The following is a 144,179-nucleotide window of genomic DNA, read 5'->3' as shown; positions in this document are numbered from 1 at the left end:
CGGTTATGTTCTTGGGTACACCATGCATGTTCTTATGTTATACAGGGAGTGCAGAATTATTAGGCAAATGAGTATTTTGACCACATCATCCTCTTTATGCATGTTGTCTTACTCCAAGCTGTATAGGCTCGAAAGCCTACTACCAATTAAGCATATTAGGTGATGTGCATCTCTGTAATGAGAAGGGGTGTGGTCTAATGACATCAACACCCTATATCAGGTGTGCATAATTATTAGGCAACTTCCTTTCCTTTGGCAAAATGGGTCAAAAGAAGGACTTGACAGGCTCAGAAAAGTAAAAAATAGTGAGATATCTTGCAGAGGGATGCAGCACTCTTAAAATTGCAAAGCTTCTGAAGCGTGATCATCGAACAATCAAGTGTTTCATTCAAAATAGTCAACAGGGTCGCAAGAAGCGTGTGGAAAAACCAAGGTGCAAAATAACTGCCCATGAACTGAGAAAAGTCAAGCGTGCAGCTGCCAAAATGCCACTTGCCACCAGTTTGGCCATATTTCAGAGCTGCAACATCACTGGAGTGCCCAAAAGCACAAGGTGTGCAATACTCAGAGACATTGCCAAGGTAAGAAAGGCTGAAAGACGACCACCACTGAACAAGACACACAAGCTGAAACGTCAAGACTGGGCCAAGAAATATCTCAAGACTGATTTTTCTAAGGTTTTATGGACTGATGAAATGAGAGTGAGTCTTGATGGGCCAGATGGATGGGCCGTGGCTGGATTGGTAAAGGGCAGAGAGCTCAAGTCCGACTCAGACGCCAGCAAGGTGGAGTACTGGTTTGGGCTGGTATCATCAAATATGAGCTTGTGGGGCCTTTTCGGGTTGAGGATGGAGTCAAGCTCAACTCCCAGTCCTACTGCCAGTTTCTGGAAGACACCTTTTTCAAGCAGTGGTACAGGAAGAAGTCTGCATCCTTCAAGAAAAACATGATTTTCATGCAGGACAATGCTCCATCACACGCTTCCAAGTACTCCACAGCGTGGCTGGCAAGAAAGGGTATAAAAGAAGAAAATCTAATGACATGGCCTCCTTGTTCACCTGATCTGAACCCCATTGAGAACCTGTGGTCCATCATCAAATGTGAGATTTACAAGGAGGGAAAACAGTACACCTCTCTGAACAGTGTCTGGGAGGCTGTGGTTGCTGCTGCACGCAATGTTGATGGTGAACAGATCAAAACACTGACAGAATCCATGGATGGCAGGCTTTTGAGTGTCCTTGCAAAGAAAGGTGGCTATATTGGTCACTGTTTTTGTTTTGTTTTTGAATGTCAGAAATGTATATTTGTGAATGTTGAGATGTTATATTGGTTTCACTGGTAAAAATAAATAATTGAAATGGGTATATATTTGTTTTTTGTTAAGTTGCCTAATAATTATGCACAGTAATAGTCACCTGCACACACAGATATCCCCCTAAAATAGCTATAACTAAAAACAAACTAAAAACTACTTCCAAAACTATTCAGCTTTGATATTAATGGTTTTTTTTTTGGGTTCATTGAGAACATGGTTGTTGTTCAATAATAAAATGAATCCTCAAAAATACAACTTGCCTAATAATTCTGCACTCCCTGTATGTTTATTGTCTCTGGACGAATATTTGCTGTAATCCTTCTAATAACCTCAATAAAAAATATATTAAAAAAATAAAAATAAAATAAAATAAAAAAAGCCCCCCCAAAATAATAAAACCTCTAGCCTACACTAAACTGCCAATAGCCCTTAAAAGGGCCTTTGGCGGGGCATTGCCCCAAAGAAATCAGCTCTTTTACCTGTAATAAAAATACAAACAACCCCCCAACAGTAAAATGGCATTTAGTTCTTTTACACTGCCCAAACCATAAGCTAAAAATAAAAACCACCCAATAAACCCTTAAAAAAACTTAACACTAACCCCTGAAGATCCACTCTTCCAGTTTTGGAAGACCGGACATCCATCCTCATCCAGCCGGGAGAAGTCATCATCCAAGCGGCAAGAAGTCCTCAACGAAGCCGGGAGAAGTCTTTATCCAAGCGGCAAGAAGTCGTCCTCCAGACGGGCAGAAGTCTTCATCCAGACGGCATCTTCTATATTCACCCTTCCGACGCGGAGTGGCTCCAGTCCATCTTCAAGGCATCCGGCGTGGAGTATCCTCTTTATACAGCCCCAGCCATACACTGAAGGTTCCCTTTAAGGGACGTCATCCAAGATGGTGTCCCTTGAATTCCGATTGGCTGATAAAATTCTATCAGCCAATCGGAATTAAAGGGTAAAAAATTCTATTGGCTGGTGCAATCAGCCAATAGGATTGAGCTTCAATCCTATTGGCTGATCCAATCATGATCATGATTGGAACAGCCAATAGAATGCAAGCTCAATCCCATTGGCTGATTGGGTCAGCCAATAGGATTGAAGCTCAATCCTATTGGCTAATTGCATCAGCCAATAGGATTTTTTACCCTTTAATTCCGATTGGCTGATAGAATTCTATCAGCCAATCGGAATTCAAGGGACTCCATCATGGATGACGTCCCTTAAAGGGAATCTTCAGTGTACGGCTGGGACCGTATGAAGAGGATGCTCCGCGCCGGATGTCTTGAAGATGGAGCCGCTCCACATTGGAAGGATGAAGATAGAAGATGCCGTCTGGACGAAGACTTCTGCCCGCCTGGAGGATGACTTCTTGCCACTTGGATGAAGACTTCTCCCGGCTTCGTTGAGGACTTCTTGCCGCTTGGATGAAGACTTCTCCCGGCTGGATGAGGATGGATGACCGGTCTTCCAAAACTGTAAGTGGATCTTTGGGGGTTAGTATTAGTTTTTTTTAAGGGTTTGTTGGGTGGGTTTAATTTTTAACTTAGGGTTTGGGCAATGTAAAAGAGCTAAATGCCATTTTAAGGGCAATGCCCATCCAAATGCCCTTTTCAGGGTAATGGGGAGCTTAGGTTTTTTAGGTAGGTTTTTATTTGGGGGGGTTGGTTGTGTGGGTGGTGGGTTTCACTGTTGGGGGGTTGTTTGTATTTTTTTTTTACAGGTAAAAGAGCTGATTTATTTGGGACAATGCCCCGCAAAAGGCCCATTTAAGGGCTATCGTCAGTTTAGTGTAGGCTAGGGGTTTTCTTATTTTGGGGGGCATTTTTATATTGATAGGGCTATTAGATTAGGAGTAATTCGTTTTTATTTCTGATAATTTCTTTTTTTATTTTGTGTAATTTAGTGTATATTATTTTTTGTAATTTAGATAAATGTATATTTTAAATTTCATTTATTTAATTTTATTGTAATGTTAGGTGTTAGTGTAACTCAGGTTAGGTTTTATTTTACAGGTATATTTGTATTTCTTTTAACTAGGTAGCTAGTAAATAGTTAATAACTATTTACTAACTAGTCTACCTAGTTAAAATAAATACAAACTTACCTGTGAAATAAAAATAAAACATAAGCTAGATACAATATAACTATTAGTTATATTGTAGCTAGCTTAGGTTTATTTTACGGGTAAGTATTTATTTAGTTTTAAATAGGAATAATTTAGGTATTAATTGTAATTTTTATTTGGAGTTATTTTAAGTAGGTTAAAGTGAGTGGGTGTTAGGGTTAGGGTTACGTTAGGGTTAGGCATAGACTTAGGGTTAGGTTTAGGGGTTAATAACTTTAGTATAGTGGCGGCGACATTGGGGGCAGCAGATTAGGGGTTAATAAGTGTCGTTAGGTGGCGGCGACATTGGGGGCAGCAGATTAGGGGTTAATAACAGTAATGTAGGTTGCGGCGATGTTAGGGACAACAGATTAGGGGTTAATAAGTGTATGTAGGTGGCAACAACATTGGGGGCAGCAGATTGGGGGTTAATAATATTTAACTAGTGTTTGCGATGCGGGAGTGTGGCGATTTAAGGGTTAATATGTTTATTATAGTGGCGGCAATGTCTGGAGCGGCAGATTAGGGGTTAATCATTTTATTTTAGTATTTGCAATGTGGGAGGGCCTCGGTTTAGGGGTTAATAGGTAGTTTATGGGTGTTAGTGTACTTTGTAACACTTTAGTTATGAGTTTTATGGTACAGCTCTGTAACGTAAAACTCATAACTACTGACTTTCAAGTGGCGGTACAGATCTTATAGTTATAGGCTGTACCGCTCACTTTTTGGCCGGACAGGCAAACTCGTAATACCGGCGCTATGGAAGTTCCATTGAAAAATTACTTTTTGAAAGGTGCAGTAGTTACGTTGCGTTACGTAAGGTGTGCGGTACAGCTATATCTACAACACCTGTAATACCAGCGGTAGTGAAAAAGAGCCATAACGATGCTTTATCACTCATAACGCACATCTTGTAATCTAGCTGATTGCTTTTTAATAAAGTAATTTTAATGGTTAAGATTCGGTGAGTACCTTCCTATTCAGTGGACTGTAATATTACTTTGAACTGCACCCCGGGCATCAGAAGACTAATGAATAGTTTTCAAGAGTGCTTTTCCCTTATGTGTCTACACATACACATATTTAGACATGTATATAAACATTGGAGCCCTTTCCAGTCAAACACCAATAATACCAGTGCAAGCTATCACAGTAGCGATATACATTGAAAGTATGTTGCACTAGAGTGATGTTTGCCACGCTAACACAGGTAAACACACTTTACCATGGACTTTTAATATCAAGTCAAGTGCTATCATTAGCGTGCCGCTTGTGATATGGCCCTATGTGTTAAGGGATCACTTGAGCATGGTAGAAATATGTGACATTAGTCATGCGCTTGAACTCTAAAGGTGGTTGTGTTACAAGGAGGAAGAACAATGACTAGTCCTAATGAAAGGACAATTGGTATATAACCTGTTACTCTGGTCACACACACAAACAGTTATTTTTAAAGTGGCCATGCAAATAAGTGCTTAAAGGAACATGAAGCCGAAAAAATGATTCATGATTCAGATAAATCAGGCATTTTTTAAACAAATTTCCAATTTACTTCTATTATCAATTTTGCTTCATTCTCTTGGTATCCTTTGTTGAAGTAGCAGCAAACTGGGAGCTAGCAGCACACATCAGTAAACCAATGATGAGGCATACCTAGGTATGCTTTTCAACAAAGGATATCAAGAGAACTAAGCAAATTAGATAATAGAAGTAAATTGTAAAGTACATACTTTTCTGCTGTGATAAAAAGTGTTGGGGATCAGAGCACAATGGAATTATGAAATGTAAAGGCGTCTACTGAGCACTTGACAAATAGAAGCTTACAAAAAAAGTAGTTTACAAATCATGTTAGTTGCTGTTCGTTTTTTTTTTTTTTTTTTTGGTAAAGGATGTTATTGTGAAATTGCATCATGAAGCAGTTAAAAAAACATAATTTTATTGCACCATAACTGAAAAAACTACCATTTTTATAAACTGCTTGCTTTATTTTACTGCAGTGTGACATTTTCAGTTTTAAATGACACTGCTGTTTTTATGGACAAATATGTTGGAATCAATTTTTCAGAAAATGTAATTTGAGATAAGAATTGATGCTGCACTCTGTAGGGGATTCTGCAATCTTTTTTGACATTGCAGTTATTTAAAGAAGCCTTTCCTCAATGGCAATGGAAAGGGCACCTCTGACAAAGAGGTTAGAAATCCTTATATCTGCTGGAACCAGGGGAAATATCTGGTTTCTTACAGAAGCAGTGAACGTAATTTGATATTAATGAATTCTGATGAATATTTTGCTCTCATTTTGTGCCTTTCTGCTTTATCCTTTATTTAACACTTTGAGTGTCACACACTTTTGCAGCATGTAATATCTGTCAAATAACTATATATTTCCAAGAAAACTAATTCCAATTTAAGAATTTAAACCTAAATATCTAAGTAACCAGAGATGCAGACAAGGACAAATGTTGGTCATGTTTAATTTATTAAAACCACTAAAAGTTGTGATTTCTTTTAAACATACATTTATCTAGCAGGCAGGATGTGCAGAACCTTTTTCTATTTTTATTTGCGTCAAGTCAAGTTATTGACAGAAACTGCAACTGAATGACTGAAATGTAACATCAAGAATATGGTGGCAACAAACAATTTGGGACATACTTTATGGTTGATCTTTTGGGAGGAGGATTCTAGTTCCAAGGTAAATGTTTTCAACCTGTCTTTTGAATTTCCTATTTTGTTTAGTAAATAATGAGATAAATAATAAAAACTTTCGGGTAGATTACGAGTTTTTGTCTGTAAGGCTTGCGTTGCTAACGCTCAGTTTCAGCTCATCGCTCACCTACAAACAACGCTGGTATTACAGGTTTTTCCAACCCTGGTATTAGCCTCTAAAAAGTGAGCGGAGAGCAAAATTTAGCTCCACATCTCACCTCAATACCAGCGCTGCTTACGGTAGCAGTGAGCTGGCTGAACGTGCTCGTGCACGATTTCCCCATAGGAATCAATGGGGCAGAATCGTCTGGAAAAAAAACAAACACCTGCAAAAAAGCAGCGTTCAGCTCCTAATGCAGCCCCATTGATTCCTATGGGGAAAGTAAATTTATGTCCACACCTAACACCCTAACATGAACACCCCTAATCTTACACTTATTAACCCCTAATCTGCCACCCCTAACATCGTCGCCACCTGCATTATATTATTAACTCCTAATCTGCCGCTCCGGACACCGCCGTCACCTACATTATACTTATGAACCCCTAATCTGATGCCCCCAACATCGCTGACACCTACATTATATTTATTAACCCCTAATCTGCCCCCCCCAATGTCGCCACAACTATATTAAATGTATTAACCCCTAATCTGCCGCCGCCAACGTTGCCGCCACTATAATAAATTATTAACCCCTAAATCTAAGTCTAACCGTAAACCTAACACCCCCCCAAACTTAAATATAATTTAAATAAAACAAAATAAAATTACTAAAATTAAATAAATTATTCCTATTTAAAACTAAATACTTACCTATAAAATAAACCCTAAGATAGCTACAATATAACTAATAGTTACATTGTAGCTATCTTATGATTTATTTTTATTTTACAGGCAACATTGTATTTATTTTAACTAGGTACAATAGTTATTAAATAGTTATTAACTATTTAATAACTACCTAGCTAAAATAAATACAAATTTACCTGTAAAATAAACACTAACCTAAGTTACAATTACACCTAACACTACACTATAATTAAATACATTACCTAAACTAACTACAATTAATTACAATTAAATTAAATAAACTAAAGTACGGAAAAAAACAACTAAATTACAGAAAATAATAAAATAATTACAAGAATTTTAAACTAATTACACCTAATCTAATCCCCCTAATAAAATAAAAAATCCCCCCAAAATAAAAACAATCCCTACCCTACACTAAATTACAAATAGCCCTTAAAAGGGCTTTTTGCGGGGCATTGCCCCAAAGTAATCAGCTCTTTTACCTGTAAAAAAAATTACAATACCCCCCAACATTAAAACTCACCACCCACAAACCCAACCCTACTCTAAAACCCACCCAAAAGCCCTTACTAAAACCTAACACCAACCCCTTGAAGATCACCCTACCTTGAGATGTCTTCACCCAGCCGGGCACGAGTGGTCCTCCAGAGGGGCAGAAGTCTTCATCCGATCCGGGCAGAAGAGGACCTCCAGACGGGCAGAAGTCTTCATCCAGACGGCATCTTCTATCTTCATCTATCTGGAGCAGAGCGGGTCCATCTTGAAGACATCCGACGTGGAACATCCATCCATACCAACGACTACCCGATGAATGATGGTTCCTTTAAATGACGTTATCCAAGATGGCGTCCCTTGAATTCCGATTGGCTGATAGGATTCTATCAGCCAATAGGAATTAAAGTAGGAAATCCTATTGGCTGATGCAATCAGCCAATAGGATTGAGCTCGCATTCTATTGGCTGATTGGAACAGCCAATAGAATGCAAGCTCAATACTATTGGCTGATTTGATCAGCCAATAGGATTTTTCCTACCTTCATTCCGATTGGCTGATAGAATCCTATCAGCCAATCGGAATTCAAGGGACGCCATCTTGGATGACGTCATTTAAAGGAACCATCATTCGTCGTGTAGTCGTCGGTCTGGATGGATGCTCCGCGTTGGATGTCTTCAAGATGGACCCGCTCCGCTCCGGATGGATGAAGATAGAAGATGCCGTCTAGATGAAGACTTCTGCCCATCTGGAGGACCTCTTCTGCCCGGATCGGATGAAGATCTTCTGCCACTCTGGAGGACCACTTGTGCCCGGTTAGGTGCAGACGTCTCAAAGTAGGGTGATCTTCAAGGGGCTAGTGTTAGGTTTTATTAAGGGGGGATTGGGTGGGTTTTAGAGTAGGGTTAGGTGTGTATTGTATTTTTTTTTACAGGTAAAAGAGCTGATTACTTTGGGGCAATGCCCCGCAAAAGGCCCTTTTAAGGGATATTTGTAATTTAGTATAGGGTAGGTATTTTTATTATTTTGGGGGGCCTTTTTATTTTATTAGGGGGATTAGATTAGGTGTAATTAGTTTAAAATTCTTGTAATTATTTTATTATTTTTTGTAATTTAGTGTTTTTTTTTTGTACTTTAGTTTATTTAATTTAATTGTATTTAATTGTAGTTAGTTTAGGTAATTAATTTAATTATAGTGTAGTGTTAGATGTAATTGTAACTTAGGTTAGGGTTTATTTTACAGGTAAATTTGTACTTATTTTATCTAGGTAGTTATTAAATAGGTAATAACTATTTAATAACTATTCTACCTAGTTAAAATAAATACAAAGTTGCCTGTAAAATAACAATAAACCCTAAGCTAGCTACAATGTAACTATTAGTTATATTGTAGCTATCTTAAGGTTTATTTTATCGGTAAGTATTTAGTTTTAAATAGGAATAATTTATTTAATTGTAGTAATTTTATTTTGTTTTATTTAAATTATATTTAAGTTAGGGGGGTGTTAGGGTTAGACTTAGGTTTAGGGGTTAATACATTTAATATAGTTGCGGCGACTTTGAGGGTGGCAGATTAGGGGTTAATAAATGTAGGTAGGAGTCGGCGAAGTTAGGGATGGCAGATTCGGGGTTAATCAAATTTAACTAGTGTTTGCGAGGTGGGAGTGCGGCAGTTTAGGGGTTAATATATTTATTGAAGTGGCGGCAATGTCCGGTCGGCAGATTAGGGGTTAAATACTTTATTTAAGTGTTTGCGATGTGGGGGGGGCCTTGGTTTATGGGTTAATAGGTAGTTTATGGGTGTTAGTGTACTTGTTAGCACTTTAGTTAAGAGTTTTATGTTACGGCGTTAGCCCATAAAACTCTTAACTACTGACTTTTAAATGCGGTAGGAGTCTTGACAGGAGAGGGTATACCGCTCACTTTCTCCAAGACTCGTAATACCGGCGTTAGGAAAATCCCATTAAAAAGATAGGATACACAATTGATGTAAGGGGATTTGCGGTATGCTCGAGTCACGGAAAAAAAGTGAGCGGTACACCTGTACCTGCCAGACTCATAATACCAGCGGGCTTTAAAAAGCAGCATTGGGACCTCTCAACGCTGCTTTTTAAGGCTAACATAGGACTCGTAATCTAGGCGATTATTTGTAAGAGATCAAGAAGAGTATATATCTGCCCTAGACATTTTACATCGGAAAAGTCTGGTTCTTCTCCTGCAACACAAAGAATAATTTCATTCCAAAAGCAGGATTTTTATTCCAGAAGTAGTTGTCAGCCCTCATCAACTCTACAAAGTAAGGCACAGTGATGTTGTGTATGCCCAGATGGTTTTGTAGAAGCTTGACTTTCAGTTCAGAATTTGTTAGGTAATGTTGGTTTCAGATAAATGATTACTAGATGTAATTTCAAAAAGTTACTAACTAGAGTTCAAAAACATATTGGATCCTACAACCCTGTTAAAAAGAGAAAAAAAGTTGTAATTTTTATTACATATACCTAGTACTGCAATCATATGTCACACAGAAAGGTTTGGTATTAACCTCTTCACTACCGGGACTTTTAGAGAAAAACTTGCCCAAATTACCAGAGAATTTTTAGCATTTTTGCTATCACTCCATGTAAACAGAACTAGAGCCTTGTTTTTTATTTATTTATTTATTTACCTGTCAAAACTATGTATTTGTTTTAAGTAGACAACCCAAGGTATTGAGCTAGGCCCATTTAGGTATATTTCATGTCACCATTTCACCTCCAAATGCGGTCATATTAAAAAAAAATTTTTTTTCGAGGTTTTGGGATTCTCACTGAAATTATTTACATACCGCAATCATTGCACAAATGATTGTAAAAGCTTCTCTGGGATCCCCTTTGTTCAGAAATAGCAGATATACATGGCTTTTCCATTGTTTGTTGGTAATTAGAATGCTACTAATTGCAGCAGCGCACCACACTTCTATTATTCCGGGCAGTGAAGGGGTTAATAGCTGTAAAGTTAATTTTAACTTTAGTGTAGAGATTTACCTCCCACCTGACACCTCCCACATCTTAATCCTTACCTGATCTCTCCCAAAAATCTCTCTACCCTCCACTGGTCATTACCACCTTAGGTACTGGCAGACAGTCTGCAAATATGCAGTTTAGGGTTGTTGTTTTTTTAATTATTATTATTATTATATTTTTTTACATTTTTTTTTCTCCCTCATCCCCTAAATAGCTCTCTAACCCTCCCCCTCCCACTTCTTGTGGCCATCTTTAGTACTGGCAGCTGTCTGCCAGTACTAATAGAATACATATTTTTGTATACCTTTTTATTATTGTTTTGATCATTTTCTGTCATGTAGTGGTCCCCCCACCTCCCCCCTCTGGCGATCGTTGTCTAGGGCTCCCCACCCCACCTTTTTTTTCTGTAGCGTAGCTCCCCATACCTCCCTCCCTCTCCCTTTATTTATTTTTCTGCAGTGTAGGGCCACCCTAATCCCTCCCTCTCCCTCCTCCCTCCGCTGATGGACCACCCACCTTCCGGTTTCCCTCCCACACCTCCCGCCAGCACCAGCAGATGATCGTTACAGACGGTGACACACACAGTGTCACCGTCTGTAACGATCTTGCATCTGCCTTCATAAGTCTGGAGCTCAGGAACTCCAGCTCTCGCCTGTAACTTTATAGCCGAAACTACTGGAGCTTCCTGCAGCTCCAATGTATATATACCTCATGTGGTATGATAGGCAAAGTACCGCATGACATATATACATCCTTTTGGCATTAAGGGTTAAAGCCCAAATGGAGCTTTACTGTTGTTTCAGGGGCATTGTGGTCTGTCCTAGATCTAAGGTCTCTGAACAAAATTATTCTCACAAAAAAGTTAAAAATCTAATGACACTAATACCTCTAAATATTTTTAATTCCTACCTTAATTCCGATTGGCTGATAGAATCCTATCAGCCAATCGGAATTCGAGGGACGCCATCTTGGATGACGTCATTTAAAGGAACCATCATTCGTCGTCTAGTCGTCGATTGAAGAGGATGTTCCGCGTCGACTTGGAAGAAGATGGTTCCGCTCCGCTCCAGAAGAAAGAAGATTGAAGATGCTGCTTGATAGAAGACTTCATCCCGATGATGGACTTCCGACTTCAGCCCGATGATGGATTTCTTCAGCCGCCGCTTGGATCCAGACTTCAGCCCGAGGATGGACGTCACTCTTCAGCCCCCCGCTTGGGCTTGGATCAACACTTCCGAGGACCGATCGGTGAACCTGGTATGGTGAAGATAAGGTAGGAAGATCTTCAGGGGCTTAGTGTTAGGTTTATTTAAGGGGGGGTTTGGGTTAGATTAGGTGTATGTGGGTGGTGGGTTGTAATGTTGGGGGGGGGGTATTGTATGTGTTTTTTTTACAGGCAAAAGAGCTGAATTCTTTGGGGCATGCCCCGCAAAGGGCCCTGTTCAGGGCTGGTAAGGTAAAAGAGCTTTGAACTTTTTTAATTTAGAATAGGGTAGGGCATTTTTTTATTTTGGGGGGCTTTGTTATTTTATTAGGGGGCTTAGAGTAGGTTTAATTAGTTTAAAATTGTTGTAATATTTTTCTAATGTTTGTAAATATTTTTTTTATTTTTTGTAACTTAGTTCTTTTTTATTTTTTGTACTTTAGTTAGTTTATTTCATTGTATTTATTTGTAGATATTGTATTTAATTAATGTATTGATAGTGTAGTGTTAGGTTTAATTGTAGGTAATTGTAGGTATTTTATTTAATTAATTTATTGATAGTGTAGTGTTAGGTTTAATTGTAACTTAGGTTAGGATTTATTTTACAGGTAATTTTGTAATTATTTTAACTATTTTAGCTATTAAATAGTTCTTAACTATATAATAGCTATTGTACCTGGTTAAAATAAATACAAAGTTGCCTGTAAAATAAATATTAATCCTAAAATAGCTATAATATAATTATAATTTATGTTGTAGCTATATTAGGGTTTATTTTACAGGTAAGTATTTAGCTTTAAATAGGAATAATTTATTTAATAAGAGTTCATTAATTTCGTTAGATTTAAATTATATTTAACTTAGGGGGGTGTTAGTGTTAGACTTAGCTTTAGGGGTTAATACATTTATTAGAATAGCGGTGAGCTCCAGTCGGCAGATTAGGGGTTAATGTTTGAAGTTAGGTGTCGGCGATGTTAGGGAGGGCAGATTAGGGGTTAATACTATTTATTATAGGGTTAGTGAGGCGGATTAGGGGTTAATAACTTTATAATAATAGTGGTGCGGTCCGCTCGGCAGATTAGGGGTTAATAAGTGTAGTTAGGTGGAGGCGACGTTGTGGGGGGCAGATTAGGGGTTAATAAATATAATATAGGGGTCGGCGGTGTTAGGGACAGCAGATTAGGGGTACATAGGGATAATGTAAGTAGCGGCGGTTTACGGAGCGGCAGATTAGGGGTTAATAATAATATGCAGGGGTCAGCGATAGCGGGGGCGGCAGTATAGGGGTTAATAAGTGTAAGGTTAGGGGTGTTTAGACTCGGGGTTCATGTTAGGGTGTTAGGTGCAGACGTAGGAAGTGTTTCCCCATAGCAAACAATGGGGCTGCGTTAGGAGCTGAACGCGGCTTTTTTGCAGGTGTTAGGTTTTTTTTCAGCTCAAACAGCCCCATTGTTTTCTATGGGGGAATCATGCACGAGCACGTTTTTGAAGCTGGCCGCGTCCGTAAGCAACTCTGGTATCGAGAGTTGCAGTGGCGGTAAATATGCCTGTACGCTCCCTTTTTGGAGCCTAACGCAGCCATTCTGTGAACTCTCAATACCAGAGGTATTTAAAAGGTGCGGCCAGAAAAAAGCCAGCGTTAGCTACGCGGGTCGTTACCAACAAAACTCTAAATCTAGCCGCTAGATTGCAAGTTTTGAGCGTTATAGGGAAAGTAAACAACTCAACAAAAGTGGCGTTATTTAACCCCCTATAGCGCTGCCATTACAAGTTTTGAGAAACCTGGCTTGCGCATGCGATATGGAGATTTTAAGCTCCATACCGCACCCAAAACAAGCGGTGTTTTGACGTGCTTGTGCACGCTTTCCCCATAGACCTCAATTGGGAGAGCACACCTGTGACTCGCAGAAACAAAAGCTCCGTAATGCAGCCCCATTGAGTTCTATGGGGAAAAAGAAAATACAGTTTAAACCTAACACCCTAACATAAACCTCACGTCTAAACACCCCTAATCTGCTGCCCCTGACATTGCTGTGCCTGCCTATAGTTATTAACCCCTAATCTGCCGCTCCCGATATCGCTGCAATCTAAATAAAATTGTTAACCCCTATTCCACCACAACAGCGCCACAACTATATTAAAGTTATTAACCCCTATTCCGGTGCTCCCCAACATCGCCGCAACTAAATACATTTATTAACCCCTAAACCACTAGCCTTCCACATCACTACCACTAAAAAAAACCTATTAACCCCTAAACCACCAGCCCCCCACATCGCAACAACCTAAATTAAACTATTAACCCCTTAACCTATCCCTAACCCTAATCCTAACCCTAACACCCCCTAACTTTAACATAATGAAATTACAATTATTAACTAAATAATATCTATTTAAAACGAAATACTTACTAACCTGTAAAATAATTGTAGCTAGCTTAGGTTTTATTTTTATTTCACAGGTAAGTTTGTAATTTGAACTAGGTAGACTAGTTAGTAAATAGTTATTAAAATAAATACAAACTTACTTGTGAAATAAAACCTAACCTGCCTTACACTAAAACCTAACATTACAAAAAATTAAAAAATGTAACCTGCCTTACACTAAAGCCTAAACATTACAAACAATTTAAAAAACCTACCATTACAAAAAAAACTAAATTATCCAAAAAAATTAAGATTATTCCTATTCTAATACCCTTTTAAAATAAAAAAAACCACCTCTTAAAAAGGGACTTTTGTAGGGCATTGCCCTGAGTTAAACAGCTCTTTTGCTCCAAAAAAATACAAACACCCCCTAACACTATACAAACCCCCACTCCCCAAACTACCAAGGGCTCTTAAATAGGATTTAAGCAGCTCTCATTCTATTGGATAAACAGAATAAGCCAATAAAATGAGAGCTGCTTAAATCATATTGGCTGATTTGAATAGGATTTTAGCAGCCCTAATTCCTATTGGCTGATTCAAAATTTTCAGCCAATAGGAATGCAAGGGATGCCATCTTGAATCGCGTCCCTTGCATTGAAGATTCAGTGTGCGGCGGTGACCATATGAAGAGGATGCTCTGCGCCGGATGTCTTCAGGATGGACCCTCTCCGCGCCTCCGGGATCAAGATAGAAGATGCCGTCTGGATGAAGATTGAAGAGGCCGTCTGGATAAAGACTTCTCGCCGCTTGGATCAGGACTTTGCCGCCGGGATGAAGATTGAAGAGGCCATCTGGATGAAGACTTCTCGCCGCCTGGATTAGGACTTCAACTCCGGGATGAAGATCGTTCAAGCGGGACTTCAAAAACTGTAAGTGGATCGTCAGGGGGTTAGTGTTATGCTTTTTTAAGGGTTTATTGGGTGGGTTTTATTTTTTAGTTTAGGGTCTGGGCAGTAAAAGAGCTAAATGCCCTTTTAAGGGCAATCTCCATACAAATATCCTTTTCAGGGCAATGGGTAGCTTAGTTTTTTTTAGAATTAGGTTTTTTATTTTGGGAGATTGGTTGGGTGGTGGGTTCTAATGTTGGGGGGGGGTCTTTGTGTTTTTTTTAACAGTTAAAGGAGCTGATATCTGTGGGCAATGCCCCACAAAAGGCCCTTTTAAGGGCCATTGGTAGTTTATTGTAGGCTATGTTTTTGTTTTTTTTTTGGGTGGGCTTTTTTTATTTTGATAGGGCTATTAGATTAGGTGTAATTCTTTTTTATTTTTGATTATTTTGTTTTTTATTTTTTGTAATTTAGTGTTTGTTATTTTTTGTAATTTAGTATTTTTTTTTGTAATTAGATAGTTTGTATTTTTTTAATGTGTAGTTTAGCTTAATTTAATTGGTTACATTTTAGTTTAATAATTATATTAGTTTAATTGTTAGTTTAAACTTAGTTATTTTAATTTGACAGGTAAGTTTTAATTTAATTTAAGATAGGGAAATTGTAATTTTTATAAAAAGTTGGGGTGGCGTTAGGTTTAGGGGTTACTAGTTTAAATTAGTTTATTGCGATGTGGGGGGTTTCGGTTTAAGGGTTAATAGTTTAATTAATATATTTTGTTGTGGGGGGCTTTCGGTTTATTAGGGCTTAATAACTTTAGTATACTGGGGGCGATGTGGGCGGATGGCAGATGAGGGGTTAATAATATTAAAATAGTGTTTGTGATGTGGTTGGGCGGCGGTTTAGGGGTTAATAAGTTTATTATAGTGGCGGAATAGGGGTTAATCATTTTTCTTAGTGGCGGCGATGTCGGGAGCGGCAGATTAGGGGTTAAAAACTTTAAAATAGTGTTTGCGATGTGGGAGGGCCTTGGTTTAGAGGTTAATAGGTAGTTTATGGGTGTTAGTGTACTTTTTAATACTTTAGTTATGAGTTTTATGTTGCAGCTTTGTAGCGTAAAACTCATAACCTCCTACTTTAGATGGCATTATAGGTCTTGTCCTTTTAGGCTATAATGCTCGCTTTTTAGCCTCACCGCAAAACTTGTAATACCGGCGCTATGGGAATCCCATGAAAAAACATAATTTTTAGGAGTGCGGTACTGACGTTGCGGTACAGGCTAAAAGGCTTGCGGTACAGCTATACCGACAAGACTTGTAATGGCTGCAGTGCTGTTTTAATGCTGAAAATAGCATATTTTCAGCGTTAAAAGACGAACGCACAAACTTGTAATCTAGGTGAAAGATACTAATGTTTTTAATTTTCAAAATAAAGCTTTATTGGCGAAATGTGAAAAATACAGGGCATTAATATGCATACATTGCAAAGTCAGTTGTACAAAATTTCAAACACCTGTACAGTTAAGGTTTGTTTATGTCATTTCGCAGATAGGAATTAGTTCAAATCAAACAGCATAAGAAAAAACTTCGTCAGATACCACAGAAATGTATACTGACTATATAACAATAACGTCTAACATCAGCTGCTTAGTGATACAAATTATAAATACATAGAAGATATCAGAAAGAAGGATAAGCATAATTCCTCGAGTACAGATCACATGGTATTTATCGATTTTCAGCAGCTTACTCATATCACACTGCTGCCTATAATACTGTACTCTTAAGAAAAGTAGATATCTAGAGAGGTAGAATAAGTGGGTAAGGGTTACAGGATGTAGAGATGAGGGAGGGAAAAGGGGAGGGGAAAAAAAAAAAAAAAAAGGGGGGGGGGAGAAGGAGACTCTTCCCCTTTAAACTGTGTACCAGCTCAGACCATTGCGACACCTCGTTAGTTCATAATCCTCTTCCCTCCCAGATCATAAGCATCATCTCATGTGTACCTAGTTTTCCTATTTTAAGGTAGTGGTATCTTTCGAGTCTCAGCAGGTCTGCCACTTTAGCTCTCCACTCTTGAACACTGGGGGTGGTTTGTTTTTTCCAATACATGGGAATCAAGCTTTTTGCTCCATTGAGCATCACCAGAAGAAGCCTATACTTATCTTCCCTCGTGATCTTAGGTAGCTGATGATATAGTAAGTAACTTGGATTAGGAGGGATGATCACCTCGAGGACCCTACTCATTTCGGCCATTATGTCATTCCAATAAGGTGTTAGTAGGGGACAGGTCCACCAAATATGTAGTAGGGTGCCATTTTCTCCGCATGCTCTCCAGCATCCCCCATTTGTGTGGGGGTATATGTGTTTTAACCTTTGTGGGGTCAGATACCACCTGCTCATCAGTTTGTATTGTGTTTCTTGAACCCTAGCTGAAATTGAAGCTTTCTTTGTTTTGTCAAATATCTTGTTCCATTCCTTAGGTCCTATATCTAGGCCTAGCTCATTTTGCCAAGTCTGTGTGAAACCGGGAAGGTAGTCTTCTCCACCTTGCTGTATTAATCTATAAATCTGAGAGATCAAATGAGAAGGGGGCGTGGTCATTGTGCACAGAGTTTCAAAGTAAGTTCTGCGTCTAGTCAGATCTGACTTAGCTTTATGAGTGGTGAAGTAGTGCAGAGTCTGTGTCACTGTGAACCATGAGGTAAATGCCTCTCTGTTCCATTCAACTAGTTCTTCTTGTGACTTCAATTTGTCCCGAGTGAGTATGTTATATATTGCTGCTTCGCTTAAACTATACGTCTTGTTCGGGAGATTGAGTCTGGGCAGAAATTCCATCTCAGGATTTTCATTGAGAGATGTAATCGGTGAGGGTAGCGTCGAGACATAATTGGCTTTTTTAAGTAGTTTATCCCAAATCGAGAATACCTCCTCGATCATTGGGTATAGACTGATCACTGGGGGTCTGTCACTAGCGGGGGTCCACGCGAGAGCTCCCACATTGCCCCTCTTTAGAATTACACCATCTATCTGTACCCATGCCTTTTGGGCCGAGTTGTGACACCACTCTACTAATCGCTGGAGGGATATAGCTGTGTGGTACATTCTTAAATCTGGTATACCTAGTCCGCCTCTATTCCGAGGTAGGAAAGTAGTTTTCCTGTTGATTCTCGGTTTCAGATCTCTCCAAATATAGGACTCTAGAGCAGACTGTATCTGATGAATAATGTGTGAGGCCATCGATAAAGGGATGGTTTGCATGACATATAGCACCCGTGGTAACACATTCATCTTGACCACCCCTATGCGAAGATACTAATGTTTTTAAACTTATTATAGCCACTACACACAATTTATTTTGGGGTCAATTGGGCGACATTTTAAAAATTAACCAGAGGTCTGACCGAGGTAAAAATAATCAGCCACTTGTAATGTCTGGTTATCGTGCGCCCGCAAACAGGCAAAGTTGCCCGTTTGTGCGCGCGATAAATTAGCGATCCCCTTGTAATCTAGCCCAAAATGTGTAGAAAAATACAAAAGTGTGTTAATCTATCCCAGCTAATAACTGTAATATGCATAATTATCTCAACTGATGCTTAAAAAGAAACTCATATGTTAAAAAATACCAGCTCTGGTTTTAATACTTAATAACTTTCCCCGTCATCACATCAGGGAAGTGGTTAAAGCCACCTATAAGGATTCTGATCCTACTTGGCTTGGGCAGGAAATGTTCAATACATGGTACAATTATTTGCATGACTGAGACATAGTCATACCTGGATACAGATTATTTAAAAAGAACAGAGTAGGAAAGAAAGGTGGTGGAGTTGCTCTGTATGTAAATGAAAATATAAAGGTTACTGAAATTGTAGGAACAAATGATGAGGTGGAAAGTATTTTTGTGACTTTGGAAATTGGAGATAAAAATGTGTTTAGAATACGGGTTGTATGTAGGCCTCCTGTAAGGGTGCCAGGAATCAGACTGAGACGAGAAGTGCAAAAATAATCACACCTTTATTAATAGCAAAAAATAATAAAAAGTCCACTAAACAAATAACAAGCCAGGAATCAAAACTAGAGCTGGTAGTCAGACGAGCCAAGTCAGAAGCCAAAGTGAGTAGTCAGACGAGCCAGAATCAGGAACAAGGAGAACAGCAGAGTCAGGAACAAGCCAGGGATCAGGAACCAGGAGGGACGTCAGACAGACAGGTAATACACAGGAGCTTTCACAAACAGGCCTGAGACAACGCAAGGGCAAAGCATACTGAACAGAGGCCCTTTAAATAATAAGTGATGACATCACAATTATGAGACTGTATCCTGTCTCACACTGATGATGAACACCAGTCTAGCCATAAAAGGAAGTGCAGGAAATGAGCAGCATCACACAGTATGAACCAGAGTCAGCAAGAGAGGTGAGTAAAATGGCTGCCAGCAGCACATGGCAAACAAAGGAGGGAAAAAACCTTGACAGTACCCTCCCCTCAACGATCCCTCCCCCGTGGGAGGACAAAAGGCTTATTGGGGAAACGGGCATGGAAGGCACGGAAGAGGGTGGGAGCATGAATGTCAGAGGAGAGAACCCATGAACGCTCCTTCAGACCATAGCCCCTCTAGTGAACCAAATACTGTACGCGGCCCCTGGACATACGAGAGTCAATAATGCTGCTGACCTCATACTCCTCATGGTTTCAACAAAGATAGGATGGGGACGAGGCAACACAGTGGTAAACCGATTACAAACCAATGGTTTCAAGAGGGAGACATGAAAAACATTGGAGATGCGCATTGCAGGAGGAAGGTCAAGAGTGTAGGACACAGGATTGAACCGTTGGAGTATTCGAAAAGGACCAACATAATGGGGAGCCAGTTTATTTGAAGGCACACAAAGGTTCAAGTTGCGGGAGGACAGCCAAACTCTCTCACCAACATGGTAGGAAGGCGCGGGCAGATGCCTAAGATCAGCCTGGAACTTTTGGCGCTACATAGAACGATGAAGGCATTCCTGAATCTGCACCCACGTCGAACTTGGTTGCCGGAGATGCTCCTCCAAAGCCGGAATACCCTGAGACATGAATGAATCGGGCAACAAGAATGGTTGAAACCCATAATTCGCCATGAACGGGGATAACTTGGAGGAAGCATTAATAGCACTATTACGAGCAAACTCTGCCCAAGGTAACAGTTCAGACCAATTATTGTGGTGACCTAAGACATAGCAACAGAGGAACTGTTCCAGAGCTTGATTAGACCATTCCACAACCCCATTGGATTGAGGGTGATATGCCGAGGAGAAGGAAAGCTGGATCCCCATTTGAGCACAAAAGGAAAGCCAAAATCTGGAGACAAACTGGCTACCCCGGTCCGACACTATCTCCTTGGGTAACCCATGTAAATGGAAGACCTCCCGGGCAAAAAATTAAGCAAGCTCCTGAGCGGTAGGCAACTTCTTCAAGGGAATGCAATGTTACATTTTAGAAAAACTGTCAACCACCATAAGGATAACAGTATTGCCATTGGAAACAAGGAGCTTGACAATGAAGTACATTAAAAGATGTGTCCAAGGACGCTCACCATTAGCAACAGGTTGAAGAAGACCCACAGGAAGATGTTGAGGAGTCTTATTCTGTGCACAAACTGAGCAGGAGGCAACATACGCAGCAACATCAGAATGAAGACCTGGCCACCAGAATTGTCGAGTGACAGACCAAATCATTTGGTTCTTGCCTGGGTGACCTGCCGCTTTAGGATAGTGGTAAGTGTGCAAAAGTTTAATTTGAAGATTCTCAGGAACAAAACACTTACCACTAGGTTTCTCAGGAGGTGCATTGGTTTGTGCAGCCAGGATCTCCTCCCCAAGGGAGAAGTCAAATTAGTACGTATGGTAGCCAAAATATGGTCAGGAGGTATAACTGGAGTAGGTACAGACTCCTCCTTGGACAGAGGTGAAAATTGCAGAGAGAGGGCATCAGCCGAAACATTTTTACTACCAGGCAGGTAGGAGACCACATAATTAAACTGAGACAAAAATAGCGCCCTTCTGGCCTGTCGGGGCAATAAATGTTTTGTTTCAGATAGATAAGTTAAATTCTTGTGGTCAGTAAGAATGAGCACTGGCACGCTAGTACCCTCAAGAAGATGCCTCCTTTCCTTGAGTGCCAAAATTATGGCCAGTAATTCCCTGTCGCCAATTTCATAATTGCACTCCGCTGGAGACAATTTCTTAGAAAAGAAACCACACCAATGCAAGGAACCATCAGGCATAGGACGTTGAGACAAGAGGGCACCTACTCCAGTCTCAGACGCATCGACCTCAAGAACGAAAGGCAGGACAGGGTTAGGATGAGTCAGAACTGGAGCGGCAGCAAAGGCATTTTTAAGACTATCAAAGGCCTTAATGGCAGTAGGTGACCAATGGAGTGGATCATTCTCTTTACGGGTCATGTCTGTGATAGGTTTGGCCAAGGAAGAAAAGTTTTTAATAAACTTTCTATAGTAATTGGCGAACCCCAAAAAACGTTGAATAGACCGAAGACCAACTGGGCAAGGCCACTGCAGAACTGCAGATAACTTGTCAGGATCCATGGAGAACCCTGCAACAGAGATAACATAACCTAGGAAGGTCACTTGAGTCTGATGGAACTCATATTTCTTTCTTGTTTACAAAACAGGCCGTTCTCACGTAGTCTCTGAAGAACCCATGTAACATCAGAACGATGAGCCTCAAGTGTGGGTGAGTGTATGAGGATGTCGTTTAAGTACACCACAACACACTGTTGCAACATATCTGGAAAACAGCAGGAGCATTACATAGGTCAAAGGGCATTACAAGATACTCATAATGCCTGCTTCTGGTGTTAAATGCTGTTTTCCATTTGTGGCCCTCCTTGATCCTAACGAGATTGTACGCTCCTCTCAAATCAAGTTTAGAAAAGACCGTAGCTCCCTTGAGGCGGTCAAAGAGTTCCGTTATGAGCGGAATATGGTAAGCATTCTTAATGGTAAGACGATTAAGACCCCTATAATCGATGCATGGTCTAAACTCGCCACCCTTTTTCTTCACAAAGAAGAAGCCAGCCCCTGCAGGAGAGCAGGATTTGCGGATGATCCCCCGCAACAGAGCATCGGCAACATACTCCTCCATAGCACAATTCTCTGCAACAGACAGAGGGTAAACCCGGCCCCGAGGAGGAATGGCTCCGGGTTGCAGGTCTATGGTACAATCGTAAGACCGGTGAGGAGGCAACTTACCGGCACGCACCTTGTCAAAAACTTCTAGGAACTCTCGGTACTCCTCTGGCATTTGAGATACCGAAGAAGTGCACAAGACTTTAACTGGTTTCCGAAGACAAGCAGAAATACATTGCAGAGACACAACAAAATTTCGGACTTGCGCTAGTCGAGACTGGGATTGAGTTTTTGGAGCCAGGGATAACCCAGAACAACTGGAAAATGCGGAGAGTTTATAACCTGGAACTGGAGGGTTTCAAAATGGAGAGCCCCAACAGCCATGGATAATGGAGCAGTTTTGTGAGTAATGAGTGCGGGCTGAAGGGGCCTGCCATCAATGGCCTCAATAGCAAGCGGAACGGACTGAGGCAAAACAGGAATGGAGTGCTTTGATACAAAAGCACTGTCAATGAAATAGCCAGCAGCACCGGAGTCAACAAGAGCCTGGGTGATTATGGAGGAGTCTACAACTGTAACCAAAGATTTCTCCTTTAGCGGTTCCGGGGACGAGGATAAACCACCCAAGGTCTGCTCTCGACAGGACCTTAGGTGTGAGCATTTCCCGGCCGTGTAGGACAAGACTTCAAAAGGTGGCCCTGTAACCCCCAGTAGAGGCAGAGCCCCTCCCTCCTCCTAAAGGCCCTCTCCTCCGTGGAGAGACACGTAAATCCCAACTGCATCAGCTCAGCAGTACCTGGTGACTCAGGACCAGGAGGCATGGGTGGGAATGAACATGTAGGAGACAATGGAACAGGAGGCTTCCACAAGCGCTCCTTGAAAGGGGGCCTCTTTCTGAGTCTGATGTCAATAGGGATCAAAAAAGACACCAATGCCTCGAGATCCTCTGGTAAATCTCTGGCAGAAACTTCGTCTTTAATCGCATCAGAGAGCCCATGAAAGAAGGCGGCAACAAGGGCTTCATTGTTCCAACCTACTTCTGCGGCAAGCGTACGGAACTCAATGGCATACTGAGCAACAGATCTTGTACCTTGCTGAATGGACATGAGTCGTTTAGCAGCAGAGGAGGAGCGAGCCAGAACATCAAATACCCTTTGAACGGAGGCCACAAATTCAGGGTAATTTTAAATCACAGGTTTATTAGTCTTCCACAATTGATTAGCCCAGGCAAGAGCTGTGTCAGAGAGTAACAAGATGAGAAATCCCACCTTAGCTCTGTCAGAGGGAAATGCCTGAGGTAACATCTCAAAGTAAATGCCCACCTGGTTCAAAAACCCTCTGCACTGATTAGGATCGCCTCCATATCACTGAGGTAGAGGTGCAGAACCGGACATGCTTCTGGTAGGACTAGGTGCAGCAGCGGAAACAGGAGCAGCCATAACTTGTGGAACACTTTGGTCCAAATGTGCAGTGCAAGTCAGCAGGGTTTGCAGGGCTAGTGCAAATTGATCCAAGTGGTGATCCTGTTTATCCATCCTGGAAATTATGGCAGGTAAAGATGGATTATTAGCATCATCAGGATTTATGGCCCTTGCATAATGTCAGGGTGCCAGGAATCAGACTGAGACGAGAAGTGCAAAAATAATCACACCTTTATTAATAGCAAAAAAATAATAAAAAGTCCACAAAACAAATAAAAAGCCAGGAATCAAAACCAGAGCTGGTAGTCAGACGAGCCAAGTCAGGAGCCAAAGCAAGTAGTCAGACGAGCTGGAAACAGGAACAAGGAGAAAAGCAGAGTCAGGAACAAGCCAGGGATCAGGAACCAGGAGGGACGTCAGAAGGAGAGGTAATACACAGGAGCTCTCACAAACAGGTCTGAGACAACACAAGGGCAAAGCATACTGAACAGAGGCCCTTTAAATAATAAGTGATGACATCACAATTCTGAGACTGCATCCTGTCTCACACTGATGATGCACACCAGTCTGGCCATAAAAGGAAGTGCAGGAAATGAGCAGCATCACACAGTATGCACCAGAGTCAGCAAGAGAGATGAGTAAAATGGCTGCCAGCAGCACATGGCAAACAAAGGAGGGAAAAAACCCTGACAGTACCCTCTCCTCAACGATTCTGACACCTCCATTGCAGGATGGAAAATTGGACAATCTGTTATTAGAAGAAATAACCAAAATGACCATGAAGGGTAAGGCTATAGTAATGGGGAACTTTAATTTGCCAGATATAGACTGGAAGATTCCTTCTGCTAGATCAGTTAGAAGCAGGTATATTCTTGAATCTCTGCTAGGGGAATCACTTGAGCAATTAGTTAAGGAACCAACTAGTAAGGAAGCTATATTAGATCTAATACTTACAAACAGTGATACAGTTTCAGATGTGTCTGTAGGTGAGAACTTAGGATCTTGTCAATCATCAATCTGTTTGGTTTAGTATTTATGTGCAGGAACTGTCCACCCAGACTAAAACAAAACTTTTAGACTTTAGGAAGGCAGATTTTTCATTAATGGGAGAATACCTAAAAACTATTTAAAAGGGAAAATTCTTATTACAGGGGTTCAAGAACAGTGGGAATTTATGAAAGGTGCCATTTTAGATGCAAAGAAGTAGCACATGCTTTAAAGACAAAAAAGAAAGCTTATAAAAATTACAGACACACACAAGCAGATGATGATATGAAAATATGGAGACTCCAACAAAAAAAGACTAAGCATTAAAGCTCATGCAGAAGAGAAGATAGCACAGTCAGTAAAACATAGGTACAAAAACATTATTTAGATATATCAGTGAAAGAAGAAAAAATAAGGTAGGAATAGTAAAATTGAAATCAGTTGATGGTAGAAAAATAGAAGGAGATAAGCAAATTGCGGACTGTCTCAATGATTACTTCTGTTCTGTTTTCACAAAAGAATGTGAAGATAGAATGTCTAGATTAAGGGATACTACAAAAAATAGAAACAAGCTTAACAGTAATCTTTTTACAGAGGATGAGGTTTTGTTAGCATTATCAAAAATAAATGTTAAAAAGGCAGTGGGTCCTGATAATATTCATCCAAGGGTTTTAAAAGAACTTCGATCAGTGCTAACTGTCCCATTAACTGTCCCATTAACTGATCTGTTTAATCAGTCACTGTCCCAGATGATTGGAGAATAGCAAATGTAATACCTCTTCATAAAAAGGGCAGTAGAGAAGAATCTGGTAACTACAGGCCAGTTAGTTTAACTTCAGTAGTAGGGAATTAATAGAAAGCCTCTTAAAAGAAAGAATTATGACTTACATAAAGACAAACAATTTATAGGACCAAAATCAGCATGGTTTTACTTCAGGTGGTGAGACACCTCATTGCATATACAGCCACTTGCATCTGCCCTTCTATCTCCTATGAACTGATACATGTTGTATACCAGGATTGTTGTTACGTGTGTGCTATCCCTTCTATTCAGTTGAGAGTACAAGTTATTTACGTGCTCTTTAAGAGGTGGGTCCTTTATTCATATTTGTGTTTTGGTGACCTCTCTCCCACTTACTCCCTGGTTTTACTTTACTTCATGGAGAACATGTCAGACTATTCTAATTGACTTCTTTGATTATGTAACAAAAGTATTAAACAAGGGTGGAGCAGTTGATGTAGCATATCTAGATTTCAGCAAAGCATTTGACACCGTCCCACACAATAAACTAATTCACAAACTGCATCTCCTTTGTCTAGATTAAAAAATTCTGAACTGGGTGGAATGCTGGCTTAAAGGGACACTGAACCAACATTTTTTCTTTTGTAATTCATAAAGAGCATGCAATTTTAAGCAACTTTCTAATTTACTTCTATTATCAAATTTTCTTTGTTTTCTTGCTATCATTATTTGAAAAAGAAGGCATCTAAGCTTTTTTTTTTGGTTTCAGTACTCTGGACAGCACTTTTTTATTGGTGGATGAATTTATCCACCAATCAGCAAGGACAACCCAGGTTGTTCAACAAAAATGGGCCGGCATCTAAACTTACATTCTTGCATTTCAAATAAATATACCAAGAGAATGAAGACAATTTGATAATAGTAAATTAGAAAGTTGCTTAAAATTTCATGCTCAATCTGAATCACAAAAGAAAAATTTTGGGTACAGTGTCCCTTTAAGGACAGAAAACTAAGGCCTAGATTTGGAGTTTGGCGGTAGCCGTGAAAACCAGCGTTAGAGGCTCCTAACGCTGGTTTTAGGCTACCGCCGGTATTTGGAGTCAGTCAAAAAAGGGTCTAACGCTCACTTTTCAGCCGCGACTTTTCCATACCGCAGATCCCCTTACGTCAATTGCGTATCCTATCTTTTCAATGGGATCTTTCTAACTCCGGTATTTAGAGTCGTGTCTGAAGTGAGCGTTAGAAATCTAACGACAAAACTACAGCTGCAGAAAAAAGTCAGTAGTTAAGAGCTTTCTGGGCTAACGCCGGTTCATAAAGCTCTTAACTACTGTACTCTAAAGTACACTAACACCCATAAACTACCTATGTACCCCTAAACCGAGGTCCCCCCACATCGCCGCCACTCGATTAAATTTTTTTAACCCCTAATCTGCCGACCGCCACCTACGTTATACTTATGTACCCCTAATCTGCTGCCCCTAACACCGCCGACCCCTATATTTATTAACCCCTAATCTGCCCCCCTCAACGTCGCCTCCACCTGCCTACACTTATTAACCCCTAATCTGCCGAGCGGATCTCACCGCTACTATAATAAAGTTATTAACCCCTAATCCGCCTTACTCCCGCCTCAATAACCCTATAATAAATAGTATTAACCCCTAATCTGCCCTCCCTAACATCGCCGACACCTAACTTCAATTATTAACCCCTAATCTGCCGACTGGAGCTCACCGCTATTCTAATAAATATATTAACCCCTAAAGCTAAGTCTAACCCTAACACTAACACCCCCCTAAATTAAATATAATTTTAATCTAACGAAATTAATTAACTCTTATTAAATAAATTATTCCTATTTAAAGCTAAATACTTACCTGTAAAATAAATCCTAATATAGCTACAATATAAATTATAATTATATTATAGCTATTTTAGGATTAATATTTATTTTACAGGTAACTTTGTATTTATTTTAACCAGGTACAATAGCTATTAAATAGTTAAGAACTATTTAATAGCTAAAATAGTTAAAATAATTACAAATTTACCTGTAAAATAAATCCTAACCTAAGTTACAATTAAACCTAACACTACACTATCAATAAATTCATTAAATAAAATACCTATAATTATCTACAATTAAACCTAACACTACACTATCAATAAATAAATTAAATACAATTCCTACAAATAAATACAATGAAATAAACTAACTAAAGTACAAAAATAAAAAAGAACTAAGTTACAAAAAATAAAAAAATATTTACAAACATTAGAAATATATTACAACAATTTTAAACTAATGACACCTACTCTAAGCCCCCTAATAAAATAACAAAGCCCGGGGCTGGCGCCATCTTGTCCCACATGTAAGTGCGCAATCTTCATCACACAAGCACACTTGGCCCATCTACAGCCCTGCACAGTGCCAATTCCCCATAGACTCATATGATATCTGCTCTCTGGATATATTGAGGACCCCTGCCTCAATCCTACAATATATGGGGTACTGATTCTGCAGCCTAAGTCTGTGAGGCACTACCAGGCTATACATTAAGTGCTGGCTCCAGACCCCTTCAGTGACCACCAGACTGAGAGGAATAAGGGTCTAAAAACACCTCATAATCACTTCTGCCCTCTCGCACTGCAATAAAACCCCAGGGACTGAGACATTTATTCCCCAGTAATTAACAGAGCACTTCCAATATACTGAGTTTTATCTTATTAATTTTTCCTTATTTTTGTGCCACTATTCCTGATTTATCCTCATAAAGCAGTCAAGAGTGCAGTCACTTAGGGAAGCTCCACTTCCATTCTTCCCTACATATTTTAATTAGTACTCAACAAGTGACCTCCAGGCCTGCCATAGACCACTGTCTTCTCATTCCAGACTGAAGCCTCAGCACTCTAAAGCTTGAGTGCGCTGTGTTAACACCCCAGGAGGATAGTAGAGGTGCAGATTTCATTTTTTCACTACAGCTCTCTCACAGGTCTCTCCCCTCCCTTTCCCGCCGGCCCTGATTGCCTGCGGGTCATACCCCTATACCTTCTCCCACATCGTCCTAAGGGGACAATTCCCCAGGGGAGAGATTAGACCAGAATACACACCCTAGTGAAAACCACCTCAGCTCCCAGGCCTCACGGCACAACTATCAACTAGCTCAGCCTCAATTAGTATGTGATGCCAGGAACTGTGCAAACAATGTGCTAGCTTTATGCATTGATGCCATAGCCCCAGTCAGCCCTGAAGCTGATTTCTTTATAGTGCAAACCAGTCTTTCACTTTTCCCACTATTTACCTTTTATATCTCATGCCACTACAATTGCAAAAGCACAAGATGCCACAATCCTTTAAAAGAAAACAAAATTCCCACAAAACTCCGAAAAGAACAGTGGCGGACCACTTTAGCCAACACACATCCAGGCAACAATCTGGCTCGGAAGAGGATGCCTCAGACACAAGCAGCCTTAACGATGCTTGCATCAGAACAACACTTTCCCAGGCCACAGGCCGCCTACAACACCAAGATGCTGACACTGATAACAACCTAATGGACTCTATCAGGTTTCTCCTGGCATCGCATCACGACTCCCTCTCCAAGAAGTTTGATAAGGGACATGCTGATCTGAAAAGGGACATAGCCCTTATAGGAGAAAGAACAGATGCGCTGGAACGCAAGCAGGAAGATCTCAGAGTAGACCACGGCAATCTCTTAGATTACTCGCAGAGTCTGGCAGAGCAGATCACTGACCTCGAGCTCAAACTTGCAGACCTTGAGGATAGGACTCGCCGCAACAATATTAGGGTGAAAGGTATCCCTGAATCTGTGCCCCCGCAGGAGCTCGAAAAATTCCTCCAAGACTTTTTTGTTGCAGTCCTAGGTCCGGAGATTGAGAAAGAGATGCTCCTCGATAGAGCCCATAGAGCCCTGAGGCCGAGGACGTCCGAGGGCGATAAACCAAGAGATGTTGTCGCCCGGCTACATTATTACACTTTTCGAGAGAAACTTCTGAGAGCCCTGGCAGGGGACAAGACACTCCCGGAGCAGTATGCTGGCATTCAGGTCTCCCAAGATCTCTCTCCCCACACTCTCCAGATAAGAAGACATTACCAACCCTACACTAAAATCTTGAGAGACAAGGGCATTAAATACAGGTGGGGCTTCCCTGTCAAGCTATACATCAATAAAGATGGTCAACAATATGCGGCATCCTCACCTCAACAGGCAAGGGAATTACTTCAAAGATGGAGCCTACTGCCACAAGACCCACTGATACCATCCCAAGCAATTGTACCTGGTAGAAGCCTGAGAGCATCAGCCCCTGAGTGGGACTCCCTTCCACAGAGACCCAGCAGTGACCAGAGGAATACCTCAATATCTAAGACTAGAGACACTCCCTCGTGAGATACTCCATCCTGGTCATTGCTCTGATGTGCATATAGTTATCTCCCCAATTGGGGGCTTGCAATTGAGGGACTCTTTATTACTACAGAGACTGACTCGTGTGTACCGAGGGTACACGAAGATTGGTGAGACTGCTAAGACATAATGGATGTTTTCTCTTTTTACATTAATGTTCTCTGGCTATCTCCTCTCCTCGCCTCCCCTCCACTTCCTTCTTGTTTTCTTTTCTTTTTTCTTTTTTCAACTACTCTTCTTCTCTTCCTTCTTTTCCCCTTCCTTTCTTACTCTACCTCCTTGTGCCTGTAATTATTCGTAAATTGTACTTATCTAACTCATTAAGGCCAGTCAAGCGATGTTGTAACCGGTGGCTTACTATGTTCCAGCACTTTTCTTAGATGACCACTGCTTAGTGAGGTACCTTCCCTAACTATACTAAAGGGATATCCCACGGTAGTAGAGTACATTAACAACAGCTCTACACTCCCACTCTAGACTGCCTACTCCCTCTAGATTAATGAGTGCTACATAAGAGAAGTGATTCCCCGCCCCTTTTTACCCCATTGCTTAGGTGTGCTTTATCCAGAGTTGCGCTTGCCTTAATCTTCAGTTAAGAGGAATAACTAAGAGGTAACGTGTACAGTAAATAGCTTTACACCCCCGCCTTGGGTAACATAGCACCTAGAATAAAAAAGACTACACATGTCTGAATACCCTTGCCCCTCTAAACTACAACTACTGAAGTAGCTGTCTCTCTCCTTACTGGGATAGGCAGGAGTTGGGGTCCCTTGAACACCTATTTGGCATTCATCTCCCATTAAATAACAGCCTGAGTTCCCTGAACTACATAATCCCTAAATTGGTTCTTTTGGGCTGATGGTCATCATTATGTGATGTTATTTGTATCCATGTTGTTACTGTTTACTCTGTTGATGTTTTTACTGTTATTTATGTATGTACCTCAAGTTATATAAGATGTCTAAAAACCAATATTTGCTCAGAGTCCTCAACCTGGCGACCACCAGGTCCTCACGTTGTTGCTGTTTTGACTGATATTTATGTATATACCTCACAAAGGTCGGATGGCTATCGTCAGGAGTTGCACACTTTTTAATCCCCACTAGCGACCAATATCCCTAATGTTAAGTACATCATTTATAACTATCCATACACACCCTTAATATATGCCCCATCGACTGTGTTGATCTCATACCATTTATACTAACAGCCCCCCCCACCTGTACCTAATCAACCAGGAATTAGATTAGTTCTCAACTTGGTGGCCGTCAGACTCACATGAGATATTAGCTCCAAGGTACAAGATCGACACCCCTCCCAAGCTTAGCCCCTGCGAACTGACAATGGCCATCATATATTGTCTGTTTATAAGGATGTTGATGTTGTTTATTGTTGTTTTTCTTTTTATTGCTTTGGGCTGTTCATCCTAATACCTCTGTTCATAATAGCAGAAATTTGGGGCCTGGAATACCTTCCCCCACAAGAGCACCGTGTATGCACATAACCACCCTTGAGGAGACATTATGGACAGAGACCCATAAATACAGACTAACACACGAGTCTTCCATTCTCCCCCCCAATCTTCATTCTTACAGACCTGAGATTAGACTTCCTGTACCCCAATTTTTCTCTTAGCCTTATACCAGAGATAACGATGTGCACCCATTACAGCAATATAGTGTCAGACCCTCGCTTACAGCGAGAAAATTACAATAGTGACTGGGGGCGGGAGAGAGGGGGGGGAAGGGTTTTCTCTTTCTCTCTGTTTCCCTCTCTCTCTCTCTCCCTATTCTTGCACGTTTCAAACTGACTGACTGGGGCTTGGCTATCTCTGCTGGCCTCTCCCCCCCCACATATCTATAGTTGTGCTCTCCAACTGTTAGTTGTGAGATCACTCATTGTGATAGTGTTTATATACACATCGACATACGCTAGTAGCGCTTGAACCTCAAGACATCCTGTTCGTGGCCTGAAGTGCTCCAACACCCGCCTCCCTCCTTTTCCCACCCATATCCCCCCGTCCCCACTTACCTGCGCCACCCCCTCTAGAACCTTTCCCCTTACCCGCAACTGAGGTCCTCATTTGTTACCCAGGAGGAGCCCGCTCATAACATGGCTCCCATTTTGGCTGCCACCCTGAACGTCCAGGGACTTAACTCGCCTACTAAAAGGAGTCTCCTGCATCACTACCTATTCGCCCACAAAATACATTTAATGTTTTTGCAGGAGACCCACTGGGAAAGGGGCTCTAAACAGCCCAGGAGTTCCCCGTTATATCCGATCTGTGAAACTGCCTCCTATACGAAAAAAAAAGAGGGGTTGCCATAATGATCCATCGTGATGTCAGTTGTAAGATAGACCATATTGAACGAGACCCTGAGGGTAGGTTCCTTATTCTAGTTTGTGTCCTGAATGGAGCCCCCTACACGTTGGCATCCATCTATGCCCCGAATTCGGGACAGATCCCCTTTCTCCGAAAATTCTTGAACAAGCTAGACCCAATCAAGAGAGGACATCTCTTGGTGGGGGGCGATCTGAATCTGGTCTGGAACCCAGTGCTAGACAAGAAAAAAAACACAAACCACCCAACCGACTGTAACCTAATCTCACTCTCAATGGCCTTTCGTAGGCTAATGTATCAATTTGGACTGTTTGATGTCTGGAGATGTTTAGCTCCGACCGAACTAGACTACACACACCACTCGGTGCCCCATAATTCATACTCTCGGCTGGATTATCTGCTCTGCGACTCATGGACACTTGACAAATTTGCTGGATCAAGGATCAGGCCCTGCCCGTGGTCAGACCACGATATGGTTAGTGCCCAACTCTTAGACTTACAGTCCCCTGATGGTAGGCCGTCCTGGAAGCTTCCAGACCAGTGTCTCGCGGAAACAGAGATTCCACTCCTAAATGAAATCATCCTAGATTTCTTAGCACACAATGACACTGGAGATACGAGTCTTGAAATAGTCTGGGCCACCCTCAAAGCATACTTGAGAGGTCACTTCATAAAGAAAAAGGCCCAATGGAAAGCGGCTCATAAGATTCCCTTATCAAAGCTGTACGTCGAACTAAGACTCCTAGAGAAGGCCAACAAAAAAGCCCCGGACCCCACTCTTGCCACCCAGGTGGGGGCAATAAGGTCTGAGATCAACAAACGAGAGCTTTTAAAAGTGCAAACCAACCTATTCAAATTAAAACAAATATACTATAGTAAAGGGAACAAGGCCGATAGGCTTTTGGCCCGCAAACTTCGTAATAGGGCGGTTGCCAGTAGGATCCCGGCCATCAACTCTGGCCGTGGCATGGTCTGCTCTCCTAAGGAGATTGGTCAAGCCTTCTCAGACTATTATGCTACCCTTTATGATCTAGACAGCGGTTCTAATGACCCACCGGTGAGTGGTGGGGAGTTGGGACAATTCTTAACCAAGTTGCGTCTACCACAGCTGAGTGAGGAGGCTGCAGCAGACCTTGATAGACCATTCACCTTAGAGGAAGTGAAGGCGGACGTCCTGTCCCTTAAACCCCACAAGGCCCCTGGTCCGGATGGCTTCTCTACCCTCTTCTACAGAACCTTTGTGTCTCTTCTTTCTCCTCTTCTACTCCGACTATTTAACGATGTGGCTAAGGGAGGCAAGATGTTAGGGGAATTCTTGGAGGCTACTATTATGACCATCCCTAAAGAAGGGAAGGACCCCAAGGAATGCGGGAGCTACAGGCCTATTTCCCTTATCAATGTGGACATCAAGATATATTCTAAAGTTCTTGCGACAAGACTAGGGAAACACCTCCCTTCCATAATCCATCTAGACCAGGTCGGATTTGTCCAAGGCAGACAGGGCTCTGACAATACCCGTAGACTGCTGAACATCTTCGCTGAATCACACGACATGGGCCTGCCCCTCCTCACCCTGTCATTAGATGCCGAAAAGGCCTTCGACAGGGTGAGATGGGAATATATGTTTGAGACTCTGAGAACATTTGGGATCCCGCTCTCATTCTGTAGGGCAGTTGAGGCCCTATATACCCTTCCCACAGCGGTGGTTAAGGGGCTAGGTTTTTGCTCCCCTAAGATACACATACGTAATGGAACGAGGCAGGGATGCCCCCTGTCGCCGCTCCTTTTTGCGATGGTTATGGAGCCATTAGCGGAAGCCATTAGGCAGGACACCCAAATCCAGGGTCTGTTACTGCATGATTCAGTACAAAAAGTGGCATTATTCGCTGATAATCTTACACTTTTCATTGCCGAGCCGACCTTATCACTCCCACCGCTGATGGCTCTTATTGAAAGATTCGGTGTACTCTCTAACTACAAAATAAATGTAGCCAAGACGGAGGCGTTCTCGATTCATCTAGACTTTCAAGAACAGAGAACTTTGCGACAGCAATACTCCTTCAAATGGTCTACTAGAGGTATCCGGCACCTTGGGGTCTTCTTGTCTCATGACAAGGAGACGGTCCTCCATGAGAACTACCACACCTTGTTGAAGGCAGTTGACAAACACCTGAGAGCAAAGAAATATGACGATCTCTCCTGGATGGGAAGAATTGCAGCCCTGAAAATGATGCTACTACCCAAGCTAACGTACATTATGCAATGTATTCCCCTCCCAGTCCCAGATAAACTTCTGAAAAATTTTCAGACCCTTTTTAATAGATATGTCTGGAACAACAAGAAACCCAGAGTCGCGGCCTCAATCTTACAGTCCCCCCTAGATCTGGGAGGGCTGGGATTGCCAAGCGTGAAGATGTACTATGAGGCGGCAATGATCTCTCATGTCTCAGCTTGGGGACGAGACCTCCCCCCCACGAGATGGAGGGACCTGGAATAGGCATCATTGCCTGCCTATATAGATCTATCAGATTTGCTGTGGTTCCCCCCGCATCTTGCTACCGTACACACCATCTCTAACTCAATCGTTAGAGGATGCCAAATGCTATGGTATAAATTACGACACCACACTCAGATCGCCCCCCATCCTTCTCCTATTCAACCTGTACTCCCCATACTTCAGACCCTCCCCAATATGAGACTGAACTGGTGGCGGCAGATCGGAATTTTGACAGTAGGTGACTTCTATGTAGAAGATCGGCTTCTAACGCAAGACGAGATGGTGGCGAACTTTGAGGTCCCGAGGCAATTGGAATTTGAACTTCTAAGATTAAGATCCCTACTAAAAGCCTGGGGGTTCCTGAGAGATGCCCCACAGCCTCTTACGGCTTGGGAAGCTCGATGGAAAACGGGTCTCCAGACCTATAAACCCCTCACGGCACACTATCGATGCCTACTGGTTCCCCCCACAATTCCTAAGACGAGACACATGCTCTCCTGGGAGGCAGAACTACAAACGGTATACTCCCCTAAGAAATGGACATTGGCCATCGCCAAGACCAAGGCGGCCTTACATTGCACCATGATGTACGAGCTCTACTTTAAAATGCTCACCAGGTGGCATCTGGTCCCAACCAGACTGCAGACCCTCTATCCTAATCACTCCCCTTCCTGTTGGAGAAACTGTGGTGTCATTGGCACCCCACTACACACCTGGTGGACTTGTCCCAACCTAAAGGCGCTCTGGGGTAAGACCAGTAAGATTTGTTGCTTGATGGGTCTTCCAGAGATAAAGGACCCCGGAATAGCTCTTCTACACTTGGGCTTAGAGAAAGTGCCTCCGCACCAGAGAACCCTTCTTATATATATACTCACCTCAGTTAAAATGGCAATTGCCAGGAACTGGAAGAAAGTGCACCCTCCAAAATGGCAGAGTGTAATGGAATACCTGAATTATGTCAAGTCCATGGAAGACTTTGTCTACAGAATCCGGCGCAAGTCGGAAACTTTTTGTCTTGTCTGGGAACCCTGGGAAGCTTACCTGCAGAGCCTCAGAGCTAAATCTTAGGACTTCCTGCCCCCTAGTGTTACTGGCCCCCGATACGGGTCCAGGACGGTCTGTCCACCCTTCCCCCCCCCCCCCCCCCCCTCCACTCAATGAGCTCCCCCCCCCCCTTATCTAATATCCTCTCCCCCCTCAAAGGGGGTACTTCAGCCCGCAACAGCGCAAGGATGATTGAATATTGATTTCACCCTCTTGGAGTGGTGGCCCTTGTTGGCCCCTTGTAGCCGCTCAACTGCTTATACAGGCAATACCCACATAGCAACCGACTACTAGCGTAATTCCGCTTTTATAAAGCAGATCAAAAGGCGGAATAAAAAAATAAAGACGCCAAAACCTTAAACCTACCAACTGACAACGACTCTCTTAACCTGTAAACGCTCCTACTCACTCCTTATTTCACCTCCCACTCAGGTATAGTTTGATCTCTAGATCTACTAGGAATGGAGGTAAAAACCTGGTTATATTATGCAATATCTATGTCATTTCAATGTAATGCGAGATACCATTCTTGTGATTTCTGTGTTTACTCGATACTTGTAACGTTTGAAAGAGTTGTGATAACCTATTTATATAATAAAAAATATTTAAAAAAAAAAAAAAAATAATAACAAAGCCCCCCAAAATAAAAAAATGCCCTACCCTATTCTAAATTACTAAAGTTCAAAGCTCTTTTACCTTACCAGCCCTGAACAGGGCCCTTTGCGGGGCATGCCCCAAGAAGTTCTGCTCTTTTGCCTGTAAAAAAAAACATACAATACCCCCCCAACATTACAACCCACCACCCACATACCCCTAATCTAACCCAAACCCCTCTTAAATAAACCTAACACTAAGCCCCTGAAGATCTCCCTACCTTGAGTCGTCTTCACCCAGCCGAGCCAAATTCTTCATCCAAGCGGAGCAAGAAGAGGTCTTCCATCCGATTGAAGTCTTCATCCAAGAGGCATCTTCTATCGTCATCCATCCGGAGCGGAGCGGCAGCATCCTGAAGACCTCCGACGCGGAACATCCATCCTGGCCGACGACTGAACGACGAATGACGGTTCCTTTAAATGACGTCATCCAAGATGGCGTCCCTCGAATTCCGATTGGCTGATAGGATTCTATCAGCCAATCGGAATTAAGGTAGGAATATTCTGATTGGCTGATGGAATCAGCCAATCAGAATCAAGTTCAATCCGATTGGCTGATCCAATCATCCAATCGGATTGAACTTGATTCTGATTGGCTGATTCTATCAGCCAATCAGAATATTCCTACCTTAATTCCGATTGGCTGATAGAATCCTATCAGCCAATCAGAATTCAAGGGACGCCATCTTGGATGACGTCATTTAAAGGAACCGTCATTCGTCGTTCAGTCGTCAGCCAGGATGGATGTTCCGCGTCGGAGGTCTTCAGGATGCTGCCGCTCCGCTCCGGATGGATGACGATAGAAGATGCCTCTTGGATGAAGACTTCAATCGGATGGAAGACCTCTTCTGCCCCGCTTGGATGAAGACTTACACCGGATGGAGGACCTCTTCTTGCTCCGCTTGGATGAAGAATTTGACTCGGCTGGGTGAAGATGACTCAAGGTAGGGAGATCTTCAGGGGCTTAGTGTTAGGTTTATTTAAGGGGGGTTTGGGTTAGATTAGGGGTATGTGGGTGGTGGGTTGTAATGTTGGGGGGGTATTGTATGTTTTTTTTACAGACAAAAGAGCTGAACTTCTTGGGGCATGCCCCGCAAAGGGCCCTGTTCAGGGCTGGTAAGGTAAAAGAGCTTTGAACTTTAGTAATTTAGAATAGGGTAGGGCATTTTTTTATTTTTGGGGGCTTTGTTATTTTATTAGGGGGCTTAGAGTAGGTGTAATTAGTTTAAAATTGTTGTAATATATTTCTAATGTTTGTAAATATTTTTTTATTTTTTGTAACTTAGTTCTTTTTTATTTTTTGTACTTTAGTTAGTTTATTTAATTGTATTTATTTGTAGGAATTGTATTTAATTTATTTATTGATAGTGTAGTGTTAGGTTTAATTGTAGATAATTATAGGTATTTTATTTAATGAAGCGGCAGATTAGGGGTTAAAAATAATATACAGGGGTCAGCGATAGCGGGGGCGGCAGAATAGGGGTTAATAAGTGTAAGGTTAGGGATGTTTAGACTCGGGGTACATGTTAGAGTGTTAGGTGCAGACGTAGGAAGTGTTTCCCCATAGGAAACAATGGGGCTGCGTTAGGAGCTGAACGCGGCTTTTTTGCAGGTGTTAGTTTTTTTTTCAGCTCAAACAGCCCCATTGTTTCCTATGGGGGAATTGTGCATGAGCACGTTTTTGAGGCTGGCCGCGTCCGTAAGCAACTCTGGTATCGAGAGTTGCAGTTGCGTTAAATATGCTCTACGCTCCTTTTTTGGAGCCTAACGCAGCCATTCTGTGGACTCTCAATACCAGAGTTATTTTAAAGGTGCGGCCAGAAAAAAGCCAGCGTTAGCTACGCGGGTCGTTACCGACAAAACTCTAAATCTAGCTGAAAGTGTCTTAGTAAATGGAGTTCATTCAGCAGAGGGGGGTGTTACTAGGGGTGTTCCTCAGAGGTCAGTTCTGGGGCCTGTTTTGTTTAACATATTTATCTGTGATATCAGCAAAGGGCTACAGGGGAAAGTATGTCTGTTTGCAGATGATACAAAAATTTGTAAGAGTGGATGTTCCAGGGGGGGTAGACAAAATGAGAAGTGATATACAACAATTGAAGGATTGGGCAAATGACTGTGATCTAAAGTTTAACACAGCAAAGTGTAAAATAATGCATTTAGGGAAGAAAAATCCAAATGTTAATTATAGACTCAATGACACTTTACTAACTGTTAAAGATGAGGAACAGGACTAGCTGCTGTTAGATACACCACATATAAAAGAGAGAGTAAATCCCTCAAATGACTGTAGTAAAAAATACACAAACCCAGGAGAAAACAGCGTTAACACTCTTATACTAAATGCAACCTTCAATGTGTGAATCCTTCAGTTTAGGCTTGTCACAATGTTGTGCATTCACTTCCTGTTAATAGAAACTTCCGATATATACATCCACCTCCTGGAGTCTTATAGAAACTTCTGATATCCACTTTAGCTAGTATCCACTTTTAACACTGTGTTATTGAATCTCATCCTGTAACTGCAGCTCTTTTCAAATCACCCCTCGATCTGGCGATATATTTGAATAATAGGGACGGACCTCACAAGTGCCGGTGAGTGGTGATGTATCTCCTGGAGTAGGAGCGAGAAGATGTGGCAGGGAGAGCAGCCTCGTCCGTAGCTGATGACGTCAGTGTACTGCCCGGCTGCAGAGAAAGTTCAGCACTGAACTGTTTTCTCCTTGGTTTGTATATATATATATATATATATATATCCTATAATATAAAAGGCCAAGTGTGTTTGTCCGAAGCTGTCATGCGCAGTAGAGACAGCATGAGGACAAACACACCTGGCCTTACCTGACATGCTGTTTTCGGCGAAAGTGGGCATGGCCAGATGGGAGGGTGGGCGTGGCCGGACGGGAGCGGGGGCGTGGAGGGGGCTTGGCAGGGCGCGGTCGGCGTGAGAAAGAGGGGAGAGAAATAGAAAGAGAGGGGGAGAGACAAAAAGAGATAGGAAAGAGCTAAAGAGAGGGGGAAGAACAGAAGAGAGGGGAAAGTGCAGAAGAGAGTGGGGAGAGAGAGCAAAATAGAGGGGAAAGAGCAAAAGAGAGGGGAAAGAGCAAAATAGAGGGAAGAGAGAGAAAAAGAGAGGGGGAGAGAGAGCAATAGAGAGGGGGAGAGAGAGAAAAAGAGAGGGGGGAGAGAGAGCAAAGGAGAGGGGGGAGAGAGAGAGCAAAAGAAAGGGATGGAGAGAGAGAGCAAAAGAGAGGGGAGAGAGACAGAGCAAAAGAGAGGGGGAGAGAGGGGGGAGAGAGAGAGCAAAAGAGAGGAGGGAGAGAGAGAGCAAAAGAGAGGGATGGAGAGAAAGGGCAAAAGAGAGGGATGGAGAGAGAGAGAGCAAAAAAAGGAGAGAGAGACAGAGCAAAAGAGAGGTGGGAGAGAGACAGAGCAAAAGAGAGGGGGGAGAGAGGGGTGAGAGAGAGAGCAAAAGAGAGGAGGGAGAGAGAGAGCAAAAGAGAGGGATGGAGAGAAAGGGCAAAAGAGAGGGATGGAGAGAGAGAGAGCAAAAAAAGGAGAGAGAGAGACAGAGCAAAAGAGAGGTGGGAGAGAGACAGAGCAAAAGAGAGGGGGGAGAGAGAGAGCGCAAAAGAGAAGGTGGAGAGAGAGAGCGCAAAAGAGAGGGGGAGAGAGAGAGCAAAAGAGAGGGGGAGAGAGAGAGCGCAAAAGAGAGGGGGAGAGAAAGAGCGCAAAAGAAAGGGGGAGAGAGTGCGTGCAAAAGAGGGGGGGAGAGAGAGCGCAAAAGAGAGGGGAAAGAGCAAAAGAGAGGAGAAAGAGCAAAATAGAGGGATGAGAGAGAAAAAGAGAGGGGGAGAGAGAGCAATAGAGAGGGGGAGAGAGAGAAAAAGAGAGGGGGGAGAGAGAGCAAAGGAGAGGGGGGAGAGAGAGAGCAAAAGAAAGGGATGGAGAGAGAGAGCAAAAGAGAGGGGAGAGAGACAGAGCAAAAGAGAGGGGGGAGAGAGGGGGGAGAGAGCGAGCAAAAGAGAGGAGGGAGAGAGAGAGCAAAAGAGAGGGATGGAGAGAAAGGGCAAAAGAGAGGGATGGAGAGAGAGAGAGAGAGAGAGCAAAAAAAGGAGAGAGAGACAGAGCAAAAGAGAGGTGGGAGAGAGACAGAGCAAAAGAGAGGGGGGAGAGAGGGGTGAGAGAGAGAGCAAAAGAGAGGAGGGAGAGAGAGAGCAAAAGAGAGGGATGGAGAGAAAGGGCAAAAGAGAGGGATGGAGAGAGAGAGAACAAAAAAAGGAGAGAGAGAGACAGAGCAAAAGAGAGGTGGGAGAGAGACAGAGCAAAAGAGAGGGGGAGAGAGAGAGCGCAAAAGAGAAGGTGGAGAGAGAGAGTGCAAAAGAGAGGGGGAGAGAGAGAGCAAAAGAGAGGGGGAGAGAGCGCAAAAGAGAGGGGGAGAGAGAGAGCGCAAAAGAAAGGGGGAGAGAGTGCGCGCAAAAGAGGGGGGAGAGAGAGCGCAAAAGAGAGGGGAAAGAGCAAAAGAGAGGGGAAAGAGCAAAATAGAGGGAAGAGAGAGAAAAAGAGAGGGGGAGAGAGAGCAATAGAGAGGGGGAGAGAGAGAAAAAGAGATGGGGGAGAGAGAGCAAAGGAGAGGGGGGGAGAGAGAGAGCAAAAGAAAGGGATGGAGAGAGAGAGCAAAAGAGAGGGGAGAGAGACAGAGCAAAAGAGAGGGGGGAGAGAGGGGGAGAGAGAGAGCAAAAGAGAGGAGGGAGAGAGAGAGCAAAAGAGAGGGATGGAGAGAAAGGGAAAAAGAGAGGGATGGAGAGAGAGAGAGAGAGAGAGAGCAAAAAAAGGAGAGAGAGACAGAGCAAAAGAGAGGTGGGAGAGAGACAGAGCAAAAGAGAGGGGGGAGAGAGGGGTGAGAGAGAGAGCAAAAGAGAGGAGGGAGAGAGAGAGCAAAAGAGAGGGATGGAGAGAAAGGGCAAAAGAGAGGGATGGAGAGAGAGAGAGCAAAAAAAGGAGAGAGAGACAGAGCAAAAGAGAGGTGGGAGAGAGACAGAGCAAAAGAGAGGGGGAGAGAGAGAGCGCAAAAGAGAGGGGGAGAGAGAGAGCGCAAAAGAAAGGGGGAGAGAGTGCGCGCAAAAGAGGGGGGAGAGAGAGCGCAAAAGAGAAGGTGGAGAGAGAGAGCGCAAAAGAGAGGGGGAGAGAGAGAGCAAAAGAGAGGGGGAGAGAGAGAGCGCAAAAGAGAGGGGGAGAGAGAGAGCGCAAAAGAAAGGGGGAGAGAGTGCGCGCAAAAGAGGGGGGAGAGAGAGCGCAAAAGAGAGGGGGAGAGAGATAGCGTAAAAGAGAGGGGGGGGAGAGAGAGCAGAAAAGAGAGGGGGACAGAGAGCAAAAGAGAGGGGGGAGAGAAAGCAAAAGAGAGGGGGAGAGAGGGAGTAAAAGAGAGGGGGGAGAGAGAGAGCAAAAGAGAGGTGGAGCGAGAGAGAGCGCAAAAGAGAGGGGAGAGAGCGCAAAAGAGAGGGGGAGAGAGCACAAAAGAGGGGGAGAGAGAGGTGGGACCGCTGTACTGCAAAAAATGTCCCGTGTGAACAGGCTTTAGGACTAGTATATATACAGGGAGTGCAGAATTATTAGGCAAATTAGTATTTTGACCACATCATCCTCTTTATGCATGTTGTCTTACTCCAAGCTGTATAGGCTCGAAAGCCTACTACCAATTAAGCATATTAGGTGATGTGCATCTCTGTAATGAGAAGGGGAGTGGTCAAATGACATCAACACCCTATATCAGGTGTGCATAATTATTAGGCAACTTCCTTTACTTTGGCAAAATGGGTCAAATGAAGGACTTGCCAGGCTCAGAAAAGTCAAAAATAGTGAGATATCTTGCAGAGGGATGCAGCACTCTTAAAATTGCAAAGCTTCTGAAGCGTGATCATCGAACAATCAAGCGTTTCATTCAAAATAGTCAACAGGGTCGCAAGAAGCGTGTGGATAAACCAAGGCGCAAAATAACTGCCCATGAACTGAGAAAAGTCAAGTGTGCAGCTGCCAAGATGCCACTTGCCACCAGTTTGGCCATATTTCAGAGCTGCAACATCACTGGAGTGCCCAAAAGAACAAGGTGTGCAATACTCAGAGACATGGCCAAGTTAAGAAAGGCTGAAAGACGACCACCACTGAACAAGACACACAAGCTGAAACGTCAAGACTGGGCCAAGAAATAGATCAAAACACTGGCAGAATCCATGGATGGCAGGCTTTTGAGTGTCCTTGCAAAGAAAGGTGGCTATATTGGTCACTGATTTGTTTTTGTTTTGTTTTTGAATGTCAGAAATGTATATTTGTGAATGTTGAGATGTTATATTGGTTTCACTGGTAAAAATAAATAATTGAAATGGGTATATATTTGTTTTTTGTTAAGTTGCCTAATAATTATGCACAGTAATAGTCACCTGCACACACAGATATCCCCCTAAAATTGCTATAACTAAAAACAAACTAAAAACTACTTCCAAAACTAATCAGCTTTGATATTAATGAGTTTTTTGGGTTCATTGAGAACATGGTTGTTGTTCAATAATAAAATTAATCCTCAAAAATACAACTTGCCTAATAATTCTGCACTCCCTGTATATATATTTATATATTTGAACAGCCAATAGGGTTTAAGTAGCTCTCATTCTATTGGCTGATTTGAAATTTTTAGCCAATAGAAATGCAATGTACCCCAATATAAAATGGGTATCTTGCATTCAATCGTCTGTATGCGGCGGATGATCGCATGAAGAGGAACCTCCACGTTGGATGACCATGCCGTCGCCGATCCTTCTCCGCTCTGTGCTGCATCCGCTCCACACCACCGGGATGAAGATGGTCCCGTGCTGGATGAACATGGAGCCACCTGGAAGAAGACCTTCACCGGTGGACTTCAGGAATGGTGAGTGCCTATGTCAAGGTTAGTGTTAGTTTTTTTTGGGGATTTTTTTTTTTTTTTTAGATTAGGGCTTTTTATTTTTTTTAATGGGCAGAAAAAGAGCTGATTGCCCTTACAAATGCCCCTTTAGGGGCAATGGGTAGATTAGTTTTTTTAGAGTTAGGTCTTTTTTATGTTGGGTAGGTGGGGGATTTTACTGTTAGAGGGTAATTTGTATTTTTTAAAGTAAAAGAGCTGATAACTTTAGGGCAATGGGTGTTAGGTTAGGGGGCTTAGTGATTATATTGATACTTTGCATTGTGTGGGGTTGGCAGTTTAGGGGTTAATAGGTTAATTAGGTAGATTGCATTGTGGGGGGTTGGCGGATTAGGGGCTAATAGTTTTTATAGGTAGATTGCATTGCGTGGGGTTGGCGTATTAGGGGTTAAAAGTTTTAATATGTATTTTTTGTTGTGGGGAGATGACGGATTGGGGTTAATAGTATAATTAGATACTTTGTGTTATGGGTGGAGGATTAGGGGTTAATAACTTTATTAGATACTTGTGGGGGTTGGCTGATTAGGGGTTAATACATTTATTAGTTATTGTGGTGGGTGGATGGCGGTTGAGAGGTACATATTGCGCATGCGTTAGGTGTTAAGACTTTTAGGGAGTTACACTGCTTATATACTCAGCGCAAGGCTGCTGTGCCTGCCTATGTGTGGCGAGGTGAAAATGGAGTAAAATGTCTCCATTCTCACCGCGTAAGTCCTTGCACTGAATATATCTTTGTTAGTTTATGGGAGTAAAAACAGCGGTCGATGGGTAAAATTTATGCGCCACATATGTATACATATATATATGTGTGTGTGTCAGGGACGGAACTACAGGGGATGCAGAGGTTATGACTGCAACCAGGCCCTGGAGGTCCCCCCTCGGCTGCCTTTAGCACAAACATTTTTTTTTTCACCTGCCTGGCCTGCCTGCTACTCTTATCAAGTGGGTCACACAGAGTCCGTTGTCGAAACTCACCAAAGAATAAATCTTTACCCATTGGTGCAGCTCAGCCAGAAGATCTTCACATTGGCTGGCGGCTTTGGTGTGCACATTGGTTCTGAGCCCTGACTGCACGTGTAGTCAGTGAGACTGACAGTAAGTCTGCAGCGTGGCTAGTGCTGAACTTAAGCGCGATGGTGAGTCAGTCACGCCGGTGACATTGAGGAGAGGACTGGCTACTGTTCTGATGTCCTGATGTTTTGATAATGAATTCACCAGTAACTGATAAAAAGGTAATACAACCGCTACACATAGCAACCATGAAATAGGAAAGCTACACCTGACCTATCACTGAAGGCTCAAAATATATCTTACTAGAAGCAGTTTTCCAAACATATCAAAACTGCAAAAATGTTTTTATCAATATGCATTTCAGATTTGACTTTATTTATCCCTTTAAATTTTACACATGCACAACACAAGTAACACACTACACTCACAAAAAACAGATGGCAACACACAGTAAAGCAGGCACTAGTGAGAAAAAATAGTAAAAAAAAAACATCCGTTTATTTTCATAATTAAAAATGGAGTGACCCCAAACACAGAACAGACACACAAGGCAAGTCATACACATTTTGTGCCCCCTACTGAAGCCCAACCACCCCAGATCTATACATGGTGTTTGTGGTAAGTATTTATTTTGCATGGTATGAACTATAATTCATTCCACATTTTAAAGATAATTCACATTTAACTACATCTGATAACTGACTAAACAATTTAGCACATATAGCTCAGATTACTATGACAGTAATTGCTTTTCCCACTTGATTAGTATCCTTCTTTTTTCCTTATGGTGGCGGCTTTCAACATCTCCAGTGTGTTGGCAGTCAGACCTGGGACATCAGATGGGGCAGACAAAACAATGCCAATGTCAGAGAAGGTTTCCTTTTCTTATTGTGTGCACTGTTTATCCTTGCAATCTGTGGCATTCAACAGAAATTCCTTGTGCCTTAAAGGCACACAATACCCAAAATGTTTTCTTTCATGATTCAGATACAGTATGCAATTTTAAGCAACTTTCTATTTTTCTCCTATTATACATTTTTCTTTGTACTCTTGCTATCTTTATTTGAAAAAGCAGGAATGTGAGCTAAATGTAGCTACCAATCAGCGAGCGCTACCATGTGCTGAACCAAACATGGGTTGACTCTTAAGCATACATTCCTGCTTTTATTCAAATAAAGATACCAAGAGGATGAGGAAAAATATATAATAGAAATAAATTAGAAAGTTGCTTAAAATTGCATGCTCTATCTGAATCATGAAAGAAAAAAAAAATAGGTTTTGTGTCCCTTTAAGAACAATAGAAAAACTATTAATAGGTTTTGTAGGTGTCAGTATGTCACTACAATGTTTAGTTCTTTCCTCCCCAAGACAACATGATTGCTTGGCAAAAACATTCATTTAATAATTTAACTTTTAATTAAATTATTTACAACTTGACAGAGCAGGGATTGGTTTGAATGGAAAAAAACTGATGAATTTGATATTTTAGTACTGTTTATTATAAAATATTGCATATTCAGATGGAAATGGTGTGTGTCAACCACACACCATTTCCATCTGTGTTGATGAAGCTCCGTGCAAAACGGGCGAAACGTGTCAATCTTTCATTAGCAAGACAAGCCATGGTCTAAAAGGACAGAACGGATCGTTTGGAAGGCAGTGGATCTATTTCACCCAACCGGCTGAGGCATCTGAGCGTGCAGTTGCACTATGTGCTCAGAGTTAAGCCGCATGAACTTTTCCTTTTTTGTGGATCAATTGGGAAAGTAACTTGGAAGGGCGTGCGAAAGCACTGAAGTGAAAGTAAACTTACCAGTTTTGGGATTGTCAGTATTATTCTTAGTAAAAAATGAACATGACTTTCATTCATCGTTTTTTTTCTAACTTATCTGAAAAACAAGTTTTAGCTGCAATTAAACTATATTTTTTAGCTATGAAAAATTCAACCCATTTTTTAGATGTTATTTTATTTCCTGATCACGTTTTTTTAATTATCCTATTGAAATTCTGTCCGTTAGGCGGCCGTCAAGCTACATCATCCGCCTATTTTTTATTCTGCGCATGCGGTAAACATTTTTCTGGCCCGATTATGTTAGGCGCGTGCTACCGATTCACGCATGCGCATAACATATGTTAGTGAAGAAACCTAAAATGTCATCTGTTTGACTGCGGTCCTGGTCACGGATGTCAGAAATGCAGCTGCTCTGTTTCGCAAATCACATAGTACTGAATGAATACATTCTTGTTATTCATTGAGTACTATGTTTCTAACGCGATTGACGCATGTAGAAGATGGGAGGAGTCAGAATGAGAACGGTATGAAAATGATTTGTTAATAAAACTTCAATAATTGAAATAAATCTGAAAAAAATAATACATTAATGTAATACAATACATTAATGTGTTCTAAAGGGATAAACTTTACTTTCACTTAAGTGCCCTCATTTTTTTAAGAGACTGTGTGTCTTTCTTTACGTTGAATGTAACAATATATGAGGAAATGTTTTACCTCACTGTTTATGAAACAATGTTGCTAATTGTTTTGACTTTAGCTGTTTGCCATTTCTCTGCTCTAGAGTTATTAAGTGCACACAGTGAGTAATTTCCAGTGGATTACCACCACGCCTGTTTCAATTGTAAATAAACAGGATTTTTTTGTGCAGCCAGGTCACGCTTTGTTTTTTTGTTTACAGTTCAATAAGCCCTTCTTTAATATGGTATATATATATATATATATATATATATATATATATATATATATACAAATACATCTTTAGCAATGTATTTGTATGTATCTCTGTGTTAATGTACTTTGGCTGCTTTTTTTTCTAACAACCGAGATCTCATATCTTTGAGCCCTTATACCTGTTTTTGTGCAATATTTATTAAACATCATTTATTAGATAGTGTTAATATGAGTGTAAGTGTAATCTGTAATGTATTTTTGAAGTTTTTTGTGCAACTTTTTAATTTCGCAAAACAGTTAACCACAGTTCTGAGATTGCGGTAAGGATTGTAGCATAGTAATATAATAATATTATAAGTGCAATTAAAATGGATTGTGAAAACACGATATCACTTGTGCAAAAAACTTTTGTGTATCACTTGTAATCTAGCCCATAGTTAGCAATTCTCAAAGGACTACCATATTAGTTTTGTTGTATACATTACATACATTTCAAAGGCTCTATAATAATTGTATTGGTTTCTTATTACTTTAAGCTTGATATATTATGATATTTTTTTAGTGTAACCTTTTTCTGTGTGCTGTGTACATAAACATAAATATAAACTCTGTTTTTTATTGAATTTATAGCAGCTAACTTTCACCTAATAGCATTATATCATACAACAATAACATTAAAACTTAACCAGTGTTAAACACCAGTCAAACTAATGAGAATTTAATGGAAAAGTACATCAATTATACAGACTGAGAATATGTGCTAAATGCATTAAATTAACATCAACTTAAGCAAATTTCACTGCTCAAATTCATCACTACTGATATGCATGGATTCCTTCTTTTGACCCTTCAATACACTAAGCTGTAATTTCCTCATTTTCATATTAATTGCATGAGCAACCAGAAATATCACACTTACTGAATAAGAGAAAAAATGAATCACTGAACAAGAGTATTTTGTTTGCTTAAATGTTATTTTGCCCCTGTATAGATAAGACTTCATTTTACTTAACATAATTGTTTATCGTTATTCACAGCAGTCCCTGTAAAATATCTTTATTATTTAATTCACATCTATGATTGATAATAGTATTAATGACTTGGATATAGGTGGAACACATACGGCTAGATTACGAGTTTTGCATTAGGAGCTGTGCGGTGCTAACGATCAGTTTTTCTCCCCGCTCACTTACCTGCAGTGCTGGTATTATGAGTTTTTACAAACCCGGCGTTAAAAGGCAAAAAGTGAGTGTAGAGCAAAATTGTGCTCCTTACCGCACTCCAATACCAGCGCTGCTTAAGTCAGCAGGGAGCTGGTCGTACATGCTCGTGCACGATTTCCCCATAGACATCAATGGGGAGAGCCGGCTGAAAAAAGTCTAACACCTGCCAAAAAGCAGCATAAAACTCAGTAACGCAACCCCATTGATTCCTATGGGGAAACACATTTAATGTTTACACCTAACACCCTAACATGAACCCTGAGTCTAAACACCCCTAATATTACACTTATTAACCCCTAATCTGCCGCCCCGACATCGCCGACACCTGCATTATACTTATTAACCCCTAATCTGTTGCCCCCAACATTGCCGACACCTACATTATATTTATTAACCCCTAATCTCCCACCCCCAATGTCGCCGCAACCTACCTACACTTATTAACCCCTAATCTGCTGCCCCAATGTCGCCGCAACCTACCTGCACTTATTAACCCCTAATCTGCTGCTCCCAACGTCGCCGCCACTATATTAAATTTATTAACCCCTAAACCTAAGTCTAACCCTAACACCCCCTAATTGAAATATAATTTAAATAAATCTAAATAAAATTACTATTATTAACTACATTATTCCTGTTTAAAATTAAATGCTTACCTATAAAATAAACCCTAAGATAGCTACAATATAACTAATAGTTACATTGTAGCTAGCTTAGGGTTTATTTTTATTTTACAGGCAAGTTTGTATTTATTTTAACTAGGTAGAATAGTTATTAAATAGTTATTAACTATTTAATAACTACCTAGCTAAAATAAATACAAATTTATCTGTAAAATAAAACCTAACCTAAGTTACAATAACACCTAACACTACACTATAATTAAATCAATTCCCTAAATGAAATACAATTAAATAAATTAAATTAGCTAAATCACAAAAAAAAACTAAATTACAGAAAAAATTAAAAACAAATTACAGATCTTTAAACTAATTACACCTAATCTAATAGCCCTATCAAAATAAAAAAGCCCCCCCAAAATAAAAAAAAACCCTAGCCTAAACTAAACTACCAATAGCCCTTATTATCCCAAAGAACTCTTTTTCCTTAAAAAAAAAATACAAACACCCCCCAACAGTAAAACCCACCACCCACACAACCAACCCCCCAAATAAAATACTAACTAAAAAAACCTAAGCTCCCCATTGCCCTGAAAAGGGCATTTGGATGGGCATTGCCCTTAAAAGGGCATTTAGCTCTATTGCGGCCCAAAGTCCCTAATCTATAAAATAAACCCACCCAATACACCCTTAACAAATCCTAACACTAACCCCCGAAGATTCACTTACCGGGAGAAGTCTTCATCCAAGTGGCAAGATGTCCTCAACGAAGCCAGCAGAAGTGGTCCTCCAGACGGGCAGAAGTGGTCCTCCAGACGGGCAGAAGTCTTCATCCAGACGGCATCTTCTATCTTCATCCTTCCGGCGAGGAGCGGGTCCATCTTCAAGTCATCCGACGCGGAGCATCCTCTTCAAATGACATCTTCTTCGTAATGAATATCTCTTTAAGTGACATCATCCAAGATGGCGTCCCTTAGTTTCCGATTGGCTGATAGAATTCTATCAGCTAATTGGAATTAAGGTAGAAAGAATCCTCAGCCAATAGGATTGAGCTGGTATTCTATTGGCTGTTTCAATCAACCAATAGAATGCAAGCTCAATCCTATTGGCTGAGTTTGAAGAGGATGCTCCGTGTCGGATGTCTTGAAGATGGACCCGCTCCGCGCCGGAAGGATGAAGATAGAAGATAACATCTGGATGAAGACTTCTGCCCGTCTGGAGGACCACTTCTGCCCATCTGGAGGACCACTTCCTACTTCGTTGAGGACATCTTGCCACTTGGATGAAGACTTCTCCCGGTAAGTGAATCTTCGGGGGATAGTGTTTGAATTTTTTTAAGGGTGTATTGGGTGTTTTTTTTTTTAAATTAGGGACTTTGGGCCGCAATAGAGCTAAATGCCCTTTTAAGGGCAATGCTCATCCAAATGCCCTTTTCAGGGCAATGGGGAGCTTAGGTTTTTTTAGTTAGTATTTTATTTGGTGGGTTGGTTGTGTGGGTGGTGGTTTTACTGTTGGGGGGGGTGTTTGTATTTTTTTTACAGGAAAAAGAGCTGATTTTTTTGGGACAATGCCCTGCAAAAGGCCCTTTTAAAGGCTATTGGTAGTTTAGGCTAGGGTTTTTTTTTATTGGGGGGGGGGCTTTTTTTATTTTGATAGGGCTATTAGATTAGGTGTAATTAGTTTAAAGATCTGTCATTTGCTTTTTATTTTCTGTAATTTAGTGTTTTTTTGTGATTTAGCTAATTTAATTTCATGTATTTAATTGTATTTCATTTAGGGAATATATTTAATTGTGGTGTAGTGTTAGGTGTTAGTGTAACTTAGGTTAGGTTTTTTTTTAAAGGTTAATTTTTATTTATTTTAGCTAGGTAGTTATTAAATAGTTAATAACTATTTAGTAACTATTCTATCTAGTTAAAATAAATACAAACTTGCCTGTAAAATAAAAATAAACTATAACTATTAGTTATATTGTAGCTAGCTTAGGGTTTATTTTATAGGTAAGTATTTAGTTTTAAATAGGAATAATGTAGTTATTGATAGTAATTTTATTTAGATTTATTTAAATTATATTTCAATTAGGGGGTGTTAGGGTTAGACTTAGGTTTAGGGGTTAATAAATTTAATATAGTGGCAGCGACGTTGGGGGCGGAAGATTAGGGGTTAATACGTGTAGGTAGGTTGCGGCGACATTTGGGGCGGCAGATTAGGGGTTAATAAATATAATGTAGGTGTCGGCGATGTTGGGGGCAGCAGATTAGGGGTTAATAAGTATAATGTAGGTGGCGGCGATGTCCGGAGCGGCAGATTAGAAGTTAATAAGTATAATGTAGGTGGCGGCAATGTTCGGGGCCGCAGATTAGGGGTTAATAATATTTAACTAGTGTTTGCGAGGCGGGAGTGCGGCGGTTTAGGGGTTCATATGTTTATTATAGTGGCGGCGATGTCTGGAGCGGCAGATTAGGGGTTAATATTTTTATTATAGTATATAGTGTTTGAGATGCGGGAGGGCCTCGGTTTAGGGGTAAACAGGTAGTTTATGGATGTTAGTGTACTTTTTAGCACTTTAGTTATGAGTTTTATGCTACGGCGTTGTAGTATAAAACTCATAACTACTGACTTTAGAATGCGTTAGGGAGTTAGGGATCTTGGAGGTAGAGGGTGTACCGCTCACTTTTTGGCCTCCCAGGACAGACTCGTAATACCGGCACTATGGAAGTCCCATAGAAAAAAGGGTTTACAAAGTTTACGTAAGTCGGTTTGCGGTAAGGCCAAAAAAGTGTACGGGGCCCCTAAACCTGCAAGACTCGTAATAGCAGCGGTAGTAAAAAAGCAGCGTTAGGACCTGTTAACGCTGCTTTTTTACTTTAACGCACAACTCATAATCTAGACAATAATTATTAGATTTACTGAAACTATTGTAGTAGCACTCTAAAGTGAATTAAAGAATATGTACTAAAAAGTAATAATTAAGTAGTTAGAAAGTATGTTTTCCATAATAAAAATAATTATAAATATGAATTGTATTAAGCCTCCTTTATGTGTTAGCGTTTAAATTACATTTAAAATATTTAGGAACAGATTACAAGTGGAGCACTATTTAACGCTCCCGCTTGAGCGTTAACTCTGCTAGAAGTTTTTTGCTTGCGTTGGGTTGTGCTCGTATTACGATTTGAAAGTACACTGTTTTCTCTCATACACTAACCAGATGCGAGCAAAAAGCCAAACTTAGAATATTGCATGCGTAATAACCTTTCCCCCATAGAAGTCAATGGAGCAAAAACAGTGGGGGGGGGGGAAAACACCCTACTCACGCACAAACCCGATCACATATTCTCAAGTGAGCTAACCACACTTGAGAATATGAATATTTCACGTTCCAATGTTCTTCACATAGAATATCTGATGGTATTTTGCACAAATATATATTTATACCTAAATATATACATGATTATATATATAGGTATAGGTATAGATATATACAGATATACATATATATATATAGGAATATCTAATTAGAAATACTTAGAACCTATTTTGCTATGTACAGAACATTGGAATGTGAAATATTTACAGTAAATACATAGTATAACACTTTATTAAATATGAATATTGCATAAATATGCTTTTACATGTTTTCAGCTACTTAACTGCAAAGGGCTCCTGTTAGGGGTAATATGAACCTGACGGCAGCCATCTTGTTCCTCGCAGCCATCTTGTGATGATTAGTATCCATTTTGTAATGATTAGACTTTTATTATACTGGGTTATTATGTAGTGAGAACTATGTGCATGTTATGATAGTTTCCTTAGCTGTTCGGCCTTGTCAATGTACCCTGGCCCTACGCCCAGAATAAGATGGTTCAGAAACCTGGCTGTCTCCGCAGAAGTTAGCCTGTTATGACTATGTAATTATTGTTATGAGAAACTCATGTTCCAGTTTTTCCTTGTATTTTGCTCTGTATAACTGTGTAAGATGACGCGGTCCTAACGTGTCATCCCCTCAACCCTGTATGTCACTATAAGAAAGGCTTGCACTGTGCAATAAACAGAATTGGCTTTCGATCATAATGCTGCGTGGTCTGAGTCATTCTAAGGGGCCCTTATCAGATAATCTACATATGCCTCAGGTGGTACACTGGCCCCGTGGCTTCGGCCTGACCTGACACTTACCCCCCTGGGGGGACACCTAACAATTTTGGCATCAGTTTGTGGGATTCGCAGTGAGTAAGTATGAGTGCTTTTACCATGCTTTCCTTCTGTGAATCTGAACCTAAATTTAGTCTGGTAATAGGTGTTGATAATATATGATAAAGGGTTAAAGGGGTTCCTGTGGTTGAAGCACAGGTTTGCGGAGGTTATAGTCCTGCCGGCAGTTGTGATACCCCTCGAGACAGGTGTAGAGTCCTGTGCTGGGATACGACAGGTATTGTGAGTCCTGTCTGTGATGAGCGCGCAAGAAATATATGAATGCCAGTTGACGGGAGAATATTTTAAGATAAGCTCCCCCAGACAAAGTGGCAGTGAGTGAGTCTCACGTATGTTAATATTTCCCATATTCATTCCCATAATAGAGTTTTGTTACCCACCTGAAGCTCATGTTGATATCTGATGCTTGCTTTGCTTTGTTTCGTTTGTGTTTTTTGATGCTGTGCGTAGAAAATATTAAGTGGCTGTGCATGTTATTATTGTGGCTATTATTGTGTTGAGAAATGGGATCTGCTTATAGATAAGAATGCACAGAGAAAATTACATGTATAAGGTAAAAGAAAAGAAGAGTTAATAGTTTCTGCAAAAGACAGAAATATTTTTTTTAAAACACTGTCAGTGAGTACTGCTGTGTGATAAATAGAGAAATCTCTGTGTTAAAGAATGTAGCAGGCAAAGAAGGGGGGCCACCACTGAGCGCGCACATAGATCAGAAGAAAAAAAAAAAAAAAGAGGAAAGAAACTGTTACAGCAGCTCCGTTTGTAAGACCTTTTTGTTTGCTGGCAGTAAGGAAATTTGTATATTGAGATGCATAATGTGTGATGGTCTGTAGGTTCTCACTGTGGTATGCGTGTAACAGATTTGCTTTGAACCAAAAACAGAATGTATTATTTGAAAATGATTGTCCCAAGCCGTGCAAAAATGGCCATTTTGCGGGGTTTCGGAAAAAAAACAAAACATTTTGGACTTGGTGGCAGGTTAATCTAGTGTTTTTATATATATATATATATATATGTATGTCGTACGCTATGAAATAGATGTTTTTCTGATAAAGGAAAAAAGGGAGTGAATCTCTGGTATGCGAAATGAAATGAGCTTGTCTGTATCGCTGTAAAAATGTAAAAATGTTTCTTTCTGTTTCCCTGCTGGGAAATCAGACGTTTTAAGAAGATAACTTGTAATGTTATTTTATAAACCTGTATTTTAAAGTCACCAGCATGTTTTAAGTATATGGTATTCATATGCAGTTTTAGTTTTAAGTGATAATTGTTTTTCGGCATGTAAAGATATGATATTGTTTTTGCAAGTGAAATAACGGCTTTGAAAGTGGCTTTGAAAGTGCGATGGTGTGTGTGATTTTTTGTCACGCTCTGGTAAATATGAAACGGTTTCTAGTATGATTAATGGGTTAACGTATGTTGTATTTGTAAGGTCTGTGCCTAGAGTTGGTGCACCCAATGACATATAGTTATAAGCTGTAATTGAAAGTTTATCTAAAAGTGCGTCCGTTTTTGTTGCAAGTAAATTAATCTGCAGGTCATGCTACAGTACAGAGGTGAAATTTGTGTGGTAAATCATACAAGCAGCCTAAATTATGGTTGGGATATATATATGTAATTTACGTGATGAATGGTTAGTCCTTAAAGGGACAGTTCACTGTAACAAGGTGTTGCTATTAATGTATTGTCCATGACTTGTTATACAAGCTGCATAGTATAATATATAGGAGAAATTGTATTTGCAAGTTTATTTGTATATATATGAAGTAGCTGGTTTTATGCTTTCAAAACACAGTTGATTGCAATGGGTTGAATTTTAGATAATAAGAATATCTCATTATCTTATATTTGTCTGTAAAATCAGAGCTCAGTGCGTAGACGGAGCAATAGAAAATTGTCATTTTCTTATTTAAAGGACCAGTGCAATAACACTGTATTAGTAGTTTGCTAAATATATTTTAAGAGACCTTTCTTTTAATATATATTTATTTTAAATTTGCTGTTCAGATAGCAGATATTTCTTTTTGCAGCATAACTTAATTCTCTCTGTAATGCAAACTGAAGTGATAAGTTGTCTACAATTTTAGTGTAGGGATCCGGGAGACAAGCGGACAGAAAAGAAAAAAAACGAGAAAAAACAGAGGAGTGAAAATATTTAAAGGGATACAGGAAAACTGATATAACATCTGAGAATTTAAGGGAATATTTACATAAAAGACGATGAGGTTTACTGTAAGCCTAACACTAGTATATTTCACTGTGTTAGCAGTTTCAATTAAAGATTATTTTTAGTTTGGTTAAAATGTCCCTTTAACTAGCCTGCATCCCACTGTGAGTGCGTTCTTATGCTGCTTATGCTTGTTTAATGAACGTCAGTATGCATTTTTTATTATAAGGATCATTGGGAATAATTTAAAAGGGAAATTGTATTAGTATTCTTTTGTAGAAAGCTTATTTTTGTGTTATATGCAATTGATTATATTTGGCTGGAGAGCTGCAGAATGGTGAATATCAATTTATACACAATACTAAATCCAATCATTTTGTTGTGGTTAAACTAATTAGCATTTATCAAGTTTTAGTGTGAATTTTATATTTTTAAGCAGTAAACAGTGTTTCTCCTATAAGTAAAAATGAAACTTTGAGCTTGCCTCACTATCCTTGAGAAGAATGATAACACTGTGCATGTTTTGCTTTTCTTTAAAAAAAGAAAAGTTTCTCTGTTTGGCTTTGTTGCAGAGAGAACGATTTGCACTTTACATTTAAAGCGGCAGTACTGGTGTTATATGTTATAAAAAATGATAACTATAAATTGCTCACTACAAAGAAACAAGTATTTATATTATATTCTGTCACAGAATATAGCTTAAAAATGATAATTTTATTTCTGTGGCTGTCAAACTGTATCTCACAGATAGTTCAGAACTCTTTGTTATTTAAAATAACCCCCACTGCGTTCAATAAATAAATGAGATATTATTTAATGAAGTGATTTCAGGGACACTTTAAAATATATATAGTTATTCGGTTATTAACTAGTCTACCACTATTATTGCAATGACTTTGATTGCTGCTTAACAGCTAAGTCGTGGTCTATAAGGTGTCTACAAATAAACACCCCTAAAACAAATGATGCACATTTTATCTGATTCTACTGCATTTACATAACTTGCTAATTTATCTGATCACAGTTTTAGTTCTATTTATATGGCTTACGTGTATTTTGTCTCTTGGTGTTGTAATGAGATTTATACAGCCTGTGATAAGAGGCAGTCCTCAAAGGTTTAAAAAGTAGCATATGAGCCTACCTATGTTTGGTTTAATCTAGGAAGGTTGGTTAACATTACAAGTCCTATCTGAATAATGAAATTTTCATTTATCCTAGAATGTCCCTTTAACAGTGGCTACCGTGGTTATCTGATCGTTCCCAAATAAGCACAATTTTATTTGTATAATCTGCAACTGAAGTTTCTTGTGCATCTGCCGTGTTTGTACATAGTGGATGTTTTTAATTGTTTGTAGTGTTCTGAGAGTGTTGCATTCCAGTGCATGTCAGAATATGTGTTGCATTCTAAGTTAATTGTGGTTGTTTGAAATTTGTGTCAAGAACGATTGGTTTTCACTGTTTGTTTGTTATGTTTTTCTCTTTTGTGACTACGTGTGGAAGCGTGTGTATGGACAGCATAGTGAATAGTTAAGTGTATTTCATTTTTGCTTGCTATTGAGAATTGTCTCTGCATGAGTGGAGTGCATGATTTGTCGTTTAGTTTCTTGTTATCTTGTGTTTGCGTGTCACATGAGATGTTTCACGCAAACATGGGGGAAGTATTGATGAGTATTGATGAATATCTTTATGTAATGGGGGTGATTGTTTTTAGGAGGTGAACCTAAAACGTTTTGAATCTCCTCGTACAATGTTATTGTCTAACCACCAGCTGTGCCCTAAATTTCCTTGTCTTAACCCTATGCAGGATGCACTACGTCCCTAGGATTGTCTAGAACTTTCCTTCATTGGGAATCTGGCCACGGAAAAGCATCTACCTTGCTGGCCACCCCGGTCGTAGCCTGTACACCCACACCCCACTCCTTTTTTTCCCTCCCTGGTGGATTAGATCTTTTTCTTGTCTTTCTGTGTTAATTTCAGATGCCTAAAATGTTTTATTTTTCTATTTGGTTCTTAACACTATATTTGTATTTGCAGGATGAGAGTATGCTGTATTCAGAGATTGAAACACACTAACTGAATTATTTTTGAGTTTCCATATTTAGGTAAAATCTGTACAGGCAAAATTCCATAAGTGCACTCTTCAAAAGATTAAAGATTGAAAGCAAGTAAACCTTTAAAGAAAGAAAAGATGAAGATGAAAGACCTTTTGTCAAGCTTGTTTTAACCACCATACTGCAGTAAAAAAAGTTGCTGAACTATCTTTGGATCCATTCTTTGCTTTGCATGCTGGTACCAGCCCCAGAACTGGACTCTGGGTAATCCATGACTGTTTCCTCTGATGTGTGTCTTCAGGACATAAAGACTATCCTTCTTTGGACTGTGCCTTACCGCTCGATATGGAGGTCCTGTTATGCTGTTACAGGGTCAACCAATTAAATTAGGGGAGTATTGTTTTAACTCCATTCCTTATATTGCTTGTTTTGTATTCTCTTGTATTTGTTTTATTTTTATTGATCATATTGGGTATAAGACATCATATGCTTCATTGGTATTAGTGCACATTGTAGTTTATGTGCTTAACATAGTAACCCTTTAGATAAATGTAACTGTGAACTTCGCAGTATTGTACCCTATTGAATGGCCCACTGAGTATAAAAATAGGTTTAAGGAAAATGCTGCAACATAGCATAATATTTTAGACCCTTCACCCTTTAGAACATAAGGAGGACACGTCTAAGCTAGAAGTTTATAGTAAATATACAGAGAAATGTTTGTTCAGGGAATAGCATAATTATAGTTTATGAAAGCAAATGTATTTTTCCCTTTTATTAATTAGTATGGTATCTGCAAAGTGAATTTGGTCATTCCTGATGTTTGTCAAACAGAGTAATTCTTACCATAAAGTTGTGTTTACCTTTAAAAGAACTTGTAGTTTTAAATGATGTTCTGTTTGTATGCTTTCCTCCCACAGGAGTGTGAGAGGATTTAGGTTGCATAAAATAATTAGTAAACTAGTAGTGTTTATATCAGATGAGATTGTTGAATATTAGGATCATGTTTGGAGAATTATAAACATTATAGACAGCATCCATCCAGAATAAAGCAACACAAGGTTCTTTTATTTTTAGAAGTTCAAAGTGACAGTCTTTTTTCCATTCTTACTACAGGGCAGGCCTTAGCATAAGTTTTAGCATAACCATTCAGGCCCTTGATGAAGTCTGACAGGTTTTCACTTGCGTAGTATTCATGAAGTATCATTTAAAAGTGTATAGGGAAATTGTAAATTATTCTCTGAGAAATGTCAATGTATTTAGTTTGTATTATATATCAACAATGTTTTGTTTGATTTTAAATGACATAGGATGAAAGTGACGTTTTATTTGGACATAATTGTGATTGTATTGCGGTGTGTACTCATCCTGTACTGTTTCTGTTTGCTTCCTAGACTCCCTGTGACTCGAGTGTTTGCTTGCCATGGGTATCCACTGGTTGCCTTGTCTACCCCATGAACAAACCATCAGATTTCCAGTATCTCCCTGCGGAAGAACCGTGGATAAGCACCCCTACTGCAAATGAACTGTTGGAGAACTGTATTATAGCAAAGTGTCAAGGTGCAGCGCTCTCAAATGGACAAAGACTGTTCTTAAAGTGTTCAGAGGCCACCTAGAGACAGTTGCTATGTCATGCTTTACTGTGGAAAAGGAACTGTTGGACATATTGGGGGGTGCTAGCAATGCAGGTGGAGAAATAAACGATGCAGCGTTGTTTGGGGGTAGATGGGGGGCTGGTTGGGTCTCTGTGCCGGTAGACCGGTAGTTTTGGGAAGGCTGGAGGATAGATGGAAGGTATTGGAGGGGTTGTACCTATATGCAGTGACAATTAGCCTATAAAAGTATATCACGACATACGAATATTTTTCTCTTTAGTATTCTTATAGAGTTCTGTTACCATAATATAAGGCTTTACTAATTTTCTATGCCTGTCTATTTTTATGTTATTCTGTTAGAATAAAAGGATGGTATGTTAGGGGTAATATGAACCTGACGGCAGCCATCTTGTTCCTCGCAGCCATCTTGTGATGATTAGTATCCATTTTGTAATGATTAGACTTTTATTATACTGGGTTATTATGTAGTGAGAACTATGTGCATGTTATGATAGTTTCCTTAGCTGTTCGGCCTTGTCAATGTACCCTGGCCCTACGCCCAGAATAAGATGGTTCAGAAACCTGGCTGTCTCCGCAGAAGTTAGCCTGTTATGACTATGTAATTATTGTTATGAGAAACTCATGTTCCAGTTTTTCCTTGTATTTTTCTCTGTATAACTGTGTAAGATGACGCGGTCCTAACGTGTCATCCCCTTAACCCTGTATGTCACTATAAGAAAGGCTTGCACTGTGCAATAAACAGAATTGGCTTTCGATCATAATGCTGCGTGGTCTGAGTCATTCTAAGGGGCCCTTATCAGATAATCTACATATGCCTCAGGTGGTACACTGGCCCCGTGGCTTCGGCCTGACCTGACACTTACCCCCCTGGGGGGGGACCTAACAGCTCCAATGCACTTTATATATATATATATATATACATACATATGTATTTATGTGTTTATATGTGTATATACACATATAAATACACAAATATATGTATATATATATATATATATATATATATATATATATTAGTGCAAAAAGGATATGTCCAAAAAACTCAATTGGAGACTATGGGGACAATTTAACAATGTCTGGCGGATATGATACGCTGCAGCGTATCATGTCCGCCAGACATCGCTGAATGCGGACAGCATACGCTGTCAGCATTCAGCATTGCACAAGCAATTCTAGTAAACTGCTTGTGCAATGCCGCCCCCTGCAGATTTGCGGCCAATCAGGTTGATTGCTGTACGCCGCTCAGAGGCGACGGATCCAGTTAAGGAGCAGTCGTCTTAAGACTGCTGCTTCTAAACTCCTGTTTCCGGCACGGAAGCAGGTCGAGTTGGTCCCATTCGGGGCATAGTAAATTGGCCCCTAAATCCCAACTCCAAATGTGCATAAGTGATCCCAGGGATTGCTTCTCAGTAGAAATGAATGCAGCAGTCGAACTCCAAGGGTTAACCTCAAATAAAAGAGAAGAATGCTGCCAATGGTAAAGTCCTGTGAGACTACAGGGTTAATTCACATGTAAGTTGTATACTCACATACTGCAGAGCTTCACATCAAGCTCTAGATATAAAAGCAATGGGAGACTCCAGCAGGAGCAGATAGAAGTGAACTCAGATGAATGTTAAAACAATTTATTAAATCATGTGTTAAAATCTCAGGGGTTTACAGAGAACAACCACAGCTAGAACATTGTCATGGTCCTATCTCACACATTCCACCTTAATATATACTTTGCCATATCAAGCCTATACCACCTTAACATTGTCTCCTCCTGCCTATAAAGCCTGCACTGTCTAATTACTCTTTGCTGGTTTATTGAAGTGATTAATTCACATCTCCAGCTTGTATCCTGGTGAAAGAAAGTACTCAGCTGCATTTAAACTACTTCACTTGCACACCTTGGCAAAAGCGCTGCTTGTTGTCCTCCTACCCGGCTTCCTCTGACGTCACTGCAAGCCATTCACTCGTCACACGCTGCTCAGGCCTGGCAGCATTCCAACTTCACAGCGTGCACAGACTTCCAGCTGCTCTGACACAGCCTTCCGGATCTCAAGCACTCACAGTGCCTTCAGCTTGCAACAAGTATAGCGACACATGAGGTTATCAGGTTCCGTATAAGCTTTTACTTGTAGTGTTCTAAGTCTGCTACTCTCACTACTTCCACATTTAAGCTTGCCATAATATTGACATTCCTCTATGTGTTACACTGTATAAATCTGCCAGCAAGCTACTAGCATTACCATTACTAAATGGTTATATTAACTCCTCACCTGCAGTGTGCCATATTAAACATGCTATGAGTACTAATCAGGGTATTTTCCTTAACTAGTTACTGCTCCTGTCTTGAGAAATATATATCCTTTGTTCTGCCTCTGAAGCATTCCTGTATTCATTACTCTCTGATATTGGAAGCTTATTGAGGCAATATAAATATAGATTAGGATTATATGCTTCCTTACTAGCAAGCATATTTCCCAGTTTGTTACATTAACATATTACCACAGTTCTACTTCTAAAGTACTAAAGATAAGTAAAGAATTGTCACATAAACAAGTGATTTCTTACATAATAAACCAGCCCTAAAATAAAAAAATAAAAAAAAAATAAAAAAAAAAAATAAATTTTTTTTTTGTAACTATGGAGCCATCAGATGTGGCCCCCCAGCTACATAATTTAAACCAGCGCCTGGACAACTTAACTCAGGCATTTAGAGATATACAGGTGGAAAACCAAAGTCTCAAAGCCTGTCTTAGACAAGTGTTGGCCAATAGGAATGCTGGAAATGACCACCAGGCTGAGCCCCCGGTTTCCTACCCTGAGAAATTTACTGGTGATAGATCCACTTTTTGCCAGTTCAGAAACGCCTGCCTGTTGTTATTCGATTTAAAACCGAGAACTTATCCTACAGACAGATCCAAAGTGTTAACTGTTCTCTCATACCTGCGAGGGGAACCTCGGGCCTGGGCTGACTCATTTTATGAGTCCCAGGACCCAATTCTGAATTCTTTTGATGCCTTCTTAAAGGCTTTATCTAACCTTTATGATGATCCTTATCGTCAGATTACTGCTGAGACTAAACTCAGAGGACTCAAACAGTTAAAAGCTCCAGTAGAGGAGTATATTACTCGTTTCAAGATTTGGGCCAGAGATTCGCTCTGGAATGAGGTCTCTCTCAAGAATCAGTATCGAATGGGGTTGTCAGAGGAAGTAAAGGACGAACTCTCCAGAACTGGCATACCAGATCGCCTAGAGGATTTCTATACTTTAACAACTACTATAGATCGTAGGCTCCGAGAGCGAAGGCAGGAAAAAGGTAGTTCTAGCCACCCTACACGCCGCTTGCTCCCGACTCCGCCTACTGCTACTGCTCCCCCTGACCAGCCTATGGACATTAGTTTTCTGAGAGGACCTCTCACTATGCAAGAAAAGACCAGACGCCGTAATCTCAATCTGTGTATGTATTGTGCTGGTATGGAGCATGTGGTTAAGGATTGTCCCCTGCTTCTGAAGCAAAAGCGAGGTAAGACAAAATCAAATAGTAACTGTCTTCACACAAAGTCAGCTACATCAACTTACTTTACCTTACCTTTACAATTACAGTGGGATCAGCACAGGATCAGCAGTAACACCATCGTTGATACAGGCGCTTGTACCAATTTCATTGATGTTCGTTTGGTTCATTCTAATAAAATTCCTTTTCAGTTAAAAAGCATTCCACTGCATCTCAAAGTCATTGACGGGTCACATTTAGCTTCTGGTCCGGTGTCACATCAAACTGTCCCTCTGTTAGTCACAACTCCCTCTGGTCACACTGAAACAATTACTTTCGATATCATATCCTCTCCTATTTACCCTATTGTACTGGGAATGTCTTGGCTTCGTTTACACCAACCCACTCTGCATTGGTCCACTCTTTCTCTCTCCTTCCCCTCCTCTTACTGTTCTAACACTTGCTTCCCTAGGAAACATATTTTGATCACATCCACTCCTGTCATACCAGTTGAATATTCTGATTTTTCAAACGTTTTCGATAAAAAAGAGGCAGAGGTATTGCCTCCCCATAGGGCCTACGATTGCCCCATAGGTCTGCTACCTGGAGCAACCATACCTCATGGTCATATTTATCCCCTCTCAAGACCTGAGTTACAACACCTTAAAACTTATATTACTGAGAATTTAAAAAAAGGGTTCATCCGTCCCTCCACCTCACCTGCAGCAGCAGCTATGTTTTTTGTAAAGAACAAGGATGGGTCTTTACGCCCGATAATAGATTATCGCGAGCTGAACAAAATAACAATAAAAAACAGATACCCACTACCTCTCATCCCAGAACTGATTGAGAGGTTACGTGGCGCCACAGTGTTCACTAAACTAGATCTGAGGGGTGCCTATAACCTTGTCAGAATAAGAGCCGGGGACGAGTGGCTGACCGCATTTAGGACTAGGTATGGTCTCTATGAGTATACGGTTATGCCATTCGGTCTGTGCAATGCCCCGGCGACATTCCAGAACTTCATTAACGATATTTTTAGAGATGTCCTTGACACATTTTTGGTTGTCTACTTAGACGACATTCTTATTTACTCACCCTCTTTGACAGAACATATACAACATGTCAGGCTTGTGTTGTCTAGACTACAAACACATAGACTCTATGTTAAATTAGAAAAATGTTTGTTTCACGTCACAGAGGTGTCTTTCTTGGGTTATCACATCAGTAAGGGTCAGATAAAGATGGAGGATAACAAAATTTCAGCCATATCATCATGGCCTATACCCTCTTCTGTGAAAGAAGTTCAAAAGTTCTTGGGCTTCGCAAATTTTTATAGACGCTTTATTCAAAACTTTGCTGCCATCACAAAACCCCTGAAAAATCTGACTAAGGGAAAGACTCCATTTTGTTGGACACCTGAGGCCCAAACCGCCTTTGACCAATTGAAGCATCTCTTTACCACTTCTCCGATACTCCATCTACCAAACACAAAGTGTCAATTCGTATTAGAGGTTGACGCATCAGAATATGCCATTGGCTCCGTGTTATCCCAGAGATCCACTCCTAAGGACTCATTACATCCTGTGTCTTATTTCTCTAGGCTCCTGACACCAGCTGAGCTGAATTATCCAGTTGGTGAAAAGGAGTTGTTGGCTATTAAGTCATCCTTTGACCAATGGAGGCATTTATTGGAGGGTACGGAGCAACCTATAGTGATATTTACTGATCATAAGAATCTACAGTATCTCCAGACAAACAGAACCCTTTCTGCACGACAGCTCCGCTGGAGCCTCTACTTCTCTCGTTTCTCCTTCCACATCGCCTACCGTCCTGGCATACGGAATGGAAAGGCAGATGCTTTATCTAGAAGGGATAAAAAGCCTGAGTCTACTCAATTTCCATCCACCATCATTCCAAAATCTTCTTTTGTAGGTCTTCTATCAAATGATCTCACAGATCTAAAAACACATCAACAACAAGACATTACTAAGACCGCTTACACGCTTACCCCTGATAATGCTGGAATCCTCTACAAGGATTCAAGGCTATATGTTCCACCCTCGCTGCGAGATCAGGCAGTGTCCATTGCCCATGATTCATTATTAGCAGGTCATATGGGAATACACAAGACACTTGACCTTCTACAGAGGTATTTTTGGTGGCCTTCTATGAGAACCACTGTTAAAGAATACATCAAACTCTGCATTACCTGTCAAACCTGTAAGCCCTCACACCAACCACCTCTGGGTTTACTACAGAACCTCCCTATTCCCGAATTTCCGTGGACTTCTGTCTCCATGGACTTTGTAGTTGATTTGCCTAAATCTGAAGGTTACACCGTCATTTTTGTTGTTGTGGATCTCATGTCAAAGATGGCACATTTCATTCCAACCGAAACTCTACCCACTGCACAAAAATCAGCTCAGTTATTTCTTAGAGAGATTATTCGTTTACATGGAATACCCACTACAGTACTCAGCGACAGAGGCTCACAATTCACCTCAAAATTTTGGAGACATCTTTGTACCTCACTAGACATACATCAGTGTTTGACCACATCGTACCACCCACAGACCAATGGACAGTGTGAGAGAACCAACCAGTGGCTGGAGCAATTTTTACGTTGCTACTGTTCCAACAAACAAGAATCTTGGGCCACGTACCTCCCACATGCTGAGTTTGCATATAATAATACCACCAATACTTCTACGGGGTTTTCACCCTTTTATATCAATTCAGGCTACCATCCACGATTTCATCCATTGCCTATGACACACTCACCTTGTCCTCAGGTGAATGATCTCGTCAATTCCATCAAGCAGACTTACGTCACCATACAGGATAACATCAAGCAAGCACAGGCCACCCAAAAGAGGTTCTATGACCTACACCATCGCCCTCATCCTACCTACGCTGTAGGACAAAAAGTCTGGTTATCGGCAAAGAATCTGAGGATTCCAACTCCTTGCAAGAAGTTTAACAAACTTTTTGTTGGTCCTTTTTCTATCATTGCTCTTCCAAACCCGGTTACGGTGACTCTACAGCTTCCTCCCACTTACCGCATTCACCCGACATTTCATGTGTCCCTCATCAAACCTTGCTACTCTTCTACCCCTCTATCAGCCACTTCCCTGGGTTCTCCTACCCCGGATCCTGAGTACGAGGTCCAGGCCATTCTGGACTCTAGACGTTGGCATGGTGAACTGCAGTATCTGGTTCATTGGTCCGGGTACGACTCTTCGGAGGACTCTTGGGAACCTGCTTCAAATCTCTCTGCAGATAGGTTGGTCTCTTTGTTTCATCGGAGGCATCCGGATCGTTCTTCTCCCTGAAACCTCTTTGATGTTTCCTTGGGGGGGGAGTATGTCATGGTCCTATCTCACACATTCCACCTTAATATATACTTTGCCATATCAAGCCTATACCACCTTAACATTGTCTCCTCCTGCCTATAAAGCCTGCACTGTCTAATTACTCTTTGCTGGTTTATTGAAGTGATTAACTCACATCTCCAGCTTGTATCCTGGTGAAAGAAAGTACTCAGCTGCATTTAAACTATTTCACTTGCACACCTTGGCAAAAGCGCTGCTTGTTGTCCTCCTACCCGGCTTCCTCTGACGTCACTGCAAGCCATTCACTCGTCACACGCTGCTCAGGCCTGGCAGCATTCCAACTTCACAGCGTGCACAGACTTCCAGCTTCTCTGACACAGCCTTCCGGATCTCAAGCACTCACAGTGCCTTCAGCTTGCAACAAGTATAGCGACACATGAGGTTATCAGGTTCCGTATAAGCTTTTACTTGTAGTGTTCTAAGTCTGCTACTCTCACTACTTCCACATTTAAGCTTGCCATAATATTGACATTCCTCTATGTGTTACACTGTATAAATCTGCCAGCAAGCTACTAGCATTACCATTACTAAATGGTTATATTAACTCCTCACCTGCAGTGTGCCATATTAAACATGCTATGAGTACTAATCAGGGTATTTTCCTTAACTAGTTACTGCTCCTGTCTTGAGAAATATATATCCTTTATAATGCCTTTGAAGCATTCCTGTATTCATTACTCTCTGATATTGGAAGCTTATTGAGGCAATATAAATACAGATTAGGATTATATGCTTCCTTACTAGCAAGCATATTTCCCAGTTTGTTACATTAACATATTACCACAGTTCTACTTCTAAAGTACTAAAGATAAGTAAAGAATTGTCACATAAACAAGTGATTTCTTACAAACATCCATATATTATACAGACTGTATATCGTAAACAATGTCTATGGTTACGGTTTGCAGTTCATAAGGTTGGTCTCCGCCCACAACGTGACATCACACGCTCAAATCCAATGATCATTTCACCAAATAGTCGCTTGGCTTTTTCAAGGTCCTTGAAAAAGCCAAGAGACTATTTGTGAAAAGATCATTGGATTTGAGCGTGTGATGTCACGTGCAATATTGTATGTGACACAGCGAGACCCAGCTATTTTACTCAATATTTTAGATTTACATAGAATTACAATTTCTACCTTTTACCATGGTTACTATCTAACACCTAGTTTACGAGTTTAGCGCTATAGATGGTGTGAAACAAAGCAACAAAAGTTGCGTTATTTCACCCTCCATAGCGCTGCCATTACAAGTTTCAGAAAAGCCTCTTTGTGCGTGCGATATGGTGGCATTAAGCTCCATACCGCACAAAAGCCAAGGGCTACTTTAAACTGCTCCTGTACGCTTTCCCCATAGACATCAATGAGGAGAGAGTGTTAGAAAAAAAACTAACACCTGAAGTGCGAAATGAAAAGCTCTGTAACGCAACCCCATTGATGTCTATAGGGAAAAAAAAAGTTACGTTTAAACCTAACACCCTAACACAAACCCCAAGTCTAAACACGCCTAATCTGCCGCCACCGAGAACGCGACACCTAAATAAAGTTATTAACCCCTAATCTGTCGCTCCCGATATCGCCGCCACTATAATAAAGCTATTAACCCCTATTCCGCCGCTCCCTGACATATCCGCCATTAATAAAAGTTATTAACCCCTAAACCTCTGGCTTTCCACATCACCGCCACTAAATAAACCTATTGACCCCTAAACCGCCAGCCCCCAACATCGCAAAAAAAAATTAACTATTAACCCCTAAACTTTATATTAAAATTACAATATCCCTATCTTAAAATAAATAAAAACTTACCTGTAAAATTAAAAAAACTAAGTTTAAACTAACAATTAACCCAACATAACTATTATACTAAACTATTATACTAAAATTAAACTACCAATTAAAAAAACTAAATTACACTACTAAAAAAATGTAAGTCTAAAATTACAAAAAATAACAAACAATAAATTATGAAAAATAACAAACGAAATGATCAAAAATAAAAACAATTACACATAATCTAATAGCCCTATAAAAATAAAAAAAGCCCCCCAAAACAAAAACATCCCGTAGCCTACAATAAACATCCAATAGCCCTTAAAAGGGCCTTTTGTAGGGCTTTGCCCTAAAGAAATTAGCTCTTTTACCTTGCAAAAAAGACAAAGACCCCCCCAACAGTAAAAGCCACCACCCAGCGAACCACCCAAAATAAAAAACCTAACAAAAATCTAAGCTACCCATTGCCCTGAAAAAGATATTTGTATGGGCATTGCCCTTAAAAGGGCATTCAGCTCATTTACATTGCCCTGAAAAGGGTATTCAGCTCTTTTAAAAAAGCCCAAACCCTAATTTAAAAAAAAACAAAAAAACACCACTGAAAATCCACTCACAGTTTCTAAAGTCCGGACATCCATCCTCATCCAGGCCGTGAGAAGTCTTCATCCTGGCGGCAACTTCTATCTTCATCCCGATGGCGTCTTCTATCTTCATCCTGGCGGCATGGAGTGGATTCATCCTTGAAGACATCTGGCATGGAGCGTTCTCTTCATATGGTCACTGTACACTGGATCTTCAATGCAAGGGAGCCTTTTCAAAAAGGCGTCCCTTGCATTTCTATTGGCTGATTTGATTTTTGAAATTCAAATCAGCCAATAGGATGAGAGCTACTGTAATCCTATTGGCTTTTCAAATCAGCCAATAGGGTGAGAGCTACTGAAATTCTATTGGCTGATTTGAATAGCCAATAGAATTTCAGTAGCTCTCATCCTGTTGGTTGGGTGGAGGGGTTTTACTGTTGGGGGTCTGTATTTTTTTCAAGGTAAAAGAGCTGATTTCTTTAGGGCAATGCCCTACAAAAGGCCATTTTAAGGGCTATTGGTAGTTTATTGTAGGCTAGGGGGTGTTTTTATTTTGGGGGGCTTTTTTATTTTTATAGGGCTATTAGATTAGGTGTAATTGTTTTTATTTTTGATAATTTCATTTGTTATTTTTCGTAAATTAGTGTTTGTTATTTTTCGTAATTTTTCGTAATTTAGTATTTTGTATTTTTTGTAATTTTAGACTTAATTTTTTTTAGTAGTGTTAGTTTTTTTTTAATGTGTAATTTAGTTTTTTTAATTAGTAGTTATTTTAATTTTAGTATAATAGTTTAGTATAATAGTTCTGTTAGGTTAATTTATAGTTTAAACTTAGTTTTTTTTAATTTCACAGGTAAGTTTTTATTTATATTAAGATAGGGGTATTGTAATTTTAATTTAAAGTTACGGGGTGATAGGTTTAGGGGTTAATATTTTAATGTATTAGTGGCGATGTGCGGGGGGGCTGGCGGTTTAGGGGTTAATCAGTTTATTTAGTAGTGGCGATGTGGGGGGCTGGCGGTTTAAGGGTTAATAGGTTTATTTAGTGGCGGCAGTGGCGGGGAGCGGCGGAATAGGGGTTAATAACTTTATTATAGTGGCGGGGATGTAGGCAGGCGGCAGATTAGGGGTTAATAAGTTTTAAATAGTGTTTGCAAAGCGGGAGGCGGCGGTTTAGAGGTTCATAGGTAGTTTATTGGTGTTAGTGTACTTTGTAACACTTTAGTTATGAGTTTTGTGAAACATTTTTGTGGCGCAAACTCATAACTACTGCTTTCAGATGGCGGAATGGATGTCGGTATAGGCTGTAATGCAAGCATTTTAGCCTCACCGCACAACTTCTAATACCAGCGCTATGGAAATCCCACGCAAAAACTTAATTTTTTTGAGTGCGGGATTGACGTTGCGTTACAGGCTAAAATGCTTGAAATTGCCATTTTTTCAGCTTTAAAACCGTACTGCACAACTTGTAATCTAGCCGTCACATAGTAAAAGGAGAATGTAATTATTACATGGTAATGTAGTAGGGATGTATAATATTTTTATTTAAAAAAACTTTATATTAGTATTTGTATTGTGTTAATATTTGTTCTACTGAAACATTTTGGGGGACACACTACAAGAAATTGTAAGTTATTTTTGTTTTCCTAACTTCATGTCATGCTCGGCCGCTGCGAAGATCCGGCGGTCCTCTCTATGTGCTTGATTGGCAGGTAGTCTGAGCCGCCCCTTCCTGATGATGTTACTACCAGGCTTTTTATTCCGGGCTTCCTGTTTCTTCAGTGCCCGTTTGTTTGTTACTCTTTGTGGCTCCTGTGAGGACTTCGCTGTGGAAACTCTCTAACTGCTGATTTTCTGTTGCCAAACTCTGCAAAGACTGACTATGCTGGGTTAATCCTCAAACTTCCTGATAACCTGTTTCCAAATACTGCAAGTACTGTTTATTCTGTGAAACTCTCAAACTGCATGTTAACCTGTTGCCAATCTCTGCAAATACTGTTTATTCAGTGTAAACCTTCAAACTGCTTGATACCCTGTTGCCAAATACTGCAAGTACTGTTTATTCTGTGAAACTCTCAAACTGCATGTTAACCTGTTGCCAAACTCTGCAACTACTGTTTATTCAGTATAAACCTTCAAACTGCATGTTAACCTGTTGCCAAACTCTGCAAATACTGTTTATTCAGTGTAAACCTTCAAACTGCTTGATATCCTGTTTACAAACTCTGGAAGTACTGTTTATTCAGTGTAAACTCTCAAACTGCATGATAACCTGTTGCCAATCTCTGCAAGTGCTGATTAATTTGTGTTAACCTTCCAACTACCTGATATCCTGTTGTCTAACTCTACAAGTACTGACTATTCAGTAGTAACCCTCAAACTGCCTGATAACCTGTTGCCAAACTCTGCAAGGACTGACTACACAGTGTTAACCCTCAAACTACCTGATATCCTGTTGTCTAACTCTGCAAGTACTGACTATTCAGTATTAGCCTTCAAACTGCCTGATAACCTGTTGCCAAACTCTGCAAGGACTGACTACACAGTGTTAACCCTCAAACTGCCTGATAACAAGTTACCTACTCCTGCATTATTAACTGTTTCTTGTTTTATCCTTCCTCTGTTTGAGTATAAGTGGACTATCCCTGCTCTCCTGATTCTGTGGAAGACATTTCCTGAAACCAGTTCCTTACTCAGAAGTCTATTTGGCTGATATCTTGTATTACTTTGGACTCAGGCTAACTCTGCTCCATATTGTGAGTACATTGTTTTTTAGAGGTTGTTGTGGGGTCACGTCCTGGATTAAACTCAGAGTGCAAAGGTGTTGTTTAAGTTTGCCCTAGCATTTGGGTCTTCATCTGGACATTTCCTAACCTTACAGTACAAACGGGCCATAATATGGACCCTGATGAGTTATCCAGGGCTGTGGCTCTTCAAGGGCAACTTCTAGGAAATCATTCTGCTCATTTGCAATCTTTGGATTCCAAGCTTGACCAGATTACTGCTCTGCTACATAACCTCTCCGCTCCTTCCCAAGCTACGGCGACTCCTACTGCAGCTGCTACTAGCTCCAATGCTGTCTTAACCCACCTCAACCTGTTGGACAGTATATACCACGAATCCCACTTCCAGATAAATATGACGGTAATCCTGAAGAATGCAGTGGATTCCTTAAGCAATCAGAAACAATCCTCAAGTTTTTCCAATTCTACTTCCAAAATCACCTTTATTATATCCCTCATAAGGGTAAGGCTCTAGTCTGGGTGTCTCCTCTTTTAGAGAAGAATGATCCTTTACTACAGGATGTGGAATTATTTGTGCTAAAAATAAATACACAGAGCGCCTCCTAAAAGGCTAAGACACTAGTAGTGACAAGATTATTTAAATAAATAAAAAATATATTGAAATTCTATAGGGGTATATAAAATATTTTATAAGCTACTTATAGCTAAAATATACAAACAAGATACAAAAGTGGATCCACTTGAAATTAACAATAAAATATGCATATATCTATATAAAAAACAATATAATTGTGGTTAAAAACCACAACAATATACAATCTTAATCACAAAATAAATTACAATAAAACAGCTGTTGATGGTTGGATAAAAAATATAAATATATAAAAACATCAATTTACTGAGTAGGTGTCCATAAATATGTAGGTCCCAAACTTTAAATTCTTTCCAGAGAGTGAATGTCCAATATGAAGATTCTATTTTAAAACAGTTATCCTTATATATCCCTCGATAAACGGTGAAATGATGAAGTGTGTAAAAAAGAAAAACGTAGTGGTTTTCAAATCAAATTTCAAAAATTATTGTGAATATCCAAAAAATCCTGAAAAGATGATGTGATGAAGTGGGCGTGAATAATCAAAAATGTGTGTACACAAAAATGAAAAAAGAAAAAGGAAAAAATGTGAAAAAATAATCCAAATGAATATTTAGGATGTGTTAAAGTGAATAACACACTTATAAAGTGACCCTTATGTGAATACAAGATGTGAAGAGATGCTCCTAAAAAGTTATTCCTGTGTGTAAACGATGAAAAAATACAGAAATGGATCCTATGTCTCAGGGATCAATTCATTCAAAGATATACCTGTAATAAAACAAATATAACATAGTGCAAAACTGCTATTCAAACTTAGTCAGTAATTGAAAAGAAGCTTACCATATATGTCAACGCGTTTCGGCCCTAAGAACTGGGCCTTTATCAAGACTATAGATGGATTAGCATGGTAGCTCCTTTTATAGCTATTACTGGCCAATAAGTGCCAGTGTCGTTTTGGCGCCAAAAAATAGCCTCTACTTCCTGTTCCTGTTGACCTGGAAGTAAAAAAATAACCTCTACTTCCTGTTCCTGTTGACCTGGAAGTAAAAAAATAATAATAACCTCTACTTCCTGTTCCTGATGACCTGGAAGTACTATTGAGTTTATTCTATTTTTGTATATATGTTCCTAGTTTCATGGTAAATTCATGCTATGTTTCAAATAAAGTACATGTTCATTTTTATTTGTTTCATTAATATTTGAAAGATAATATTTGCCTAAAATCGGCAAACCGGAAGTGTGTGTTCAGTCATTTATCACCATGGAAACCAATATAAGAGTGAATGAATAGAACAATTTTCAGTCATATATTTAGATTTACCATGCCTGATCTGAAAATAGGCTTAATCTATCCTAAGGTAACTAGCTATTTTTGAAAATTGTAAGGCTGCTTGTTAGGCCCTTCTTTGACAGAAAAGACGAGTGAATGAAAAATGTATTCTACTTAATAAATATTATAGTGGATATGACACTATTAAGGAATACAATAAAATAAAATAGAAGATTCTTATTTAAAAAATATAACAATCTAAAAGGGTCCTAAAATGTAAGCAATAATATAACTGTCCCTATAGAGATATCTATTTAGAAAAAGCGTATAGAATGTCTTCTAAAATGTCATAAAAAATCATATATTTTTTGATATATAGAAATATCAAGAAACCTATTAAGATAAACATTGTCATATAGCCTCCTATGTGGAGACGACCCAGGGCTAAAAAACATTGGAATGATAAATATGATAAAAAGATTGGGATAATGAACATCGATTGTAAACATAATTAAAATATAATTAAATTGTTCGAATGATAAACATGATAAAAACATTAGGATAATGAACATCGATTGTAAACATAATTAAAATATGTAAAAATTAGAATATTAAAATATTTCAATATTTGAAACTCTCCATCAGTAATAATAATGCAAAGTGGCAGGTGAAGAGGGGGGGGGTGCATGGTTATATTAACAGAAGTACTTGAAATCACAATTACAATAAGACCTATCTCTTTCAAATGCCTACATATACTATATGTGGGGGTGTGCCTAATCTATGCTAGTATGAAAATACATGCACCTATTTAAGCTACACCTATAGGATAGAATAATAACAGCGGCTATAATCTTAAATTAAGAAGATGAGATAGATCTTCTTTGTTATTAAGACCCTTAGGGTAAAGGCAATCTAAATTGAAAATCCATTTTGATTCAGCAGTTAATAGTTTCATTTCATAGTTCCCCCCTCTCCAATTGGCTGTAACCAATTGGATACCTATGTAGCTAAGATCTTTTTGTCTTCCCTGATGTTGCTGCGTGAAATGCCGATATAGTGGTGTGTCTACATTTTTATGCTTGATTTTTAACAGGTGTTCTTTGATTCTGTCTTTCAAAAGTCTGGAGGTCTGGCCTACATATTGTAGACCACAGTTACATTGTATCATATAGATGACCCCCTTACTTGTACATCTTATTGTATCTTTAATTTCATACTTCACTTTAGAATTGTGTGAAATAAAGTTTCGTGTTTTTATTCCCCTTTCACACGCTTTACAGTTTATACAAGGAAAGAAACCCCTTAGGTTTCTACCAAAGACATCTTTGCTAGTTGTTTTCAGAGTCCTGGGAACACTAGGGGACAATATGTTCTTGAGATTATTGGCTTTCCTGTAAATAAATGTGGGGTTAGGTGGAAGTTTTTCTCCTATAATTTCATCGTCTTTCAGGAGAGGCCAATGTTTTCGGATTATTCTTTCTATTAGATATCTATTTTCGCTATATCCTGTAATGAATGGGACAATAAGTGTATCTTCACTATTGGTTGACAAGCCCATCTTATTTTTGTTTTTATTTTTATATTTCAATAAGTCTCTTCTATCTTTATTCCGGACTTCTTCCATATTTTGGTTTAGGCTATCCTCTTCGTAGCCTCTCTCTAAGAATTTCCCTTTAAGTATTGTTGCTTGTTCTTCCCACTTTTCTGGGTTTGAACAATTTTTCTTAAGGCGAAGAAATTGTCCCTTAGGAATATTGGATTTCCACTTAAAATGATGGCAACTCTCCTGGTGGATATAATTATTACAGTCCACTTCTTTGAAGAACGTGGATGTTTCCAATATTCCATTTTTCACCTCAATTTTCAGGTCTAGAAATGTAATTTCCTTGGCACTGATTTCAAAAGTGAATCTTAAGTTTTTGGTATTATTGTTTATAACCTGTATTGTGTGTAATAGGTCCTCCTTTGTGCCTTTCCATATCATTAAAATGTCGTCAATATAGCGTGCATAGAGGACCAGGTCCGCGCTAGCTGGGCAGGATTCCCAAAATATGTGTTCCCACTGCCCCATATATAAATTAGCGTAGCTCGGCGCGAACCTGGTCCCCATCGCTGTGCCACACGTCTGTCTGTAAAAAATACCCTTATGATTAAAATAGTTACGTGTTAAAATATATTTTATCGCATCAAGAATAAAATTTCTCTGTAATTCTGGTACTTCTTCATCTTTTTTCAGGAAAAGTTCCACCGCCTCTATACCTCCCTCATGGGGTATGCTAGTATAGAGGGATGTGACGTCGCATGTAGCTAATATGTAATTGTCATTCCATTCTATATTATTCAATATGTTCAGAACCTGGGTTGAATCTTTAAGGTAGGATGGTAGTCCCATAACATATCTCTGAAGGTTTCTGTCAACATATTCCGACAGATTGCTTGTCAGAAACATACACCAAACAAGAGACCTGAACAGACTGAGGAACAGAGTTCTAACATAGCTACAGGCAATAAAACAGATCAAGCCTCATCCTCAGGCCATTCTTTTTTAGGGGCACATCAGCCAGTACCCAGAGTAATAGACAGAACATCAACAAAAAGAAAAAACTCACATCCAGAGGAATTTCTTACACCTACGGAAAAAAGAAAACTCGTAGAAGCAAGAGAGGAGGAAAGAAATTGAATAAGAATAAAAATCAAAGGGTAAATAAGAATACAAATGAGAACGAAAATAAGCAAAAGAACACATGTAATACTGTTTCGTCCGGAGGAATCTATAATTTAAGTACTGTAATACTATCAGAAAAGGAAACTTCAATATTAAATTATGGTTTGTCCTTTGCTCCATCTAAAGGCCTAAACAAATTTGAAACCTTTGTTAATGCAAAGGAATTCATCAGAAGAATGACCTTAAAAAGGCACTTCATAAAATCTCCTTTAGAATCTTATACATCTTATTATGGAAATATAGATGTAGCTAACAATGATTTAAGGTTGAGCCCATATCGACACACCGATCTAAAACCCAAATTGTCTTTTTTTCCAGTGACTAGTAAGGGTAATGCCATCGAAACATTCGAGACAATGGTAGTAAAAGAAATAAGAGACATAAAACCAAAAAAATTGAACAAATACAAACATAATTTGTCTAAAGAACAACTGCACACCATTAGGAAATAGGAAAAAAACCACAATGTGGTCATCAAACCAGCGGACAAGGGTGGGGGGATTGTTGTCCTGAATAAAGAAGACTACGATCAAGAATGTCATAGAATTTTATCTGATGACCAAACTTATGAAGTATTGAAACAGAACCTGGTTGAGGGTTACAAAAGGGAGTTAGACAGACTCTTAGGAGAAGCCAAAAACAATGGAATACTGAACGATAAGGAGTTCAAGTATATAGGGACAAAAGACCCAATAACTCCGGTAATATACTACCTCCCTAAGATACATAAGTCCTTGGTGAACCCACCGGGTAGACCAATAATTTCAGGCATCGGATCATTGACAAGCAATCTGTCGGAATATGTTGACAGAAACCTTCAGAGATATGTTATGGGACTACCATCCTACCTTAAAGATTCAACCCAGGTTCTGAACATATTGAATAATATAGAATGGAATGACAATTACATATTAGCTACATGCAACGTCACATCCCTCTATACTAGCATACCCCATGAGGGAGGTATAGAGGCGGTGGAACTTTTCCTGAAAAAAGATGAAGAAGTACCAGAATTACAGAGAAATTTTATTCTTGATGCGATAAAATATATTTTAACACGTAACTATTTTAATCATAAGGGTATTTTTTACAGACAGACGTGTGGCACAGCGATGGGGACCAGGTTCGCGCCGAGCTACGCTAATTTATATATGGGGCAGTGGGAACACATATTTTGGGAATCCTGCCCAGCTAGCGCGGACCTGGTCCTCTATGCACGCTATATTGACGACATTTTAATGATATGGAAAGGCACAAAGGAGGACCTATTACACACAATACAGGTTATGAACAATAATACCAAAAACTTAAGATTCACTTTTGAAATCAGTGCCAAGGAAATTACATTTCTAGACCTGAAAATTGAGGTGAAAAATTGAATATTGGAAACATCCACGTTCTTCAAAGAAGTGGACTGTAATAATTATATCCACCAGGAGAGTTGCCATCATTTTAAGTGGAAATCCAATATTCCTAAGGGACAATTTCTTCGCCTTAAGAAAAATTGTTCAAACCCAGAAAAGTGGGAAGAACAAGCAACAATACTTAAAGGGAAATTCTTAGAGAGAGGCTACGAAGAGGATAGCCTAAACCAAAATATGGAAGAAGTCCGGAATAAAGATAGAAGAGACTTATTGAAATATAAAAATAAAAACAAAAATAAGATGGGCTTGTCAACCAATAGTGAAGATACACTTATTGTCCCATTCATTACAGGATATAGCGAAAATAGATATCTAATAGAAAGAATAATCCGAAAACATTGGCCTCTCCTGAAAGACGATGAAATTATAGGAGAAAAACTTCCACCTAACCCCACATTTATTTACAGGAAAACCAATAATCTCAAGAACATATTGTCCCCTAGTGTTCCCAGGACTCCGAAAACAACTAGCAAAGATGTCTTTGGTAGAAACCTAAGGGGTTTCTTTCCTTGTATAAACTGTAAAGCGTGTGAAAGGGGAATAAAAACACGAAACTTTATTTCACACAATTCTAAAGTGAAGTATGAAATTAAAGATACAATAAGATGTACAAGTAAGGGGGTCATCTATATGATACAATGTAACTGTGGTCTACAATATGTAGGCCAGACCTCCAGACTTTTGAAAGACAGAATCAAAGAACACCTGTTAAAAATCAAGCATAAAAATGTAGACACACCACTATATCGGCATTTCACGCAGCAACATCAGGGAAGACAAAAAGATCTTAGCTACATAGGTATCCAATTGGTTACAGCCAATTGGAGAGGGGGGAACTATGAAAAGAAACTATTAACTGCTGAATCAAAATGGATTTTCAATTTAGATTGCCTTTACCCTAAGGGTCTTAATAACAAAGAAGATCTATCTCATCTTCTTAACTTAAGATTATAGCCGCTGTTATTATTCTATCCTATAGGTGTAGCTTAAATAGGTGCATGTATTTCATACTAGCATAGATTAGGCACACCCCCACATATAGTATATGTTGGCATTTGAAAGAGATAGGTCTTATTGTAATTGTGATTTCAAGTACTTCTGTTAATATAACCATGCACCCCCCCTCTTCACCTGCCACTTTGCATTATTATTACTGATGGAGAGTTTCAAATATTGAAATATTTTAATATTCTAATTTTTACATATTTTAATTATGTTTACAATCGATGTTGATTATCCTAATGTTTTTATCATGTTTATCATTCGAACAATTTAATTATATTTTAATTATGTTTACAATCGATGTTCATTATCCCAATCTTTTTATCATATTTATCATTCCAATGTTTTTTAGCCCTGGGTCGTCTCCACATAGGAGGCTATATGACAATGTTTATCTTAATAGGTTTCTTGATATTTCTATATATCAAAAAATATATGATTTTTTATGACATTTCAGAAGACATTCTATACGCTTTTTCTAAATAGATATCTCTATAGGGACAGTTATATTATTGCTTACATTTTAGGACCCTTTTAGATTGTTATATTTTTTAAATAAGAATCTTCTATTTTATTTTATTGTATTCCTTAATAGTGTCATATCCACTATAATATTTATTACTTTGATGTCTTCCCTAAGTAGAATACATTTTTCATTCACTCGTCTTTTCTGTCAAAGAAGGGCCTAACAAGCAGCCTTACAATTTTCAGAAATAGCTAGTTACCTTAGGATAGATTAAGCCTATTTTCAGATCAGGCATGGTAAATCTAAATATATGACTGAAAATTGTTCTATTCATTCACTCTTATATTGGTTTCCATGGTGATAAATGACTGAACACACACTTCCGGTTTGCCGATTTTAGGCAAATATTATCTTTCAAATATTAATGAAACAAATAAAAATGAACATGTACTTTATTTGAAACATAGCATAAATTTACCATGAAACTAGGAACATATATACAAAAATAGAATAAACTCAATAGTACTTCCTGGTCATCAGGAACAGGAAGTCGAGGTTATTATTATTTTTTTACTTCCAGGTCAACAGGAACAGGAAGTAGAGGTTATTTTTTTACTTCCAGGTCAACAGGAACAGGAAGTAGAGGTTATTTTTTGGCGCCAAAACAACACTGGCACTTATTGGCCAGTAATAGCTATAAAAGGAGCTACCATGCTAATCCATCTATAGTCTTGATAAAGGCCCAGTTCTTAGGGCCGAAACGCGTTGACATATATGGTAAGCTTCTCTTCAATTACTGACTAAGTTTGAATAGCAGTTTTGCACTATGTTATATTTGTTTTATTACAGGTATATCTTTGAATGAATTGATCCCTGAGACATAGGATCCATTTCTGTATTTTTTCATCGTTTACACACAGGAATAACTTTTTAGGAGCATCTCTTCACATCTTGTATTCACATAAGGGTCACTTTATAAGTGTGTTATTCACTTTAAAACATCCTAAATATTCATTTGGATTATTTTTTCACATTTTTTCCTTTTTCTTTTTTCATTTTTGTGTACACACATTTTTGATTATTCACGCCCACTTCATCACATCATCTTTTCAGGATTTTTTTGGATATTCACAATAATTTTTGAAATTTGATTTGAAAACCACTACGTTTTTCTTTTTTATACACTTCATCATTTCACCGTTTATCGAGGGATATATAAGGATAACTGTTTTAAAATAGAATCTTCATATTGGACATTCACTCTCTGGAAAGAATTTAAAGTTTGGGACCTACATATTTATGGACACCTACTCAGTAAATTGATGTTTTTATATATTTATATTTTTTATCCAACCATCAACAGCTGTTTTATTGTAATTTATTTTGTGATTAAGATTGTATATTGTTGTGGTTTTTAACCACAATTGTATTGTTTTTTATATAGATATATGCATATTTTATTGTTAATTTCAAGTGGATCCACTTTTGTATCTTGTTTGTATATTTTAGCTATAAGTAGCTTATAAAATATTTTATATACCCCTATAGAATTTCAATATATTTTTTATTTATTTAAATAATCTTGTCACTACTAGTGTCTTAGCCTTTTAGGAGGCGCTCTGTGTATTTATTTTTAGCACTACATTCACCTTTTTGGGGGCGCTGGTACCCACAATACTAGGAGCTACAGACACAAGGTTGAGCGCTGTCAGATTTTAACAGATTTTTGTGGAATTATTTGTGACCATTTTTTCTTCTGTTTTTGACAAGCCTGGGAGATCTGCAGCTGCAGAGGCAGGATTGTTGGATCTGAGACAGGGATCCCTTTTGGTAGCTCAATATGCTATTGAATTCAGGACTTTAGCCGCAGAAACTGATTGGAACCATGGAGCCTTATGGGCAGTCTTTCGCAAGGAACTTTGCAAACACCTTAAGGATGAACTTGTATTTCTGCAAATACCCGATTCATTGGAGGGTCTTATCAATTTGTGTATTACTCTTGATGTCCGGCATTCTGAACGTCTTCAGGAGAGAGATAGAAATCAGAGATCCTTTGTTAAATCTTCTTTTCGTCCTCCTATTCGAACCTCAAGTCTGTCTAATAATAATTCCCAATCTCATGAGTCTGTGGAACCCATGGAAGTAGGAGCTATTAAATTGTCAGAAGCTGAACGCCATAGAAGGTGTACTCTTGGATTATGTCTGTATTGTGGTACCAAAGGACATTTACTGAAGGACTGTCCTATCGGGCCAGTAAAAGCCAAGGCTTAACTTTTGATAGAGGGACAGAGTTAAGCCAGAATCCCATGTCTTCCCTCAATTCTAAACTTTTTGTTCCTGTAGCTATCACTTTTGGAAACATTAAGTTTCGAGCTCAAGCCCTCATTGACTCTACAGCTGCTGGAGTTTTCATTGATTCAAACTTTGCTGACTCTCTCAGGATTCCTCTTCATGCCAAGAAACAGTAAATTAAGGTAACCACTGTTAATGGACAGCCTCTAGGTTCTGGTATCATACAAAATTCTACCATTCCTCTTCTTTTGTCTGTGGGCATACTCCATTCTGAAATTATCCGTTTTGACGTCATCACTTCTCCCCACATACCGTTGATTCTGGGGTTACCTTGGTTGCAGCTTCATGATCCAGTCTTCTCATGGTCTAAAGGAGAACTTATTTCCTGGGGAACTACCTGTTTCAAATATTGCCTGCAAAATCCCTCAAAACCATCTTGTCCTGTCGTAGCTATGGTGGAAGTTCCTGATTCATTGCCTAATTACGATCATGCCTTTAGTGATGTGTTTTCTAAAAAGGAGGCTGAGACGTTACCTCCACACCGGATATTTGACTGTCCTATCAAATTGTTTTCAGGGGCTCCTCTACCTAAGGGAAGGACCTAGCCCCTCTCTCGTCAAGAAAATGTCTCTCTTGAGGAATACATAAAGGACAACTTAGCCAGAGGATTTATTCGTCCTTCCTCATCACCTGTGGGTGCGGGTTTTTTCTTCATTAGGAAAAAAGATGGAGGTCTTTATTTTGGAGGTTGACGCTTCTTCTATAGCAGCTGGAGCTGTTCTCTCCCAACGTGACCCGACTACCAGCAAGATACATCCTGTGGCGTTCTTTTCAAAAAAATTCAATCCTGCCGAGTTAAATTATGATGTGGGCAATAAGGAGCTTTTGGCTATAAAATAAGCTTTGGATGAATGGAGGCATTGGTTAAAAGTCAACCTTTTTTTATTCTGACAGATCATAAGAATCTTTTATACCTCCATACAGCTACTCGTCTCAATCCTCGTCAGGCTCGGTGGGCCTTGTTCTTCTCCAGGCTTAATTTTGTACTTTCCTATGTTCCTGGTTCAAACAATTCCAAGGCAGATGCTTTATCTAGGCAATTCCAATCTTCTGAGCCTTCTCCTTTGGATTCTGAACCTATACTACGTCCAGTCAAAGTTTTGGCTCAAGTATCCTCTTTTCCATTACAGGCTTTACATGCTGCTCAAGTCCGGGTACCATCTTCTTGCAAACTACCTTCTGGTATCCTGTATGTACCCAAAGGATTATGTCTTAAGCTTCTACGTTGGGCTCACAACAACATTTCAGCAGTTCATCCTGGAGTAACCAATACTTTGTGGAAACTGAAGCAGCATGTTTGGTGGTCCACTATGAGGAGGGATGTTAAAGATTATATTGCTGCTTGTAGTTCTTGTGCTTTGAACAAACAATCTTCTCATCGACCATTTGGTCTATTACACCCTCTTCTTATTCCTCATTACCTTTGGTCTCACTTATCCATGGACTTTGTTACAGATCTTCCTGTTTCTGCTGGAAATATGACCATTTGGGTAGTGGTGGATCGGTTCTCCAAGTCTGCTCACTTCATACCTCTTCCAGGCTTGCCTTCAGCTCAAAGACTTTCTGAACTCTTTGTTCTACATATATCTCATTTACATGGTTTTCCCACTGACATAGTCTCAGATCACAGAGTTCAATTTGTTTCCAAGTTTTGGAGGTCTTTTTGTAAGCACTTCGGAACCAACATATCTCTTTCTACTGCACATCATCCTCAATCCAACGGACAGACTGAGTGTGTAAATCAAGCCTTGGAATCTTTTCTTAGACATTATGTAGACTATCACCACTCCAACTGGTCTCAGTTATTGCCTTTGGTGGAATTAGCTCACAACTCACGCTATAACGCCTCATTACAGACCTCTCCCTTTAAGGCAGCTTATGGTTTTGAACCTAGAACCTTTCCTATGATTACCAGTTCTACTGAAGTACCTGGAGCAGATCGTATTGTGAAAAATCTCAGTAACCACTGGCAACTCATTTGTCAAAATCTACTTTCCTCTTCCTCAAGACACAAGAGATATGCTGATAGCAGAAGGTGTAAGGCTCCTTTACTTCGCACTGGAGACAGAGTATTTTTATCCACCAGATTCATACATCTAAAACAACCTTGTACTAAGTTGGGTCCTAATTACATTGGACCTTTTCAAATTGTTTCCAAAGTTTGTTCTTCTGCATACCGCCTGGCTTTACCCAAGATTCTCAAGATCCATCCAGTGTTTCATGTCTCCTTACTCAAGCCAGTAATCTACAACCGGTACTCTATCAAGAGTAAACCACCTCCTCCACTTTCCGTAGAGGTAACTTCTGAGTTTGAAGTCAGCCAGATTTTGGATTCCAAGCTATGGGGCAATCGGCTGTACTACCTGGTCCATTGGAAGGGTTATCCTATCGCTAAACGATCTTGGGAACCAGCCTCTCATGTTCATGCTCCATCTCTTATCAAGTCTTTTCACAAGAAATACCCTGCCAGGCCTGGTCGGGTTCCCCGGAGGGGTCCTTGAGGAGAGGGCACTGTGACACTTGGCCGCTGGGAAGCTGCGGTGGTCCTCTCTGTGTGCTTGATTGGCAGGTAGTCTGAGCCGCCCCTTCCTGATGATGCTCACTACCAGGCTTTTTATTCCGGGCTTCCTGTTTCTTCAGTGCCTATATGTTTGTTACTCTTTGTGGCTCCTGTGAGGACTTCGCTGTGGAAACTCTCTAACTGCTTATTTTCTGTTGCCAAACTCTGCAAAGACTGACTATGCTGGGTTAATCCTCAAACTTCCTGATAACCTGTTTCCAAATACTGCAAGTACTGTTTATTCTGTGAAACTCTGAAACTGCATGTTAACCTGTTGCCAAACTCTTCAAATACTGTTTATTCAGTGAAAACCTTCAAACTGCTTGAAATTCTGTTGCCAAATACTGCAAGTACTGTTTATTCTGTGAAACTCGCAAACTGCATGTTAACCTGTTGCCAAACTCTGCAAATACTGTTTATTCAGTGTAAACCTTCAAACTGCTTGATATCCTGTTTCCAAACTCTGCAAGTGCTGTTTATTCAGTGTAAACTCTCAAACTGCATGATAGCCTCCTGTTGCCAAACTCTGCAAGGAATGACTACACAATGTTAACCCTCAAACTACCTGATATCCTGTTGTCTAACTCTGCAAGTACTGACTATTCAGTATTAACCTTCAAACTGCCTGATAACCTGTTGCCAAACTCTGCAAGGACTGACTACACAGTGTTAACCCTCAAACTGCCTGCTAACAGGTTACCTACTCCTGCATTGTTAACTGTTTCTTGTTTTATCCTTCCTCTGTTTGAGTATAAGTGGACTATCCCGGCTCTCCTGATTCTGTGGAAGACATTTCCTGAAACCAGTTCCTTACTCAGAAGTCTATTTGGCTGATATCTTGTATTACTTTGGACTCAGGCTAACTCTGCTCCTTATCGTGAGTACATTGTTTTTTAGAGGTTGTCATGGGGACACGTCCTGGATTAAACTCAGAGTGCAAGGGTGTTGTTTAAGTTCGCCCTAGCATTTGGGTCTTCTTCTGGACATTTCCTAACCTGACACTTCAGTTATCAAGATCTACTGTCCAAAGGAAATGAGTAGAAATTTTTATCATACTTTAAATGATCTTGTTGAAATATTTACTAACCAAGAAGCCATCTGTCCAGCATATGTCCGTCCTTTAACTTCTGATAGATATCAGATTGACAGTTAAAGGGACATAATAGCCATTTGCTAAAACACTTGAAAGTGATGCAGCATAACTGTAAAAAGATGAAATGAAAATATCACCTAAACATCTCTATGGTAAAAAAAGGAAGATATTTTACATCACAATTTCTTCAGCTCACCAGAGTAAGTGCTCTGTTTACAGTTATACTTCAGCTGCTGTCCAGCTGCAAGTTGAAGAAAAAAAATCAATAGCTAATCAGCAGTGCTGAGGTCATGCATTGTTTTGCTGTGTTCTCATGAGATTTCACTGAAATCTTATGAGATTGTATAATAAAGGTCCTCAAACTAAATAGTAAAATAACATGACTGTGCCTGCACATGCCAGATGCACACTCCCTTGCAAGTCCTGGGACCCTGATTACAGTGGGATGTGAATACTTGGACATTTTTATGTAAATATCTTCCTTTTTTACATAGAGATGTTCTAGTCAGCTTTTTACAGCTACGCTGCATCACTTTCAAGTGCTTAAACATTTGGGTATCATGTCCCTTTAATTTATTCATATTTTTATTTAATGACCAATAATTGGTATATACAAAAACAATAGTACAGAAAAAGTAAAAAAAGCACAATAAAATATTACAAGTGCGTTGAGTCATCACACAAAGCGAAGTCAAAGTACAAACAACAACATATAAACAATCATTGATATTTATAGTTTACAAAAGCATATGATATATATGTAATAACTTTAATAGACTCTATCTAAAATAAATAATTATATTTATCCAACATACTTTGATTAATTTACAGAATACTCTATATTCTGTCCAGATCATCCCAGTCAAACACAGCCTAAAAAATAAAGAAATACCAAATTATTGGGGTTTTTGTAGTAATACCAATAAAAGTAATTAAAAAAAGGAGGAAAGAATTAAACAATTAAATTCCCTTGTCCCCTTCTCCTCCTATTACCATACTCCAATCTCTATACTCTTGTTCCATTCCTTCAAATGATAATACACATTCCTCTCTAATTATAGCATTCATTATATAATTAGTATACTGTAGTGTGTATATTACTTTTTTCTGTACTTCAACTGAGTGTGATTTAATATAGATACCCCATCTCTTAAAAAACTTTCTATTTCCTTTTCCTGTTCGACTTCTGTCGAACATTGTTCTAATATCAATTGATTAACCATTTTCTTTTTGCATTCTGCTACTGAGGGAATTTTCTTTGAAATCCAATTATTCAGTATCATATATCTAGCAACTATAATTTCAATTTCAATAAATTCTTTATCTATATCTATTACTTTTTGTCCGTCTCTTGATAGAACTTTATCTCTTTGAATAGAATTTTGGATACACAGTAGCTTATTTTACTCCAGAATTGTTTAATGAGAGTACAATCCCAAAAATAATGAAGAATATCCGCCAACTGACTACCACATTTTATACATTTGTCAGTTACTCCCCCCCGCCGACTTTGACATTATTGATTCTGAAAGATATGTTTGATGGATTCGATTTATGTGTGCCTCTATATAACTAGACAATACTATTCTGACAATACTGTTTTGAATTATGTCCTCATTAATCTCTAAGAAGCCTTAAATATGCCATTTTAATACTAGGGTTTTATAATTTGCTGCTCCTTTTTCTATTATAGTTCTATACCAATATTTAATAGAGTAATTTCCATTTTTGCACATACTTACATTTTCAGCAATTTGAAATCAACTCCAATCTTCCCCATGCACCAATCTTAAGTTATTTACCAAATTCCTCATTTAAAGATATGCAAAAAAATCTTTCATAGGAAGATCAAATTATTTCCTCAGATCCTCAAAGGATTTTATCATAGATCTATTATCTTTATATCAAAAATATGTGAGATATATATAATTCCCCTTCTTTTCCATCTATTAAACACTTCAGATTTTAAAGCTTCTGTGAATAAAGGGTAACTATTAATTGTAATAAAATTAGATATTCGATAGTTCATACCGATTTCCTTACAATATATCTGCCATGCTTTGATAACTCCCTGAAAAGTACCTAAGCTTTTAATTTCTTTTGGAAGTTCCTTATTTTCTATTTGTAATAAAGTCATTAACATATATACGGTTTAACCACTAAATCTTCCAGATTCTTTGATGTGCAAAACTCCACATCCAATAGCCATTCTGCTGCTTTTTTAGCTAAACGTACTAGATTATATTTTTCTATGTCCAGAATTGCAAACCCTCCAAATTCTCTAAATTGAGAAAGTTTGGTTAGAGAATATGTTTTTTTCCCTTGTGCCCCAGAAGAAGTCAAGCATACATTTATTGAGGAACTGGATATCTTTTTTTTTTTTAATTATAAGAGGTAAATTTTGTATTTAACACATTAGCCTCGTGAATAATATAATTTTGATTTTACCAGATAGGGCCAGTGTTATTTTCAAAAATGTATAAGATCCTGTATTTTCAGAAACACAGATTTAAAGTTATGTTCGTACCACTCTATTTTTTTACTTTTACTAAGCTTAATCCATAGATATAATATTTGATCAACTTCTTTAAATGGAATTGACCTAATTGAACCTTTGGTTTTTCTCAACCATAATAATTCTGACTTTATTTACTTTGCAGCTAGAGAACAATCCAGAATTTTTAATAATATCCATCACTATAGGTATATACTTGATCGTATCTCTTAATAAGATTCATACATCATCGGCATAAAGCAAACATTTCTCTTCTATATTTTTACCAAGAACTCCTTGTATAACCTGCCACAATTTTAGTGCTAGAGATTTGATACCTAAATCAAATAGAAGTGGGGATAGTGGGCACCCTTGCCTTGTCCCCCTTTTTATTGTAATTTCTGGTGTACGCATTCCATTTACTAAAATCACTTATATTGGCTTATTATAAATAGCTTTTATATAATTTGTGAAGTAACCTAAAAAAAACTAATCTGTCAAAAGATGTAAATAAGTGATCCAATTGTACTGCATCAAAATATTTATTTCTGCATCTATTTATATCATTGCTGCATTTCTTAATATTTCCTTATCTTTCAAATTCCAAAATTGTTCAGGATCTTTTCCTTTCTTCAGAATTAATGTTGTTACTGCTTTGTTAAAGTTCTTTGACATTTGTCTATTATTCACGTAATTAAATAAATTAGTCAGAGTATTTATAATCTCTTTATTTTGAATTTTATAGAATTCTGCAGGGAGTTGATCTGGTCCAGGAGCCTTGACTTGAGTTTAGCTTTCCTGATCACTAATTCTACCTCTTCTTTTAGGATAGGGCGATAAATACTATCTAATTCTTCTTTTGATATAATAGAATTTTGTAAATTATCCCAGAATATCTCTTTACTGTGTGTGTAGCGTATCATGTCCCCCGCACATTAATAAATGCCAACAGCATACTCTGTCAGCATGTATCATTGCACAAGCAGTTCTGGTGAACTGCTTGTGCAATGCCACCCCCTGCAGATTTGCGGCCAATGGGCCGCTAGCAGGGGTGTCAATTACCCCGATCGTATAGGATCAGGCGGATTGAAGACTGCAGCTTCAGAGGCAGCGGTCTTTAGACCACTGCTTCATAACTACTGTTTCCGGTGAGCCTGATAATTCTACTACTGTTTCAGAGTTTGATAATTCAAATGTTTTGAATTGTTTTTCAACCAGCGCTCTAGCTACAACAAAAGTTCCATATTGGGAAAACGCTATATTTGAGAAAAATTCAAACCTTTAGTTTATAGAAAAATTTACTTCTTAAGTGGGCAGCAGAGTGAGGGGTATTTGGATTTCATATCTATATTAAAAAGTAACTTATAGTGCATCTTCATTACAACAGCTGAATTAAACTCCATCTAAAATATAACATCACTTTAAGGGAGGTTTTAAAATTATGTAAAATTCTAAAATCCATAACTCTTCCTGTGGTACTCTTTCTATCAATTGAGAATTTATGCATTAAAGGGACAGTCAAGTCCAAAAAAAACTTTAATTTTTCAAATATGGCATGTAATTTTAAACAACTTTCCAATTTACTTTTATCAACAATTTTGCTTTGTTCTCTTGGTATTCTAGTTGAAAGCAAACCTAGGAAGGCACATATGATAATTTCTAAGCCCTTGAAGGCCGCCTCTATTTTATTTACTTTTCACAGCAGGGGAGAGCAAGCTCATGTAGGCCATATAGATAGCATTGTGATCACGCTCGTGGCTAGTGGCAGACACTGCACTAATTGGCTAAAATGCAAGTCAATAGATAATAACTAAACGTCATGTGATTAGGGGCGGTCAGAAGATGCTTAGATACAAGTTAGTCACAGAAACAAAAAGTGTATTAATATAACAGTGTTGGTTTTGCAAAACTGGGGAATGGGTAATAAATGGATTATCTATCTTTTTAAATAACAAAAATTCTGGTGTTGACTGTCCCTTTAAATTAAAATCCCCTGCACCTATCAAACTAAATTCCATAAAATCTATAAGTTTAGCTTGTAATTTCACCCAGAAATCGGTATCCAGCTTATTAGGTCCATACACATTGCATAATGTAAAAATATATCCTTTAATATCTAATTTTATAATAACATCCCGGGAATCATCATCCAGTATAGTTTCTATTATCTTTTAGTCCAGCTTCTTACTTAATATAATACCTACCACTTGTCTTCTACTGGAGCATGGAGTGGCATACACCTCCCCCACCTTATTAGATTTAAGTTTACCTAGTTGAGTTCCCGATAACCTAATCTCTTGAAGAAAAACAATATCAGTATTACATTTTTTAAATTGCTTGAGAATAGTTTTCCTTTGTATTAGTGAGGTAATGCCACCCACAATCCAGGAGGTTATGTTTAATGTGTTAATCATAATTGAACTTGTTAAAATGTTCTCAATACATTATGATATTAAACTCTCTTCTCCTATTAGGGGAGAGGATAAACAAGAAACCGAAAGTTGGGGAAGAAGGAGGAGGGGGAACAAAAAAATATTAATAAAAAAATAAAAAAATAGATAAAAAGATCACTCCATATAGCCTTTCAGGCTTAAATCCTAACTTTGTCATTTTATATATTGCAGATAACCCCTTAAAATAATAATACGAAAAAATAAAACAAGATAAACATTTAATCCTAAACTTATTTTCCCCTAATTGATCATGCCCAGATTCTTGTTTTAAAAACATATAGGGGTCGAATTATCAAGCTCCGAGCTATAAAGACCACTGCTCCAAAACTTGTCCACCTGCTCTGAGGCGGCGGACAGAAATCAACCCGATCGGCCGCGAATCTGCAGGGGGCGGTATTGCACAAGCAGTTCTGGTGAGCTGCTTGGGCAATGATAAATGCAGACAGCGTATGCTGTAGACATTTATCGATGTGCAGTGGACATGATGCGATACATCGCATGTCCGCTTGCACTTTGATAAATATACCCCTTGGGCTTCTTCAATATTTTCACATGTCTTGTGTCCTTCCTTCAGCTCTACCGGATAGCAGGATATATACCATTTTTCTTCAAACCTTTCTGTATAAACTGCGAACACACCTGTGGCATTGATTATCTTTTTTTAGATGTTTCAATAGAATATTCTTGAAATAGCATAACTCTATTACCTTCTATTACCAATGGATCTTTCAGGTTTTTATAATGTCTTAGATTCTCTACCTTATCCCTGAAATTTATGTTGCTTTCCTTGGGTTCCTTCTAACATTTCACTGTTTCTAAGGCCAAGTCTATGGCCCTCTCTACAATGATCTATTTCTTTATTACTTGCATGTCCAACCTTTTTGGTATTTCCTTAGAAACCAATGCTTCTAGCTCATATTGTTGATATTTTTCAGATATACCTAAGATCCTATTATTTTGCCTAGATCTGTCTTCTATCATATCAGTTCTTTCTTGAAGTTTAGCCACTTTAGATGTTAATGTATCAATTATTTTTTCATTAGAAACAGTTTGATCTTCTAAGTCAGAAATTCTATTCAGCTTCTGAGAGTCTGCTATTAAATTGTTTTAGGTGATTTGAAAGTATAAAAATATCTCTTATGAGATTATCAAATTGGGGCATCATCATACCAGATAATTTTGGTATTAAAGTTTGAGTGTCTATATTACACTGTACTTGTATTTACATTACTGCCTTCTACACAGTCTATCATAGTCTTAGTAACATTCTTATTCTTATTTGTGTCTCTGTTTTTTTTGCTGCCATTATTGGGGATTTAACTTTAAAACAGAGTTAAATAGTTCTGTGGAAAAATGTGAACTCTATGACTATTAAGCTACTTATGTAGTAGTAAGTAATAGTGAATCTTTGTGTTTTGTATTCAAATCCAGTATTCTTATGTGAGAGATAAAAAGCATCAAATACATATAGAGTAGACAGATAGTGTAGAATGTGTAAATGTGTGTGTGGGGGTTCTCCCCTTCTCTAGAATGTAAGCTATTTGAGACAGAGACAGCTCTTATTCAATTAAAGATACTAGGACAATAATTGCGTATAAGAATCAAAAAGTTCTTATTCTTTCTATCCTAAAACCTGCAATCATAATTGTGTAGAAATTTTACCATTTTAAAATGTTTTCAATGCATATGAATTCACCAGCATATTATATAACACATTAAGATCTACTTTGAAAGGCGTCAATTCCCCTTCAACTAATAATCAACAATTATGCAAATATCTAGGCAAGTAGAACCTTTTACTCTCATTCTAAGAACCAAAAAATACAAGAAAGTATAGTTATCTTCACTAAATCTGCAGACTGCATAGAATATCATCCTCCAAACCACCCAGGCTCAGTCGGTATATATTAATAGTCCAGAGTCAGGTTAATAAAATGATTACACAATTAAAGGGATAGTCTAGTCAAAATAAAACTTTCATGATTCAGATAGAGCAACAACTTTCTAATTTTGTCCTATTATCAATTTGTCTTTGTTCTCTTTTTTGAAAAAGCAAGAATGTAAGCTTAGGAGCTGGCCCATTTTTGGTTCAACACCTGGGTAACACTTGCTGATTTGGGTCTAAATGTAGCCACCAATCAGCAAGCACTACCCAAGTGCTGAACCAAAAAATGGGCCAGCTCCTAAGCTTACATTATTGCTTTTTCAAATAAAGATACCAAGAGAACATAGAAAAGTTGATAATAGGAGTAAGTTAGAAAGTTGCTTAAAATTGCATGCTCTGTCTGAATTATGAAAGTTAAATTTTGACTAGACTGTCCCTTTAAGTATTACACAGGAAGAAGCCAGATTTACTTTAACAAAATTGTTATACAGAATGTAATATAAGCATCTTCACTGGGATTTTTCCTTTTCTTTCCTTCTTCTAAACACAGATATACACTGTTGACTCTGCAGTCCCAAGTCTATGTTTATTTCTACCCAGACGTAGAGGCTTTATATTCAATTCCACCATTAAATCTTTCCTTAAAGGGATAGTAAACCCACATATTTTCTTTCATGATTCAGATAGAGCGTGGAATTTAAGCAACATTCTAATTTACTCCTATAATCAATTTTTCTTCATTCTCTTGGTATCTTTATTTGAAAAAGCAGGTATGAAAGCTTTGGAGCCTGCCTATTTTTGGTTCAGTACCCTGGATAGGGCTTGTTAATTTTCTCAACCTAAAATGGGCCGGCTCCAAAACTTTTATTTCTGATTTTTCAAATAAAGATAGCAAGAGAACAAAGAAAATTGATAATAGGAGTAAATTAGAAAGTTGCTTAAAATTGCATGCTCTATCTGAATCATGAAAGAAAATATTTGGGTTTTGATATCCCTTTAATCTCCTTTATAATGCATACAAAATCATGCTGCATAATTTGGTAAGATGAGATTGAAATCCTATTTCTTTTACTGGTGTTCACATATAACCATAAGAGTACAGCAGTCTATTAGCAATAGTGTAAGCGTCTTCATTGACGTTTGTTGCTATACACTAGAATATACAGGGTAAGCAACTTTTGATTTTAATAGTTTAGGAGTGGTCACTTACCTGGTAATTGGAATAATCCTTATCTTCACTTCAGCGGGTCTCGATAGCTCACAGATGTCCCCAGGGGTTAATATGGAGTGCTGCTTCTGCTACAGAGCTTTGCGAAGCACATGTGAGACTTTGTTGAAAAATTGCAGTTACTTGCAATTCGTACTGCTCCAATTAGATCTCCTCTCAGCCACGTCCTCTCTCTCTCCACTGCAGTGAAGCAGTACTCTTACCCGGCTCAACAATGGGCCTAGGGCCTGTATTTTGTGGCGTTTGGCTTGCCAGCTGGGAGCACTGAACTTTGCGCCCTCCTGCCCACTGGCAGTCCCATGCAACTTTAATTTTTTAGTCATTGCAGAACCCAGAAAACACCTGATCATGCACCAATCTTCCTTAACTGTCCCTGAAAATTTGGGCATTCATTGTATGGAACTGTTCTCTATTCTGGAACTGCTCTCCTTTCTTATGTAGCGGACTTACTGGCACGTGTACAATCTATTGTGTTAGGCTCATTCGATACAGCCTATTGTGTTCCTTGCATTTGTTATCCTGAAACCTTTAAAGAATAATGTGGTTGTCAGACATGTATATTTCTTGAAAAGTGTGCTCGCCGTATATTGTTGAGTTGCCTGGAAAATAATGGAACAGTCTAGTCAAAATTAAAATTTCATGATTCAGATAAGGCATTCAATTTTAAACAAGTTTCCAATGTACTTTTACTATCAAATTTACTTTGTTCACTTGGTATTCTTTGTTGAAAGCTAAACCTAGGTAGGCTCATATGCTAATTTCAAAGCCCTTGAAGGACACCTCTTATCTTTATTATTTTGACAGTTTTTCACAGCTAGACAGCTCTAGTTCATATGCCCTATAGATAACATTGTGCTCACTACTGTGGAGTTACTTATGAGTCAGCACTGATCAGCTAAAATGCAAGTCTAGCAAAAAAAACGAAATAAGATGGCAGTCTTCAGAGGATTAGATATAAGGTAAAAGGAATATTAATATAATTGTGCTGGTTATGCAAAACTGGGGAACGGGTGATAAAGGGATTATATATCTTTTAAACAATGATAATTCTGGAGTAGACTGTCTCTTTAACACTGGCTAATTTAAATGATCATGCTGAGTATGAGCTGAGCCCTTGCTGTTAAATGTTCCTCTAATTTGCTAACTTCATTGTATAAGCTCAAAATAAACTGTATAGGCCATTGGAACTGCTCCTTATTGTTTGCAGCGTCAAGTTTTCAAGTCTTAAATAGGAAGCAAAATGTGATGTCATTGATGATGTCAAAAACGTTTAGTGGATGTTTTAAGTTTATAAATATTCATTTTTTTTATAATAATAATTTTTTACCATACAATAACAATAAGCTAAGAGACATGTTTCACTGTATGTGTGAATAGCTATGTAGTGCACTGAGGCTGTAATGTATTTTATATTTAAGTAGTATTTAATTTAAAGGGCCACTAAACCCAAAAACTTTCTTTCATGATTCAGATAGAGAATACAAATTTAAACAACATTACAATTTACTTCTATTATTTATTTTGCTTCATTTTTTAGATATCCTTAGTTGAAGAAAAAGCAATGCACATGACGAGCCAATCACACGAGGCTTCTATGTGCAGCAACCAATCAGCAGCTACTGAGCATATCTAGATATGCTTTTCAGCAAAGAATATCAAGAGAATAAAACAAATGAGATAATATAAGTAAATTAGAAAGATGTTTAAAATTGCATTCTCTTTCTAAATCATGAAAGAAAAAATATGGGTTTCACGGCCCTTTAATGATAGACAGTCATTTTGCATAGTTAATGTTATGTGAAGATAAGTTAAAGTCAATATTAAAGTTTCATGATTCAGATAAAGCATGGAATTAAAAAAACTTTACAATATACTTCCATTATCCAACGTGCCTATTCTTTCTATATATACACTTTCTGAGACTCCAACTCCTACTGAGCATGTGCAAAATGTCACAGTAAATATATATATGCATACTCTTGTGTCACATGATCCAAGGGGAAGGGAAATTGGATTAATTTTGAAATTTTCCAGTAAATATTCTACTGCTCATTTCAAATTCAAATGCCAATTATTTAATTATACAGTATGTAGTGGTCCTTTAACAAAAGAGTTGTGTTTACATAAGGTCAGGTGTTTAGGCACTTTGTAGTAATTGGCACAAATTTACAGAGTGTTTGGAAAAAAGAAGGTATTATTATTACTTTTTTTGGATTTGCCTTTTAAGTGTCAGGGTAAAGTGGCAGAAAAAAGACAGATGACCCATTTGTCAGTTTACTATCTTTTAGATAAATAGTATCAAGAACAAGGGGATTATACAAGGTGGAAGAGTATAGTTGAGGCTTCATTGCTGCAAAGTGTAATTCTTCATTTTGGATGTGTATATTTATATATTTGCTGTTTTGTATTCTGTAGCACACTTCTTAAATTATTACTGTTAAAGTAAAACTGATCTTCAAACAAAACAATTATTTACCTTTGACAAAACGTATGTCTTGCATTACTGCAAATTATGGGCGAAATAATGAGTGGAGCGCAAAATTGTGCTTTTACGAGCGCAATATTGGTGCTCCACTCAGTAATACCGACGCACGGAAATATGTACTGGTATTACAAGTAAAGTTGAGTTCGTATTGCATCGAAGCTTTGCGCTTCCACAGGCTCCAATGGGACTCTTGTTCTCATGCCGATAGACATGGCAGAGGACCTACCGCAGCGCAGAGGTATGTCGCGCAGTGTTGCCAGCATAATTAAAAAATATATACGGTATGTATATGAATACACATATTAACACATAAATATATGTATAAAAGCATATACATATATTTCTCCAACATTGGTGTGTCCGGTCCACGGCGTCATCCTTACTTGTGGGATATTCTCTTCCCCAACAGGAAATGGCAAAGAGTCCCAGCAAAGCTGTTCACATGATCCCTCCTAGGCTCCGCCCACCCCAGTCATTCTCTTTGCCGTTGCACAGGCAACATCTCCACGGAGATGGTTAAGAGTTTTTTGGTGTTTAAATGTAGTTTTATTCTTCTATCAAGTGTTTGTTATTTTAAAATAGTGCTGGTATGTACTATTTACTCTGAAACAGAAAAGGATGAAGATTTCTGTTTGTAAGAGGAAGATGATTTTAGCAGACAGTAACTAAAATCGATTGCTGTTTCCACACAGGACTGTTGAGATGAAGTAACTTCAGTTGGGGGAAACAGTTAGCAGTCTTTTCTGCTTAAGGTATGACTAGCCATATTTCTAACAAGACCATGTAATGCTGGAAGGCTGTCATTTCCCCTCATGGGGACCGGTAAGCCATTTTCTTAGTTAAACATAAAAGAATAAAGGGCTTCAAAAAGGGCTTAAAAACTGGTAGACATTTTTCTGGGCTAAAACAATTGCTTTACTAGGCATATTATGCAGATTCTAACTAATTATTGGTATTATAATCTTGGGGAACGTTTAGAAAAACGGCAGGCACTGTGTTGGACACCTTTTTCAGATGGGGGCCTTTCTAGTTATAGACAGAGCCTCATTCTGGGACTGTATAGGGGTTAAATGTAAAAACGGCTCTGGTTCCGTTAATTTAAGGGTTAAAGCTCTGAAATTTGGTGTGCAATACTTTTAATGCTTTAAGACACTGTGGTGAAATTTTGGTGATTGAACAATTCCTTCATACTTTTTCACATATTCAGTAATAAAGTGTTTTCAGTTTGAAATTTAAAGTGACAGTAACGGTTTTATTTTAAAACGTTTTTTGTGCTTTGTTGACAAGTTTAAGCCTGTTTAACATGTCTGTACCATCAGATAAGCTATGTTCTATATGTATGAAAGCCAATGTGTCTCCCCATTTAAATTTATGTGATAATTGTGCCATAGTGTCCAAACAAAGTAAGGACAGTAATGCAACAGATAATGATATTGCCCAAGATGATTCCTCAAATGAGGGGAGTAAACATGATACTACATCATCCCCTACTGTGTCTACACCAGTTATGCCCACACAGGAGGCCCCTAGTACATCTAGTGCGCCAATACTTATTACCATGCAACAATTAACGGCTGTAATGGATAACTCCATAGCAAATCTTTTATCCAAAATGCCTACTTATCAGAGAAAGCGCGATTGCTCTGTTTTAAACACTGAAGAGCAAGAGGACGCTGATGATAACTGTTCTGACATACCCTCACACCAATCTCAAGGGGCCATGAGGGAGGTTTTGTCTGATGGAGAAATTTCAGATTCAGGAAAAATTTCTCATCAAGCTGAACCTGATGTTGTGACATTTAAATTTAAATTAGAACATCTCCGCGCACTGCTTAAGGAGGTGTTATCTACTCTGGATGATTGTGACAATTTGGTCATTCCAGAGAAATTATGTAAGATGGACAAGTTCCTAGAGGTTCCGGTGCCCCCCGACGCTTTTCCTATACCCAAGCGGGTGGCGGACATAGTAAATAAAGAGTGGGAAAGGCCCGGCATACCTTTTGTCCCCCCCCTATATTTAAGAAATTATTTCCTATAGTCGACCCCAGAAAGGACTTATGGCAGACAGTCCCCAAGGTCGAGGGGGCGGTTTCTACTCTAAACAAACGCACTACTATTCCTATCGAAGATAGTTGTGCTTTCAAAGATCCTATGGATAAGAAATTAGAGGGTTTGCTTAAAAAGATTTCTGTACAGCAAGGTTACCTTCTACAACCAATTTCATGCATTGTTCCTGTCACTACGGCAGCGTGTTTCTGGTTCGAGGAACTAGAAAAATCGCTCAGTAAAGAATCTTCGTATGAGGAGGTTATGGACAGAGTTCAAGCACTTAAATTGGCTAACTCTTTTGTTTTAGATGCCACTTTGCAATTAGCTAGATTAGCGGCGAAAAATTCAGGGTTTGCTGTCGTGGCGCGCAGAGTGCTTTGGCTAAAGTCTTGGTCAGCGGATGTGTCTTCCAAGACAAAATTGCTTAACATTCCTTTCAAAGGTAAAACATTATTTGGACCTGATTTTAAAGAGATTATTTCAGACATCACTGGGGGAAAGGGCCACGCCCTCCCACAGGATAGGTCTTTTAAGGCTAATAATAAGCCTAATTTTCGTCCCTTTCGCAGAAACGGACCAGTCTCTAATTCTGTATCCTCTAAGCAAGAGGGTAATACTTCACAACCCAAACCAGCCTGGAAACCAATGCAAGGCTGGAACAAGGGTAAGCAGGCCAAGAAGCCTACCACTGCTACCAAAACAGCATGAAGGGATAGCCCCCGATCCGGGACCGGATCTAGTGGGGGGCAGACTTTCTCTCTTTGCTCAGGCTTGGGCAAGAGATGTTCAGGATCCTTGGGCGCTAGAAATAGTTTCTCAAGGTTATCTCCTGGAATTCAAGGAACTACCCCCAAGGGGAAGGTTCCACAGGTCTCAATTATCTTCAAACCAAATAAAGAGACAGGCATTCTTACATTGTGTAGAAGACCTGTTAAAGATGGGAGTGATACATCCAGTTCCAATAAGAGAACAAGGAATGGGATTTTATTCCAATCTGTTCATAGTTCCCAAAAAAGAGGGAACATTCAGACCAATTTTGGATCTAAAGATCCTAAACAAATTTCTCAGGGTACCATCGTTCAAAATGGAAACTATTCGAACGATCCTACCTACTATCCAGGAAAATCAATTTATGACTACCGTGGATTTAAAGGATGCGTACCTACATATTCCTATCCACAAGGAACATCATCAGTTCCTAAGGTTCGCTTTTCTGGACAAGCATTACCAGTTTGTGGCACTTCCATTTGGATTAGCCACTGCTCCAAGGATTTTCACAAAGGTACTAGGGTCCCTTCTAGCGGTTCAAAGACCAAGGGGCATTGCAGTAGTACCTTACTTGGACGACATCCTAATTCAAGCGTCGTCCCTGTCAAAAGCAAAGGCTCATACGGACATCGTCCTAGCCTTTCTCAGATCTCACGGATGGAAGGTGAACAAAGAAAAAAGTTCTCTGTCCCCGTCAACAAGAGTTCCCTTCTTGGGAACAATAATATATTCCTTAGAAATTAGGATTTTTCAGACAGAGGTCAGAAAATCAAAACTTCTAAGCTCTTGTCAAGTACTTCATTCTGTTCCTCGTCCTTCCATAGCGCAGTGCATGGAAGTAATAGGATTGATGGTTGCAACAATGGGCATAGTTCCTTTTGCACGAATTCATCTAAGACCATTACAACTGTGCATGCTCAGACAGTGGAATGGGGATTATACAGACTTGTCTCCGACGATTCAAGTAGATCAAAAGACCAGAGATTCACTCCGTTGGTGGCTGACCCTGGACAATCTGTCACAGGGAATGAGCTTCCGCAGACCAGAGTGGGTCATTGTCACGACCGACGCCAGCCTAGTGGGCTGGGGCACGGTCTGGGAATCCCTGAAAGCTCAGGGTCTATGGTCTCGGGAAGAGTCTCTTCTCCCGATAAACATTCTGGAACTGAGAGCAATATTCAATGCTCTCAGAGCTTGGCCTCAACTAGCAAAGGCCAAATTCATAAGGTTTCAGTCAGACAACATGACGACCGTTGCATATATCAATCATCAGGGGGGAACAAGGACTTCCCTGGCGATGAAAGAAGTGACCAAGATAATTCAATGGGCGGAGGATCACTCCTGCCACTTGTCTGCGATCCGCATCCCAGGAGTGGAAAATTGGGAAGCGGATTTTCTGAGTCGTCAGACATTCCATCCGGGGGAGTGGGAACTCCATCCGGAAATCTTTGCCCAAATAACTCAATTATGGGGCATTCCAGACATGGATCTGATGGCGTCTCGTCAGAACTTCAAGGTTCCTTGCTACGGGTCCAGATCCAGGGATCCCAAGGCGACCCTAGTAGATGCACTAGTAGCACCTTGGACCTTCAACCTAGCTTATGTATTCCCACCGTTTCCTCTCATCCCCAGGCTGGTAGCCAGGATCAATCAGGAGAGGGCCTCGGTGATCTTGATAGCTCCTGCGTGGCCACGCAGGACTTGGTATGCAGACCTGGTGAATATGTCATCGGCTCCACCATGGAAGCTACCTTTGAGACAGGACCTTCTTGTTCAGGGTCCATTCGAACATCCGAATCTGGTTTCCCTCCAACTGACGGCTTGGAGATTGAACGCTTGATTTTATCAAAGCGTGGGTTTTCAGATTCTGTAATAGATACTCTGATTCAGGCTAGAAAGCCTGTAACTAGAAAAATTTACCATAAAATATGGAAAAAATATATCTGTTGGTGTGAATCTAAAGGATTCCCATGGAACAAGATAAAAATTCCTAAGATTCTATCCTTTCTACAAGAAGGTTTGGAGAAAGGATTATCTGCAAGTTCTCTGAAGGGACAGATCTCTGCTTTATCTGTTTTACTTCACAAAAGACTGGCAGCTGTGCCAGATGTTCAAGCATTTGTTCAGGCTCTGGTTAGGATCAAGCCTGTTTACAGACCTTTGACTCCTCCCTGGAGTCTAAATCTAGTTCTTTCAGTTCTTCAAGGGGTTCCGTTTGAACCCTTACATTCCGTAGATATTAAGTTATTATCTTGGAAAGTTTTGTTTTTGGTTGCAATTTCTTCTGCTAGAAGAGTTTCAGAGTTATCTGCTCTGCAGTGTTCTCCGCCCTATCTGGTGTTCCATGCAGATAAGGTGGTTTTGCGTACTAAGCCTGGTTTTCTTCCGAAAGTTGTTTCCAACAAAAATATTAACCAGGAGATAGTTGTACCTTCTTTGTGTCCGAATCCAGTTTCAAAGAAGGAACGTTTGTTACACAATTTGGACGTAGTCCGTGCTCTAAAATTCTATTTAGAGGCTACTAAAGATTTCAGACAAACATCTTCCTTGTTTGTTGTTTATTCTGGTAAAAGGAGAGGTCAAAAAGCGACTTCTACCTCTCTTTCCTTTTGGCTTAAAAGCATTATCCGATTGGCTTATGAGACTGCCGGACGGCAGCCTCCTGAAAGAATCACAGCTCACTCCACTAGGGCTGTGGCTTCCACATGGGCCTTCAAGAACGAGGCTTCTGTTGACCAGATATGTAAGGCAGCGACTTGGTCTTCACTGCACACTTTTGCCAAATTTTACAAATTTGATACTTTTGCTTCTTCGGAGGCTATTTTTGGGAGAAAGGTTTTGCAAGCCGTGGTGCCTTCCATTTAGGTGACCTGATTTTCTCCCTCCCTTCATCCGTGTCCTAAAGCTTTGGTATTGGTTCCCACAAGTAAGGATGACGCCGTGGACCGGACACACCAATGTTGGAGAAAACAGAATTTATGCTTACCTGATAAATTACTTTCTCCAATGGTGTGTCCGGTCCACGGCCCGCCCTGGTTTTTTAATCAGGTCTGATGAATTATTTTCTCTAACTACAGTCAACACGGTATCATATGGTTTCTCCTATATATATTTCCTCCTGTCCGTCGGTCGAATGACTGGGGTGGGCGGAGCCTAGGAGGGATCATGTGAACAGCTTTGCTGGGACTCTTTGCCATTTCCTGTTGGGGAAGAGAATATCCCACAAGTAAGGATGACGCCGTGGACCGGACACACCATTGGAGAAAGTAATTTATCAGGTAAGCATAAATTCTGTTATTTATAGAGATAACACAGTCCCTATAGACCGCTATGTAAAGGCACCCCATATCCCCTCACTTAACCCCTTATAACTGCTTCGTGCAGTTTAAAAAAAAAAAAAAGATGGTCATATTTTTTTATTTTAATAATGGATGGATGTACACTTTATTTTGAAGGCAACTGGGGGACATTGTTTTAATTAACCAGAGGTCTGACTTGTAATGGCTGGTTATTTGACGTGCGCCCTTAAACGGGCAAATTTGCACCTTTACGGGCACACAGCAACACTAGTAAATATATTTTTCAGTTTATAGATATTTTTCTACGTTATAAAAATGTTTTATATTTTTGAGAACAATTTAATATAAAACATTAGCTCTCAGAACAGTTAGTATTTTTCTCTTACAGTTTGAAATGAATCATGCATTCTACTTGCATTAATTCTCTCTCAATGCAGATATATGTTGTATTTTTGTCACATTAGCATTTGCTTTTTCCTACATGATATACATTGACCACCTTTTAAATAGAAGGCTTTGTAGAATCAAGATTTTGTTCGGGTTTAGAACAACATATCCCTAGACAAATACTACTTACAGTTTCTTTGACATTTTAGTTGGAAGTAATTTGAAGTCATTCATCTCAGTCAACACCTAAAATTAAATCTGAAATGGTTTATTCCTAGGGGGAAGCAAACTGCTTGCTTGAAGGGAAATGTATGTATTAGTCTATTGCACACTGTAAACTAAAACACTCAACAGAAAAAAGAAAAACTACATACAATGGAAATAGATTTGCAAGGAACTAATTTTACTTAAAGGGAAGGGACATGAAACCCAAATTTTTTCTTTCATGATTCAGATTGAGAATACAATTTTAAACAACATTCCAATTTACTTCTATTATCTAATTTGCTTTGTTCTTTAGGTATCCTTTGTTGAAAAAAATAACAACACACATGGGTGAGCCATTTACATAGGGCATCTATGTGCAGCCACCAATCAGCAGCTACTGAGCATACTTAAATATGCTTTTCAACAAAGGATATCAAGAGTAATTTGGAAAGATGTTTAAAATTGCATGCTATTTCTAAATCATGAAAGAAAAAAAAATGGGTTTCATGTCCCTTTAAATATATTTTGCAACAGGACACGAGCAACTCTCATGTTTTATCACCTAGTATTTGATAACAAAAAAAATTAATTAAAAAGAAAGAAAATTAGTCATTCACAGAGGTTGTTCAGTATTTTTCTATTGTTTATTGTTGGTGTGAAAATAATTGTTGGAAACAGCTTGAATCTTTCTGACAAGGTCACTGGGCTTCTGCAAAAATGCTTCTATAAATGTTACCATTGCAAATATATATTTTTTTCTGAATTTAGAAAGGAGTGAGAAAACTAAAGACGATATTATTATTTTTATTATTTTTATTATTATTATTATTATTATGTAACATGACAAAAATACATATTAATAAAAGAAAATACAAAAAATATAAACTTTTTGATACAGAAAGAGTCGAATATGTATTATCTCTCTGGCTATGTCAGTGTTTGAAATCAATTTTCATTAGTATTTATCTATATTATGAATATATGTTTCAGTCATACAAAATGAAATAAGCATAAAACAGTTGTTTTTTCTGATGACAATTTGACTTGCATAATTCATGTATCTTAGGTATATGACAATTTAAATGCTTACAAAATAAAAACATTATTAAAAAACCTGCCAATATTAGCAATATATAAAGAACATTTAGGGCTAGATTACAAGTGGAGTGCTATAGGTTGTGTGCAAGCGATATTGGGGTTTTGAGGCCATTTGGGTGTAAGTTAAATTCTGCCCCCGTATTACAAGTTGAAAGTAAATACAAATGCGTGTTCGCATTCGGGATTTACGCTAGAATGATCACCTGGTCAACTGTTATGCGAGTGAAAAAGTGTCACAAAACACATCAAAAATACATTGCAAAGTACAGTTGCACTAATAGTAACACTATCTGATAAAAATGATTTAAAAAAGATTGCAATAAAACGTTATAAGGGCTCAAAGATATAAGATGTCAGGTGTTGGGAAAAAAAGGACTGCAAAGGGTTTTAACATAGAGATGCGTACAAACCAGTGACGTATTTAGGTTTTGTGCTGCCCTACACACTCAAAATTCTTCTGCCCCCCCACGCACACACACACGCACACATTTTAGGCCGTTTATGGCAATAATATATTGCAATAAAACGTTATAAGGGCTCAAAGATATAAGATGTCAGGTGTTGGGAAAAAAAGGACTGCAAAGGGCTTTAACATAGAGATGCGTACAAACCAGTGACGTATTTAGGTTTTGTGCTGCCCTACACACTCAAAATTCTTCTGCCCCCCCACGCACACACACACGCACACATTTTAGGCCGTTTATGGCAATAATATATTTTGATCATGTTGTAACCTGCTGCTCCCAACAGAGACTCAAAAAGTACTGCCCCCCAATCTGCCACCCTAGGCAAGTGCCTTGTTTGCCGAAATAGGCCCCTGATACATACATGTTTAAATATGTGTGTGTATATATATATATATATATTAATATAACACACAGAAAAAGTCCAGCACTCACTCACAAGCTCTCAACTAAGATAAAAAGCAGCAATGGAAGAGTTAGTTACCGCATCTGGCCAAATGGGAAAAGCCCAGGTACCTCGTCAAGGTCTCTTCCAAAAACCTGGGTCCCTAAACAGCCACACAATGCAGGCTCACAATCAAACAACTGTGAAAAAATGGAGGGTGCACAGGCTTATGTAATCTCCCCAAACATATGCAAAACACGGGTGGGGTCAGCACTCTCAGGCCGGACCGGGTACACATCCTATGACCCTGCAACATGCACAGCCCTGGGTGCAAACCAGCACTCACAGGAAGCTGCACTATCACAAGAGCCACAGGCAGTTAACCCCAGACAGGCCTGGGTGCAAGGCTGTTTAGGGACCCAGGTTTTTTTGGAAGAGACCTTGACGAGGTACCTGGGCTTTTCCCATTTGGCCAGATGCGGTAACTAACTCTTCCATTGCTGCTTTATATCTTAGTTGAGAGCTTGTGAGTGAGTGCTGGACTTTTTCTGTGTGTTATATTAATGTATATTTTTTTTTGTAATTTTCTCTGTTTGAGCCTTGCACCCAGGCCTGTCTGGGGTTAACTGCCTGTGGCTCTGGTGACAGTGCAGCTTCCTGAGAGTGCTGGTTTGTACCCAGGGCTGTGCATGTTGCAGAGTCATAGGATGTGTACCCGGTCTGGCCTGAGAGTGCTGACCCCACCTGTGTTTTGTGTATATACAGGGAGTGCAGAATTATTAGGCAAATGAGTATTTTGACCACATCATCCTCTTTATGCATGTTGTCTTACTCCAAGCTGTATAGGCTCGAAAGCCTACTACCAATTAAGCATATTAGGTGATGTGCATCTCTGTAATAAGAAGGGGTGTGGTCTAATGACATCAACACCCTATATCAGGTGTGCATAATTATTAGGCAACTTCCTTTCCTTTGGCAAAATGGGTCAAAAGAAGGACTTGACAGGCTCAGAAAAGTCAAAAATAGGGAGATATCTTGCAGAGGGATGCAGCACTCTTAAAATTGCAAAGCTTCTGAAGCGTGATCATCAAACAATCAAGCGTTTCATTCAAAATAGTCAACAGGGTCGCAAGAAGCGTGTGGAAAAACCAAGGCGCAAAATAACTGCCCATGAACTGAGAAAAGTCAAGCGTGCAGCTGCCAAGATGCCACTTGCCACCAGTTTGGCCATATTTCAGAGCTGCAACATCACTGGAGTGCCCAAAAGCACAAGGTGTGCAATACTCAGAGACATGGCCAAGGTAAGAAAGGCTGAAAGACGACCACCACTGAACAAGACACACAAGCTGAAACGTCAAGACTGGGCCAAGAAATATCTCAAGACTGATTTTTCTAAGGTTTTATGGACTGATGAAATGAGAGTGAGTCTTGATGGGCCAGATGGATGGGCCCGTGGCTGGATTGGTAAAGGGCAGAGAGCTCCAGTCCGACTCAGACGCCAGCAAGGTGGAGGTGGAGTACTTATTTGGGCTGGTATCATCAAAGATGAGCTTGTGGGGCCTTTTCGGGTTGAGGATGGAGTCAAGCTCAACTCCCAGTCCTACTGCCAGTTTCTGGAAGACACCTTCTTCAAGCAGTGGTACAGGAAGAAGTCTGCATCCTTCAAGAAAAACATGATTTTCATGCAGGACAATGCTCCGTCACACGCGTCCAAGTACTCCACAGCGTGGCTGGCAAGAAAGGGTATAAAAGAAGAAAATCTAATGACATGGCCTCCTTGTTCACCTGATCTGAACCCCATTGAGAACCTGTGGTCCATCATCAAATGTGAGATTTACAAGGAGGGAAAACAGTACACCTCTCTGAACAGTGTCTGGGAGGCTGTGGTTGCTGCTGAACGCAATGTTGATGGTGAACAGATCAAAACACTGACAGAATCCATGGATGGCAGGCTTTTGAGTGTCCTTGCAAAGAAAGGTGGCTATATTGGTCACTGATTTGTTTTTGTTTTGTTTTTGAATGTCAGAAATGTATATTTGTGAATGTTGAGATGTTATATTGGTTTCACTGGTAAAAATAAATAATTGAAATGGTTATATATTTGTTTTTTGTTAAGTTGCCTAATAATTATGCACAGTAATAGTCACCTGCACACACAGATATCCCCCTAAAATAGCTATAACTAAAAACAAACTAAAAACTACTTCCAAAACTATTCAGCTTTGATATTAATGAGTTTTTTGGGTTCATTGAGAACATGGTTGTTGTTCAATAATAAAATTAATCCTCAAAAATACAACTTGCCTAATAATTCTGCACTACCTGTATATATATATATATATATATATAAATATATATGTATATGTTTATAATTGTGTACAAGTGTATTTATGTATTTACAGAGATATATATACAAACATAAACACATAAATACATATGTACACACAAGTGTATATATATATATATATATATATATATATATATATATATGTGTGTGCATTGAAGCCCTTCATATTTCTATCTATATATCTGTATATATATAGATATAATTATTTATAAATATAGGTATACACATATTTTTGTGCAAAATCCATCATATATATATTGAAAAATCTCTTTAAGAGTAAATGGAACATATACTGCTATGTGCATTACATTGGATTATGAAATATATTATATTCTTATGAACTGCTGGTGCAATCCCGCTTCTGCAGATAGCAGGGCCGCTAGCAGGGGGTGTCAATCAGACTGATCGTATAGGATCGGGTTGATTTCTGTCCGCGGCCTCAGAGCAGACGGGCAAGTTATGGAGCAGTGGTCTTTAGACCGCTGCTTCATAACTTCTGTTTCTGGCAAGGCTGAAGGCTCACGTGGAAACAGGGGCATCAAGCTCCATTTGGAGCTTGATAATTCGGCCCCTTTGTGTTTGTGACTTCTCAAAGACTATTATTTAGCACGACATTGCGAACGTGAGAGCACACATTTTTACTTTCAACACGTAATGCGAGCGCGAATCAGACAACGAAAATAAATCATTCTAGGAGTTTTAATGCTCGAACGTGAGCGCAAATTACCGATCCACTTGCAATCTAGCACTTAATCAGCACAATAAAGCTTTTCCGTGCAATAACACTAACTAATCAGAATTGTGTTTGTAGTATTTATATAATGGGCTATCACGTTAGGTTGGAATTTTCTACAATTTATATAAAATCAAATCTTATTAGAGCTTCTGCTCAGTAAGAACAAAATATTTGGAAAACAAAAAGAATTACCAATGGCACTACTTAATATGTGAGTGGCTAGTAAATGGATACTCCAGTAAAATAACTGTGAGCTCCAGGGGTGGTGCTGTGTATAAAAGTACTTAACAAAAACACAAAATTGGATAGCCTAGGCTACTCAACAAGAGTATACACCTAATAGCACTCGAGAGTCCGAATACTTATGATACAGTCATGTGGAAATAATAAAGGACAGTGTCACAATATTTAATATGTCAAAGGGTCAGATAGTTTGGTAATAAAATATAACTTTTATTGGGGGCGTGTCCTAGCAGCCACCATAGCCAGACATACAATTCAGGAGCTCCAGGCCTTATAACAGATATATGCAGTTTATTCATTCTACACACTAAGATTGAGATCTTTCTTCAGTGATACTAGCTCTATGGAGTGGAGTCGGATTGACTGATACCTTTTTTATGCGAGTTGTACCTACGGAGCTCATATTTAAGATAACTTGTTTGGCATGGTGGCGGCCTTTTTTACTCTAACTCATTCCTCCCCCCCCGGTCTGCTGGGTAATGCAGAATCCTGTCATTGCTAAAGCTAGGGGATAACTCAGCTCATCAACATGGAAGAGTTTATGGTTTACAGAGTGCGGGACCTCCTGGCCTCTTTGACGCAGAGGGTGGACGACAGCTTTGCCCATCTCATATCCCTCACGATTGCCAGCTCACAACAGCAATCATACCAGGAGAAGAAAATGGCGTTAACAATAGAGCTTAATACGCAACATCACGGTTTGCGGTCTCCTTTCTGTTTAGTGGAGGCTATTACGCACCTGTCAGAGCCAGGGGTGACATCTCCCCCGGAGCAGAGGGAAGGTTACATGCAGAGGCAGAGAACTGAAATTTCGGGTATGGTGTATACCCGTCAAGATTCTAAGACTGTGGGAGCCCCTGTGAGGAAGAAGAAACTAGCACGGGTGGATGCGGCCGACTGCCCGGCGCTATATACAGAGACACTCAAGGCACCGGTGACGACCGGCGGCTTACAGTCTTCTGCGGGGTCTCCTGCAGATGGGATGGATATGACTCTGATCACTCACCCCTACCTAGGATCCAGGTCTTTGTCAGCTAAGTTTTATCCAGGGGGTTACTTTCGAGGACATCCTCCCTTCACCTGCTCCTGCGTGAGCCCTTATTATCACAACTCCAAGTACCACAAAACTCGGAGGGGCATTGGGTAACTTTTCCTCGTTATGGGCAGCCACATTGAGCGTTCCAATCCCTCATAAGCTCATGATAACTTTTCAGTTGGGTACCCAAGTATGAGCCCGGGCTACTAACAATATAAAACCAGTCCCGGTGAAGCTACCTACGCTTAGGTTCTGCTAGAGACAAATACAGTATACTGGACATTGTGTTCTAAATATGATTTACACATGCAGTTTGTCTTATTGTATTTTCCAGCTCCCCTTCTGTCAATAATGAGTATTTAACAAGTTGTTAGGTGGGGGGATAGGGCATTTAACATTACAGGGAGTGCAGAATTATTAGGCAAATGAGTATTTTGACCACATCATCCTCTTTATGCATGTTGTCTTACTCCAAGCTGTATAGGCTCGAAAGCCTACTACCAATTAAGCATATTAGGTGATGTGCATCTCTGTAATGAGAAGGGGTGTGGTCTAATGACATCAACACCCTATATCAGGTGTGCATAATTATTAGGCAACTTCCTTTCCTTTGGCAAAATGGGTCAAAAGAAGGACTTGACAGGCTCAGAAAAGTCAAAAATAGTGACATATCTTGTAGAGGGATGCAGCATTCTTAAAATTGCAAAGCTTCTGAAGCGTGATCATCGAACAATCAAGCGTTTCATTCAAAATAGTCAACAGGGTCGCAAGAAGCGTGTGGAAAAACCAAGGTGCAAAATAACTGCCCATGAACTGAGAAAAGTCAAGCGTGCAGCTGCCAAGATGCCACTTGCAACCAGTTTGGCCATATTTCAGAGCTGCAACATCACTGGAGTGCCCAAAAGCACAAGGTGTGCAATACTCAGAGACATGGCCAAGGTAAGAAAGGCTGAAAGACGACCACCACTGAACAAGACACACAAGCTGAAACGTCAAGACTGGGCCAAGAAATATCTCAAGACTGATTTTTGTAAGGTTTTATGGACTGATGAAAGGAGAGTGGGTCTTGATGGGCCAGATGGATGGGCCCGTGGCTGGATTGGTAAAGGGCAGAGAGCTCCAGTCCGACTCAGACGCCAGCAAGGTGGAGGTGGAGTACTGGTTTGGGCTGGTATCATCAAAGATGAGCTTGTGGGGCCTTTTCGGGTTGAGGATGGAGTCAAGCTCAACTCCCAGTCCTACTGCCAGTTTCTGGAAGACACCTTCTTCAAGCAGTGGTACAGGAAGAAGTCTGCATCCTTCAAGAAAAACATGATTTTCATGCAGGAGAATGCTCCATCACACGCGTCCAAGTACTCCACAGCGTGGCTGGCAAGAAAGGGTATAAAAGAAGAAAATCTAATGACATGGCCTCCTTGTTCACCTGATCTGAACCCCATTGAGAACCTGTGGTGCATCATCAAATGTGAGATTTACAAGGAGGGAAAACAGTAGACCTCTCTGAACAGTGTCTGGGAGGCTGTGGTTGCTGCTGCACGCAATGTTGATGGTGAACAGATCAAAACACTGACAGAATCCATGGATGGCAGGCTTTTGAGTGTCCTTGCAAAGAAAGGTGGCTATATTGGTCACTAATTTGTTTTTGTTTTGTTTTTGAATGTCAGAAATGTATATTTGTGAATGTTGAGATGTTATATTGGTTTCACTGGTAAAAATAAATAATTGAAATGGGTATATATTTGTTTTTTGTTAAGTTGCCTAATAATTATGCACAGTAATAGTCACCTGCACACACAGATATCCCCCTAAAATAGCTATAACTAAAAACAAACTAAAAACTACTTCCAAAACTATTCAGCTTTGATATTAATTAGTTTTTTGGGTTCATTGAGAACATGGTTGTTGTTCAATAATAAAATTAATACTCAAAAATACAACTTGCCTAATAATTCTGCACTCCCTGTATTAACATAACCCAATTCGGGTGTTTAGCATCCACATTGGAGGATCCGACAAATAGTGTTTAAACAATATGTGTATTTAATGTTACCCTTACTGCAGGTCCTCCCACCTAGGAGCCCCTCACAAAGTTCACAATAGCCCTTTCTTGTGGAACAAGCTACCCTCAACTATATGTGAGAGTCTATACTTTCTTTAAACACATACTCATTTATTTTAGTCCAACCTATTCATTAGATCAGGGGTGGTCTGGAATCAGACATTTCACTTAATTAAGCTGTCCTCTGTCTTCTGAATGGGGGTTCTAAATTGGAAGCTGGCGGAATGGTTATATGCTGGAGGGAAAAAGGAAGGGGTCAGGTGTTGGGTCCTACCGAATGCACTGTACATTAATTTTCATTTTTTTTTTTCCCCCTAGCTCACATTCTTTATTTTAATACATATACTCTACACTCAGTCACCCAATATGGTGAATTTTGCAGCAGTATTAATCTGCTACTTTACACCTACACATTCAATAATACAAATAGGTGTTGCCTCTTGTGAGCTAGAGTCTTTGTGAGCTAGAGTCTGATATGGCTTATAATGGACCATCTTACAGTTTACTACCAATAAGCAGCTATTCACGCTCTAGAGGTACCAGAGTTCAGTTATCCTATAATCTAAAAAGAGGTATCAAGGCACTGTCTTTTATATTCCAAGATATACATTAATAATAGAGAAATGTTGTTTTTAGTTTGGTCAAATAGGTAATTTTATTATTTGCTTTCCTTTAGTGGAGCTAACATGTTGTTTGTTTGGCGTTGTTGTTTTGAACTTTTTCTATTTTCACTCTAAAAGTATGGAAGGGTATAATGTATGTTGTTATTATAAGACATGCCTCAATAATAGGTTTTGATGCTTGCACCTACACAAACAAGATTGTAAATGTGTGTTACCTCCTATAACAAAAGAGTATATCATAGTCAATAAAGGGCCACTATAAAGTATCATACTATTAGGTAGCTATTCATGTCTGAGAGGTGCTAGTGTTAGGTTATCTTATAACTTAGCATATAAAATTTTAAAATAGGTATCATTACCCAGCAGCAATACTAGGTATATATATATTAAGTCTGTTTCGTTGGGTTTGAACATTTAGTTTTGATAGCTATATGTGTTTATTATATACCATATGTGACACTGTCTGTATCTGGGGACATTGTTTTTTTATAAGCTATATATGTACAGGCTATTGTACATCAAAAATGTTGTGTGTATTATTGCAGTAACCATATTGTCTTGCTAAATACCTGAATAAAAAACTTTGATTTAAAAAAAAAAATATATAACTTTTATTAATATAATTTAAAAACTAGCATTCACTTTAATTTACACGCTGACTGTCCTCCGTTTCGTAGTTTTAATTGTATGTATTTTGTATGTTTTTGTTGTTTTTAAATTATATTAATAAAAGTTATATTTTATTACCAAACTATCTGACCCTTTGACATATTAAATATTGTGACACTGTCCTTTATTAATTCCACATGACTGTATCATAAGTATTCGGACTCTCGAGTGCTATTAGGTGTATACTCTTGTTGGGTAGCCTAGGCTATCCAATTTTGTGTTTTTGTTAAGAACAAAAACATATTACTTGTGACCAATCATCATTAGGTGAACATTTGAACATTTTGGACACTTTCGTACAGCACACTTTACTGGGATAACTTAATTGGATATCACATCAAATAATTTTACTGGGACATTTTTACAACAATATATGCATTGGCCACTTATTTCCAACTGTATGTGAAAATTGTTGTCGTCTTTCTAATAGACTGTTGCTGTTTTTACTATAACTGTTTATTTAATATTTTATTTTTGTGAATCATGGATCCATGAATTTTAGCTTAATTTGTGTTTTATACTGTGTACAATAAAATTGTGACCTTTATACATTCACCTTAGCCTTTTTGGCGCTTGCTTCATCTACTTTTATCACTGACCCATCATCATTAGCTTAGAAGTAAATTCAAACACAAACATGCAGTTTCAATATAAAGATAGAAGTGATGCTATTTATAACTGCTAGAGGACAGGCATCTAAAGACGGTTAGTTACAGAGGCTTATAGCTGAGGTCTAAATGACAGGCTTGCTCTAGAGAGGTGATCTTGTATAGGTTTTCTGTAGAGGGGTCATGTAACACTGGTTTAATATACAGAGCACAATATTGTTTTAGAGGGGTGAGAGATAGCATAGCTTACTGTTAAACATTCAAGTAGCACAGGCTTATTGTAGAGAAACCAGGTAACAAAAGATTGCTGCAGAGACAGTAAAGGCTTGTTGTGGAGAGGACAAGTGGCACAGGCTTGTTGTACCAAGTCACACAGGCTTGCTATAGAGAGGCCAAGTGGCACAGGCTTGCTATAGAGAGGCCAAGTGGCACAGGCTTGTTATACCAAGTCACATATGCTTGCTATAGAGAGGCCAAGTGGTACAATCTTGATGTACCAAGTCACTCAGGCTTGCTGTAGAGAGGCCAAGTGGCACAGGCTTGTTGTACCAAGTCACACAGGCTTGCTATAGAGAGACCAAGTAGCACAGGCTTGATGTACCAAGTCACACATGCTTGCTATAGAGAGGCCAAGTGGCACAGGCTTGTTGTACCAAGTAACACAGGCTTGACAGTAGATGGGATACTGGTAACTCTTGCAAGGTTCCATCTCTGTGGATGCTTGCTTGGTCCATGCCGTCCACCTCTGACCCTGGCCCTGCGCACTCAAGCCCCTGGGAGGCTTAAGCCCCCCTCCACAGTTGCGTCCTGAAGCGAGAGCCTCTTAGGACTCGCCCCCCCCCGCCTCACCATTTCATGTCTTCCCACCTGCAGACACGCACATGCTCCTGAGCTTACCTACCTGCTTTTCCACAAAGCATCACAAGAGAATGAAAATAAATTTGATAATAGTTGTAAATTACAAGAACTGAAAAAGTCTATAATTTATTCAAGCAATAGTGCAAAAAACAAAGCAACATTTCGGGAAATTTGTGTGTTCTCTGTAAATATATATGTATATATTGAGTGCTGGTATTACTAAGTGGAGCACAACAATCGCCCTCGCGGAAGCGCTATTTTGCACTCCGCTTGTAATCTGGCCCTAAATATACTGTAGGCTGACTCCCAACTTATATAAAAACACATTTAACTGAGCAGTCTTTTTGACAACAAGAACTACTCATTGCAATGTGCTCAATACTCCAGCAGAGCATAAATGATAAGAATATAGGTATGTTGTATCTCTGTTAGAAATAAGCAGACCTGAAATGAATAGGGAAACTAAAGTCAATATTAAACTTTTATGATTCAGTTAGAACGTGCAATTTTAAGAGACTGTCCAATTTCCTTCCATTATCAAATTGTGCATAATATTTTACTATACACACTTTCTGAGGTATCAACTGCTACTAAGCATGTGCAAGAGTTCACAGGGGCCAATTTAACATGCCCCAAATGGTGTCTGATGCACCTGTTTCCACGCAAGCCTTCAGGTCTTAAGACCGCTGCTCCTTAACTGGTCTGCTGCCACTGAGGCTGCGGGCATCATTCCGCCCAATCAAGTATGATTGTGTTGATTGACACCCCCTGCTAGCATTTGCAGGGGGCAGCATTGCACAAGCAGTTCACCAGAACTGCTTGTGCAATGTTAAATGCAGACAGCGTATGCTGTCGGCATTTAGCGATGCAGGGCGGACATGATTTGCTATAGCGAATCATGTCCGCCCGGGGTAAGATAAATCTACCCCACAGTGTGTTCATATATGAGAGTGTCATTGGCTGATGGCTGTCACATGATACGGGGCAGCAAATGGAAGTACATTTTGAAATTCATCAGAAAAAATATTTTTGTTATGCATTTGTTTTTTATGCAATTCTTCTGTAGTTAATGGTCCTTTAAAAGAGTTAGCATTTTACTTTAGTTGTTGTCTTTTTTAAACAAGCTTTTTGTAAATACAGATGAGCAACATGGATAGGACTAACCAAGATTACACTTCAGCTTTTGGGGGGTAGTTATCAAGCCGTCAACTTTTCTGCCTTCGCCGGCCCAATACGCCCGCCTAAGCTCGCCTCACATCGCCGCCGCGGACCTGAAAAAATACGCCTAAGTTATCAAAAAAAGCTGTCAAAAAGCCGCGGGGCGATGAGCAGCGGACTGTAAGAGTTATCACTCATCCGATCTCGCTGCTCTTCGGCTGTTTGACAGCTTTCTTGCTAGCCTGTCACTAAGCACCCACACTAAACTGCACTGTTCTACCCCCTATACCGGCGCCCCCGGAGCCCCCCGCAACTAAATAAAGTTACTAACCCCTAAACTGCCACTCCTAGACCCCGCCGCAACTATTAAAAATGTATTAACCCCTAAACCGCCGCTCCTAGACCCTGCCGCAACTATTAAAAATGTATTAACCCCTAAACCGCCGCTTCTAGACCCCGCTGCAAGTCTTATAAATGTATTAACCCCTAAACCGCCGCTCCCAGACACCGCTGCCACCTACATTATACCTAGTAACCCCTATCCTGCCCCCCCTATACTGCCGCCCTCTGTAATAAAGTTATTAACCCGTATCCTGCTGATCCCGCACCTCGCCGCAAATAAAAAAATTGTTTAACCCCTAAACCGCCGCTCCCTGAACCCGCCGCAACCTATATTAAATTTATTAACCCCTATCCTGCCCCCCCCTACACCGTCGGCATCTATAATAAATTTATTAACCCCTATCCTGCCCCCCACTACACCGCCGCCACTGTAATAAAATTATTAACCCCTAAACCTAAGTCTAACACTAACACCCCCCTAACTTAAATATTAATTAAATACATCTAAATCATATTTATATTATTAACTAAGTTAATCCTATTTAAAACTAAATACTTACCTATAAAATAAACCCTAATATAGCTACAATAAAAATAATAATTATATTGTAGCTATCTTAGGATTTATTTTTATTTTACAGGTACCTTTCAATTTATTTTAACTAGGTACAATAGCTATTAAATAGTTATTAACTATTTAAAAGCTTACCTAGCTAAAATAAAGAGAAATTAACCTGTAAAATAAAAACTAACCTAAGATACAATTACACCTAACACTACACTATACTTTAATAAATTATTCCTATTTAAAACTAAATACTTACCTGTAAAATAAACCCTAATATAGCTACAATATAATTAATAATTACATTGTAGCTATCTTAGGATTTATATTTATTTTACAGGTAACTTTGTATTTATTTTAGCTAGTTAGAATAGTTATTAAATAGTTATTAACTATTTAATAACTACCTAGCTAAAAGAAATACAAAATTACCTGTAAAATAAATCCTAACCTAAGTTACAATTAAACCTAACACTACACTATCATTAAATTAATTAATTAAACTACCTAGAAATAACTACAATTAAATACAATTACATAAACTAACTAAAGTACAAAAAATAAAAAAAGCTAAGTTACAAAAAAATAAAAAATAAAAGTTACAAACATTTAAAAACATATTACAACAATTTTAAGCTACTTACACCTAATCTAAGCCCCCTAATAAAATAACAAACCCCCCCAAAATAAAAAAAATGCCCTACCCTATTCTACATTAAAAAGTAAACAGCTCTTTTGCCTTACCAGCCCTTAAAAGGGCCTTTTGTGGGGGCATGCCCCAAAGTTCAGCTCTTTTGCCTGTAAAAGAAAAATACAACCCCCCCAACATTAAAACCCACCACCCACATACCCCTAATCTAACCCAAACCCCCCTTAAAATAACCTAACACTAATCCCCTGAAGATCATCCTACCTTTAGTTGTCTTCACTCAGCCGAGCCACCGATGGAACTGAAGAGGACATCCGGACCGGCAGAAGTTATCCTCCAAGGGGCGCTGAAGAAATCTTCCATCCGATGAAGTGATCCTCCAAGCGGCGCTGAAGAAATCTTCCATCCGGGCGAGGTCATCTTCCAAGAGGCGCTGAAGAAGTCTTCTATCCGGGCGAGGTCATCGTCAAAGCTGGGTCTTGAATCTTCATCCCGCCGACGCGGAACATCCTCCTTTCCCGACGAACTAACGACGAATGAAGGCTCCTTTAAGGGATGTCATCCAAGATGGCGTCCCTTCAATTCCAATTGGCTGATAGGATTCTATCAGCCAATCGGAATTAAGTTAGGAAAAATCTGATTGGCTGATGGAATCAGCCAATCAGATTCAAGTTCAATCCGATTGGCTGATCCAATCAGCCAATCAGATTGAGCTTGCATTCTATTCGCTGTTCCGATCAGCCAATAGAATGCAAGCTCAATCTGATTGGCTGATTGGATCAGCCAATCGGATTGAACTTGAATCTGATTGGCTGATTCCATCAGCCAATCAGATTTTTCCTACCTTAATTCCGATTGGCTGATAGAATCCTATCAGCCAATCGGAATTGAAGGGACACCATCTTGGATGACGTCCCTTAAAGGAGCCTTCATTCGTCGGTAGTTCGTCGGGAAAGGAGGATGTTCCGCGTCGGCGGGATGAAGATTCAAGACCCGGCTTCGACGATGACCTTGCCCGGATAGAAGACTTCTTCAGCGCCTCTTGGAAGATGACCTCGCCCGGATGGAAGATTTCTTCAGCGCCGCTTGGAGGATCACTTCATCGGATGGAAGATTTCTTCAGCGCCCCTTGGAGGATAACTTCTGCCGGTCCGGATGTCCTCTTCAGTTCCATCGGTGGCTCGGCTGAGTGAAGACAACTAAAGGTAGGATGATCTTCAGGGGATTAGTGTTAGGTTATTTTAAGGGGGGTTTGGGTTAGATTAGGGGTATGTGGGTGGTGGGTTTTAATGTTGGGGGGGTTGTATTTTTCTTTTACAGGCAAAAGAGCTGAACTTTGGGGCATGCCCCCACAAAAGGCCCTTTTAAGGGCTGGTAAGGCAAAAGAGCTGTTTACTTTTTAATGTAGAATAGGGTAGGGCATTTTTTTTATTTTGGGGGGGTTTGTTATTTTATTAGGGGGCCTAGATTAGGTGTAAGTAGCTTAAAATTGTTGTAATATGTTTTTAAATGTTTGTAACTTTTATTTTTTATTTTTTGTAACTTAGCTTTTTTATTTTTTGTACTTTAGTTAGTTTATGTAATTGTATTTAATTGTAGTTATTTGTAGGTAGTTTAATTAATTAATTTAATGATAGTGTAGTGTTAGGTTTAATTGTAACTTAGGTTAGGATTTATTTTACAGGTAATTTTGTATTTCTTTTAGCTAGGTAGTTATTAAATAGTTAATAACTATTTAATAACTATTCTAACTAGCTAAAATAAATACAAAGTTACCTGTAAAATAAATATAAATCCTAAAATAGCTACAATGTAATTATTAATTATATTGTAGCTATATTAGGGTTTATTTTACAGGTAAGTATTTAGTTTTAAATAGGAATAATTTATTAAAGTATAGTGTAGTGTTAGGTGTAATTGTAACTTAGGTTAGTTTTTATTTTACAGGTTCATTTCTCTTTATTTTAGCTAGGTAAGCTATTAAATAGTTAATAACTATTTAATAGCTATTGTACCTAGTTAAAATAAATTGAAAGGTACCTGTAAAATAAAAATAAATCCTAAGATAGCTACAATATAATTATTATTTATATTGTAGCTATATTAAGGTTTATTTTATAGGTAAGTATTTAGTTTTAAATAGGATTAACTTAATTAATATTTAAGTTAGGGGGTGTTAGGGTTAGTGTTAGACTTAGGTTTAGGGGTTAATAATTTCATTACAGTGGCGGCGGTGTAGTGGGGGGCAGGATAGGGGTTAATAAATTTATTATAGGTGGCGACGGTGTAGGGGGGGCAGGATAGGGGTTAATAAATTTAAGATAGGTTGCGGCGGGTTCAGGGAGCGGCGGTTTAGGGGTTAAACTATTTATTTATTTGCGGCGAGGTGCGGGATCAGCAGGATAGGGGTTAATAACTTTATTACAGAGGGCGGCGGTATAGGGGGGGCAGGATAGAGGTTAATAGGTATAATGTAGGTGGCGGTGGGCTCCGGGAGCGGCGGTTTAGGGGTTAAGACATTTATTATAGTTGCGGTGGGCTCCGGGAGCGGCGGTTTAAGGGGTAATAACTTTATTTAGTTGCGGCGGTGTAGGGGGGGCAGATTAGGGGTGTTTAGACTCGGGGTACATGTTAGGGTGTTAGGTGTAGACAGCTCCCATAGGAATCAATGGGATATCTGGCAGCAGCGAACTTGTACTTTTGCTATGGTCAGACTCCCATTGATTCCTATGGGATCCGCCGCCTTCAGGCTGGTGGATTGAAAACCAGGTACGCTGGGCCGTAAAAGTGCCGAGCGTACCTGCTAGTTTTTTGATAACTAGCAAAAGTAGTGAGATTGTGCCGCACTTGTGTGCGGAACATCTGGAGTGACGTAAGAATCGATCTGTGTCGGACGGAGTCCGGCAGATCGAAGCTTACGTCACAAAATTCTACTTTTGCCGGTCTGAAGCCTTTGATAACTAAGGCGAATCAGCCTCGCCACAAATACGCTGTGGAATTCCAGCGTATTTGAGGTTGACGGCTTGATAACTAGGCCCCTTTATCTCAAATGTATTTGTTTACTTAAATGATTGCCTTACTTCAAGTGAAGATTGTTGTTTGTAGAATCTATATAAAGCATATGGCCAGTAGGTCACCTGGTTTTCTTGATGTATTTTCTTATATAAATGTTAGCATTTTGTTTCTCAAAACAGAATTTTCAGTCTGACTAATAAAGTGACGGTTAATTTTGACGAATTAGTGCCCGGTTTTTAATAATCCTATCAAAAACAAGGGTACTTCAAAAACTTACCTTAGATGAAGCAGGGTTTGTCATTTTGGACCCATGAAGAGGGCTTGCGACGGGCGGAGGAAGCGCTGCAGCGGCTCTCAGGATTAATAGGTAAGTTAAAAAAAGATAAGGAAACGCTTAAAATGTTTTTTAAAGAATTAAAGTGCCCTTGTTTTTAAAAGGATTATTAAAAACCGGGCACTAATTCGTCACAATTGACCTTCACTTAAAGATGTTACTGCAGATTAACCCCTTAATTACAGTTTATGTACTTTGTACATCAGCTGTCATTTTCACTCTAAGAGGTTAAATAGTATGGCACCATCAACAGCAGTGAGACTGTGCTATTGCCATATGCCCCCTGGAATTAGACATGTAGTAATAGCGCATCTCGCCACTTTCGGCCAGACCCACAATATGGGCTTCATTTATCAACTGGCGGTTAGACGAGATTTTCTGTCATGAAACTTGTCTGCATGGCCTTGCGGCATGTGGGCAGCATCCACTGCCCATATTTAACATTGCACAAGCTGCTGCTTGTGCAAAGCCACTGAGTAGGGGCTGTCCATCATCCTGATTGGATCTGATCCACACTATTATAGAACTGAAGACCCCTTAAGGACTTGTGCTGTGTTATTATAGGGTTAAGTAAAATTAGCCACATTTGGCAATACCCACACTATTACAGGGGTAAAAACCCCTTAAAGGGACACTAAACCCAAATTCATGATTCAGATAGAGCATGCAATTTTAAGCAACTTTCTAATTTACTCCTATTATCAAATTTTCTTCGCTCTCTTGCTATCTTTATTTAAAAAGCAGAAATATGATGCATAGGAGCCGGCCCATTTTTGGTTGAGAGCCTGGGTTATGCTTGCTTATTGGTGGGTAAATGTAAGCCACCAATAAGCAAAAGCTATCCATGGTGCTGAACCTATAATGGGCAGGCTGCTAAGATTTACATTCCTGCTTTTTAAATAAAGATAGCAAGAGAACAAAGAAAAAAATGATAATAGGAGTAAATTAGAAAGTTGAAAAAATGTGGGTTTAGTATCCCTTTTAGGGACACGCATTGTACAGGGTATGTCCATGTCCTAAAAGGGTTAAGTAAAATTAGCAAGATCAATATTCATAGATGCCCGTGAGGATATTGAGCCTGAGGTGCTGTGAAGGTGAGATTATGGAAAAAATTTATTGAGCATCGTTTCACCTATTTTACCAGAGATTAATTAGTGGTTGATCATGCCATTAATATTTATAGTTGAGTAAGGTGCCCAATACAAGAAATCTCTCACATAGAATGGGAACCTCTTGCAAAGGGAAAAAAACAAGTGCAAATGCAACAACTTAGGAAACACACTTTAACCACAGTTAATGAAAATGTTTCTAATTCTAAAATATTTGCTGGATAGAACAGAAGGTGTGCTAGAGACATTGTAGAGATGAACAAGAGGCTAGGTGTGGGCTTTCTGGGAGCATGAACAGGAATTTTCACCTATACTAATCATGTGGAATTCTTAAAGATGTTCACTAAGGCCCTTGTTCACTTTGCGTCAAACTCTGCTTGAAAAATACAAGCCGCTATTAAACTTTGAGTGGTCCATCCTGATATATGGAGCTCATCAACCGATGTGTGAAATGTTGCAGTAAAATATATGCAATAGTTTACTCTTCGGGCAGCCATATTGGCTCAGAATACAATTTATAAAGCAAACATGAATTCTCTGTAATATACTAATGTTAGCAATATAGGATATAGAACGACACAGCAGTACAGAGAAAAACAATCGGCTAGATTACAAATTGTGCGTTAAGCTTAAAAAGCAGCGTTGGCCGGTCCCAACACTGCTTTTTAACGCCCGCTGGTATTACGAGTCTTGAAATGACAGGCTCACCACTCACTTTTTTGGCCAGACTCGGAAATACCTCAAATCCACTTACGTCAATTGTGTATCCTATATTTTCAATGGGACTTGCATAGCGCCGGTATTACGAGTCTGACAAAAAGTGAGCGATAGACCCTCTCCTGTCAAGACTAATACCGCATTTTAAAGTCAGTAGTTAAGAGTTTTACACTACAGTCTACAACGCCGAAGCATAAAACTCTTAACTAAAGTGCTAAAAAGTACACTAACACCCATAAACTACCTATTAACCCCTAAACCGAGGCTCCCCACATCGCAAACACTAAAATAAATATTTTAACCACTAATCTGCCGAACTGGACATCGCCGCCACTATAATAAATATATTAACCATTAAACACCCGCACTCCTGCATCGCAAACACTAGTTAAATTTTATTAACCTCTAATCTGCCATCCCTAACATCGCCTCCATCTACCTACATTTATTAACCGCTAATCTACCGCCCACAACGTCACCGCCACTATATTAAATGTATTAACCCCTAAACCTAAGTCTAACCCTAACCCTAACACCCCCTAACTTAAATATAATTACAATAAATCTAAATAAAATTACTACAATTACCTAAATAATTCCTATTTAAAACTAAATACTTACCTATAAAATAAACCCTAAGCTAGCTACAATATAACTAATAGTTACATTGTATCTAGCTTAGGTTTTATTTTTATTTTACAGGCAACTTTGTATTTATTTTAACTAGGTACAATAGTTATTAAATAATTATTAACTATTTAATAACTACCTAGTTAAAATAAAGATACATTTACCTGTAAAATAAAACCTAACCTAAGTTACACTAACACCTAACACTACACTATAATTAAATAAATTAACTAAATTAAATACAATTAATTACAATTAAATAAAATTATCTAAAGTACGAAAACAAACAAACACTAAATTACAGAAAATAATAAAATAATTACAAGATTTTTAAACTAATTACACCTACTCTACTAATTGAACCTACTCTAATCCCCCTAACAAAATAAAAAAGCCCTCCAAAATAAAAAAAAGCCCTACCCTACACTAAATTACAAATAGCCTTTAAAAGGGCCTTTTGCAGGGCATTGACCCAAAGTAATCAGTTCTTTTACCTGTAAAAAAAAAGTTCAAATTCCCCCCCCAACATTAAATCCCACCACCCACACAACCAACCCTACTCTAAAACCCACCCAATCCCCCCTTAAAAAACCCAACACTCAGAATTGAAGGGACGCCATCTTGGATGACATCACTTAAAGGTACCGTCATTTAGTAAGAAGACTCCGGATGAAGAGGATGCTCCGCGTTGGATGTCTTGAAGATGGACCCGCTCCGCGCCGGATGGATGAAGATAGAAGATGCCATCTGGATGAAGACTTCTGCCCATCTGGAGGACCTCTTCTGCCCGGCTTGGATGAAGACTTCTGCCCGTCTGGAGGACCACTTCTGCCCAGTTGGGTGAAGACATCTCACGGTAGAGTGTTAGGTTATTTTAAGGGGTGATTGGGTGGGTTTTAGAGTAGGGTTGGTTGTATTGGTGGTGGGTTTTAATGTTGGGGGTATTTGTACATTTTTTTACAGGTAAAAGAGCTGATTACTTTGGGGCAATGCCCTGCAAAAGGCCATTTTAAGGGCTATTTGTAATTTAGTGTAGGACAGGGCTTTTTTATTTTGGGGGCTTTTTTATTTTGTTAGGGGGATTAGAGTAGGTGTAATTAGTTTAAAAATCTTGTAATTATTTTATTACTTTCTGTAATTTAGTGGGTTTTTTTTCCGTACTTTAGATAATTTTATTTAATTGTAATTGTATTTAATTTAGTTAATTTATTTAATTATAGTGGTAGTGATAGGTGTAATTGTAACTTAGGTTAGGTTTTATTTTACAGGTAAATTTGTCTTTATTTTAACTAGGTAGTTATTAAATAGTTAATAACTATTCTACCTAGTTAAAATAAATACAAAGTTGCCTGTAAAATAAAAAATAAAACTCTAAGCTTAGGGTTTATTTTATAGGTAAGTATTTAGTTTTAAATAGGAATTATTTAGGTAATTGTAGTAATTTTATTTAGATTTATTGCAATTATATTTAAGTTGGGGGGGTTAGAGTTAGGGTTAGACTTAGGTTTAGGGGTTTATAACTTTATTATAGTGGTGGCGATGTTGTGGGCGGCAGATTAGGGGTTAATAAATGTAGTTTGGTTGCGGCGACATTGGGGGCGGCAGATTAGGGGATAATAAATGTAATGTAGGGTTCGGCGATGTTGGGGGCAGCAGAATAGGGGTTCATAACTATAATGTAGGTGGCGGCGGTGTCTGGAGTGGCAGATTAGGGGTTAATAATATAATGTAGGTGTCGGCGATGTCGGGGAGGCAGATTAGGGGTTAATAAGTGTAAGATTAGGGGTGTTTAGACTCGGGTTCATGTTAGGGTGTTAGGTGTAGACATAAAATGTATTTGCCCATAGGAATCAATGGGGCTGCGTTAGGAGCTTTACGCTGCTTTTTTGCAGGTGTTAGGTTTTTTTTCAGCCGGCTCTCCCCCATTGATTCCTATGGGGAAATCGTGCACGAGCACGTTTTACCAGCTCACCACTAACGTAAGCAGCGCTGGTATTGAGGTGAGATGTGGAGCAACATTTTGCTCTTTGCTCACTTTTTTGCGGTTAACACCAGGTTTGTAAAAACCCGTAATACCAGCGCTGTCTGTAAGTGAGCGGTGAGCTTAAACTGCTTGTTAGCATCGCACCCCTCCTAACGCAAAACTAGTAATCTAGGTGAATATTTGTATATTCTTAATACATAATTTATTTTGGAACAATTAAAGATTTAGTGTCAGATTACAAATGGCGCAGTAACGTGCATCGGGATAGCGTATCCTTTAGAGCTCTGGCAAACTGCTTCACTAAACAAAAAGTGTCACAAAACACATTAAAAATACAATTCAAAGTACAGTTACAATCATAATAATGGTCTGATATATATATGTGTGTGTTTGTTTATGTGTGTACATATGTATTTATATATTCATATGTGTATATATGTATTAACAGTCATTTATACACATATAAACACAAAAATAAAATAGGTAGACAAATATTTACAGTAAATACAGTATATCACTTTGTTAAATATGAATATTTCATAGATATGCTTTTAAATGTTTTCATCTGTATAAAACATGCTCTATGTATTTATATATATATATATATATATATATATATATATATATATATATATATAGAGAGAGAGAGAAAGAGAGAGAGAGAGAGAGAGAGAGAGAGAGAGAGAGAGAGAGAGAGAGAAAGAGAGAGAGAGAGAACACGAGATGCAGACGACTTTTCCAAAACCAAAACTCGATTTATTTCAGGTAAAAATCCATGTGTACAAGATCAAAAGAGAAATCTCACAAGAGTAGCAAAAACTTGAATAGTACTGCTGCTGACATGTTTTGACAAGTTCTGCTCTAAGTGGTGATTAACCCTATACTCACTTTAAACAAAATATTTTGCAAATTGTGAGTTCAAATATACTAAACACTAATTACTAATATATTTGCACCTCAGTGCATGTATACGTATATTTGATTAAAACACACAAAAGGGGGACATATTGAGATACAGTTACTAACCTCTAAACGGAAATTTACAAAGAGAAAAATAATAACTAAATAATAAGTTACCCAAATTATTTGTACCAATATAGGGATATTATTTTAATGATTTTATTGAACATAGATGTGGAGATGTGTATAAAATAAAATATATATGAAATATCTATAGATAGAGAACACAGGTCAGAACCTACACTAATATATATGCACACACTTGAAGAACAATACATGAACAATACATGAATGTAAGCTAAGGAACCTGTGTGAAGCGTCCAATAAAGGCACATACTGTATATATTCCAGCTATGAAAGAGGGAGATGAACTGACCCCAAGGACTCATTTCCAAAAGTTAATTAAATCATATTCAGAATTCAGACCCAAAGGTACTTGGGTCCGAAGTCTGAAGATCCAGTACATCTCCCTCTTTCGCAGCAATTGATCACGATCTCCTCCTCTGGGAGGACAATTAACTTTTTCTATAGCTTGCCATCTCAAGCTACTAATGTCTTTATTATGACAACGTGAAAAGTGTCTGACCAATGGTGTGCTGGCTTCTCCTGCTTGGATAGTGGACAAGTGGTTAAGAATGTGAACTTTGACTTCATTTGTAGTTAAACCTACATATTGTAGATGACAAAGTGTGCAGGTAAGTAGGTACACAACGTAAGTTGAGGTGCACTTCAAACAACTGTTAATGGGAAAAGTGTCACCAGTAACTTCTGATCTAAAAATATTTGATACCATAATGTACTCAAATACCCAGCACTTTGTCTGCATTTAAACAAGCCTTTGTGAACCAACCAAGAGCTGGTGGGTTTGTTTACTTCAGGCAACAATGAAGGTGACAATACATTAGCTAGGGTTTTAGCTCTCCTATATGAGCATCACAGTCCAGCACTGACACAACCTTCCAATTTATCATCAGCTGAGAGAAAATTAAAGTGTTTTTTAACAATTTTACATATTTGGGTGTATTGTGAACTGAAATCAGTCATAAACGTTACACCTTGGAAGTCTGTGTCAGAGTTGGATCTAACTTTAGAATGTTCCTGAATAAGGATATTTCTATCAGTGTTCTGAACTTGTTGTTCTGCTTTGAGAACAATATGATTGGAATAGCCTCTTTTTCAATCTGTTGCTAAGTTCTAGCGATTGTTCACGGCAAGTATGATCTAGAGTGCAATTCCTTTTGACCCTAACGAATTGTCCCTTCGCGACTGCGAATGGAACATGCCGAGGATGGCAGCTATTGGCATGCAACAGTGCATTGCCAGCTGTGGGTTTTCGATAAATCTTGCTTATGATCTTTCCTTGTTCTGTTCCTTCTAGTGAAATATCTAGAAAGTCAGTGGTGTTAGTACATAACTCAAAGGTAAATTTGATACCAATATCATTATTGTTTTAAAAAAATCAATACATTCTGAGAAGTCTGAGTCCCCGCCCATCCAAATAAGAAGAAGGTCATCAATATAGCGTCCATAATACTGAATCATATGTCTATGTGAGTTACTATCTCCATAGATGTGGGACAGCTCCCACCAACCCATAAAGAGGTTGGCATAGGAGGGGGCAAACTTTGCCCCCATTGCTGTCCCACATCTCTGGAGATAGAACTCCCCTTCAAACTTAAAATAATTATGGGTAAGCAGGAACCTCAGTACCCTCAGAATATATTTTTGAAAGTCTTCACTAAAGTCAGAATAGTTTTTAAGGAAGAATGACACAGCTTCCAAACCTTCTTTGTGGGGGATGGAGGAATACAATGCAACCACACCAATGGTGGCCCATCGATATGAGCCAAAATTCCATTTTTTGGATTCGAGTACCTCAATAACATGTTTGGTATCGCTAAGATAACTATATAGCGACAATACAAATGGTTGAAGGATGCCATCCATCCATTGAGACATATGTTCAGTTAAAGAACCTATTACACTAACAATGGGACGTCCCTTCACCTCACTGAGGGACTTGTGTATCTTAGGAAGATGGTGGAAGATGGGCACTATCGGATGGTCAACACATAGAAACTCAAAGGTGTCAGAGTCAAAGTGCCCACCCTCCAAACCATTGTCCAAGATACTCAAAAGTTCATGTTTAAAGACATGTGTAGGGTCAGCAAGTAAAGGGGTATAATTCTCAATATTCTTTAGTTGACGAAAGGCTTCTTGAACATAATCAGTTCTGTCGAGAACCACAATGGAACCACCTTTATCTGCTGAACGTACCCCTATGTCTTCCCTAGTTCTAAGTTAATCTAAAGCTGATTTCTGTTGTCTAGTAAGGTTGGAATTAATATTATTTTCAGCTGTTTTCAACGCTGATAGGTCACGTTCAACCCTCTTAAAAAATGTTTCCAGTACTTGGCCTCTAGTGTGTATGGGGTAGAAATCAGAGGGATTCTAAAAGCTTCCAAAGGAGTTAATATTGTTTAGCTTAGTATCTAAGCTACCTTCTCTCAATAGGTTCTCAAGTGTGAGTGTGTCACAAACCTCACTGAATGTTTGTTTATGTCTGGCATCACCCGATATGGGTGATACTGCTATTCTAGGAGCTTCAATGTTAGTTACAGACAAATCAGATTCTCCTTGATAGAATTTCTTTAGAGTGATATTCCTTATCAATTTATTAACATCCAAAAGAGTCTTAAAAATATCAAAATTAGTAGTGGGAAAAGTTTAAACCAAAACTATGTATAGATAACTGAGTTGAAGTAAGTTTATATCTAGACAGATTCACAACATTATCAGTTACTTGTATTTCTGTTGTCCCCTGTTCCCTCTGTTTCCTCTCAGCTGATATCGGTCTTGACTCTATTGTGCCCCTGATCCTATCCCTGTTTTCTGTGGAGGGAGACAAAAAACCTGAGCCAAATTCAATTTATCCTCATTAGAAACATAAGGGCCCGGTGTCTGTGCACCCACTGTGTCTGTTACATAAATATATTTTGAGTTCCCTGCAATGGAGCCAGGGTGAGAGTCTTTGGGTCTAACCACTTGCACCTGAGGTGTGCCCTGAAAGTTACTAATCTGGGATTGAGTGTATATGGTTGGTGTTTTTAGGATGCCTTTATGGGGTTCCTCACCTCCTGAAGCTCCAGTGTCTTCTCCTGACTCACTATCTGAATGTGACTTTCTTTTGATTAGATTTTGAATTCTGTTGGCTCTTGTTTTTATTTTTGTTGTTATTAACAGTATGGTTCTGTCGTCTGTTTCTAGATCTACTCCTATTACGTCTAGAGTTACCTTTATCAGAACGCTTCCAGATATACACACTATTATTAGTGTAATCGGATTGGTCTCTGACAAATTTTGTGTGTTTAGTCTCTAATACGGTCTGTTTCACTTCTGCCACCCCACTTTTGAGTATAGCATCAAATCTAGGAAAGTTAATATCAGTTAACCTATTATTCATTTCAGCTTGTTAAAGACCAATTTCTTCTCTAACAATATTTAACAAATGCAGTTTGTATGAGTTTAACAACACCATTAAATGAATGGAACATTCTGAAAAAACATCATTCCAAGAGGTAAGGAAATCAACATCAGAAACATCAAAAGTAGGAAATGTGTTAATACGCAGACCACAGGGAATGATTTTAAGTTTAGCATAAGTTTCCATTGTCCAAATGTCCCATTGCAACTTATGTTCCCTTATTAGTAGTTTCTCCATTTCTTCAAAAAGACCAGAAAGCGAATAATTAGCTTTATCTGTGGAAAAAAACCTTCGTTATACCCGTATCAGAACTGTCCCTTGCTGAAAGAGGCATAAGTGAATAAAATTGTGAGATTTCCATGATTAGTAATGGTAAGTCCCTTAGGTTAGCAAAAAAGTATTAACTGTGAAAAAAGGTGTTATCAGGCATACACCAAAAAATAATATAGATGAAAGTTATCACAGTAATACTTCAATAACCTATTGTAATGCAATTGTGCCAAATTTAAAACACATTAACATGTAGAGTCCCCAAGTGAACGGAGATGGAAAAAACTCCTGAATGTACAGTCCAAAGTGCAGTTCAGGTAGGGGATCAAAACGAGAGTGATGTCACTCCGTCACACCAATATGACCAAATGGACAGGCAAACACTGTACAACATATAACCTAAGGTGTTTAACCAATTATAGGTACCTTAGAGTCCCAGCTGCTGCTCCGTATGAGCGCCTTTACAAGTGGCGATAAATACCTCGCTTGTGTTATGGTCAGGCAATTCAGCCTTCACTCCCCATACCAGGCAACCTCCAATTTTGGTGCAGCTTTGCCGTTAGGAAAACGGTAAATGTCCTGTGATGTGCTGTTTGCAGTAACCTCCGTCTGTGAAAAAGATGGTATCTTCGGCGTCCTACATATGCAGGGGGAGTGATAAACACCTCGTGATCCCAGAGAACCAATCCGATCCGTCCAACTCGTCTGTCTGACTCAACTAACGTGTAGGAGCCGTCTACAGTCACCGGTATGTGCGGGACTCCAGGAACTAAGAAAGGGAAAATCTCTGCTGCCTGAGGATATGTAGCAACAAAGAAAACAAGATGCAGACGACTTTTCCAAAACCAAAACTCGATTTATTTCAGGTAAAAATCCTTGTGTACAAGATCAAAAGAGAAATCTCACAAGAGTTGCAAAAACTTGAATAGTACTGCTGCTGACATGTTTCGCCAGTCAAGGCGTAATCATAGCTACAGATAAAATCCCAGCTTGCCTATTTAAGGCAGGTGGGAAAACTCAATTGGTTAAAATTTAATTGACAAGTTCTGCTGTAATTGGTGATTAACCCCATACTCACTTTAAACAAAAAGTCCTCTATTTTGCAATAGAGAGAGAGAGTTATAGATATATATTTTACAAAAAAACCCCCATCAGATATGCTTAGAAATGTGTGTTTATGAATAATTAAAACTTATTCTTCTATGTGAAGAACATTGGATTATGAAAAAGTCAGAATTTCATGTCAGGTTAGCGCACTTGAGAATATTCAATCAGGTTTGCGTACGAGTAGGGTGTTAGATTTACTTTTTTTCTCTCCATTGACTCCTATGGGGCAACGCGTTAATGCAATTGTGATATTTTAACTTTGGCTTTTTGTGTGCATCAGGTCAGCCCCCAAGCAAAAAAAATTACTTTCAACTTGTAATATAAGTGCTACCAGTGGAGGCTGGTGAATTTTTAAGATGGTGGTGCACAAGACCCCGCCCCTTTGAGAAAGCCACACCCCTTTGAGAAAACCACGCCCATTCAAGAAAGCCATTTGAACCAGCAGTGTTTTTGGTCGTTGTCTTGTTGAAATATCCAGACCCAGTGTAACTTCAACTTTGTGACTGATTCCTCAACATTATTCTCAGTTTGTAGGACACAGTACACCCCTGTATGAAAAGCAGCAGTGAATTGCACTTCCCCAGTTCCACCCAGGACATGCCTTACTCCACCCATAACACACCCAAGATGCACTACTATGACCCCACAACTTTAGCTTAGGACCCATCCATAAAACACTAGTGATCCAGCTCATAAGTCTAATGTTAATCTTAGTAAGTGGGTTTCAGAGTAAAATATTAATGTATTTAATTAGCATGCATTACAATTTTTTTGATTGACATGCCTGGCTGACATATGTATTTAGTACTTATGTACTAAATACATATGTCAGCCAGGAGGCATGTCAATCAAAAAACAAGGAGTCTTTTAGAATTAATGTAGGGAGAGAAGAAAAGGTATTAAAAGGGTAGAAAAATGTACAAAGGTTACTGCTGGCTTTTAAAGGTTGAATAAAAAAAATCTAAATCTAACACAAAGTATATAATCTAATCTATTCTATTTAATAAATTAATCTCTAGTAAAACATAAAATGACTTTGAAAAATGGATAATTGAAATTAAAAAAGTGGTTCCCCATAATTTTTTTTTTACCATAGTCCCCATTTAAGTGATTGTTATTTTGTTTTTATTTAGAAATGTATTTAAATATTATTCAGAGTAGCAATAGCAATTATTTTGGAAATCATCCCTGTATGCTCTTTAGGACTACACAAGGTCATGGACAGAGGAATAGGTGAAAGGGACAGAGAAAAAGCTCCTCTAGGGCTAGACAACCAGGACAGAGAAGACATTTCTAAAGCTCTAAGTCAGTACTACTACATATATTCCCTGAATAAAATGATGCCCCCAGCCAGCCCCCCCTGCAATAAAATGATGCCCCCAGCCAGCCCCCACTGCAATAAAATGATGCCCCCAGCCAGCCCCCCCTGCAATAAAATGATGCCCCCAGCCAGCCCCCACTGAAATAAAATGATGCACCCAGCCAGCCCCCCCTGCAATAAAATGATGCCCCCAGCCAGCCCCCACTGCAATAAAATGATGCCCCCAGCCAGCCCCCACTGCAATAAAATGATGCCCCCAGTCAGCCCCCCCTGCAATAAAATGATGCCCCCAGCCAGCCCCCACTGCAATACAATGATGCCCCCAGCCAGCCCCCCTGCAATACAATGATGCCCCCAGCCAGCCCCCACTGCAATAAAATGATGCCCCCAGCCAGCCCCCACTGCAATAAAATGATGCCCCCAGCCAGCCCCCACTGCAATAAAATGATGCCCCCAGCCAGCCCCCCCTGCAATAAAATGATGCCCCCAGCCAGCCCCCCCTGCAATACAATGATGCCCACTGCAATAAAATGATGCCCCCAGCCAGCCAGGATTATCTATCTTTAAATAAGAAAAATTTTAGTGTAGACTGTCCCTTTAACTTTGTTTAACCACCTAATTAATGGAATGGGGAATTTAAAAGTAAACTTTAACTGAATAAGAAAAAAGGGACATTTTATTCAAGATGTTTCTATCATGTACAGTATATGCAGTTAAACATGTTAAAATATAAATGAAAAAAGGGTTAAGTAAAAGCTTGTTATGGTGCATAATAGTGTAACACTAAGACCTGGGGCTCCACTGCTCACTCCCACAGAACATCTATTTTTCAAATAAAATAAAGCGTTATAATATATATATTGAAACATTCTTTAAGAAGGAACAATTTTTGAGTACCATGTCCCATTTATGCCCAGGAGTATTTTCACATAAAAGACCAAAGATTCAGTTTGATAAGCTCTTTTAGCTACAACCTCCCTAACTGGATCATGAGAGTGTAGTGGTGGCACGCAACAATGCAGAAAGCTGATTGGCTCACTTCAAATGCATTGCGAGGAGTCCTTTGAGCCCAGGTTTTGTATGCACGCAGATCTTTTAAACAGTCTGGACATTTACATTTTACCATGTACTGTTACGTCCAAATCCGGTATATAAACACCCAGGCTTTCCCTAGCTATAAATACTTATTGCTTTTCTCATTAAAAAGCAATTGAATAAAATGTGCCTGAGGCTGTCACATACCTGTAATAAGTTAACCGGTCCTGGCCCCTGCCCTGCCCCGGTCCAGACTCCAGAATGACATGACATGACAGTGCTGGCGCTGGCCTGTGACAGAGGTGCTCTGTAAAACAAGGCTCCTCTCCTCAACGGCTATCTCCTCAATGAGCTTTTCGCGCCGTTGAGGGGGAGGAACCTTGTGGGGGCGGTCATGTGTACGCAACAGCGTATCAGAGGCAAGATCAGGGCATCAGCCAGACTGTGGGAGGAGCCAGAGCACAGGCTGAAGTCAGCTCGCACACTTCAGCCTGTGCGAATAGGAGTCTATTAGCAGTGCCGGGCTGGGAGGAGCTACGCCTGCACAGTGATGCATAGAGATCACTGTGCAGGATAGGGGTTTTCTTTATCGCACGTGCGATCAGGTTTAGGATAGGGGAGGTCAGGTGACGACTTCTGTGGGAGTGGTGTGCGCACAGTACACAGCAGCAGAGCTCTTAGAGAGGAGGAGTGAGAAGCTAGTGACTGACGCGGTGTGGACTGGTCTGGTGACGTCAGCTGAGCTGAAATCCTGCAGTTTCTCTGGCTCTGGCTGCTCTGTCGTCATCCGGCGTCCGCCTGGTCCTAGCTCCCTCCTGCTTGGCTGCTTACAACAATATTATAATATATTATACATACATTACAACAAGTGTACTGTATACTATACTTATAATCAATAATGAATGTATAAAATGTATAAATAATAAAACACACACACTAATAAAAATAAAATTTTAACAATTTTTTTTTTTTGCTCAATTTTTTTTTTTTTTGTTTTGCTCAATTTTTTCCTCCTTGCCCTGCCCAGCCCAGGGGGTTCACGTGCGAATGTGCACAACTGGAGGAGCCTCCACTGAGTGCTACCTGACACGTGCAAAAAGCTTACTTCTAGCGGGGTTACCGCTGGTGTGGGAGCATTAAATACCACTCTACTTGTAATCTGGCCCTTAATCTTTTTATCTCCCAAGAAACACACAACAACTTAAGTTACATTAAAAAATCACTGAAAATGTAAATAAATGCTTAAAATAAAATAAAAACAGTGAAATAAAACTCCCAGAAAATAAATCACCCCAATTTCAAGTGCTGCTTAAAAACACTGCTTAAAAACCCGCTTCCATTGGTGAAGATTTCAGTCCATAGGGTAGATTTACCAATCTCTGTCCGACATGATACGCTGTAGCGTATCATGTCCGACTGACATCGCTGAATGCTGACAGCATACGCTGTCGGCATTTATCATTGCACAAGCAGTTCATCAGAACTGCTTGTGCAATGCCGCTCCCTGCTGATTTGCGGCCAAGTGGACAAGTTATGGAGCAGCGGTCTTTAAATTTATTTGATCTCACCTTCAAAAACAAGGATCCTCAATAACCTCCCCGACATTTAAGAATCTAGGCAAAAAGCTTCTGCTTTAATCTAAAGATTTGGTGATTTATTATCCCCAGATAATTCTTTCTTCTGCTTTTTCTACATATCCCCATCTCTTTTTTGCTATCTTTATGTTTGTTTGTATTGTTCTACACAAAATCTCACTATTGCTGACTACCAGAAAGAGTTCATAACTAGCAAGAAGGATGTGCAATTACTTGTAGAATATGTTCTCAAACATGAAGAAATCATTTCAAAGAAAACTGATAACTAAAAAATCAATTTGTACTGAGGAAAATCCTTGTATATATTAGAATAGAGTTTAAATTTAGAATCAGTGTAGAAAATCTTAGTTAAACCGGGTGGGGGGCTCATAATTATATAAAAATATGCTTCTAAAGAGTCCATGGTGTAAAGCACTGGTTTTCAGACCTGTCCTCAAGCCTCCATAACAGGCCAGTGTTTGAGGATATCTGAACTGGAGCACAGGTGAAATAACTAGCTGAGTAGTAAACATTGTTATTTTACCTGCTCTCATCCAAGGTAATCCTGAAAACCTGGCTTGTTGGGGAGGCCTAAGGATAGGTTTGAAAACCAGTGGTGTAAAGGATATGTGACATATATAGCTGATGAGACATACTAAGAGAGCTTCCTAATAATATGTAGGCCGTCTAGTTTTCTAGAGCCTTTTGGCTTGTTTGCCTTGTAGATTATCTTCCCCTTACATCAGCGTGTCCTTCAGATACTAAGGTTTTCTGAACTAGAGTATAGGTGAAATAATCAGCTACTGAGTCAGAGTTCTGTCAGAGTTAGAAGGTCTTAGTTCATGTTTGTACAGAATGTATAGCTAGGAACAGCTTGCTCATTGGCTGATAAGGACCACTCCTGCTACTCTATTGGTGGAACTCTGGGGCTGGTGTAACATTTTGCACAATGGGCCTATCTTGGAGCACTGCAGGAGCCTGATTTGTGTGTATGAACTATACAACCTCGTAGCTATCAATCATGCATGTGCATGGAGCATACACACCAGAGGCTGTCTATCCTCTCAAAATCCGAACCTTTACAGAGCCAATCTCTGAGTTACAAAAATAAGCATTTTTTAACATAATGTATATATAATTTATAGTTATTTTACAAACTCTATAGAAAAGGAATAATTGGACCTATAATGTTCCATTAATCTACTGTTATTTTGTTGACAAAAAATGTATTAAAATGCATTGACCTGAACATTCTGTGCACTGCGTTATCTATTCTGAAAACTGTGTTGGAGACTGAAATATAATCAGGTTTATTTAAACATTAATCTGCTTTGAAAAGCTTTCTTTATTCCTCTTAAGAGGGAGTTATGTAGGTGGAAAAGGTGAGCACTTGCAATATGATGAGCTACAATATAATTTGGACTCACATGGTGTTGTAAATGCAAAAATACATTTTGATCAGATTACAAAATAAATACATTTTCTTCTTATTAGAAAATGGCCTCAGTGAATAAAACGATATACTAACTGTGTTGCTGTATAATTGAGCTTTATGATAAGGATTACTTCTGGCACTTATGTGTGTATTGGATTTAATCAATTATCTTCTTCAGTTGTATTCTAGCAATTATGTGCATAAATATGAATTTTAAAGTTTTGTTGAGTCTTGAAACCCAAAATTTTTCTTTCAAAATTCCGATAGAGCGTACAATTTAAAAAAAAAAACTTTTCGATTTACTTGTATTATCCTCTTTGCTTCATTCTATTGGTATCCTTTGTTGAAGGAGCAGCAATGCACTACTGGAAGATAGCTGAAGACATGGGGTAACTCAATGACAAGAGGGATATTTGTGCAGCCGCCTATCAGATGCTAGCTCAGAGTAGTGCATTACTACTGAGTTTATCTAGGTATGCTTTTCAATAAAGGCTATCAAAAGAACGAAGCAAATTAAATCATAGAAATAAATTGAAAAGTTGAAAAAGGTTAGGTTTGTTGTCTTGGTATTCTTTGTAGGCTCATATGCTAATTTCAAAGCCATTGAAGGCTGCCTCTTTTCTCAGTGTATTTTGACTTTTTTTCACAGTTTAACAGTGCTAGTTCCATATAGATAGCATTGTGCTCACTCCTGTGGAATTATTTATGGGTCAGCACTGATTGGCTAAAATGCAAGTCTGTCAAAGCACTGAGATAAGGGGGCAGTCTGCAGAAGCTTAGAAACAAGGTAATCACCAAGGTAAAAAGTGTATTAATATAATAGTGTTGGTTAGGCAAAACTTGGGAATGTATAATAAATGGATTATCTTAATAAACATTCTGGAGTAGACTGTCCCTTTAAAAAAATCATGGTATAATTTGTGTTTGTACCTCCAAGAAAAAACATTGACATTTATATCTCAGTGCTATAAACGGCGTAACTAAAAAATAGCTCTAGCAGTGTGTGAAATGCCTCATCACTAAATATAGAAAATTGATCAATTCCTTTCCTTAAAAACCCATCAGTCTCCATCACTGTCAATAATCATTGTATTGCCACTTGTACTTTTTATTTCAAGTTGCCTCAAGTGGTTTTCTGTTTTGTTAAGAACTGAATAACAATTGGGACAATTAATTTGATACCGTGCAATGCTTTCCTGGCACAGCATATAATCAAGCTTTTCATAAAATATTACTCAATATCTCACATTTATTATAGCAATTACAGATTTTATTCTTTTCCTACCTGTGTGTTTTTCAAAAAAGATATTTATTTCCTCTAAGTGCATTTTATATTTATATTTTAATATCCTTAGCAAAAATGTGAAAATGTGTACAGCTTTATAACATTCACTGAAAAACTTCAACTCATTTTAATTTAATTGCATAATAAATTTTCACTTTTGTATAATGCATTATGAATTCCTCAGTTCAAGACAAGATACATAAAACACTTAGGACATTTATGGAGATTTGTGCATATTTGTTTATGTGCAATCTAATAATAATAGTTGTAGCTATTATAAAAGAGATAAAAAAACAACTCTGTCAACATTCACTGAAGCTGACTTTAATAATGATGATTTATACATTTCCTCCTAAATCTGATTGCGGGAATAGTACTGTGCACAGTAAGTGGCTATTGATGAGAGAGATTTATTTTCTTTAGATAGTCTTTCAGAACATCTTTTTCAGTTATACATTTTTTACTTGAAATCAATGACCTTCATCTCCAAACAAAAGTACAAGACAATTACTATAATCATTTTGTTCTGAACAAGATGAATAATACATAATAACTTCAGTTTTGACATATCTTGAAAAAAAGGTGAAGAAACGCGTTGTCATTTCCTATTGTTGGTAACAGGCAACATGTGTGGTGCAATACTTCTGTTACCAAGAAACTAGTATGCTTAACAAAACTTTCTTATTTATTGAATAAGGATTATTAATAAAATCATAATTTATACTTAAGGGCTGTATAATGAGCCACCTGCTTGGGTTGCCTTTATCTCCTATAGCTAAATTGAACAAACTGGCTTCAGGCTTTCCTGGATACACATACTGAGATAACGGATATGAATTCATCAAGGACTTAATTATAAGTAATTCTTTTAGTTATGGTATCTTAACTTAAAGGGACACTCAATTTTAAACGACTTTCCAATTTACTGCCATTAACAAAATGTGCAGTCTTTTTATATTTACACTTTTTGAGTTACCAGCTCCTAGTGAGCATGTGTAAGAATTCATAAAATATAAGTATATGCATTTGTGATTGGCTGATGACTGTCACATGATACAGGGGGAGTAGAAATAGACATAACTGAAATTTCTCAGAAAAAAATCTACTTCTCATTTTAAGTTCAGACTGAGTGTTATTACTGTATTTAATGCACCTTAAATCTATAGGTGTAAATTTCTTATGTCCCACTTTTTGGTGCATGCTGTAATTGGTGTCAGTGTTGGGATTATGGTTATTATTGGGAATCAATGTAAAATAAACTGTTGTAAAAAGGAGGTATATTGCTTTTATTTTTGATCTCTCTTACCACCCTTAATATGATCCATCCTGACACTAATTCATGGTAAAAAAAATAAAAAAATACAGATGCATAAAACAGACTAAACAGGACAAACACAAGAGGAGGGCCCTCCTATAAAGAGCTACAGGTTGAAGAGTGAGGAGGCAGATGGTTTGATTTTTACGGGCATAGCAGGAGAATCAAATTTGACCCTAACAGAGTCTAGTTGTAAGGTACTTACCCGGTCCGGCTCCTGGTCTCGGAGAAAACCAAGAATGATTTCTTTAGTGTCGGCGTCCCATGTGGAGGAACGCAGAGACTCTAGTTCTACAACCGCTGCCTAGGCATAAAGGGGCAATGTCCTAATTACGGGAACTCCCACATGGAGGACTCAGGTGTGGGAGTTTAATTTCTGTACACATACTTTCTGTATGTGAATGTGCAACACACTAGGATCTGTACAAATCCAGATCTTAGTGTGCTGCACTTTAACAAGAATACATTTTGCTCTGAAAAGATCCGAACGCTGCAAGCGGCCACATTCTTCCCATTTTCCTCATTTTCAATTCTCAATATTTTATCCCTCAATTCTGTCTACTTTTCTTTCTTCTTTTCCATACTCTCTTTTCTTTCTCTACAATTCTTATAAAATAAATAACACTGTTTTATTTAGATTAGTTTGCTCTGTAAAATTGGATACTTTGTCATTAAGAATCAATGGAACATTAAAGGGACACTAAACCCAAATTTTTTCTTTAATGATTTAGGTATTCGAATTTACTTTTTTTTATTTTATTTTTTTATTAATTTTATACATATAATAATTACAGACCTTAAATGCCAGTACAAATAAAAATTACAATGTATCTCTACATTCCATTTCAAGCCACCTCTCTACAAAATGTCGCTTGTTGCCATATTTGTAGAGGATAATATCAAAAACACAGGCATCTATACAACAATGCTAATATGTCATGTTGAAAAATGTACCTAAAACATTTACTCATGATGCCATTGTTTAATTAAATCATATTACTTCATTATTGCCTATAGGCCTAAACCTTTGAGCCTATACCTCATTCTTTTACTCTAGAGTGGGTGGGGGGGGGGGGAAGGAGGGAGAGAAAAAAGAAAAAAAAGAAAACTAATAAGACTATCTCCGTATTTCTAAAGGGAAAAAAAAGATATTCTCTCTCATTCACAGGAAAACCTTTAATAAACGGTGCCCATTTTTTTGAAAAACGCAAAAATATCTCACTCACTGTTCATATCTACATTGTGTTGTTCAAGTACATATTGTTTTTTCAAATAGTTTTTAACTTCTGCTAGGCTAGGAGTATCTGTTGCCTTCCATTTCCTAAATATCAGATTTCTAACTACCAGGATGATTGCATTAATTAACTTCCTGTGTTGAAGATTTTGTGCCTCATCCCAAAGACAAACTATCTGTCTTATATTAAGGTTCCCAATGGGAAGCTTCAAAGATTTAGAGGCCCAAAAAACAACTTTCTGCCAAATCTGATAGATTTTAGGACACTCCCATATCATATGTATCAAGTTGGCCCTTGGGTAGAAACATTTTGGACACATCTGAAATGCTAAGTTACCCCATTTAAACCCCTTTTCTGGGGTGTAATAAGTTCTGTATAGCAATTTCACATGGGATTCAATCCAAGTTGAGGATAATGTGCTTTGGGTTACCAATTCTATGGAATTTTTTATATGAGGAATACTTATCTCTACACCCAAAGTTAACTTACTCCACTGCTGAGATATCTCTCTTAAGTTGGAGTCATTCAATATAGAAATTATTATTTGATATCCCATGGCTATTGAAAAGAATCCATTTTTAACCATCGCAATCCAATTCTCCAAATCTCCCCAATTCCAACTCCACTCATAATCCTTAATAAGCGTATAGACGTAGTGTCTGGTTTGTAAGTATGCATAAAAATCTTTATCCTCTAGTTTAAATTCCTGCCTCATTGTGCTAAATGTCTTAATTGTGGAGTTCTCCAAATTTAATAGCTGGACAATCCTACACAATCCTAGTTCTCTCCATGTCTGAAAGACTTTTGACTGAGAACCATCTTGGAATTCTGGATTTCCCAGGATTGTTTGATATCTAGAGCTATTGGTCTTAAGTCCTAGCAATAAAATTTTTGCCAGGCTATTATAGGCGTATAGAAAGATTTGAGAAGCTTGATTCTTATTGGTGACTTACTGGGCTCACAGTGAATTAAAGAAACTGGTAAGTAAGGGTAGGTCATGTTATTCTCAAGAATGTTATTAGTTACATAACCTGCAGTCGCTATCCAGTCCAGCACTATCCTAGCCAGGAACACCAAATTATATATACGAATGTCAGGGAGTGCCAGGCCTCCATACTTTTTAGCTAGACAAAGTTTTTTTAAATGAAATTCTGGACTTCTTACCCTGCCATATAAACCTCTGAATTGAAGTATTTAGATCTCTTAAGTCCTTCCCTTTCAACAACACCGGGGTATTTTGTAGGGCATATACCCTTTTTTGCAATAATATCATTTTAAATAGAACTATTTGTCCTGAAATTGAAAGTGGAAAGTTTTGCCAGTTCCTCATACACTCTTTGACTTTATCAATTATAGGAGAGATGTTAAAACTATACCAAGTCTTAGGTTGTCGAGATATAACGATTCCAAGATATTTGAAAGCTTCAGATGCAAGTTTAAAAGGGGATTCAGACCTGTCATCCCCTTTTTCCATTATCCAAAAGATCTCAGATTTTGACACATTAACCCTATATCCGGAAAAGGAGCCGTATAACTCAATAATTGACAATATTTTTGGGATATTTTGTCTAATATTGGAGACATCCTATTCTGATGCCCTCTATATGCTGACATATGCTGACATAGCATACTTGCCAATGGTTCAATTGATATATTGAATAAAAACGGGGATAGCGGGCAACCCTCACGAGTACCTCTTCTAAGACAAATATCAGGTGAAAGATTGTTATTTACTATTATTTTTGTGATGGGTGAATTATACAAATTGCGTATAAAACTAACAAAGTTATCTTTAAACCCAAACTTGGTTAAAGAGAAAACTAAGTGGTCGTAATGAATTGAATCAAACGCTTTTTCTGCGTCAATTGAAATAAGCGCAGGGTCTACTAGATTACTCCTATTTTGTATAGATGATTCCTTTGAACAATTATAAAAATCTATCACCAAAAAAATTTCCCTGATCTTGGCCGCAGAGTTTCTTTTATACATGAAGCCTGCTTGGTCTTCATGTATTATAGTGGGTAAAACCCTTTGTAACCGATTAGCAAGTATAAAAGTAAGCAATTTATAGTCAGAGTTTAATAATGCTATGGGACAATAAGATTCTTTTTTAGTTGGGTCCTTAGACGGCTTCAAAATCAACATTGTCAGGGAAGCAGTAAAACTAGAAGGAATTGGTTTATTCTCTTTATAAAAATAGTTATATAAATTCTTAAGATAGGATGTAATATTTTGACCTAGTATTTTATACAGTTCATTAGGAACTGCATCTATTCAAATTTACTTCTATTATCTATTTTGCTTCATTCTTTAGATATCCTTTGTTGAAGAAATAGAAATGCACAAGGGTGAGCCAATCACACGAAGCATCTATGTGCAGCCACCAATCAGCAGCTACTGAGCATACCTAGATATGCTTTTCAGCAGAGGATATCAAGAGAATTAAGAAAATTAGATAATAGAAGTAAATTAGAAAGCTGTTTAAAAGTGCATGCTCTTTCTAAATCATGAAAGAAACAATTTGGGTTTCATGTCCCTTTAAGATGCGAATTATTGTATATAGCACTTATATGACTATTTTTATTCAACACCCTGCAGTGTTGAATGAATTTCTTAATAGGCAATAAAAGCAATTTTTTTTTTCAGCGTAAAATGTCTTACATGGTTTTTGAAATCTGAGGCCTTCCAAACCATTAGAAGTTATTGAAAACCCTATTTTTGTGTGTTTTTTTCAGTGTCTTCACATTCTTATTATCATTTATTTGTACAGGGCAGTAAAATTCTGTAGCGCTGAGTACAGAGATAGAGGTATACAATGACAAGGTTTTTTGATAAGATAGAAAAACATAACAGACTAAACAAATCTAGTACAGGTGGAGTAGGGCCCTGGTCCCAAGAACTTACAGTCTACCGGTTGAGAGACATAAGGTTTGGGTATCTTGTCACGTGGATTATAGTTGCAGTATCAAGTAAAGGAATTTCAAGATTTAATAAGAGTGGGATGAAAAACAGAGGAGCGATGGTAAGCCTCGCTGAATAAGTGGGTTTTCAAAGAGCGTCCTTTAGCGAAGGCCCAGGGATCCGCCATGCTAAGCCACTTTTGAATCTTTTGGGCTGAATATTCAGAAAAAATAGTTTTCCAAATATTCAGCTGCCGTGATATTTGGTATTTGTTCTGTTTTAAATTAAACAAATATTCAATATTCGTGGAAAATGTACATTCTTTTTCATTAAACTAATGTAAATGTTCTTTTGCTACAGGTGAAAAAAGTTCACATGTAGCGCTATATACTTATCTAAAGCACCCTGAGAGATATGTTAACCCCGACACGTCTTCACAGAGCCCCCGACTGCGCTAATAGGTTAGCATGTGCTAAAGCTTAGTGCTGCGGAATCTGTTGGCGCTCTACAAATAACCGATAATAATAATAATATTAATAAAGCTCCTATTAGCTTTGGCCCTGGGCTCTGTGAAGAAGGGTCAGGATTAGCACAGATCCTCAGTGCGCTATATAAATATAGATATATTTTATATACTCATATATATATGAGTGGTGGCAATGTCGGGGAGTGGCAGAATAGGGGTTAATAGATTTATTATAGTGTGGGTGATGTTTGGGTGCGGGGGAATAGGGGCTAATAACTTTAGTATAGTGGTGGCGATATCGGGAGTGACAGATTAGGGGTTAATAGATTTATTTCGGTGGCGGGGATATTGGGAGCAGCAGATTAGGGGTTAATAAGTTTAAGTTAGGGTGTTAGGTTTAAACGTAACTTTTTTTCCCCATAGACGTCAATGGGGCTGCGTCACAGAGCTATTCATTCTGCGATCGCAGTTGTTAGTTTTTTTCGAAACACTCTCTCCCCATTGAAGTCTATGGGGAAAGCGTGCACGAGCACGTCAAAGCAGCGCTTGTATTTTGTGCAGTATGGAGCTCAACGCAACCATATTGCACGCACAAGCCAGCTTTTCAAAAACTCGTAATGGCAGCGATATGGAGGGTGAAATAAAGCAACTTTTGTTGCATTCGTTAACTACCCTCTATAGCGCAAAACTTGTAATCTACCTGATAGAGTCAATAACCTGTAAAGTATTATATTTTGTTTGGCTACTTATGTTTTACTTCCATGAAGGTTTGAAAACTCTTATGAAAATCCCAAAACAGAGCTGTGAAATGTCTGTTTCTCATAGTTTTTGTGTCTATAGCTACTTTTTATTGTTGTATTCGCTGCCTTGAGATGCGGATCTTTTGATGGACTGAAGTTGGACATATATCCGGGTATGAATTAAATATATTACTTAATGTGAAAAACTAAATTTATAGTTTATTGCTCTGCTGGGCTAAGGGTCAGGATTAGTGCAGCTCTCCTGCGCTCTAGAGGTCAACATTTTAAAACCCAAGGATATTCGTAAATGAAACTAATATCTGTTTTTGCATTCATAATGAAATGAATGCACAAGCCTACTAATTCATATATAAGCTTATCGGCAAATAGTAATGAGATAGATTACTCCCTGCCTTTAAAACATAAGAAGAGACAGATAGTGACTTGTCACTCACAATTTTCATAATAAAGTTTATTTAAAAAATAATAGTAATAGGGATACTATAGATCTGCACAACACATGACTACTAGATTTTCCTCGCCGATAATCATATACCTCTGCATAAGGTAAAGAGAGTCACGCTAGTGGTCTTAGTTCAGCAAAAAAGTAGAATGAAAGTGTTACAAAAAATAAATAAAGAGGACAGAGTACTTTTAGGGTAAGCAGATTTAAAGTGATAAGCTTAATTTTGTTGTGCACATTACTTTTATAAAAACATTTATTTGTGTTCCATATTCCCTTTTTGTTTACCTCTCTTTTTCCATATTAAGTTTACAGGGAGATGTAGCACCAAGTTATCTATATATATCACAATGCCAATCCATATCATATATATATATGTTCTCAGCTTCCTGGAAAGTATAACACAAATTTATTTACATGGAAATGCACTTAACTTCAGCATATTATTTGCTATCAATATTAGATATATTTCATGAAGCATGCTCTTTATTTTACATTTATTTATACTCTATCCAATCCTAGGATTACTTTAAGGAAATTACATTTCCCATGCTATCTCTTTTACAATATTGTGCATGTGCTTGCAGTTTAATTTGACGCAAAACATTTTTTTTTACAAGACTTCGCTGCAAGGTTATGCTACTTTGATTACTTCTCATAGAAATACAGTAAAGTGTCAAATGCTAAATGTACTAAAGCTTAAGATTAATATTTATAAAAATATGTAAGTGCTTAAAAATATGGCAGTGCTGAAAAACAGTATTAAAATGAGACTGTGTTATTTCTTTTTATAACTACATTAATTTAATAATCAAATCAGTGATCCACTTAACAATCAGCCGTATGCAAAATGTATTGTTCAGGAGAGTCACAATTTGCAATCAGACTTTCAAAATAACCTAAGAATCTTCACCACTGATTTTTTTTTTTTCTGTAACATTTTTTTTATTAGAACATTAGAAATTTAAAATCTATGAACCAGAGGTAATTTGCTTATATATTCTGCACTATGTTTAAATTTAAATTGAATAAACTTAATATTTCAAATCTTGTGTATTTATGACTACATTTTAGCATGTGAATGCTTTCAAGAATCTCACGTCTTAAAGTGTTTTAATGTATTGTTTTATATATTATATTAATTTAATATGGTTCAAAAACCATTGTGGATGATTATATAGGCATTTAGCAATCAAACTTTTTCCTTTCAGTTTGCATAAAGAGTTTGGCCGGAGGAAACAGTTGAACTAAACTACTCTATTAACCCCTAAACCACTAAAAAAAACTATCGCAAATGACCCCACTACTATATTAACCCCTAAAACACCACAACCCCTATCGCAAATTACCCCTCTACACTATTAACCCCTAAACTGCCACAATCTCCACAGCAAATACCCAATAGCATCTAAACCCCCTAACCAGTTAATCCCCCTAAAGTGGGGCTTTAGTTTTCGAATAGACACAACTGTTTTTTTATAGTTGGTAATTTGTTTTTTTTTCTGTATAATGGCAGCTTTTTTTGTAAAGTACTGTTAGGTTTCTTTTTTTCTTCAGATGAGGTTAGTTTT

This window comes from Bombina bombina, chromosome 2, assembly GCF_027579735.1.
Source record: "Bombina bombina isolate aBomBom1 chromosome 2, aBomBom1.pri, whole genome shotgun sequence".
NCBI classification, from domain to species: domain Eukaryota; kingdom Metazoa; phylum Chordata; class Amphibia; order Anura; family Bombinatoridae; genus Bombina; species Bombina bombina.
Note: the sequence above shows the minus strand (reverse complement) of the source record.